This window comes from Pogoniulus pusillus, chromosome 12, assembly GCF_015220805.1.
Source record: "Pogoniulus pusillus isolate bPogPus1 chromosome 12, bPogPus1.pri, whole genome shotgun sequence".
Classification (NCBI taxonomy): domain Eukaryota; kingdom Metazoa; phylum Chordata; class Aves; order Piciformes; family Lybiidae; genus Pogoniulus; species Pogoniulus pusillus.
Genome location: NC_087275.1, coordinates 11,345,911 through 11,490,089, shown reverse-complemented (window position 1 = coordinate 11,490,089; position 144,179 = coordinate 11,345,911). Strand labels below are relative to the sequence as shown.

Sequence of the window (144,179 nt, the reverse complement as noted above, 5' to 3'; positions counted from 1 at the left end):
GTACTTACAGTAAATCTGAATATGGATTTCTCTGGAGTATTATCTAGGATAGCATTTTGAGTTTGAACTCTTAATCAGGGCTCCATTTGACTTATGCAGCAAGGAAACTTGCCACACTCATTCAGTGTTGTAACTCTTGATCAATTACCGCCAGCATGACCTTGCAGTCTTAATTATTGCAATGTTTTATAGTATTCTTTTCAGAGAAGACACATTAATTTCTCTGCATTCCTTTTTCTCCAGATATTTTTCACCAAAGGACTAGCAGTTGTGTTTGGCTAATCATTATCTTGATTTACAGGTTGCTTATGTAGTTTATAGACTGTCTCTGTTTAGGGCATTAAAATTTATTACTTAGATGTACCAAATAGCCACAAGTATGTCATCATTTACTGTCCTGTAAATGATCCTATTTGTCACAGCAGTTAAATTGAGCTGAAAGGATGTAACCCCTCGATGCTGCATGATTTCCATAGCAAAACTTATTTAAAAATCTTAACTACTTAGGTTTGCTTTCCCTGAATGGATGTGGCAACAGCAGTAATATCCTGTAGCTGTTTAACATGTTGTTGCTTGTATCAAAAAAGAAAGGAATGGTGAGTACATGTGAAGAAAAAAATACCAAGTCCAGTCTCCAATTGTGATTTTCTTTAACACTAGTAGTGCTTTGTCAGGGATTTTACAAGCACAGGAGGCTTGAGAAATATGTTCTCATGAATCACACATTGAGTTTTCCTTGGTGGCCAGTATTTTCTGCACTCCTTGCTCTGTGCATCATCCTGACCAATATAGGTAGGGATGAAGTCACTTCTTCCTGCCTGCTGGTCAATATCAAACTATTTTGTTCAAACAGTTTTCTCTGTAACCTCTACATTTACTCTCTCATACTTTCACAAGTCTTTGACATTACTTACTTTATGGAAATGTGTGTTTTCATTTTAACTAGCCTTATGTGCTCCTTCAGCATCAAAGGAGAGGTTGAGGACCCTGGCCACCCCCAAAGACAGTATTTTGTTCTAGGCTAGGCAAAAGGGTAAATACTGGGCCACCCACATGTATTCTTTCTTGTACACTTTGTCTCTCCCTCTGTGTCATAGAAGATGCATCACTAAATATGAGCCCCAAAGCTTTGCTTCATTATTGTTCTCCCTACCACAGAGACTGAGAGACTTGCCCCAGGATGTCCAGAAGAAGAAAGCAAGGAGCATGGTCAAACGGTTACCCTTCAAGAGCACAATGTACTCACTTTGCCTTCTGGAGCAGGAGCTGGCTCCAGGACTCTTGCTTTAATCATATACAACATTAAGCATTCTGGAAATGTAATCATATCTGTCTACTGCCTCCCTAGAAGATTTAGATCTTACATTCACCAATTGAAATACTGTAGTTGTTGAATTTACCTGTAACTGTTTGAATGGGTGCTGAGCTTATAGAAACTGCTTACCTGCACTAAATAGCATTTGCAGTCATTTCAGGTGTATCTTGTCTGTTCAAGTCTTGCCTTCTGAATACATTGTGGGTATGGAACAAACAAATATGAATTTTCCTTTAAAATTTTATCAAAGGCATAGTTTTCTAAGGTCACTAGTTTTCTGACAGTCCAGGAGTGCCATCCACAGGATGAAATTCATATTTCTGTGCTGCTTGATTTCTTTGATGCTCTTGCCAGGAGAAAAAGTGGGGAAAAAATCAGCAATTTCCTTGTGATCTCACTTTATCACTTACATGACAACTAAAGAGAAAAAAACTTTCTCTTAGCTACTCTTATCTTTTCTGCTGAAATCATCTGACAAGCAAAAACATGGTTTAGAACTTTAAATAGTTCCTAATTGATTTTCAGCAGTTTATGGTACAAATTTTGTTAGAAGAACAGACTATAACTTAACTGTGATATCTTTCATTCCAAAGACTATTGCAATTTAACCTCATGTATTGGGTGTGGTGAGGAAAGGGTCTACTGGCATGAGCCCTGCAAGAAGCTTCAAGAAGTTTCCCTAGCTCCAAGTTGCACCTGCCTCTTGACCAAGGACCAGAACTGCTCCTGTGACAACACATTTAAGAAGGTGCCCCAGTAGAGGGCCATGAGCTACCCAAGATTGGAGGACAGGAATTACATTCGCTCTTCTTGGGGAGTGAAAATGAAAGTGCTGCACACTGGTTTAAAGGGAGATTCTATTTACAAGTATGAAGGTACAAAAGGCACTCGGGTAGAATGAACACATTCACAAGCTAGGCCAAGTCTACTGGACTAAAACCTTCTACAGTCCTCCACCCTCTCCAACCTCAGCAGGCCCAAGAGTAGGCTGTAACTGCTCTCCCTACACACCTTGTGCCTACAAGGCCTCATCAGGCTGCATGATGCATCTCAAAATTCCCTGCCAGCTAGAGGCTATCTCCCCCATACAAACCATCAGCTAAATAGGGATTCATGCTTTTTGGGGAGAGAAGTGAAGGCAGATGGAGAGAGATAACAGCTAGGCACTGCTTTCTAAGCTATACTAGAAAGGAGAATAGAATAACAATATCCTGTAGCCTTCTTAAGGGTACCTGGCCCACACTGCCACAGAGGAAAACATTCTGAGCGATGACTTCTGGTTTGGAAGATTTTTTTTTTTGGGAGAGGAGTGAGAATTGAGAGATAAAACAGTACAGTCACCTAGGGCTGAAAAAAGACAGATGACTAGGTGAAGCAAAAGATGTGCACACAGGCAAAGCAAAACAAGGAATGAATTCACTTTTTCCCCTCAGCAGGAAGGTGTTCAGCCATCTCTAGCAATGCAAGGCTCCATCACACATAATGGTTACCTGGGAAGACAAAACACCACCCCCCCAAACTTGTCCCTGTCCTCCTCCTTCCCCCAGGTTAGTATACTGGGAAGACATCATGTGGTATGGGATATGCCTTTGGTCAGTTGGGATCAGCTGTCCCAGCTGTCATCTCTTACCTTCTTGAGCACCTGAAGCCTACTCACTGGTGGGGTGGTGTGAGAAGCAGAAAATGCTTTCACTCTGTGCAAGCACTGCTTTGCAATAATTAAAGCTTCCTTGTATTATCAACACTACTTTCAGCCAAAACCAACACAGTTGTACAATATTGATAGAGAACATACTGCTTCTGTATTTGTTAAAATCACTAGAGGAATATCCCTTTGCCCAGAGAAAGTTCACTGCATATAAAGCCCATGAACTTTCTGCAAGTCTGGGTTATCTATCTAAGATGGATGAAAATCAATTTTCCAAACTAAGGTTGTGTCCTCTGAGGCAACTGCTTAAATAAGAAAATACTAGTTTCTTTGGGTATGTTCCACTAGCAAGTTTAATACTGTCTTAAGCTTCAATCAGAGTAAAAGAAAGGGAGTACTGTAGGAGAAGGAAAAAATATCTTGAGGGAAATCTGCAAGTAGAATGGAACATGCATTTTTAGAGGGTAACTGCAGAATTTCTCAAAATACCTGTAAGTAAATATTTCCTTGAATATTTTCAGTGTGGGTCCACATATATAAATTGCTTTAAACTACATTACTTTTTTTCAGCACGAGGAAAAAATTGCGGTGTTCTTGGTGATATTTTTGGCCAATGCTAGTAGCCACAAACAAATGAGGCTCTGGTGGGGAAGTCATAAATTGTTTTGAGGGGCCTTGTACCATTAATGGTATTCATACCATAGTTCTGAAAATTTCAAGAGTCTTCTGCTGTCACTTGCAATGGTATGGGAGATGGACAGCTACTCAAGGTCTCCTTATATTCTTGTACTTTCTCTTCCCTGTTCTTTCCCCACTACTGCCTATTATGTTTTATCAACTCGCTCTGAACATTCTTTCATTCCCTCTGTGTATATTAGTCTGGTTTACTACCTCTCCTATTTCTGCTTACCACAAGCTATGTACTACTCTAAAGGAACAGATATGAAAAAATGATGAATGACCTTAAGTCAGTACTCTCTGAATCTGTTTGTTCATTTCTTTGACCTTAAATGTACTTTATCTTGGTACAATTGCTAATGCAATAAGTGTAATTATCTCTACTGTCAGAATTTTTCCCATACTGTATTAGCTTTGAGCACTGAAGTCAAGTGCATTAAATTTTGTTTCCAAAATATGTTCCAAAAGATTTCAAACCAGAAGTGATTTTGACCCAGGTATTCTCCTGAATTTTTTTTTGAGTAGGGAGTGGAATTGGTTTGATTAAAATACATTTACAAAAGCTAAGCCAGGGAAGCTGAAGACCAAAAAGCATTTCAGCTGCCCAGTATGCACTGCAGAACTCATCTTCCATGATTGATTGATGTCCTGTGCTCTCATCTGAAAATAAAGTTGAATGGAATAAGATTTCTTAAGTACAATTGTGCATAGGTATAGAAATACAGATATTTGGAATGATCCAGGAATACAGCACCAAGATGGTCTGATTCCTAGATGAAACTGCAGCAGCAGTAATTTCCAATTTTTTTATTGGGCAAAGATGACTTAAGAAATGCCAGAAAAAAATTATATAAATCACTATTGGTCCCCTAATCTTTTTGTACAGAGTGGTATTTCAGAATATCTTCCCTGCAAAGTGTGACCCAGAAATCTGTACTTTTTTTTAACTTGTCAAACCACTGGTTATGTGCTAGTTTGAAGCAGGCTAGAATGTTTTAGTGAAAAGAACTTGACCACAGGCTGTGAAAGGAAAACAATGGTGATGTCTCCTTCCCTCAGAGTCTTGCTGAACAAGAAGAAAGTAAACATTAGATAAGACTCTTGCCATTTTTTGCTGCGCTTTCTGGCTGGGCTCTGGCTGAACTGCATCTCCCTAACCTCACCTTTGGTTCTTAACCTCTTGGCTGAACCTTTATTCTTCTTTAGGACTGGGGTAAGGTTGAGAGGGGCAGGGGGAAGGTGCAGGAGTGGTTGAGAGCCCCTCCTGGGGACTCAGGTTTCTGGGAGGGGAGTTGTGTTTCTGTATTACCTTGTATATTTCTGTATATAACTGTATATACTGGAAATATATGTTTGTATGTTGTGCTAGCTGTAAATAAATAGCTTCATTTGTATTCCCAGAGCCCAACTGAATCTAGCTGGAGGCTCCTAAAGTGTGGGGGGGGGGGGCAGATAACACCCAAACCACCACAGGTTACTATTGCACAGATCACTGCTTAAATAATTCAGCACTTCAAGGATTACTCTCTTTGCTTCATTTCCCATGGAATCTAAGTTCTGGTGTAATGGGAGTTCTTTGTTTATGCTATTAATCTCTATTAAGTTTACTGCTTAAAATGGAGAATAATCCTGGACTCCAAAGAAAACTTTCAGTGGTTTTAAGTGTTTTTTTTCTGGGATTTGGTTATTTTTCAACTTTCTTCCTTGAGAACTTCTGTAGTGTTTGCTAATTAGATTAACAACTCCTTGATTGTTTCTACACCCTTTGTAGTCTTATTCTTTGATACTCAACTCTGAACACAGCTCTGCTTAGTAAGTGCTCTTAAGATCTTACTGTGCTGCCGTCAACATAGATTAAGCAGACTGAAATGCCTCATTTTGTTGTTTTTTCCTTTAACTGTCATTACTGACAGTTTCATACTTAGCTTGGAGCTTTTTATAGCTTGAGAGCTTTTTTCTGTATTTGCCAAGTGTGCCCTACAATGCAATCTTGGCCCATAATTAAAGATGGAAAAAAACCAGTATAACAGGTGATTGCTAACCCTAATAAAACTATTCCCAGAATCAGGTACCTCTTCCACAATCACAGGGAAAGGCTAGAAAGAAAAACGTCTTGTGCCTACAAACAGTTTTAAATCAGAGGTGCTCTGAGATAGTCAATATAGATATTATGTTCTATATGAAGAATGTGTAGGGACTAAGACAATCATGTACCTTCTGGTTTATCACCAGTACAGACTACAATGGTTTGCTATCATCTTAACATTCAGAACATAACTACTGAGAATTATGCCAGCCTTCAGTTTCTGAGCAAGTCACATTTATTGCCTGATCAAATATTGATGTGATGAGAGGTCATGCTCTTTTCCGAAATCTCATTAATAACTTGTGCACTGAGGGGAGGCTCCAGCATTATTTTTAAACTTGGACACTTCAGAAATTCTTGGCTAACAAGTCTGTAAATAATGTTTATTTCAGGCCCAGCCTAAAAACCATCAAACTTACTGAGCTGATAGTCTTGATTAAAAACAAATTGTGAATGGTGGAGGAGGTGTGATTTGCTCAGGCTTCCTTTTCAGGACAGCCAGCAGCATTATGGACTAGAAATGCTGATGACTTTTGGAAGGTCTCATTTGAGAGTTAATCTTCAAAACTGACCTTCCCAAACCTGACAGAGGAGATGAGCTCACTGAATATTAACAAGTTTCTGAAGTGTGGGCTGGGACTGCTGGGGAAGGTCTAAGGCTGCAAGGGATTGTCATTTTTGACATGGGTTTTAAGCCTGTGTAAATGATCAGGAGAAGTAAAAAAGAAATTGCCCGTTAGGCCAAGGATAGATCTCTTTGCAGGCAGAATGGAGCAGGCTGCATTATAAGCATGTTTAACAGGTTGCTTGGGAACCGTCTGACTTTTATAACAGGATATGCCAACCTTTGCTTGAATTTGTGCAATACCAGCCTGGATGCAGCTGTACCAGGGCTCCTTATCTTGCCTTTCCACCTGGTCTATGAATGCAGCAGTCATTAACTTTACTGATCCCATGGCTCTTACTACTAAAGACAACTAACAATATTATTAATATTATCATTCGTAGTATTATTTGTCCTAAATACAATAGCATCTAGTTACCAGGGGAATATGAGGCCCTATTTTACAGAGCATTATTGTCATCATTTGTTTGAGTATCTCAAACTTACAGGACAATACTCCACGTATTAAGCTTTATTTTATGAACTTATTAGCAAAAGTAAAACCAAAGATAAACAGTGTCTCTGCTTCCTTTGTACAGACTAGTCTAACACATGAATACACTAATTTGTTATTTCTTCAATTCTGCAATTCCTAAGTCACATGTCTGAGAAAAATGGCTCTCTAGTTGTTAGTGTAAGTGCTCATTCTTCCTTCTCACTGCACTGCTTCAGGAAGCAGGGAAGTCTCTGCAGTCTAGCTGCTGCTAGATCTGCTTGAAGCATTTCTAAGGGTAAGCTGATGTATTTAAAATTTCCAGTTTGGAAGTTTGTTCTATGCCATATCCATCAGTTAGTGAACTCTAAGAAAATTTCAGATAATTGCTATTCAAGGCTGGCAGAGGTGATATTTGCAGGAGACAACTGCTGTTCATAATGGCTCCATATGAGCCTTTCTTTCCATTGCAAACAGTGTCTGTGTTGCTCTGGCTGTGACCTCAGGATGCTGCACCCAGCATACATGAGGTCTTAGCATAAGCTGTGCGTTAGGCCAAAACTGAAGCAAGAGATGAGTGAACAGTCAGAGTTCTACAATCACAAAGTGTTTCAACAGCCCAGATCCTGGAAAGAAAGAACTTGTAGAGCTCACAAATTGTAATGAATACAATCTAATTCAGTGTAACATCCAATGCACAGAGCAAGAACATTCAGTCAGGAAAAGAGACTAATCTGTAAAATAGTGTTAGTCCAAATAAAAAGGACCCTATTTCTTTGGGAGAGTGATCTTGAATTTTAATGGAAAAATGGTGACAGTCTTTGAACGTTAGACGTGATTCATGGAAAACTTTCATTTGCAATTCAGGGTCTCATAACACCAAAAAGCTTGACTGGATGTGAAGATGTGATTGACATTTTCCAGAAATCCTATCAAATCATGTAGCCCATTGCCATAGCACACATTTAGTTTCAGTATTAGAGGGGAAGAATATTCATTCTTATTTTTTCTGTTAATTATTGCTCATTTTTGTAGTGTTCAGTATTTTGTACTATTTTTGATGCAATATCCTTGTGTTTCTTGGCAGCATGGTGGAGGAAAAATGTGATCTTAAACTTCATCTAATGGCACTAAGTGAGGATTTTCTTTGTGAGCTCCAGAAACCTTAATTCAAATTAAAGGAAATTTAAAACATAAAATCAATTGGTGGATAACACAATGACCAGAGATTGTGAAATTCTGAAAAGCTTCCTCTTGTATCTCAGAAGTGACAGTGTCTGTGGTGCATTTTTACACAATTGGTAAAGAATATTTTTTCATTGTCTCACCTCTTACTGGCAATTAGCAGAGTAATGGGGAGAGTGGAAAAGTCCTGGAAGATCAAAACATGATCAAAAATGCAACCTTAAAATGGCTTTGAGACCCATCATTTAGATCTGTGCACATATAAACTGTATTAGTTTTGGATAAACATAAATTTTTCTTACTCAATTTTGCGACACTAGAAACCTGTTTCCCACGCCAGAACGAGAGGACACAGCCTCAGGCTGCACCAGGGGAGATTTAGGCTTGAGGTGAGGAGAAAGTTCTTCACTGAGAGAGTCATTGGGCACTGGAATGGGCTGCCCGGGGAGGTGGTGGAGTCGCCGTCCCTGGGGCACTTCAAGGCAAGGTTGGACGTGGCACTTGGTGCCATGGTGTAGCCTTGAGCTCTGTGGTAAAGGGTTGGACTTGATGATCTGTGAGGTCTCTTCCAACCCTGATAATACTGTGATACTGTGATCAGTGTTACTTGTAGTATCCCTCCAACTGGACAGCTTAGAAAGTTAGTTTGAGACCTAATTTCTATGAATGCAGATGCAAGTGGTATTGGAGATCATCAGGCTGTTCAAAGACTTGCATGCTAGCTTGAGTGCTCTGCTTACTGAGGTGATTCTAAAGAATCCCTAGCTAAAGAAACCTAGCCGACTCTACACTGTACTTTCATTTTTGTTGCCATTACATTTCCAGAAATACATAAGGCAGATGGGGAGAAATGTCTGAAATTCTGCAACTGGTAGATTGTGCTAAATTTGTAATTAATGTGAAAATGCCCATCTGCCAACCTTTGGCTTTTCAGATAGTTTTTTCATGCAAAATAATGGAGGATATAACATATTGCCTAGGTAGTCAGTTGTGGATATTACCACCTCCTGTGAAATTAATGTTGTAAATGGCCTTTGGAGTGGCGATTGTAAGAGAATATACTTTATTAGAGAATAGCTCAATCATCACCACATTCCTGCTAAGAACATGAGATAACATTCCTGCTTTTACTGTAGTGATAGACAGTTTTTATCTCCCAATAGTTCCTTAAAGCACCGTATTTCCCAAAGTCCTAGTAGGAAAATTATTCTATCATATAATTCCATTTTCTGTGCCTATGGATTGGAATGAAAGAAAACAATGACAACTTACAAAAAAGACATAGAGACTGTTGTCTCTTGTAATGCTTTCTCTATTGAAATGAGAATTGAGAAGGATATTCTTTTCTCCTACAGACCAAACACGAGGGCCTATATGCGATGCATTAGCCTCAGATGCTTTGAACTGTCTGAAAAAGTACTGGACAGCCACTCCCACCTCTTAAAGGCATTTTAGAAGTGGTATTCAAATGTAGTACTCTGTAACTGGCCTAGGAAGTTCTGACCCAGGAAATCTGAAACAACAGCTGGTCAATGATGGCTCTGAACTGCTCTGACAGGAGCTGCCATCAGCAATGCTAACATGTGTCCCTAGTGGACTGATTACTTTTTAAGACAAGTCCATTTTTGCCATCTCTTGTCTGTATTTGGAAGGTTCTTTCCAAAGGTGATTTCTATGTGTGTTGAAAACTTTGCTCATTTTAGTGTATATAGAATTTGTACCTATTTGCATTTATATGGATGAAAGTTTTTTCTTTCCTGCAATGGCCACAGAACCATCAAAGTAAGTATTTTTTACAGTTAATGATAACCCAGTGAGTGATCTTCCTGGCAGAGAGAGTGAAGATTTGGAGTCTTTTGTGGGATGACTTGCTGGGAAGGAAGAAAGGAAAGGGACAGAAGGTTTTCCAAGCTAAAGAGTGTCACTTAGGAAAGAGAAAGTAATGATCCAGTCTGAGCTAATTTATTCTTCTATATTCATATAGTCTTTATATTCTATGTTCTTCAAAAGACTTAGCTACAGAAAACAAACTTATAAATTTCTATATGAAAAGCTTCTGAGTCCACTGATGTAAATAGCCTGACTGTAGAGGAAAAGCTGTTCCTGCTGCTTTGCAGCAGTGGGTTTAAAAGATACAAAGATTTTTATTATTGTTATTCTACTTCGAGCTATTAACTACAGCAAAAGTGAGCTTTCTGATATAACATCAAGTATCTCCAGTGTTTCTTCAGTTTTTCTTGTGCTTTCCAGAAAATGTGAGTGAGTTGAAGTTTTAATGACTGCTCCAGTAATTAACCTAGACATAATTTACACTTGATGCAGAGCTTTTCTCACTGTAGTCGGTGAGAAATGCTTTTAAATGCCCCTTGAATGTGTTATCCTGAAGTATACATCCCATTTAGTGATAGCACAAAGAAGAAATTACAATAGTCATTAACTGGTGAGCCTTAAGACAACCTTATATACAACTGACAGTTCTAGAAATGGGTTGATCTTTCTGCAGGTGCTGTTTTTCACTGCCCTGCTCTTTAAGGGTAGGGGTGGATTTACCAGACACTTTATGAGCAAGTGTCCATTGCACAGCCTGTCTTAAGCTCCAGTTCTGTGGGTGCTGCTGGGGAAGGAGCTGATAGCCCTAGTCAGTCCATGTTAGACAGGTGTCCCAATGGGGAGGAGCTGAAGGGCAGTTTTGACCCCTTTCATGGAAACAGGGGAAGAAAGTTGGTGAGGAAAAGAATATCCACCAACCACATCAGTCTCCTGAGAAGAATTTGGGATGCTGATGTCACCCTGCATTTCTCTGCTTTAAAATAACTATCACTATTTGTCGTAGTTTGAGAGGGTCTCAGGTTGCCTAAGAAAACTAGAGAGACCAAGACCTGTCCCAGGGCATGGATCTGAGTGTCTCAGGATACTGTAAATTGTTCATCTGTTTTCTGGTATCACATCTTAAGCTAGTGCCTGGCTAATACTGCACTCTTCCTTCCTTCCTCCCTCCACGTGTCTCTCTGGGGAAGAGTGCACATTCCTTAGCTCATGGTTTGTGTGTGGGAGACTGCTTCTAGCTGGCAGGGAATTTTGGGCTGCATCACTAGGCCAGCCAAGGCCTTATGGGCCTAAGATGGAGAGGGAGGGCAGGAGGACCTACTCTCAGGCCTGCCAAGGGTGGAAGAAGGGTGTAGGATCCTAGATGGTTGTAGTCCAATAGACTTGGCTAAGCTTGTGGATGTATTCATTCTACATGATTGCTTTTTGCATATATACGCTAGTAAATGGCAGGGGGGTTGGGCTGGATGATCTTTTGAGGTCACTTTCAGCCTCTGATATTCTATGATAAATGGAATCTCTCTTTAAACTTCCAGTCAGTGTACAGTACTTCCATTCTTACTCTTCAAAAGGAGTAAGAGGCACTTCTGTCTTCCAGTCCTGGGAAGCTCATGGCCTCAAACTGACACCATTGATGCCTAGCACCTAGAGAAAAGGCAAGCGTAAGCATTAGTGACATAGATAACTCATGTTGTCCTATTCAGCTGTTGGAAGGATATTGACTTTTTTCTTTACAAGTTTGAACTGTGAGTGTTAATATTTTCTCATTGGATTAAGTACTGCTTCATTTTTATCAGAATTAAGATTTCAGTAGGCTAACAATAAATTCTTGGCTCTGTGTATAAGCTGTGGTCTCCTCTACCCATAGCAAGATTTTTATCAGTTTACATTGCCATACTGAACCTGTGTACAGAGCAATGACAAAAAAAGATTAACACATCTTTCAGGTCATGGCAAACTGAGGCAAAATAGATGCATAGAAAGACACACACACAATAGGAGATGAGCGTATACAAAGCTTAAGACAACTACATTTGCTAGTGAACTTGCAGCTGTATCAACAGATTCCACTTGCTTTCATAGCAAGAAAATTCAAACCTTAATTTGAAATGAGGCTGAAGAGTAAGAAAAATACATAAGTACATAGGGATCTACTAATACTTTTTAGAGCTGCAAAGATACTGTTTATAAACTGACAACTCCTTTTTGTCCTATTATACTTCAAATTAGAGCCTTTGTTGTTGATGTTAACAGCATTTGAGTGAGATATAAAGGGCAACTTGATAATTTGTGGCTTTTTATCTCTCCATGCTGCTTCTTCAAAGATGAAGAGAAGCGAGATGAGTTTCTTTTACTAATTGCATCCTGTCAGCTCAAAAACTCTTACTGTAATTCTTTAGGCAGTGCCTGTTTTCTTTCTCATTGGTGTCTGATTGTGGTCCAACAGTATGAAAACATGCAAATGGAAAAACACGAAAAAAATTAGTGACATTTCTTCTGGAGCTAACAAAACTTAAATATGGTTGGAAAACATGTTGATCTGATTGGAATTTAGCTGGGAATGGGAGAAGCAGGATAGAAGGTGACAATACAGAAGTGCTGTGAGTTGTACCAAGGTGAATTTTTAAGCCTTGTCATTACTACATAAAGCTTGCCCTAATTTAATATCAGATCAGGTATTGCCTCTGCAACTGTAAGAATCTGAGGTGGTGCCAAAAAAGTCAGCAAATTTCAAGGAACCCTTCCAGTTATACAACAGGGAGATAGTTTTAGTACCCAAAGACTTTGAAAAATGACAATATGAAGAAGTAAACAGAAAACAAGAAAAATAAATATATAATTAGAGTAAAACGTCTTTGAGAAACTCCTCCTATAATTTTTTTTCAGAGCAACATTTTAGTTTGGTGATTAAAATAAACAAGAACTATCAGTTCACAAACATGTAAGCATTATTCTTGTAATTACCCTTTTTTTGAAACCTGTGTGACTAGATCAGTGTTTCAGGACCATAACTCTTTGTACAGGTAAGCTCTCAAGTTCTTGTGTCCAGTGTCATAGGAATAACAATTTACATAGAAGCCTCCTTGGCTGTATTCAACCTTATCTCCCATCTACCACTGTCAATGTGATTTCTGGGACTTGGTTAAAAATCCTATAGAGAAGAGTGCAGTAAATTGTGCATGAAATCCTCAACAGGCTGATGATGTTACCACTTTGGAAAGCCTTTTAGGGAATTTCTGGGTTTTGTAAAGCTGTTCTTAAAAAAGTTGAAGCCTTATTTTTTTCAATGCTGGAAAGCCTAAGTGATCATAACCCTTTATACTTCCCTTAACACATTTGAAGTTGGTCAATGGCAATATTTACACATGTAGTGGTAAAACAGGATGCTAACAAATGCTTGTCTCATCTTAATGTGCAGTACTGAAGGTGAAAATTAGTGCTGAAAAGGTAGTTCCATTTCCATAAACAAAAAAGTGCACTAGCTTTTACTCCTTACTGTGTTTTCCTCAGATTGAATGTTTTCTGACAAAATCTGAATTACTTTTATTGCTGTTTAGTGTTCAAGAATTTGAGTAGAAAGTGAATCTTGTAGATACTTAAGTGCATGCATTACTGAAAGATTCATGCCCACAGACCTCATGCAGCCATCTCCAAAGCATTACATTTCCTAAACCTCATAAAAAGAGTCAACCACTTTATCAAGAAGCAGAATTGTTCTTGCATGGTGTACGTGATCATCAGTTTCCAAATGAATAAAGCAACAAAGAAAACTTGGTAATTACTCAGACTGAAATATAATGCTTAAAGTAGAACAACTTCTGAAACTGAAACTTTCTCAGAAGCAAAGTTTGTTCGCAGCAGCCTTCTAAATTTCATAAGTGTAAATAGCAAAAGAGCAGCTACAGTGCTCTGAGTCAGGAAATGAAGGGTGTCTTACAGAAACATTTTATTGGTAAGTTTTTTCAGGTTTTGTGTAGGTCAAAATGGTATCTATTATTTCTACTGAAGAACTGGTTTGTTTGTTTTGTTTTTTTAATTAATATTGCATCTATGCAACTTTGGTAGGAATAATATCTTTAAGAGCAGGGTAAAACTGCAAATTGAAGCATCCCCAAAAACATACATGTGTAACTTATTGCTGCCTACTCACTGGTTTATTAACTACATCGAGGACACGGCTTACCTTAGGAATGTTTCTCTGCGTTTTCTCTATTCTAAGCTGTCAATGCAGCAGCAGATAACAGTAAAAGTACTGTGATTGTCAGAGTTGTACCCTGAAACCCAGCGCTTTTACAGCTTGTCGGTTTTACCTTCCAAACAGCCGAGGGGAAGCAAACGAGATTGAGGAAGAGCAGCACTGCCCTCTGGTGGCCAAATGCATAATTCACAGAGGTAAAGCAAAGGTTTTTCTTCTGCACAAAGAGGTTTACTTCAAAAGCAGTGAACCGGAATTGTACTACCCTCAAAACATACGCGCATGAGATTGAAACTTTCCAGACGGAGCTTTATTACAAATAATGACACCCCCCTTTTTTTTGTTGGTGTATTTTTTGTTTGGTGTGTTGGTTGGGTTTTTTTGTTTTAGTGGGGGGTTTTGTTTGTTTTTGGTGTGGGAGAGGTTGTGGTGGGGTTTTTTTGTTTGGAGCTTTTGTGGGTGAAGGTATTTTTACACAATGGTAAATATTTTATGCATGATCAGCAATCACTGCGAAATAATAGTGAAGTAAACTTGCATCCGATAACCTATAAACACTAGTGTTAGTAAAGAAGAGTTTGCTTGCTTCATGTCTCATTCACTGTCTCACAGTTTCTAAGGCAGAGATGATTTAATGAGTACTTTCTATTAATCAGTTCAAAATATTCATCTTTTTGAGGTCTAATATTTTAGTTACTGGACAGTAGACAGCTCAGATAAATAACAACAATATTACTACTTGAAGCTAAGCAGAAAGAAGCAGGAGAATAAAATGTGTGTATTTTAATTTTGTATGTATGCAAGTATAGCACACAAATAATATTGTCAAGGAATAGCTTCTGCTTAAATGTAATCCTTAAAACCTCTTCACAGCTATTTTTACAGTTGCTGGATTTGTGACATCCTTTTGAGAATGAATTTTCAAAAGCTTTGCATGCACCTGGTAAAATGTTATTATGGGAAATTCCATATAATACAGAATTAGAGTGCTTAAGTCAGAACAACTGACTGACCCATCTACAGTCTCTGCTAGCCCAGGTGGGGAAAGCAGCAGTGTGCCCAGGTGGCCAAGAGAGCCAGTGGCATCCTGACCCGTATCAGGAACAGTGTGGCCAGTAGGTTATTCTCCCCTTGTACTCAACACTGGTCAGGCCAATTCTTGAGTCCTGTGTCCAGTTCTAGGGTCCTCAATTCAAGAGAGATGTTGAGATACTGGAATGTGTCCAGAGGAGGGTGACAAAGCTGGGAGGGGCCTGGAACACAGCCCTGTGAGGAGAGGCTGAGGGAGCTAGGGGTGTCTACAACTACCTGAGGGGTGGTTGTGGCCAGCAGGAGGTTGCTCTCTTCTCTCAGGTGGCCAGCGCCAGAACAAGAGGACACAGCCTCAGGCTGCACCAGAGGAGATTTAGGTTTGAGGTGAGGAGAAAGTTCTTCACTGAGAGAGTCATTGGACACTGGAATGGGCTGCCCGGGGAGGTGGTGGAGTTGCCGTCCCTGGGGCACTTCAAGGCAAGGTTGGACGTGGCACTTGGTGCCATGGTGTAGCCTTGAGCTCTGTGGTAAAGGGTTGGACTTGATGATCTGTGAGGTCTCTTCCAACCCTGATGATACTGTGATACTGTGTTCTTGCCAGACAGTTATTTGCCATTGGAATGGACTAGTTGCTGTCCCTGGAGGTCTTCAAGTAAAGAGTGGCTGAGGCACTTAGTGCCATAGTCTAGTTGATTGGATGGTGCTGGGTGCTAGGTTGGACTGGATGATCTTGGAGGTCTCTTCCAACCTGGTAGATTCTATGACTCTATGAAAAAAAGAAAAATGATAAAATAGATTGTTCTGAGGGAATTGTTCTTGAAATGTCCATGTTGTAACTTCCCTGTTTCTCTAACATTTCTATTTCACTTAGGATGCTTATAGCTAGAGTATTTTTCCAGTGTTTATTGGATATTTTCCTGGGAGTTGAACCTGCACTGACAAACCTGTGTGTTCCAGGCAGTTCGTTATTTCTTTTTGTAAATACATGACATGGTAGATCTTCTGCAGTCATTTAGCATCTGTATTTTAAGACACCTTTAGAGAGATGTTTTGGTTTTCTTAAGAAAAGTGTCCTCAGATCTAGTAGGCTGAAAATATCTTATCTAAACTACTCTCTGACCTGCTTTTTCCTCCATATTTCAGCCTGAGGCCTTGATCCACTCTTGTTAATACGTACTTCAGCCACACAAACATGGCCAAAATTTCTAAGAAAGTAGTAACATTTACTCTTGTGTTCTTTTAATTGACATATCTTCCCTTACAAGTGTAGCAGCTCTGTCACTTTTACCCTTGTATTGTTTTCCTGGATGAAATTCTTCAGAGAGGATTTTCTTTACTCTCCTTGCTTTTCACTTAGTGACTTGACTTTACCAAGCCTGTTGCAACACCGAAAAGGACAGCACACCTGACTGTGGCATAATCTTGTGTTTCTTGTCCACCCATGTGTCATCTGTTTTACATTAGGAAAAACAAACACTTTGTATATCATCTCCATTTTTCAGACAGATCTTTAAGTCTGCTTTAATTATTAATTTTCTCAAAATACCTTAATTTGCTTGATAGATTTGCTCTTCCCTGTCCATCTTCTTAAAACTGCAAACATATACTTGAAATCTTGTGCTGCATCATTCCTTTTCTTAGCATGCTCTCTATTTGTAATTTACTTATTTGTGTTGGCTGTACATTACAGAAAGGATTAAGGAAACTGTGATGGAGCATGCTTTAGCTTTAGGCACATGTTTCCTGAATCAAAGTTGAAGTTATCAATCAAATTTAATTTTCTCTTGATGATTTTCCAAATGTTGTGGCAATATGCTTTCCTCAACAATTAATTTGTTTAGTATTCATGAGCATGAAATGTATTTTACAATTATTCTCACCTTATCCCACCTAAACACTTTTGAAAACATGGAGCTAAATTTTGCTGTTTAAATAGGCTGATTAGTTGAAATAGTGTAGAGATTTTTAATGTAGGTTAGCTTCTTTTTAAGTATTGACAGGAGTTTTAGAGAAGGCAGAGATCTTTATAAATGCAGTAACTGAGCAATATGCACTAGTTTTAGACAATTTCTTCTAAACATGTTTTCATAATTAGACATGTACTTAGGAAAATGTGTTTCTGGGTTGAAAATGCCACTGAAATCTGTGATTTAAGAGTGAATTTAGACTTCAGTTTATGTAGCACAACAAGATTTGAATGCAAGTATGATTTCCAAATGTGTTTTTTTAAATACTGTTATCTGCAATCACTCTGTGACCTCATAGGGCTTACTTCACAATCAGCTGACATCAGGGACAGCACTAATGGTGGTATCAGTGAGTGTCTTCCCTTTTGAGTGGGCTTTGGATCATGCCTATTGCCAGTAATTTCCAATCCTATCTGGATTTAAGAGTTGACATAATTCTTTTTAAAAAGTATTGTCTTATTTCTAAAGAAATGAAGCATTACATTCATCAACTTAGCTTATCCTTTCAAATACTAGAGCAAGTGGTGGACCACAGAGAGATACTCCAGCCCTCTGGTCATCTATGGAAACATACTGAAAGAATTGGGGATGATCAGCCTGGAGAAGAGAGGGCTTCAGGGAGACTTTATAGCTGTATTTCAGTATCTGAAGGAGGACCTACAGGAAGGCTTGGTAAAGACTGTTTAGAAGAGCAGGTTGTGATAGTATTAAACTCGAGCAGGGTAAATTTAGGTTGGACATTAAGAGGAAGTTCTTCACAATGAGAGTGGTGAAATGCCAGAATAGGCCACCCAGGGATGTAGTTAAGGCCCTGTCTCTAGAGGCATCCAAGATCAGACATGATGTGGCCCTGGGCAGCCTGATCTAGTTGGAGGTGTCCTTGCTCACTGCAAGGTGGGTTGGACAAGATGACATTTGAGGATCCCTACCAGTCCAATGCAATCTGTGAATCTGAGGAACTGGCACAGGTTGCCCAGAGAAGTTGTGGAATGTTCAAACCCTTGAAGTATTCAAAGCAAGGCTGGATGGAGGTCTGAGCAACCTGGTATAGTGGGAGGTATCCCTGTCCATGGCAGGGGGTTGGAACGAGTTGATTTTGAAGGACACTTCCAATCCAAACCATTCCATGATTCTTTGAAGTAGCCTAATTATCTACATATGTGCATTTTGAGTGATAAAAGGGACATATGTCCTTGCTATTTAAATCATATTATACAAACAAAAAAAACCCCTAATCAACCCACAGCTCCAGGAAAGAACATTTTGGCTCTGTTATTCTGCAAAATTGCAAGACGACTTATACATCCTGGGGAAGATTGTAAAATGAGTTGTCCTTAGCTGTACTTTCCCTTATGGCCTGATTCCAAAGCATAGCCCTTTCCATCTATTCACTATAAATATCTTTTCCTGTCATCCCTTGGTTTATTTTACTTTAGGGACACAACCAGCTTTTATCTGCCTTTAAAGATCCATTTCTGACAGCAGGTAAAGGCATTTTGGAGCCTTTTGCCTTCACTATCACTTTAGACATTTTGTGCTGTGAAATTGGTCTTTCTTTCCTTCTTAGTTTGCAGATAATGAAAGCCAATGCATCAGTATCCTTGATGTTTCCCATCAGGAACCAAGAAATGATCAGGCAAAGAGCCAAGCCTAAATGAGACCAGAAAGTCAGTAATTTTGTTTTTTTTCCTTGGCTTTTCATTTAGCTGCAATTTAACATTGACTGTACAAAGTGGGAAAGGCAGACTTTCTCTGAAAACACTTTCCTTAACAATCAAAATTTGAAGTCTTCCTTTTCTGTGAATGGAGAACACCCTCTGTAATTGGTCTAGTCAGTTTACATACTGTGGTGTTTAAGGTCAAGGAAATAATGATTCAGTATGACTGCAGAGCTGCTAGACTCCAGTTGCCTGTGTATAGTCCACTGAATTGATTCTGAATAGAGATCCTAAACTTATCTCCTTTATGCTACTTAACATATGTACCAGAATCCCCTGGATTATTTGCCTGGATACACTGACAGTACACATACATTGTTCTGTGAGCTATGGAAGACTAATGCTTTCTGACTCCTCTTCAGTCATATCTGAGCCAGTGAAGGAGCAAAATTAAGCTGATACAGCCTGGTGTCTGGGTTGCAGTTTGTGTGAGCTTTATCTAAAAGTATGCTGAAACCCTTATGAGTTCTTTTATTATGAGTAATAAAAGAATGTCATAGATGGTCTTGGCAAAACTATAAAGAAACTCTTCCCACTTACACTGAAGAGTAGCTTAATATTCTATTACATATTACATTTGGGTTCTGATTATAAAATGAAAAATCATGCCAAGAAAAGTGTAAAAGATACAGGAGGCAGTGCTCTATTTACAATTTTTTCCTTACCATTTAATTGTATGATCATCATTTCTCTATTAAATACTTTTAAGTTCACGTCTAGTTAAATTATAACCATGGCATATAAGAAATCTTTTGGAAAACAAATTGATTGGAAATAAATAACATTTTATTGTTTGTAATTATAAACCAAGGCTCAAGACAAAAGCATAATATCACTAAAGTAACAGTGTAATTATGAACTGAAGTCATTAGGTTATGAGTAAGAAAAAAACCAAAAAATTATAAGGTAGAATTTGCATACAGGAAATTTGAGAACATTCAAAGCTTTCTGATATATTATTTTTCTGGGAAAATTATCTTAATTTTTAATCTACATTGTAGTGCTGAGAAATATTCAGAAAGCTAGTCCTTGGAAGATTTCCTTTGATATACCAGGGCCCTAAAGTCTTTGTAGATTAGATACTCCTTATAAAACAGGGCTTTCAGAAAGGCATATGTTAAGGTGCCTGGAAACACTGCTGTCGGGCAGGTTCCAAAGTCATCGCTGAAACAATGCTCACAGTGATCACAACACGCAAGCTACTGGCAAATGCTTGTTTAAAATTTGCAATATTAAATTCCTTGCACAGTGAAGCAACAGTATGAAAGTTAAACAGATAAGATGGCCAGTGTAACTACTACAGCACTATGTAGAAATTCTAGTGATTCACACATTAAGTACGAGATTTCCCTGCTGAGAATTGAAATTCTTGTTTTCTAATCATGCAGGAAGAAAACTGTTTCATTAGTTGGAGTTAAAATATTAATTATATGGAAAAGGAAAGACTCAACAATAAACAAAGTGGCTGCTTCCTGATAACTACTACATTTTCCCCAAAGGGTAGAAAATTGACCCAAGAGCATGATTTTTGAACGAGCAAAAACTGAAATAAAAAAAACTTTTTTTTCCCAGAAATATTAAATTCTCTTCTAGTTATGCTGATGTACAGATGGAAACTAAGAGAAGCTGAAGAAAAACTACTTGACTATCTTTATTTCACAGCAAGACCCAAACCTAAAGATTTTGGTGCAACTTCCTAAGAAATTATTTCTATTTGTTACTTAACAGATTGAGTAACTTACTGCAGGGTCTTACTACCCTCGTGAGCAGAAGTAGCTCTCTGGGTTTGCCCTTGTGTGCTCAGCCCCTCACCAGACTGAAGGGCCAAGGTTGGACCTACTCCCTATGCACCTGAGTGCATGTCTCCTGCTCCGAAGATCCCAGGAGGAGTCCAGGTGCAGCTGCCAAATGACCAAAGCACAGACAGGGAAAGAGTTCTCACTTCTAACTTCTTGCTTTATTGGAGTTTTCTACTTATTGGGTTACCTAATCTTGACAAACTAATGAAATATCAAAGTGGGGTTAATGTTGAGGGCCAGGAGGTCATCTTGGCAGGTCTGTGGGCTTCTGCTTGTCCAGATGAATGCCTGTGTCTGGTGTTCCTCTTTGACCTCATGGTGTCCTTTATACACTGCAGTGCAGGATCTGAGGAAACTCCATCTTCTGGCCTCTGGGACATTAGTGATGTTCTTAGGGACTTCTCTTGGTGTAGCACTGGTCCCGTTTTCTCCTGGTGGATTGCAGAGGTGATGGTGCATCTTCTGCTTGTCCAGATGAATGCCTGTGTCTGGTGTTCCTCTTTGACTTTATGGCGTCCTTCATACACTGCAGTGCAGGATCTGAGGAAACTCCATCTTCAGGCTTCTGGGACATTAGTGATGTTCTTAGGGACTTCTCTTGGTGCAGCACTGGTCCCATTTTTTCCTGGTGGATTGCAGAGGTGATGGTGCATCCTCTGCTTGTCCAGATGAATGCCTGTGTCTGGTGTTCCTCTTTGACCTCATGGTGTCCTTCATACACTGCAGTGCAGGATCTGAGGAAACTCCATCTTCAGGCCTCTGGGACATTAATGATGTTCTTAGGGACTTCTCTTGGTGCAGCACTGGTCCCATTTTTTCCTGGTGCATTGCAGAGGTGATGGTGCATCTTCAGAAGGAATGAGGGGAGGGGAGAGGGTGAGGGACCGGAAGGGCGGGCAACTGAGGAGCTGATGATGCCAGGAAAGCAGAATAAGGGAACAGGTGGGTCAGATGTGGAGAGTTAACAGCCCAGCTGATGTCGGCTGGGGCCTCTGTGCCAGTGATAGGGCACTGATGAGGTGTCACTGGGACAATTTTGCTGGTGGATCTATCTCCATTGGTTCTTCTCTGTCCTCAAGTGGATCCACCTCCATTGGTTGTTCTTGGTCCCGAGGCAGATCCACCTCCATTGGCTCTTCATTTGGAGACAGATCCATCCACATATGCTCCCCACCATCCCCAACATGAAAACTGAAGGTCGTGGTTACCATGGAACTCATGGTGGTTCTCCTCTGCAGCTGATGCCTTGCCCTCCTCTGCAGCCGATGCTTTGCCCTCCTCAGCAACCAATTCTTCACCCTCCTTAGCCCCTGCTCTGTCTTCCTGCATCTCTTGCATGGAGGTTGGGAGATGCTTTCTTTGCAGATCACATTAGGGCTCTGGGTCCTCTTTCTGCCAGCCATCATGGCGTCTGAGTGCCTAGATGCTCAGCGAGTGCTGACTAGAGTGCAGCCAGGTAGCTTCTGATGTCACCAGGCCCCTGTGATGTCAGTGGAAACAGCCACCTAAGGTTGCTATGGCAGCTGGGATCCCTGTGGCCTTAGAGATGCCCTACACTGAGGCAGGAAGGGGAGGGTTGCGAGGAGCTGAGGGCCCTCTTTTTCCTGGGGATGGCTTCCTCTATCCATTTCTCATGGAGGGACATTTTAAGGATCTGTGACATGAGGAAAGAGTTTTCTGAGGAGGACCAGAACTGATTGGACCCTCTCTAGCCATCTACTGGGGCATTTTAATGGCCATGGCATTGCTGAAAATTTGTTGACAAGCATTGATGAGATCGCCTCGGCCTTTTCCGGTCTAAGGACATCCGATCCTCTCAGTCTTTTCCTATAATGTCTTGATCTAAGACCTGCAATGTCCTGGCTGCCCCACAAGAGTCCCTGTGGCTGAGGGGAGACCTCATTGCTCTCTACAACTCCCTGAAATGAGGTTGCATTGAGGTGGGACTTGGACTCTTCTCCCTAGGGTCATATGATAGAAGTAGAGGAAATTACCTGAAATTGTAACAGGGGAAGTTTAGGTTGGAGATTAGGAAAAAAATCTTTCTTGCAAAGTGTTCAGGCATTGGAACAGGCTGCCCAGGGAGGAAGCAGAGTCACTGTCCACTGAACTGCATGCAAATGATACCTTGGGACATGGTTTAATGGTCATGGTGGTATTGGATTGAGAGTCAAACTTGATGATCTTAGAGGGCTTTTCCAAGAAATGTGGTGGTGGTGGATTTTACTCTATCTTAAATATGCAGTTCCAGAAGCCATGGTGGGCTTCTGAATGTGAAATCTGAGTCTCCCCATTTATCACGATCCATGGCAGCCCATGATTTTATTTCCTATAGCATCTGGGTTGCGTTGGGGTATAAGGAGTGTTCTTGCCAGGCATTGTGTGGGTGTATGGCTCTGACCAGACTTCAGAAATCCAGTTCAGCCACCTTCAGCTGCCCTGCTTCTCAGAGGTCACTGTTGAGCTGTAGAACTTCAGCTCAAGAACTGTTTTAGCAGCTACTGTGAACCATTTGTCAGTGCTCCTGTCTTTGCTCTAGCTTGCTCCATCCTGGGTTGTGTTAATTCAGTTGTGATGAAATTTAGAGGAGCTGCTCCCAACAAATGAGGCTTTCTGCAGTGGGTTGCTTCTTTAAACCAGTAAGACATGCCTCAATATTGTCTGAGCTTAAAAGCGGAGCTTGCAAGTTCTCGAAGATCTCTGATGCCCATTTAACCATATCCCAGAGTGCCATGTGCACGTGTTTTTTGAACACCTCCAGGCATAGTGACTGTCATCTCACTGGGCAGCCTGCTCCAATGCCTGACCACACTTGGAGGGACGAAATGTTTCCTAATCCCCAACCTAAACCTCTCCTGGCACAATTTCAGGCCATTTCCTCTCTTTCTGTCACCCTGATACCAGGGACAAGAGATCAATGGTTTTCAAATAGCCATTGGTCATCCGATTAAGCCCATAACCTAGAGAGAAATGAAATGTCTACTCCAGAAGCATCAGGATCCATTCTACCCTTCCACATAATGTCATATTCAAGACTTTCATGTATGTCTATTAATGGTGCATATGGAATATGGGTGATACATGTTAGCAAAATACCTGGCAGTAGAAGTGCAGCCATAAACTGGCTAACATTATAATTTATATTATTAAATATTGAAAAAAGTTAGTCTGTAAGACAAAAGATACTAATTCAAGTTATGAATAAAGCATTAAATCAGAATTGATTAATTGATTAATAAATATTATGTAATGATTCTGTACTGTAGTGTCACTGAAGTATTATCTCATCAGTCATGTTAAATCCTAAGGATGTGACATAAAAATCCAAGATTTAACCAAGTGCCATCCACATGTAGCTGTTCCATTTTATAATGGGTTTTTCATTGCAAAATCTGACGTTGATCACAGAAACCATTTGCTTTTGAGGCTGAGAAACTCTTCTGTTTTTTAATGCATTTCCCTTTTTAGCCCAATTGGACATTATTTTTTGTATTTCAAAGTCTGGGGACTTTATGCTTTAACTTGATATCATTAGTTCTATTTTCAGTGCCTTGTATAACAAATATTTGTAATGTGTTATGTAAACCAGAAAGTGACAGCATTTAAAGGAAGGTCTTAAACATCCAGTGAAAAATAAGTATATTGGCTATCATGAGTCTGGTATTCTCTGCTACGTCTTACGTCCTTTGCCAGACATTACAAAAATGTAAATATATCTTTTCATAATTACTAAGAAAGGTGATAGAGAAAAAAGAATCTTCTGTCTTAGTGATTGTTCCTGCAATTTAGAGATGTATATTTGACATAAGCACCAGTACTTTACTGGGTCTGCCAAGTAAGCAAAATATAATTTTCATAGATACATTATTTTTCATCACAGGTATTTTAAGGAACCTAAAATTAATGAAACATGCTTGGTCAACATAATTCAATCTAATCATAGAATGGTTTTCCTCAGAGAGGAACTTCTGCCACAGCGAGGGACAACTTCCACTAGATCATGTTGCTCAAAGACCCATCCAATCTGACCTTGAACGTTTCCAGTGATGGGCCATCCAGAGTCTCTCTAGGCAACCTGTTCCAGTTTCTCACTACCTTCAATGTGAAAATTCTTCCTTAGATCTAATCTGAAGCAACCCTCTTTTAGCTCAGATACATTGCCTCTTGTCTTAATCACTACAGGCCAAGGTAAAAAGTCTTTCTTCGTCTTTCGTATAAGCCCACTTTAGATACTGAAAGGCCTCGGTAAGACTGAGGGTCTCCCTAGAGCTTTCTCTTCTCCAGGCTGAGCAACTTGAAATCTCTCAGGCTTTCTTCACTGGAGAAAGCTGTCTTCATAAGTCTTCTTGCTGTCTCATCATTTTTGTGGCCCTCTTTTGGGTCTGCTTTAATAGGTCCACGTCTTTTATGTGCTGTGAATCCCAGAAATGGATGTACTACTCCAGGTAAGGCAAAATGAGAGTGGAGTAAGATAAATTAGAGTAGGGTAGAGAATTATTTCTTTTCACTTGCTGGCCACACTTCTTTGTATGCATGTCAGGATATAATTTGTTCTTGGAAAAGGTAAGAGCTGTAATCTTATACTAGAGGAGGTAAAAACTGTACGAAGTCCAGACATTATCATCTTAGGAGGCAAAAGTTCACACAGCCAACATTTAATCAATTCTGGTTTCTTTAATGAAAGATGAAAGTCTGCAGGCTGTGTGGAAGAATTCCTGTGCACTGGCCATATAGTCAGCATCCTGGAAATCTGCCCATTGTTGACATAAATGCATATGGCTGCTAAACCATCCAAATCATGGACATACAGATAGAAGAGCTGATTTCCATGAACTTGTAGAAATGATCACACTGTGCCTTTTTCGTTCTGAGTTCTCTGAATAAGAATATGCCATGAATAACTAGAGGTTTCCTGTAAAACTGCACCATTTATGGTATCTTCAGCTTTTTTTTTCTATTCTGTATAAAGCTTCTGGTCCTGAATTCTTATGTGGTATTTTTAGAAGACATTTTAGGGTTTTCTGAAAACTAAGCCCTATACGTGATCTTTTAAGTGTGAGTGTGACATAAAGTCTGAGAACAAGTTATGCTGTTAGATTAATGTAGCATAGTCTGCTGTTTGAGATCCAAAGGTATTCTATGCCATAAAAGGATGACTGGAGCAACATTAACTGTTAGCCAAGTTTTGCTCACTCATTTGCATCCTACACAACTTAATGTTCTCTTCATCTGTCTGTCAGCATCTGAAGCTACAATCTTCATGAAGTGTGAAGTTTTAGAGCCGAGAGGTGTGCCATCATTATGGCTACAATTCAGTGAGTTGTAAAAGTCATAAAGAGAAGAGTTTTGTCTGCAGATTGAATTTTAGTAATTTTTCATCCTATAAAGTTGCTAACACATGGTAGGTATAGTTGGCTGTGCCTTAGGTTATGTTCTTAGGTGAATCCAAGCTCTAAATTTCTCTCTGTAAGTGTTATCTCCCTATGGGAAAAACACATTTTCCTCCTTGCTTTCAGAGGATGAAGGGGTAGCTTCATTTAAAACAAAGGTGGAGTGAACACCTGGCTGGCATTGGAATGGTCTGCCCAGAGAAGTGACTAAGTTGCTGATCCTGGATATGTTTAAAAGCTCTTTGCATATGGTGCTTAGGGATACAGTTTAGGGTGAACCTTGTAAATAGGGATATCAGTTGGACTTGGTGATCCTGAAGGACTTTTCCGACTGGAATGGCATCCAATGACATCCTGGCCTGTATCAGGAACAGTGGGAGGTTTAGGTGGTTATGTTAGGATATTAGGAAGCACTGCCTCATGGAAAGGGTGATTAAGTACTGGAATGGACTGCCCAAGGAGGTGATGGAGTCATCATTCCTGGAGGTGTTTAAGAAAACATTAGATATGGCACTTGGTGGCATAGTTTAGCTGATGCTGTGGTGTTAGGTTACAGGCTGGACTTTTCCAGCCTCAGTGATTCTGTGAAAACTCTGAGCAAGACTTAATACACCTGTCTGCCTTTTCTGAACAGCAGTTCAGCAGAATCGGATTTTAGTTTCAGGGACAATACTGCATTTGACCAGTATATGATGTCATTTAGTATATTAATCTTCTCTTTGGTAGCTGTGTGCTACAAAATACATTGCTGTGCCATGGTTAACTTGTTATTGTCTCTGTATTACTGTTTTTTAATGTCTATATTACTTTTTGTGGTGTGCATAGATCTGATTTAGAACTTGGACTAAGAAGTATGGGAAAGTTAACTTCAAAAGAAGTCTTATGTAATTTTTCAGATATCAAACCTAATACTCTGAAAATAAAGTCATAAAATGTCTGCACTTAAATCAACCATGATATGGCCAACATTTTTACCTATAGGCCTAGTAGACTTTAGGGTAGTAAAACTTAGACAATTCTGTCATGTGATCACTTTTATACATGATAACTATATTCTTCAAACATGATGATTGTTATTCCACATTATTTGTTATCTTCTACAAAATGCTGTAAAACAGAATAAGGAATTATGTGAATAGTAGAGTGACACAGGTTAAGTGCCACAATATTAAGTATCCAATAGACATCTTGTGCCAGCACACAACTGGATTAGACTAACTGGAAGCAAAATGAGCATGAAATAGAGATATTAGAAAGAACTGAACTGGAGCTCTCCACAGGTATAAAGATAAGAATAAATAGCCTGACTCCAAAGCAGCTCATAATTTGCAGCCTATAAACTTGCATGATGTCCTATATAGATTTTGGTAGCTTGAAGAAACATGTAGCATGAGGGTGTTGGTGTGACTCTGAGATTTGTTAATGCAGGAGTTCACAGCCCCCTGAAGCTTTTCACAACTGTTAAGACTCTGTAGGAGAGTAAAACTCACTACTATCTAAGAATTAATAATTGTTAAAATCTTCATATCTTCCTTTCCCCCCCCCCCCCCCTTTTTTTTTTGGTACTTATTACCCATAACATCAGCATCACCAATGTGTAGGCTTCTTATCACTGTATTAGATGTAAAGGTTATTCTACCTACTTCACTGTTATTTATTTACTCAGCTCATTACATCATTGGGTTAAGTAATATTCTTTGTGACTATTGTACTGGGTCCAGCTAGGGTGGAGTTAACTTTCTTCATAGCACCCTGTGTTTTGTATTTGTGGCTAAGATAATGTTTGTAACTCACTAATAATTTGACTGTTTCTGAACAGTACTTGCACAGAGCCAAGGTTTTTTCTTTTCCTGCCTTCTGACCCAGCAGTGAGTAGGATGAGGGTGGGTAAGAAGTTAGGCAGGGATGGAGTGAGGTCAGCTAATACAGACTGGTCAGAGGAGTATTCCATACCGTATCACATCATACTCAGCAATAAAAAAATACTGTAAATGCTCATAACTAATCTTAGTGGGGAGATATCCTTGAACCTTTGCAATTCTTTACTACTGTCTGGAAGTGGAGGTATTAACAAAAGAGCAACGGAATGTCTGTATGTCAAAATGAGCTACTGGGTGTGGATGTGTTTGCTCATATCTGACTTGTTCCACTGGTCACATTTCTTTTGATGCAGCTCAGGACGTGGTTGCCTTCTGGGATGAAAGCAACCATTGCCGTTCACAAGGAGGAGAGCAGCATATCACTGTCCTTTTGCTCAGTTACAAATGCTCCAGTATGAGCCTCAGAGGGGGAACATTACCGTACATTTTGAAAGGGCATTTTACCCTGATGCTGTGCAGATCTATGAGCTGTTCTGTCACCTAAGCTTATCTGTCTTCTGCAGCACAGGATTTTGCTCTGAAATTTGCAACTTTGAGCCATTTTTGTTTCAGTTTATTGTACCCTATTTGTTCATGTAGAGTGTTTTTAAACCATGTGGAGTGTTTTAAACCATTGCTTTTATGATGAATTCTATGATGAACTAGAACACAGGAACAGGCTGCCATGGGGAGTTGTGGAGTCTCCCTTTCTGGAGATATTCAAAACCCACCTAGACACATGCCTGTGTAATCTGGTATAATATTACCTGCTCTGGCAGGTGGGTTGGACTAGATGATCTTTCGAGGTCTCTTCCAGCCCCTGACATTCTGAAATCCTGACTATGAGTCACAGCATTATATATTTCTCAGTACCACAAGGTCGCAGAATCATTCAGGCTGGAAATTAGCTCTGAGATCATCAAGTCCAGCCATTTCACCCACTCCTTCAAGTCTGTCACTACATCATGTCCCCAAGCACCAGATCTATGTGGCTTTTAAACACATCCAGTGATGGCAACTCAACCACCTCTCTGGACAGCCCATTCCACTGCCTGAAACCCTTTCTGTGAACAAACTTTCCTAATGTCCAGCGTAAACCTTCCCTAGCACAGCTTGAGGCCATTCTCTCTTATTTTATCATGAGTTACTTGTGCAAAGAGACTGTGTTCTGTTATAATTGATATGAGGTATTTCTGCTCACTTTTAATAGACAATAAGTCATCCATAATTTTAACAACAGAAAATTATAAAACTTTTTACCATTTGGCATCCTGTTTTCAGAAAATCTTAGTTCAGTAGTACTCCAGTGCTTAATGAGGAACAATAGGAACACAACGACTAAAATTTGAATTCCTGTTCACACAAAGATGTTCAATTGTACAAACCTTTGAGAAAGTAATTACATGCTTAGTTGACCTCATTTTCAAAATCCAAGAGCATTTTCCTCATCCTTCTGTGTTGTCAGCTACTGTTAAAATAATTCCTATGAAAAGAGTAAAAAACTCATCATACATTCTTTCTTTTATTTCTCCATCAAGTTGTCAAATGTCCAATGGGAAAGACTAATTTGGTACAAGACATTAAATGGATTATTACAGTAGTCTAACCTGGATGCCTTTTCACACACATTTGAAAGAATATAAATTATCTTTTTTTTAGTAGATATTCTGTGGGTCAGTTGCAGAGGACAAGAAAACAAGAGCTATCATGTCATTTAGTGTGATATCTTTTGATCTCTGTTACCTTGCTCAAGGGATCCTGAAAGATCAGTTTGCAAACAAGTTTGCTTGTCATCCCTTGCCTCCATTGGTACATTAGGTGAAAAGTGATATTTTTCAAAGGATTCTGCACTGATGTAGCTCTTATTCTACAAACCAGCCTCAGCTTCTACTGAATGTTTTACCACAAATTTCAAGAGAAAAAGGGTAAGGCTAGGACTGAATGTTTTTAGAGCGACATACAGAATATTTTTAACATTGAAAAATGTCCTGCTGTCAAAACACTTTGTAGTGTGTATTTAGAGAAAGCAAGCTTATGATTACATGCAACACATTGAGCAGTAGGTAGATGCTTGTCAGTGCTCTTTTACATCATCTTTGGCCTCATCTTGCTCCTCATTTTGTGAAGTATTTATGTAAGCAAACTGCAAGGATTTCAGATTTACTTCTTCCTATCTTCTCCTTTAACTTGAATATTCTATCCATTCATCTGATTTTGCTTTACTCTGACTGGTGGCATAACAGAGATATTTGCTAGCTGATATGCAGAGCAGAGGATAGAAATGCTTATCAATTTCCATGATTTTCAATCAACAAAGTGTTCAGTAATTGAAATAACATTCATGAAATAGAGGTATTAAGTTTTTAATTCATATTTGAATACAACATTTCACATTTTTATGTTTTTTGATTATTTTTTTCTTTTAATTTTAGAACTACGTCCTTGGACTTTGACTTGCTCAGGAGGCTGGTAGATGATATTCCTTGAGAAGCTGTCCTGAAAGACAAAGGAGTCCAGGAAGGCTAGACATTCCTCAAGAGTGAAGTCGTCAAGGCACAGAAGCAACCTGACTCCATATACCAGAAGACAAGTTGGCAGAACAGAAGACAGGCTTGGCTAAGCAGAGTGCTTTGGCTAGAACTCAGGAAGAAAAGGAAAGTATGCTGGCTATGGAAAGAAGGACAGGCAACTCAGGAGTACAATACTTCTGCAACAATTTTTAGGGAGAAAATAAGAAAGACTAAAGTTCAACATGAACTCAATCTGGCCAGTGTCATGAAAGATAACAAAAAGAGCTTTTGTAAGTATGTTAACAGTAAAAGAATAGCTAGGAAGAACCTCCACCCACTACTGGATGAAGGAGGGAACCTGGTGACCAAAGACAAGAGAAAAGCTGAGCTGCTGAAAGTCTACTTTGCACTTTGTCGCTTTGTTAGTGACACCAACTGCTCCATGAGCATTCAGCCTCTGGAACTGGAAAACAGAGATGAAGCGCAGAAAGGAGCCCACACGATCCAGAAAGAAATGATCAATGACCTATTGTGCCACTTAGATATGCACAAGTCTATTGGACCAGATGAGATCCATCCACAGGTACTTAAGGAGCTGACAGATGTGCTCACCAAGCACTCACCGTTATTTGTCAGCAATTCTGGCTAGCTAGAGAGGTCACAGTTGACTGAAAGGTTGACAAATGTGACACTCATCTACAAGAAGGGCTTGAAGGATGATCTGAGGAACTACAGTTCTGTCAGTCTGACCTCAGTGCCAGGAAAGGTTGTGGACCAGGTATACCCTGAGTGCCATCACACAGCACTTACATGACGACCAGGCAATCGGGCCCAGTCATGTAAGTGGGTTTGCTAAAGGCAGGTCCTGTCTGACTAATCTGATGTGCTTCCACAGCAAGGTGAGCTGGGTAGCAGATGAGGGAAATGCCATGTATGTTGTCTACCTGGACTTTAGTAAAGCCTTTGACACTGTCTCCCACAGCATTCTCCTTCAGAAATTCATGGCACAAGGTTTGGATAAGTGCACTCTGCACTGGATTAAAAAGTGGCTGGATGGCTGGACCCAACAAGTGATGGTGAATGAAGTTAAGTCTGGCTGGCACCTAGTTACTAGTGTGTCCCTCAGTGCTCAGTACTGGGGCCTCTTCTCTTTGATGTTTCTATCAATAATCTGGATGAGAGGATTGAGTATACCTTCATTAAATGGCCTGGACAGGTTTGCAGCAGGATTTGGACAGATTAGACCAATGGGCCAAGGCTAGCTGTATGAAGTTGAACAAGGCCAAGTTCCAGATGCTCCACCTGTATGACTACAACCACATGGTAAGCTATAGACGTGGGGGTGTGAGGTTGAAAATCTGTGACTTGAGTCAGCAGTGTGCCCAGGTGGCCAAGAAAGCAATGGCATCCTAGCTTTGCCTTAGAAACATGGTGATCAGCAAGTACAGGGATGTGGTCATTCCCCTGTACTTGGCACTGGTGAGGCCACACCTGGAGTAATACCTTAAGTTCTGGGTACTTCACTGCAAGGACATTGAAGTTCTGAGGCATGTCCAGAGAAAAGCAACAAGGCTGGTGTAGGGCCTGGTGTACACCTGAGGGAGCTGGGGTTCTTCAGTCTGGAGAAGAGGAGGCTGAGAGGAGACCTCATCACTCTACAGCTACCTGGAGGGAGGTTGGAGTGAGGAGGGGGCCAGCCTCTTCTTGATTTCAAGTGACAGGAGTAGAGGAAATGGTTTCAAGCTGCACCAGGGGAGGTTAAGGCTGCGTGCTAAGAAATACTTCTTCACAGAGAGGGTTATCAAACATTAGAATGGTCTGCCCATAGCAGTGGTCGAGTCACTGTCTCTGGAGATGTTTAAGCAGTGTGTGGACCTGGTGTTTAGGGACATGGTTTAGGATTGACCCTGGTCAAAAGTTGGACTGGATGATTATTTCAGGTCTTTTCCAACTAGATGTTTTCTGTGATTCTGTAACCACGGACATCAGTTTGCTAACTAACATGGACAACCTTAGGAAAGGTTTCTGGAGACTACAGTTAAGGATGAGAATGTATTTTACCACTTGTTGAATACTTAAACCCACTACTTTTCACCACACTTCTGAGAGATTGTAGATCTCAACATATGGTTTATATCTGCTGTAAAGAAGCTATACTAGCTCATATCTAATTCATTGTTTCAGACATTCAACTTGTGTTATGGCTTTGTGCAAACAAATACAAAGTTCTTATTCCAAAACTTCTTTAGAAACAGATATATACTGACAGATCCTGTGTGTCTAGAATAGAAAAAGTATTTTGTGTTTATGCTATAATTCTGAATAAAAGCTAAGGAAAATAGAGGTGCACCATGTCATTTTACTTCTCAAAGCTTCCGTATTTGCCTATAAGGTCTCTGCTCCCAGGTAACCAGCAATAGAACAAGGGGACACAGTCTCAAGTTGTGCCAGGGTAGGTATAGGCTGGATATTAGGAAGAAGTTCTTCACAGAGAGAGTGATTTCCCATCGGAATAGGCTGCCCAGGAAGGTGGTGGAGGCACCATTCCCTGGGGGTCTTCAAGAAAAGACTGGATGAGGCACTTAGTGCCATGGTCTAGTTGATTGGATAGGGCTGGGTGATAGGTTGGACTGGATGATCTTGGAGGTCTCTTCCAACCTGGTTGATTCTATGATTCTATGAAATCTTCATGCACAGTAATGCTGCTATAACTGCTTTTATTCATAGGAGCTATTACGTTATGGTAAATTTACTGCTCTTTGAAGCTACTGCTCCATGACAGCCTTTACATTAATTCCATAACAGCAGACATAATATTTCTACTTCCTTTTGAACTTTGTCTCCTACCTGCTGATTTTGCCATTTAGTGTTATTTAAGACTGATTCTTTCCTCTGTGTGCACTGTCAATTCCTTCCTCAACCTATTTACTTGCCACCAGGATCTTTGCATTCACAGTTTTGTTTTTTTTTTATTACATTTCATTCATCCCATTTTGTTTTATTCTGCCATCAGCCTCCATTAACTATGGACTCGTTTATTGGTTGATGTTACCTTCACTTTATTCCTATCATCCACACATTTTTTTCTACTAAAGAGGAATATGAGAAAGCATGTTCATCTAAGGATACCAAAATATGTAACAATTTTAATGTGTCTTAGTAATTTATTTTCCAAGTGAAAGGCACCAGCTCAATTAATTTTATCTGCTTAAAGCTTGATATGTATGTTAAAATATTTTTTCTTTAATCAATGAGGAAAGGTTAACTGATTCTAGAAGAAAATTTTGCTCACTTAGATCTCCAGCTAGGTGAAATCTTCCTTTAATCTTGAGTGTTACCTTTAATCTCCATGATCCCATCTGCTGAAGTAAACTGGATTCATCAGAGATTTTCTTTCTGGATACCCTTAATCTGCCTGTCTTTTCATTATAATCTATTAAGAAACACATCTCTCCAATTCTGACAATATCAGATTCTTTAATTCTGCGTTGAGGTTAACCTGTTTATTTTCTCAATGCAGAAGTGAGGGAAAAGTAACAACCACAACCTCAGGATTGAGACTCAAAAAAAAAAAAAAAGTGAGATAACAGTAGATTTACTGAGCAAAATCAGATAAGCATAGTATAAAACCCATAATAACCTTAGCCTATTTGCAGAGAAAAAAAAAACATGTTGGAAAGCAGAGGCAAGTGAACCAAAAGCCCAATCCAGAAAACTACTCCCTCATCCCTCCTTGTCCTGCCACCATTCCAGCAGAAAAGACCAATACCTAAAAACCTGGAACCCAGAAGTAGCAACTGGAACTGGAAGCCTCCTATGTTACAATCTGTATGGTTCTGCTCTGGCAGGGGGGTTGATTTGTTCATCTATTTGGGTCCCTTCCAACCCCTGACATTCTGTGATCCTCTGAAACCACTCAGACATGTAAAAACAACCACCATAAGAAAATTGAGGATGTTTTCTTTATTTTGAAAAGAGAGGGCAAGTCTTTATGGGTAACCAACATATTTTCCTCTTGGACATACTTATTAATGGAATGACAGGCTTTAAATATGTTTGTGGTAGACTGGGTTTTAGAGGAATTAGCAGAACACAAATTCTTCTTTCTATGTCAGCAGTCTTTCTACCCTATGCTGGACTTACCCACCTGATACTAGGGAAAAGAGACCAAGCAAGGTTGCTTGGTCTCAATGCAACATCATTTCAGGGCCTTTACTCATAACTTGAATTAGTATCTTTTGTCTTTATACATTAACTTTCCTCAATATTTAATAATATAGATTATAATGTTAGCCAGTTTATGGCTGCACTTCTGCACATCACCATTGTTTTCCTTTCACAGCCTGTAATCTAGTTTTTCTCACCAAAACATCCTAGCTAGCTTCAAACTGGCACACTTCTACTGCCAGACATTTGCTAACATGTACTACCCATGTTCCATATCCAGCACTGACAAATATGCATGAAATAAATTCAAGTCTTGAATATGGCAGTATGTGGAATGGACACAAGGAGCCATCCCCAGGAAAGGGGCCGTTGGCTCCTCTCGATCCTCCCCTTCCTGCCCCCGTGTAGGGCATCTCTAAGGCCACAGGGATCCCAGCTGCCATAGCAACCTTAGGTGGCCGTTTCCACTGACATCACAGGGGCCTGGTGACATCAGAAGCTACCTGGCTGTGCTCTAGTCAGCACTCGCTGAGCACCTAGGCACTCAGACGCCATGATGGCTGGCAGAAAGAGGACCCAGAGCCCTAATGTGATCTGCAAAGAAAGCATCTCCCAACCTCCATGCAAGAGATGCAGGAAGACAGAGCAGAGGCTGAGGAGGGCAAAGCATCAGCTGCAGAGGAGGGCAAGGCATCAGCTGCAGAGGAGAACCACCATGAGTTCTATGGTAACCACGACCTTCAGTTTTCATGTTGGGGATGGTGGGGAGCATATGTGGGTGGATCTGTCTCCAAATGAAGAGCCAATGGAGGTGGATCCGCCTGAGGACCAAGAACAACCAATGGAGGTGGATCCACTTGAGGACAGAGAAGAACCAATGGAGATAGATCCACCAGCAAAATTGTCACAGTGACACCTCATCAGTGCCCTATCACTGGCACAGAGGCCCCAGCCGACATCAGCTGGGCTGTTAACTCTCCACATCTGACCCACCTGTTCCCTTATTCTGCTTTCCTGGCATCATCAGCTCCTCTGTTGCCCGCCCTTCTGGTCTCTCACCCTCTCCCCTCCCCTCATTCCTTCTGAAGATGCACCATCACCTCTGCAATCCCCTGGGAGAAAATGGGACCAGTGCTGCACCAAGAGAAGTCCCTGAGAACATCACTAATGTCCCAGAGGCCTGAAGATGGAGTTTCCTCAGATCCTGCACTGCAGTGTATGAAGGACACCATGAGGTCAAAGAGGAACACCAGACACAGGCATTCATCTGGACAAGCAGAGGATGCACCATCACCTCTGCAATCCACCAGGAGAAAATGGGACCAGTGCTGCACCAAGAGACGTCCCTAAGAACATCACTAATGTCCCAGAGGTCTGAAGATGGAGTTTCCTCAGATCCTGCACTGCAGTGTATGAAGGACACCATGAGGTCAAAGAGGAACACCAGACACAGGCATGCATCTGGACAAGCAGAAGATGCACCATCACCTCTGCAATCCACCAGGAGAAAACGGGACCAGTGCTGCACCAAGAGAAGTCCCTAAGAACATCACTAATGTCCCAGAGGCCTGAAGATGGAGTTTCCTCAGATCCTGCACTGCAGTGTATGAAGGACACCATGAGGTCAAAGAGGAACACCAGACACAGGCATTCATCTGGACAAGCAGAAGCCCACAGACCTGCCAAGACAACCCCCTGGCCCTCAACATTGACCCCACATAGATATTTCATTAGTTTGTCAAGATGAGGAAAGCCAAGAAGTAGCAAACCCCAATAAAGAAAGATGTTAGGAGTGAGAACTCTTTCCCTGTCTGTGCTTTGGTCTTTTGGCAGCTGCACCTGGACTCCTCCTGCCATCCCCAGAGCAGGAGACATGCACTCATGGGCAGGGGCAGTAGGTGCAGCCTTGGCCCCTCAGGCCGGCGAGGGGCTGAGCACACGGTCCCAGGTTGAGGCTATAGGGTTAGTTTTGTTGGTTTTTTTTCTGGGGATTAGAAGATTGTTATTCAATCCCATAATTCTGCTATCTCTTCATAGACTCGCAGCAGGGTCAGTTCGTTCTCCTTTCCTCCTCCTCCTGCCCTGTGTGTGTGGCAGGAGCCAATTTATCGGGCACATGTAAGCAGTAGGCCTCTTGGATGGCAGAGGCGTTGGGGGGGGGCGGGGAGGCTTGGAGCACTGGGGAATGTCGATTTAGTTTTTTGGCGATGGGGGAAACTTCAAGCGGGTTTCCCATGATAACTGCTCTGTAATGTCTATCTCTGTATTTCTCTCTCTCTCTAAGTATAATTCTGTATTTTCCCTCCAATTTGATTTGAGAGTTTCATCTCTGACGGCCATGCCGGTGGCCTCCCCCGAACCCCTAGATCCAGGCAGCGCTTCAAAGATGGCGCCAGGCGGAAGCAGCGCTGCCCTCCGTGGCGGGCTGATCGCCGCGGTGGCCACCCCCTTGCTGAGCGCAACCGCTCCCTATTCAGCGGATGAGCTGGTGGCTGCGGTAGAAACGGCCGTGCTTTGGTGCCCTTCCTGTCCCAGTACAGGCAGCGTGTACGGGCAGGCGGCGGCTGTAGACTGCGAGCCTGCATTTGGAGTGTGTCCTGCTGGGGAATGTGCGGAGAGCAGCGATGGGGATTCCCTTCTCCCGCTGCGAGTCAGCCTTAACTTTACAGTGGCGGAACTGGCGGTACCGAGCACGGGAGGGGGTTTGCCCCGCTTCCCGAGCACACTGGCCGGTTCTGGACAGGGTAGCCAGCCAGGCCTAACGGCAAAAGGCAGTGTGTCCCCGCGTATCCCCGCTGAGTTTTCAGCGGAGGCAGAAGCGGCAGCGGCAGCTCTGGCGCCGAGCTCAGGCGGCAGGGCTGCCGCAAGGGTGCCGTGACGGTAGCGCCTCCTCTGGCTGCTGAGGCAGTGGTGAGGATGGACGCTGCTGGTCAGGCAGTGGTTGCAGTGAATGGTACCCATCCCGTTGTCTTCCCTGTTCTGCCACCTGCTCCTCGTCCACCACCAGAACCTCCTCCTTCTCAGTTGTCTGTTGATCCTGTGACATCCAATTTTCAAGAGGCCTATCAATCTTTAGAGGAAATGAAATTGAAAAATAAAGTGAAGAACTGTAACCAGAGGAAAATATATACAGCTAAGACTGTAGAAGAATGAACAGAAAGACAAACAATTAAATGAGGAATAAAAGAGTAGAAGCAAGTGAAGTCAATGGTTAGAGGGAAGCTTGCAGTTACCAAGTGTACTTGTCATTAAGAGATACAGAAATAGCCTGACAGAAACCTCATGAAGTTTGGCCAAATTCTACAAATGCAAAGTACTGAATCTGAGGTGAAATAAGCCTATGTATCAGTTCTGGTTAGGGGCTCACAAGCTGGTAGAGTTGTCTAATTGCTGCCTTCAGCTACCTAAGGAATGACAGCAGAGGAGACACAGTCAGACTCTTCTCAGAATTGCACAGTGAAAGCCTAAGAGGCAATAAATAGGAATTAGAGTGACTGGAATTCCAGTAAGGCATAATGGAAAATAAAATAAGTAAAACAAGCAAAAAAAACCCAAACCCCACACATCACCATGCAGATAGTTGATGCTGGCACAGGTGGGTTTTCCAGGGTGGTTGTGGGGTACCTTGGAGGTACTCAGGTCCTGCTTTATTAATAATGCAACACTGTCTATTCACAGTGTTTTTCAAGAACATCTATGCCTGGAAAGGGAATATAAAATGAACATATATTTCATAATGCCTTCTCTGGTTACTTCTTCAGGTATATGGTCAAAGAACCACACCTTACACAGATTACATCTGTCCTGCTGAACTGTGTTTCGGCATTGAACTCACTGATGAACTATTGCTCAGTACTAAATAATTCATTTGCCCACGTTTCCTATATGTATGTAGAATTACTTTCAAAGATACATTTTAAGGAGCGTGATGTAAGATGTGGCTTTCACCGTTGTCCTCATAACTGCAGTTGTGAAGAATTGCTAAAAACCCTGGCTAAGCAATAAAACAGACAGCAGGAATTTATTTTAACCTTCACTGTCAAATATCAAATTGCAAGAAATGGTGCTAACACAGTGACCAACCTTGTGATTCTGTGGTTTTGCTTATTTGTTAGCTGCCACGTGAACATAAGTGCTCCCTTTCTAAAGAGATTTTTCTTCTTGATATTTGCATATCTTGTGCATGAATGTGACTTCAGGAATGTTGTAAAAACCTGTCAATGATGTTTTATGGTGTAATTAATTTACAAGCGTCTCCTATAAATATCTCCTCGTGTGGATTATTATGCTTCATTTCAGGTTCTGTCTTTTGTCCATGCTTAATTCATGCAGGCTTTCAAGAGAGGCATGAAGGTGAAAAACACATCTAATAAGAAATATGTTCCTGTTAGTAATTATGAAGTTTTATTTGTTTTTCTGCTCGCAGCTTTTGTGTGTGTTTGTGTTGGACTGATTGTACTTTCATGGTTGTCAATTCAAGAGTTGGAAAAAGGTGAGTAGCCAGCTTTTAACCTTTCTAGTTCTTCAGATCTTCAGACTTTGAAACCAATGATGTTATCTTTGCAGTAATATTTCATGCTATGCTTTTAATGATAAAGTCAATGTTTGAGAAGTTTTATTTTTATGCTTTCCTCCTCTTCTTCCCTGGAAAATTATATAAACAAAACAGGCAAAATAATAAGCACTTGAAGCATGTCCTGAAGCCGTATAAATTAATGTTGATAGCTTAGACTTTGGGAGATGCCTCTGAAATGCAACGTTAGCTACAAGGTTTTAGTTACTCAGTTGTATTAATTAAATACATGTGTCCACATGGCAGATTGTGCATTTTCCCTTTTTTTTTTTTTTTTTCCTCCATGTATGAGGTTTTACTCAGAAAGGCATTCATAATACACTGATGTTTGTAGGGAGCTTTAGGTGTCCTAGATCTCTTGAGTTTTTGTTTTTTTTTATCGTTTAAAATTATATAAAATAATTTATTGGTGTGAGACAATCAGCTGCCTATCAGAGATAATGCTAAGGTAAAATAATACTTAGTATTTATCTCAGAATGTGATAAAATCTAGTTGCTGATACTTAAACTAATTTTTTTAAGTCTGTATAGTCTTATTTTCAAATAAAACTGAAATTTTCATATAAAGATCTTGTGGATATGTTAATTGTGCTCTGATAAGGCCACACCTAGAGCATTGTGTCCATTTCTGTGCTCCCTGGTACGTGGTCTAGGTGACTGGATTGGACTGGGTGCTAGGTTGGACTGGATGATCTTGGAGGTCTCTTCCAACCTGGTTGATTCTATGAAAGCATATTTGTCTATGGAGCCCTCAGAGCTGCTGGGGAAAAGCTATTTTGAGATGGAGTGAAGGAAATAGGTTAGGCAAAAGTTTCAAGAAATACCTTTTTTTCATTAATATTTTTTTGTAGTTCAAAAAATAATTCTGATACATTGACATTTCTGGTGCCTCCATCAACCAAAACTCCATAGTATTTCATATGGAAGCATAGGAATGCTAAACTAGCTGTAATCCATACTATTCCTTCTATACTGTCTTGCCTGAGTGTTCCTGTGTATTCCTGTGGTTGCTGTTTTCATTCCAGATTTTAAAACTTGTTCTCCATACTGATTTTATTTCCCTTTTACAGAATACTATCACATTCCAGAAAAATGAAATGAGCTTAAAAGTAGTGATGGTGTATTTTTTCATCTAGATACAGACTTGAAATTAATGACCTATCTTTAGGAGATTAATAGGCAAGAATTTATTTACATACAAATAATAATTATAAAAGGTTTTTGTAATGTATTTGATACATATGACTAAAACAAAGCATTTTTGCTGTTCAGAAACATTTGTTTGAACAGATTTGCATTTGTGGTAAAGATAAGGAATAGGCATAGGATTGGGCATAGGAAGTTTCATGTGAACATGAGGAGGAATTGTTTTCCCTGTGAGGGTGACAGAACACTGAAACAGGCTTCCCAGGGGGGTTGTGGAGTCTCCTTCTCTGGAGTTATTCAAAACCCACCTGGATGTGTTCTTGTGTACTCTGCTATAGGTGATCCTGCTCTGGTTTGCACTAGATGATCTTTCAAGGTCCCTTCTAGCCCCTGACATTCTGTGATTCTGTGATAAAGAGCCTTTAAAAGAATCTCCAAGTAGTCCATCGCTTCTAATTGACAGTAGCAAATTGGTGTCACTAGGTCTACGCCTTTCACTACAAGCTTTTTGATATAGTATTTTTTAGTTTTTTGCTTTTGTCTTAAAACTTCTTTTGGAAAACTTTTTTTCTTTAAGTTATTTTTTCTAAAACAACCCAAAAATACCACTGGTACTGTAACTGCCAAATAAAAGGCATTTTCCCTCAATCAAGCAATTTAATCCAGGTCTTAACTGATACTTTCCAGTTTGTTACCTTTCAAGTAAATACTTGTAATGCATAATGAATTGGGTTATGTGTACCCTACAATATTGCAACATTCTAAAAATCAGGATTAAACTTCTAGTAAGGACCAAGTTTCCTTGTAAATTCTCCTGATATTTCATGTATATGTTGGTAAGAAGGGAACAGGTAAGAAGGAGTTTAAGTCTGATGCTAGTGTTGCCGATGCTATTATCCAAAACAGCACACATTTACATAAAAAAAACCCACAGCATTTAATACAGAAAGTGTGAAGTAGTAATTCTTAATATTTTTAATTCAGAACACACACAAAAAATATAATTCATTAACATTTATTCTTCATCTGTATCTTTGTCCAGTGTGTTAGATATCACCAGAGAGACCATTGTCTCCTCAACTCATTCACAGTGCTGCTGAAAAATAGCATTTAGAACAGAATTAAATGCACTGAGAACAAAAGTAATATAATATTAATTTAAAAACGTTTACTATAATGTACACTGAAAAATGTCTATCACTTTTATAAAATCAGCACTAGGCAAAACACCTCTGATTTCAAAGCAAAACACAAAGCCAAAAGTTACTGTATTGATGATCCATGCGAAATCAAGGCTAATGTAATGTTTTTCATTTATTTCTATATGAATCAAACACATTTAATTTATTTTTTCTTTATCAAGCTGAAGAATGTGGGAATACTCATAGCTACATGGGAACATTTAAAATACTCTCGAGGACATCATTCACTCCTGCTTTGCAAAACAGATCATCAGCCGATTTCAAAGTCCTTGCCTTTGATGTTGAACAATTGGTAAGAACCTGTAAGTTTGGCTAATTCAAGAGTATTTCTTAGATTAGTTGATTTCTTAACATGACCTGCTGTTGATGGCTTTTTCCTCTCTCCAAAATGAGATATTTCATGTCCTGTGCCTGGTCAGAGCCCCTTATATTCATTATCTGTGAAAATCAGTGAAACATCAAAGAAAAAATTTAATTTGTATTAAATCTAGTATTTCATATTAAAAATAATATTTTTTTTTATTTTTAATTGTGGTATTCATTCAAAATTTCTCTTTTCCATGTAGATACAAGAAGTCTTTCAAGCAAGTGGTCTGAAAAATGACTTTGAGAGATGTGAAATTTCCCACTTCCAGTGAGTACAATTCAATTAAACTTTGCAAATAAAGGCCAGCAGTCTTCATTATACTTCTCTCAAGACTTCTTACCAATATTATGTTTTTCACGCTTTATTATTTCTTTTACATACCACATCTTCTTGTGCTGCTGTGGGAAGTTTGACACCAGCGTGTTTCCTTTGAGCAAACACCCTTCTTGTCCATAACTTGGTCAAACCAGTAAGACCGAGGCACTAAGACCAACTTTTAAAAGTTGTATATTTTAATGAACTGCTAAAATCTCTTCCTCATCCCTTCCCTCTGCCCCTGACCCACACACATACACTCTGCTCCCATCCCAGCTTGTTAGTTCTGCTGCCATTTGCTATCTAGAAGGAAGTTCAGTTGGAGATCTGCTGCCATAAACTCAGATGAATGGAAATGCACTTCTGTGTGTCTATGGACATGGATCCATGCAACTCATATTACTTAGAGTATAGCAGGTGCAGCTGTCATTTGATACCAGGTAAAACTGCACCCTATGTGTCCTAAAAAGTCCATAAGATAGTTACAGTAAAACCTTCTTCATTTATTAAAGCTTGCTTAAGCTAATTTTTCAGTATTCTGTTATGTCACTTGTCTTACTGAAGGCCAACTGGCAAAAGTGTTAATTCCACATGCACTGTTCTTAATAGGGTCCTGATTCTCCCATAATTAAAGTTTCAGGACATCCTATCCTATCCTAAACTTTATAAACTCAAGGGGAATCATATTCTCTTGTGTTCTTTTTTCATTTATTATTGTCTTTTTTTTCCTACAGGAAGTCTGAAGATAGTAATGAAAGATTCAAGTCAGAGAATGGGTAATTATGTATTTATGTAAAATATAGGCAAGAATAATGATGTTGCTGTTCATAAAATGCTTCAGCAGACAGTGAATAGATGAAGAAATACATCTTTAGAGATTGGCTGAGGCCCTCTGAAGGTCATATGATGCTTCAAGACATATCTTTCCTCCCCAGATATCCTTTGATATTAGAAGAAAAACAAATAAACAAACTGAGATTGTCAGTTTAGAAAGGAAAATGAGAAAGGCTGGAGAGCAGCCCTGAGGAAATGGACTTGGGGGTGCTGGTGGACAAGAAGCTCAGCATAAGCCAGCAGTGTGCACTTGCAGCCCAGAGGGCCAACCAGATCCTGGGCTGCATCAGGAGAAGTGTGGCCAGCAGGTCAAGGGAGGTGATTTTCCCCCTCTACTCTGCTCTAGTGAGACCCCATCTGGAGTACTGTGTCCAGTTCTGGAGCCCCCATTACAAGAAGGATGTGGACATGCTGGAGCGTGTCCAGAGAAGGGCTGCTGGGATGATTATAGGGCTGGAGCACCTCTCCTATGAGGACAGATTCAAATAGCTGGCGCTGTTCAGTCTGTAGAAAGGGAGGCTCTGAGGTAACCTTCTTGTGGCCTTCCAGTATCTGAAGGGGGCCTACAAAAAAACTGGGGAAGGACTTTTTAGGATATCAGGTAGTAACAGGACTAGGGGGAATGGAGCAAAGCTGGAGATGGGTAGGTTCAGAGTGGATGTGAGGAGGAAGTTCTTCAGTATAAGAGTGGCAGGAGCTTGGAATGGGTTGCTCAGAGAGGTGGTTGAGACTCTATCCCTGGAGGTGTTTAAGGCCAAGTTGGATGAGGCTCTGGACAGCTTGCTCTAGGGAACTAGATGATTCTTGTGGTCCCTTCCAACCCTGACTGATTCTATGATTCTAAAGGTAAGGATGGTGAAGTAGGTAGGAAACTAGCTGGAAGGAAAATATATGAATTTGTGCTGATCTCATTTGTTGAAAGCTGTTTAGACTTGGGGGCAGATCTCACTTTACCATTAGTAACTTAAGTTTTAAATAAACAAAGGACTGATAGCACATTATGACAGGCAAAACAAAATAGAGGACAGAAATATAAGACTGTGGAAGAACTGGAATACTGTCAGAAATGAGTTATAAAATTGTCTGACTTATAGGTGAGACCACAAAATTTCATTACATGAGAACAGTTCTGTGGTACTACCTGTTCTTATGATATACATGTTTTCTGTAAAGATATATAAAATTAATAAGCTTCAGAGAAGACAGTTCATTTGAATGACCATGCTTGCAAAAGCAAGACATTTGTTAACCAATTATGAGTGCATGTATGTTGAAAATGGGAACCAGATGTGAATTAGATCAATTGTTTTATTGGAATAGTGAGGGTATAAACCAAGTTAGCTGGAAACTTGGAGTATGAACACTTCAGGAAGGATTTTATAACATCAACGGAATGGAGTACACAGTGGTATGTCATTTCCAGGTTTTGTCCTTCTGAGGGTGCATTCAGTAAGCACAATTTGGTTTCTGTGCATAAAATTGACTTACAACATTTTTGGGCTTCAAAGATGGACACATATCTGAGCTAGTTGTTTAAGACTCTCTGTAAATGATGGTTTTGTAGAGTTTTCTGATCTGGTCAGTTTCAGGGCCTTTTTTTAGGGAGAGATCAACTTATGCCAAAGAACAGATTGATTCTTTACAGCAACTACAATGGGAATTTAGATATCTGCACTGTAAATATCCATGTTTGGTACAACCAATTCCACTCCCATATCTTGACACAAATACCAGAGATATCACAGAAAATCTGATGTCAGTGAAAGCTGGAGCTGTGGTTTTATTACATCAGCCAGGATACATATTAATTTCTGCTTTGAAACAGTACTTGAAATTTGTCATTGTCTCAGAAATTCTTTTTCTGTTTGCTTGTTAATTTAAAAAGTGTTTACCCTGTTGGGCAATCTCCTTGTTATTTCACCCTTGAAACTCTGCTGAGTCACAAGAATAGCAATAAAACATTTTGTTTGCTCAGCATAGCCTAGAGTTTATCAGAAACATGTAAGAAATTATAGAGGATGGTTTTCCCATATATTACAAACTGCAAACTATGCTCAGCAAAACGGCATGATTAATCAACCCTTATCAGAAAGCATTCCTGAGTCATTTGCAATTGGGTAGTATAAATGCTTACGGAAAAAAAAGAATTGGTGCCTAAATATAATTAAATAGAAACGTTAGCAAGCATTGTATTTTGACACTAACATTGTATTTTGACACTACCTTAAACTAGCTACAAATATAAAACTTAATAACAATATATAGAATCATAGAATCAACCAGGTTGGAAGAGACCTCCAAGATCATCCAGTCCAACCTAGCACCCAGCCCTAGCCAGTCAACTAGACCATAGCACTAAGAGCCTCATCCAGTCTTTTCTTCAACACCTCCAGTGACAGTGACTCCACCACCTCCCTGGGCAGCCCATTCCAATGGCAAATCACTCTCTCTGGGAAGAGCTTCCTCCCAACATCCAACCTATCCTTCCCCCGGCACAACTTGAGACATGTGGAGTAGAAAGGGGAGAGAGGCATCCCGGCTGTCACACAGCAGATCCTGCCTGATCATTAGGAGATGTTTCTATATGTGTCATCGTTGTCAATCAACACTTTAAAATACTCTGATTTTGCTAATAGAACCTGTGTTGGAATTAAATATTGTTTTGTTGTAGGTTAAGGGAAAGTAAGAGTTAATTGGTATAACTGTAGAGAAAAGTCTTCCAGAGACTAGAGAGTCCCAGCCTGTCTCAGGGGGAGGCCCAGGATATTGTGATCCGTTACTCTGGTTTCCTGTATCTCCCTATATAAGGGAGTTCACAGGCAATTTTCTCTCTTTCCTCGCCCTCTCCTCCAAGTGCATGCAGCAGGCTGTTATCTCTTGGTTTGTGGGGGACAGCTCCTGGCCTTGCCAGGCAAGCTAATTCGTAGCTATGCCACTGGGCCAGTTGAGGCCTGGGAGGGGCCATTAAGTCTTGGTAGGCCTAGTGGGAGGGCAGTTTGACCTGCTCCTGGGCCTGCTAAGGCTGAGCGAGGGAGTCTTTGGGAGGTTTTACAAGGCTCTGGAAGGTTTTGGTCTGGTAAGCCCAGGTGGAGAACTGGGCCGAGGCAGATTGACTTGTGTATACATTTCCTTTATCTTTTGCACTTTTGGTTACTTTTATAAAACAGTATTGTCAATTTAATTTCCAATTCTGTGTGAGGTTTTCTTATTAAACTCCTTTGGGATGAAAGGACCTTACTGTCCTTTCACCCTGAGCTAGCTCCTGGTTCAACCCAGGACATGTCTATAGCACGTATATGGCATAGCAGATTTACTTGAGTAGCTTGCATAACTAATCATTTCCTCTGTTTTTGTCTTTCTAGTGTCATTGTGATTTTCAACCTTTATTTTACCCAGACAATAGCAATTGAGAGAGTAAAAAATGAACTGGTTTTGGGTATCAGTGTAAATAAAAGTGATCTTACCCAGACTTTGAAAATTGATGTGAACAGCATACAAGTCACAGGTAATACTAATAAACATTTTTCTTTCTTATAAATCCTGAAGAACTACAGATAATGTGAATGAAACCTTTGGCTTCCAAATAGCAAAGGAATTGTCACTTATGCTCATGGGTGCCTTCCTTCCTGTTACAGATCTTTCAGTAGCAGAAGTGACAATCATTTCAACCCTTGTCAGATGGAAAGTACAAGTCAGCATTGTGCAGGTTGACTAAGGAAGGTGTAAAGAGCAGCGATTGTTCCATGGAAAATACTCAAATTTGTCTCTTATATAGCACAACATTTGTAATTTCATTATCCCTCCAATTAAGCCCCAACTGTTTCTTAAGTAAATGAAATTATCATTTTGTTTTGCTAAAGAATAAGGGCTTAGCCTCACAGTGAGTGGAGACTCATTTTTTGACAAGATGTCAGGAAGAACAGTAGACTGAATACAGAGTGTGAATTTTGGTAAAGTATGCTCAAGGAACTGATTTCATACTCCTTTAAAGCTTAAGTAAAATGTAAATGGAAAGAAAGAAGTATGGCCTTGAAGACTACATAGTTCTAAATTCTTTAAATATATAAATACAGTGATTTTTATGTAAGTACTAGAAAAATTATCAAAGCTTAAGTGGAAACCCAAGAATCAATGTTTTTACCTCAATAATCTTCAAAGCAGACATTCCATGAGGGTGAGGATAAAAATTTGAATCTGTTGAATTGGATGTTGATTAGTTGACATTTGAAGACTTGCTGCAGATACTATTAAGTAGCAACTGATTTCTTTAAGAGAAACAGGACATCCTGATGTGTAGTGTCTCCTGTTTGATCCTAAAAGATGCATTTAGGTATTCAAAGGCTAAATTCAGAGTTTTGACATATTTTCTCTTTACTACTTGCACAATGTATAATAAACTGTTCTAAATAACTGCACATTACTGTGAAAAATGAACACTCATTATACTTCAAAACTTCCACCAAAGAAAATTATGAAGAGCTTTTTAAAAGGTAGTATGTCTATTGATCAACTTTGAAGTACTCAAACCTTTCTTGCTGTGGGTCAATAAAATACCTTTTTTCACATGAGATGTCATCTGCTCATTCCATCTTTAGTGCTTGATAAAATAACAACTGTAACTAATTAAGAATCATAACTATATATGGCACTTCTGCATCTTGTATCTCAGCCTGTTCTGCAGAAGAAGTCTTATTCCTGTCTCACAGAGGGAGGGAACTACAACAGAGGTGTGACTTGCTTAAAATCACAGTTTTTTGCAGTGATTATAAGTACCCTTCTTGCAAAACAGTTAAAGACAAAAAAACCCCAACCAACCAAAGACTATGTGGGAGCTGGAAACATGAGGGACACCTTCAATGATTGCTACTAAAAGCACCAGTAAGTGGAAGTGGTAGAGCAATCAAAAATAAGAATTCAATTTTTGCAGAATGTCTTGCAGTTTACTGTCACCACTACAAATCCTATGTACACATCCCTGTACATAAATGTGGAAATACTAGATAGGTTTGAGAATCCTCTCCTCCCACTGAGATAACTGATTTGTTAAGAAATATTATTTCTAAGAAAATGTATATAGATGTTTTAGTGCTAATATTGAAGTTGTTGTATCTTGTCTGGTTTTAGCAGATCCCATGAGTCTGATTACAAGCTCCCCAACACCAACTTCAGGTAATAATCTTTACATACCAGTGGGAAACCGTGCATCGCTATTGTTATTTTAATGGTAAAAAAGCCAACAAAATCTTTTGAAGTTATTGTAAAGAGTGTGAGTAGAGAAAGAATGAGATTTAAATCATGCTTGGGTTCCACCTTACTTTTTTGTACTTATTTTGGCATTTGACCTTTATAATCAAGGCACTCATATTGCTCAAACTGGAGTTTGGAGATACAGCAAAAAATGCAGATCTAAAAGCAGAGTAGCTGCTGCTTAGTTCTGCCTGAGACTGCATGAGTGCTTCTAGAGTGCAAGTAGAGTTCTAACTGTGTTGTGTTTTCCCAGGTTCAGAGCAAGTAACCACAAGAAAGCCCTCAACAACTCTAGGTAAGTAATTAAAGTATGGGGAGAAGAGAGAAGATTACACAAAACAGTTTGAGATCTTAGAATTACACCGTGTCCAGCCTCTTCTCACATCACTCAATTCTCATATCCCATTCCTGTAAATATGCAATGTGTCAGCTTACCTTTGATTTGACTAAGGAGACATTTTCAAAGAGAAGGAACTTACAAGACTATACATAATACAAAAATGTTTAGCCTGGAGAAGAGAAGGCTCAGGGGTGGTCTCATTGTTGTCTACAACTACCTGAAGGGAGGCCATAGCCAGGTGAGGGTCGGTCTATTCTTCCAGGCAATCAGCAACAGTACAAGGGGACACAGTCTCAAGTTGTGCCAGGGGGAGATCTAGGCTGGATGTCAGGATGAAGTTGTTCACAGAGGGAGTGATTTGCCATTGGAATGGGCTGCCCAGGGAGGTGGTGGAGTCGCTGTCCCTGGAAGTGTTCAAGAAAAGACTGAATGAGGCACCTAGTGCCATGGTCTAGTTGATTGAACAGGGCTGGGTGCTAGGTTGGGCTGGATGATCTTGGAGGTCTCTTCCAACCTGGTTGATTCTGTGATTCTGTGAGAGGGAGTGTAATTCATTTACATCTTGACATTCATGTCGACTGCTATTTTTTGTTTCTTAATTTTGGGTTTTTTTGCACACACATACACATGCACACACACAAATACTGAAATGTTAGCAAACTCTTACATGACTTCCGATGGGCAGAAAGCCGACGGTTTTTGAATCTTTGTAAACCTCCCCTGGCCTAAGTGATGAAACATATGAGATATTTCCATGCATTTTCGAATAGGTTTAGTGTATTCACTTCTCTCTCTCTCTCTCTCTCTTTTTTTTTTTTTTTTTTTTATTTTGAGTCTGGCAAGTACAGTTCAGTTTAGGGTAATTTTCTATTACCAACAAAATGTAAAGGTCCATTTTACTAGAAAATATTAGTTTCCTTTTATCCAGTAGGTGGCAATGCTGCTTAGTTTTCGGATTGAAGAATGAGACGACTGGGTCGTGTATGAAAAGAACTCTTTCTTGCATACTGGGCTTGTGCAAAACATACTCCTACATTATTAGTTGAGTTTTTGCCCTGGGCCTAAAATGCATAGTTTCATCTCTGCTCATATGTGGCAGCTCATTCATTGAGACTATATCACCTCCAAAGCTTAACTGAAGTGTGTTTGGTTTGCTTCAATTATCAACGGAGTGCAAAATGGCAGCTTTTGCTTTCCACTGTCAGCTTTGCTAACCTGAAAGGGTTTTGTAAAGCACTTTAAAATGCTAAGGTACATGCGAACCAATTTCAGTCTTTGTCACACTGATACACAGTAAAATATTTGATAAGCATTTTTTTCAGTCTGATTACAAAGCTAACAGTTTTATGAAAAAGTAAATTGACTGATAGTGGTTAGCAGCTGCATGACCAGCTTTACAAATTAATGTTTTTCTTTCTTGCATAAGAAATGTTTACCTTTTTCCATAAGAATTTACTGAGAGGAAAAAAGGAAACCTGTGAATAGTGCTAGGTGAATAGTTTCCATGGAATTTAATGTAATTCTCAAGAATTTTAAATTAGCAGTTATCCAAAGCTCATTGTAACTGCATGTTTTTCTTCTCTTTAATGGAACCTACTTAACTTCTACAGCTGTCTCAGACCAAAACCATCTAAAATATAAAAGAGCATGTTTGAGTGGTTGTTCAAATACTGTAAGTGAGGTTCTACAATTTTAAGGACCTCCCTGTGTATTATTTTTTAGAAATTTGATCTTAACTTAGAAATTTAATTTGCTACTCTGAAAAGAACAGGGTTTCTAATACACCAGGTATTTAAAAATTTGGTCTTGAAGGCTTTTTTTTTTGTTGTTGTTCATGCTATGCTATTTAAAAAATGAGTTGATTTAGCATGATGAAGTACAGCATTGTCTTATGTTGAGAAGAAATAAATTTAATCTGTGCTCAACTAAACTCATAAATTTCCAGCTATTTAAACCAAAATACTTTTTTTTTCATCTTATGCAAGCATAAGAAATTGGAAAATTAATTTTTTTACATGTACAAAGTAGTTTGGGTTGAAGAAGGAAGCAGGAATTCGTGGAAATTTTATTCCAGATTTACCTGAAGTTTAGTTTAAATATATATATATATATATATATATATAACTTCTGAGAACTTCCTACATTCTGAGTCAATTTTATCTATTTAGTATGTGATATTTCATTCAAGGCTTCTAAGAATGCAGTTCTGTAAGACACAAGAGAGATTTGTTATGTGTTAAACAGTGATACTGCATTACTGCTGCCCTCTTACTGCTATTGTCCTTATTATTTCAGCTGAGTGTTTGCCACCTGCTGAACTGTGTGGTGATGGTGTAACCTGTGTTGGAGCAGATTTATTTTGTGATGGAACCTTGGACTGCCCAGATGGTTCAGATGAATCTCAGAACAGATGTGGTAAGAATGTAAACACTACTAACTTTTTTTTTTCCAGGACATATTTAAGCCTTTCAGTAGCTTGGTAATAAGTTCTGCAGTGAAGTCCCAATCAATTCTACTAAAAAAAATAGCAGTAATGATTGATATAATGTTTATCTTATAAATGGAAGTAATTTTCTTTCAGATTTTCATCAATGAAGGATATATATTTAAGAAGTAATGAATTGTTACATAATGTATAAGTATATAGAAAATATTGTTTCCTATACAAATATTAGTACTACATTCTTTCAGAATTTACATTATATGTAGTTATAAATGTAATGTAGTTGTGTACCAGTAATATCAAATTAAAATGATGACTCTATAAAGATATCAAGTTACATTACCTAGTGTCAAAAATGATCTAATTACATATTCAAGGTCAGAAGAGAGGTTCCTCTTTTGATTCCAGTGTTATGAATATCATCATGCAAAATCCTACTAACAGCTTTTCCCAGGTTACTTTGTACAGTCAGATGCACTGATATTGTTCATGCAGATTGGTGGTGGTGTAGTGGCAGCATTTTGCAGCAAGGGTAGGATCGTGTGACTGCTGCCATGGCAAGAACTCTGACTCCTGTTTGTTGGCTGCCCAGTTGCATCTCACTACACTGAGTCTAGGGAATATATTTATACCCAATTCATAATTTCTACCAGAAGTGCTCTTGAACACAATGAAGTTGCTGCCCTTTAAAAACTTTATTTTTTTAGATGCAATTATTATTGCCTCTAATACTTCTGATTTTGGAATATGTTAGTAGTTTTAAAATATAGGGTATGAGGGTTAGTTTTAATAGTTTCTGCATTAGACAAAACTCAGTAAAATCTCAAATTCTCAGCAGAGATTTAGGCAACTGAACCTTTTATTTTTAATTGATTAAAATTAACTTGAAATGTTTTTTTTCCTGGCTCTACAATGCAGTGCAGTAACAAAAGACATTGCAGTTAGCAATTTCAATGGAAAGCTCTCTAGAGACATGTGGAAGTCTGAACAGCATCTATTAATAATGGCTGGCATTACTGAAGAGCAGCCTTGTAGCACATAAGTGTAAGGGAGGGGAGACTGGAGGCTGATCCCAGGAGGTATTTCTCTCTGCAGACTCTCTTTACAGTTATTATGTGTCTGGGCTAACACTTTGTGATTGCCTACCTCACAGCATCAGTACAGTAGATTAATCATATATACGCTAGTAATGTACTGCCCTTAATCATATGTAAGCAAGTAATGTACTGCCCTTGGCAGAGAAAGGTTCTGTCTCTTGAAATATGTGAGCTTAATCTGACCAGTTCAGGGAGCTTCTTCCTGAAATTTGACAATTGCAGGATTAAGCCCTTTAATGTGCCACATATGCAGCAAAAGTGAATAGAAACAGACAGCAACATGTATTTTGGGGAAGCAATGAAGATCATCCCCACAAAAGATGTCTCCTGTAGCAGAACTGATGCTTTTCTGAGGGCTCCAAGAGAAGGCAGCAATGTAATGATCTGGCCCATTTTTAACCACATCTGCACCATCCTCCCTGCAAAAAGCTATGCTTAGAGATGACCTACAGAATGAGCTAATTTTTTTCTGTCCTGTTTAATTACACACTGTAGCTGAAGGAACAAAAGGAAACAAGAACAGAAATGAGTTGTTGACAAAAGGAAGCTTTTCTCATTGATTTTATTATTATTTTTTTACACTTTGTGATAAAATGAGTTGTTGACAAAACCAGTAGAGGTGTTTAGAAGGAGTCTGGATGAGGGACTTAGTGCAATGGTTTAGTTAATTAGAAGGTATTAGGTGATAGGTTGGACTCCATGGCCTCAAAGGTCTTTTCTAACCTGGTTAATTCTGTGATTACAGGATCACAGGATATTAGGGGTTGGAAGGGACCCGAGGAGATCATCAAGTCCAAACCCTCTGCCAGACAATACTATCTAACACAGATCACAGAGGAACACATCCAGACAGGCCTTGAAAGTCTCCAGAGGGGATTCCACAACCTCTCTGGGAAGCCTGTGCCAGTGCTCTGTGACCCTTACAGTAAAGAAGTTCCCCTTCGTGTTGATGCGGAACCTTTTTTGCTGCAATTTACACCCATTGCTCCTTGTCCTGTCACAGGGAGCAAGTGAGGAGAGCCTGTCCCCCCCACTCCTGGCCAGCCTTCAGATACTTAGAAACATTATCAAATCCCCTCTAAGTCTTCTCTTTTCCAGACTATAAAGCCCCAGGTCCCTCAGCCTCTCCTCAAAAGCCATGCCCTCCAGTCCCCTAATCATCCCTGTGGCCCTCCACTGGACCCTCTCCAGCAGATCCCTGTCCCTCTTAAACTGAGGAGCCCAAAACTGAAGGCAGTATTCAAGATGAGTTCTCCCCAGGGCAGAGTAGAGTGGGAGGAGAACCTCCCTTGATCTGCTGGACACATTCTTCCTAATACACCCCAGGATCCCATTGGCCTTCTTGGCCACAAGGGCACACTGCTGTGCCATGGTTAACTTGTTATGCACCAGGAACCCCCAGGTCCCTCTCCACAGGGCTGCTTTCCAGCAGATCACCTCCCAGCCTGTACTGGTGTGGTTTATTATTCCTCCCCAGATGCAGGACTCTGCACTTGTCCTTGTTGAACTTCATCTGGTTCCTCTGTGCCCAGCTCGCCAGTCTGTGATTCTGTGAAAAGGAAATTTTTCTCATTAATTTTATTAGGACAGTATGTTATAGCTCTTTAGTCCTCACAGTACTATAAAATCTTTTTTAAGATCATAATGTGTCTTGCTAACCACTTGTTTAAGAGTGCTCTTTTTTGCACACCTTGTACAGGCTAGGCACTCCTTCTCACAATGATGCTGTCCTTCTCAGTTGGCATGTTTGTAAATATTAGCCCATTGGACAGTCCCTTCCAACCTAAAACATTCTATGATTCTACAAGATTCTATGGCTGTGCACACGAATTAAAATGGAGAGGAAAAGTACTTCTGTACTAATACCTGGCTCTAAAGTGTAGCCTATTCTGATAGAAAGGTTAAATAAAATAGTAATTCTTTTTCAGGACCCTTTGTCTCTATATATTTAGAATCCTATGTGTCTATGGCCCTCAAAGGCCATAAAGATTGCAAAAGAGAACATGTTTCTGTTCCAGCTAAAGCATTACACTTACCATCACTAGTGAAATTCATTCTGTATAGTCTTTATTAACAGTGCACACATGAGCCTGACTGAAACAAAGCTTAATTTTTATGTTGTCGTTGCTACAGTGGTAGTCAGAACGAATTCTACACTTATAAAATGAACAGATGAGGAACTGCAATTTATCATTTTGCATGTAATTTCCCAGAGGTACTATAGTCGATAAAATTTCCATGTAATTTTCATTATGATTGATTGATTATTCAGAATTTTGAAAGTCATCATAGGTATACTTAAATTTCTGATGTTAATGAAAAGCTCTATCTAATTTCTGATTATCTGCCTCAAGTTCATGAATTTATCCTCTCCTCTCCAGATAATCTTGTATGATTTTTATCCTTGTTTGAAATCTCTATGATTCTTCCTGAAAAAAAAAAATCATCAGACAGATTGCTAACATGATGGCCAAGAGGTGCAGCAGAAGCTTCAACAGTGCTTTGGTGTCTGCTGAAATAATGTAACTCTACAGGAGTCAGCATTTCCAATCTTCCTGAGGCTTAAAAACTTTTTTTTTTCTTTTAAAGCACTGATTTTTAAACTGAAGAACATGCATAGAATGGAAGAGCAGCACCAAGGAAAGAAAAATATTAAAATGTTTTGAAAAAAATATATGGCGATGGATGACGTTTAACTCAGATGAATTAATTCAATTGCTGGCAGGAAATGGGTTATTCACTTACCTCTTTGGGTATTTAGAAGTATATAAGACAAGAAACCAGGAGGCTCATAAAAGAAGAGATATTGATAGTTGATCTTATCCTGTCTTGCTTTTACTCACGTGGTATCAAATTGTTTCTGGTAGTGCAGTTTCTTGATTCAAAGTAGCTGTAGATAAGATCTGTCAAAGGAAGATCCTGTCTCCTTCGAATCTATAAAATAAAATGAAAGGAAGTGAGTTGGATTAGTTGAATCCAACTGTAGATTTGAATTATTCAGATTGGTTTAACTGGATTGCCTCTAACTTAAAAAGCCTTTCTTCTCTACTGTGTTTTTTCTCAGCACTTTGAGGTCAAATAGTCATAGGAATTAGAAGTGGGAGTGAGCTGGTAGAGTGTTTTATTTTGTTTTCTCACTGTTGCTTACAAAGCATTTCCAAGCTAACCTGTGTAAACTAATATCTAAAATTGCCCTCATTTTGGCTCCAATTCTGTTTTTCAAATGGCATTTTGACAAATGTTCTTCATTATATCTTTACAGCTACAGTTTGTGATGGAAAATTTATGTTGACTGATTCCTCTGGGTCTTTTCATTCTATGAATTATCCAAAACCATATAATGCAAACATCATTTGCCAATGGATTATACTGTAAGCCATTTTCTAATAATTTTCTACCTTTTTTTTCGTTATGAAGTGATATTGTTTCCTGCACATCAGCCTTATGACATTTGTTTTCACTCCCAAATACTCTAGCCTGGAAAATATGTAATAGAATTTTCTCCTTTGTATTTATATAACTTTCTTTTTAAACTTGAATGCCTAAACCTCATAACTATATCAATAATTTTCCAGCATACAAAAATTCTTAGGTACAATTTTGAGAAATCTTGTTTATTATATGCAGGCACAAGAATGTACTTATGAACTCAAAATAAATTGCTTACCTCAAAATAATTACGAGAGATTTGTTTCAAAGTATTATAGTAAGTACTAGTCTTTAGATAATAGCTTTATATGATATAACTGTTACTAACACTTGCAAGAATTCCCTTCTCATGGGAACACATTTCGTCTGGGACTTAATGGCACCTCTGCTACTAACTCATTTAGGAATGTGTTTTTGAAGCACACAAGTATCCTTTGACATAATATCACCAAATGCCTTTTAAGCTCTAGGCACAAGAAGTGGAATTTGCTTAGTCAGGAATACATACCTACAGGGAGGGACAGCTCTTTGACTTTGACCAGCAAGAAGAAAACAGACGTATGTAATAACTCTTATTCTAAAATACATATCTGGAATAAATTAGATGACTGCAGGTTGGAAGCTTTTAAAAATCCCTACAATGACTGCCAGTTCAGAAATTACTAAGGCAGTAATTCTTACAATGGCTTTGTAATAATGGGTGTTCTTTGAGAAATACTCATTTGATAGAAGACTTCAAAGGATATTTACGAAGTGCCTTTAAAACTGGGTAAGGCTTGGACTTCTTATTCCCAAGACTCCTTTGAAAGTGCTATCCTTTAAGTTTGCTCAGGGCTTTTGTCTTCACTTTGACACTTAAAGAGTAATAGTTTCCCTTCTGCCTAGAAAATCTGTTCCTTCTCATCTTCAGCAATATTTTTTACCAATAATCCCTGGATGCACTTGGTTTTAAAATATAGATGTGTCACAGAAAAAGCACAAGACTGTGTCCTTCAGAATATTAGCCTGGCTTGTTCCTCAGTTCATGGTGTCACAGAATCTGAGCATGATAAACAACTATGTCTCAAGTGCGCTGCTTGCTTCTAGCAGTTCTTTTTTTCTTCAAACACTGGTATAGCTCCAAGAAGCATTGTATTAGGTAGATATCTATATCAAGTATATAGCTACAAAAGCTTAATTTTGGAAAGAATTTTGGAAAAAATTAATATAGTACAGGTGCTAAAGGGCAGATCTTGATCTGTGACAAAATCAGCCATATGGCTTCTCTACTTATTGGGACTGATAAACACTAGCAGATTGCTGCTGAAAGGCTATGCTCATTGGGTCTCTCAATGCCAGAAAACAGCAAATGATGGTAGAGGAAGCTAAGCTAACTGTGATAGTAGAGTTTTAGAATTTAGATTACCATATATGTTTAGTAGAAAGGCAATGGGAGAAGTACCTAAACAGAGATGGCTAAAATAACAAAACAGCATTTTTCACACTTCAGTTAAAGTGACTTTTGTTGGTAAACTTACTGAGTGATGGTCAGGTTCGATAACATGTTTCCAAACAATGGGGTTTGAGATCTTCAAATCTTCATGCAAATCTTGTTTTTGTTGTCAGAGGAATGATTTTGGACTTTCAAGAGACATGTATCTTGATATCTTAGTATTCATATTGATACCATGATACACTTTCTCTAACTCTAGGAAGTCTACATGAGCAGAGAAATGTTATCTATTAGTAGCATATGTTTAAAAGTAATTATGAATTGATGAGATGCAGAGGGAAAAAGATTAAAATATCCCCACAAATCTAAAAATGTTCAGCCTAATATCACATTGCTTAGACAACTTAATTCCTAAGATATAGTTAATTACAGTAAGTAAGCAAGCATACTGTCACAAAAGAGTTTTTCTCTATTCCTTTGCTAATTTCACAAACTAGAAGTTAACCAAATAGGTCATCTTGATCAATAATCTTGATTAATATGTTTGTCTTGTTTCTGAGCTTAACATCATTCAAGCATGCAATGGATTTACTACAGTGGAAAAAGAATATTAGAACATGACTTTTAGTTGTAAGACTTTTTTCTCTTGTTATCTTAGAGTGCCTCAAGGGTTATCCATTAAACTGAACTTCACTTCTTTTGAAACACAACAATATGGAGACAGCTTAAATATTTTTGAAGGTATAGGACAAAACAAGATTTTAAGAGGTAAGATTAAGATTATTTTACAGCTAACACTTCCTTTCCTTTAGTAACAGTTCAGTGCTAAAATAAGTGTTTTGAAGTGATTTTTGTTTTTTTGCATGTGGGTATTTAAGTGGAAGTATGCATGTGTGTAAAATTAACCTGATAAACAACTGATCTCAATATACATATTTACTCTTACAAAGCTACCAGTTAAATGATTTTCTAATAAGAAATATGGGGGGGGGAGGGGGATATTTGTTTTGTTGTTGTGGTTGGTTGGTTTAGTTTGGTTTGGTTTTGTCCTCCAAGATCTTATTTGAACAATCTTGATAAACTAACCTGAGTCATGGTCTTGTGGGGTCCTTTTTGTGCTGGAAAAAAACATTGTCAGAAGATCCTGTAACAGTACATACAGTAACATAAAAGGAAAGCATCTAAACAGAAGCTATTGTGCCAATGATATTCTTTGAAATGGATTACAAACATGACATTGTTTTCCTCATACTTTGAAATATTGATGATACCTTACATCTCTCTTTGTATGCTATTCTGGAAAATTGGGAGGTACTAGACTCAGCCTATCCAGCTAAATTCCACCAGAGTGAAATATCTATACTTGAAGATAAATATATAGAGATAAATCAGAAAGATATATTATTAATTAGCCTTGGTTTTGGAAACAAGGAGAGAGTAGGAATGAGAAATAGTGAAAGACATAAAATAAAAAATAGATAAATTCTTTCCTTTTCAGTACTGCTTTGAATTTGTCTCTTGCTTTGGAATTGCAATTTAGATATGAGAGATTGTTTCCATAGCATTCTCTGGAGCAATCATTAACTCGAATGGGTTTAAAGACTGCTATGAGGATGACCTAGGATGTCACAAAAATACAAAGACAATGTTGAAGACTGTCCTTCAGTGGACTGCCTAAAACTTTGCAGTTCGAGAGATAGCAAAAGTAAAGGAAAAGACAAGAAGACATTTCCAAAATAAGACTCTCCACTCTATTAAGTATAAGAATTTGAGAAGGAGAAAGAAAAATAATGAACATGTATGTGTGAAAGGTGTTGTTCCTTGTGTTTCCTTTATAATTTAGCACCATTTCATATATACAATGTTACAAGTATGTAAATAGCTCCTCCTCAGAAAAAGAAGTCTCCCTATCTGTTAAATTGGGCTAGGACTTCAGAGGATAAAAAACTAAGGCAAAAATGTCAGAGAACAGTGAAATATTCAGGATTTTCTTTCTTCTGAATATAGTTACTAGTCTAACTGTTGTTCTGCATTGTAGCAGCTTTAGATGGAGAAGCAACCATTTTGCTGTATGATGATTTGTATAAGATATTTATATGAGTGAATTTAAATTAACTTAGAATTTCAAATCAAAATTTAGATACATCATACCATACAACCGTAGAACTGTCCAGGTTGGAAGGGCCCTTGAAAGATCTTCTTCTCCAGCTTTCATGGAAAAGGAAGCCTAGATCTAGCACCTGCCCAGTCTCTTCTTGGACCAGTGCAGTTTCTCTGTGCTGTGTGCCTTCGTATATTACCACATGAAATTCCTATGTGATTTACAATTTCCTTACTCTTTGAGTATCTATAAGCTAATCTATGTAATAATTGTTAAACTGTGAGAGTAATTATACATATAAGAAAAATATGTAATCAGTACTGTAATCCTGGAGTTTTGAGGATACTTACAGTGTAATAAGCATGAAGATTATACTGCTGAATTTGTCAACATTTCTTCACTATCTCCAATATCTCCATATTGATACATATGAGAGATGATGCAGAATTGGATATGGCAGCCAAACACATAAATGCCTTTAGAATTTTTAAGGTATTGTTTGTAGGATCACAGTACATGAGGGAAAGCGCTCTTTAAAACTCCAAAAGCTAATCCACTGTATATTTATGACAGCACTGGGGATTTTAATGCAAATGAGGTTGTGTTATCTCTGACTATATTATGCTTTATTTATTCTCAGCTTCTCTGTCAGGAACTAATTCTGAGACAATTTACATTTTTTCTCATGAGGCTACAGCACAGTTTATATCTGATTATTCTGAAAATTACAATGGCTTCAATGCAACCTACACTACATTTAACGTAAATGAACTAAATGGTAAGTGTTAGAGTGTTTTTGTGTGTGTTATTTTCTAAGTTTGGTGGAACTATATTTTCAGTTTGACAAAATGCAGACCAAAACAGAAGCAGTGTTTTATAACCTCAATTTATTAACTGTATCCACTTTGAGAAATGTCACACTATTTTAAAGATTTAAACATTGATTTCAGTAAGACTGTCCATAGCTTTGCAGACCTGTATGTAGCAGTAGGGTGATGTCTTAAAAAGTTTATCTGTTTAAATAAGAGTGGCTGTATCACCGGCTGATTCCTTTCAGCCAATTTGTTCACTAGTGAACACTGCTGAATCAATGACACTAAGTGGTATTCTGTAATCATGTGACATTACCTGATGTCCAGAGTTTCTTTTCATTTTCACAAGTAATAGTCCTAAATAGTAAAACTAACATTCAGGAAAATACTTGTTTCAACAAATAGGCACAGGGAAAAGTCCAGATACAGTAAATCAAAAGTGGCAACAAAAAACAGCAATAAGATTTATGCATTAGTGTTCTTCGGTAGCCAGAAAAAAGGCTTCTTCAGATGCTTAATATTTAGCATGATGTTAACAATGGTTGTGACTGGAAAGGGATATGCCTCAGGCAGCATCCAGGGTACCAGAAGTCTCTTGTCATGTGAAAGCCTTTGCTAGGGGCTAACCTGTGCTTCAAGGCACTACAGAAAGACACTAAGCAAAATTTCATGGGAAGAAAAACGATGAGGATGTGCAGTAAATAAATGTGAGCAAAGAAGGTGCAAAGGAGAAGGTCAAGGAAAGAGACATCCCTGGTACATGGAGCACAGGACTTACCTTCTGAACATTCAGCTCTACTGGTGAGCCCTTTCAGATGGAGTAGTACAGACTTTGGCAAAGGAAGGAGGACAAGAGCAGGGTTAACCCTTAGCGTTATCTATGCAATCGGTTCTCTCTCATTCTGCCACCACATTACTGTTGAAGGACCAAAAAAGCAGGTAAATGCATGAGTGCAAGAACATATAAGGCTACCTACAGTAACAGTGTTTTGTTAACAAGTATAAATGACACGTTTATTTGAGGGGTTATTTTCTATTGCATAGAAGAGGGAATTGAGTCAGCTTGGGCTCCAGTTCTCAAACATTTAAAAATGTTCATTGTTCGTCACTCATTCTTTTGTAATTCTGAGCAAATACTTTCATGTCTCTGTCATTTTTACTTACTAGAGGTTCTTATTCACAGATTATGAGAAAATCAATTGCACGTTTGAAGATGGCTTTTGTTACTGGATACAAGATTTAGATGATGATTCAGAATGGGAGAGAGTTCAGGGTCCTACCTTTCCCTTTATGAGTGGTCCTGATTTTGATCATACATTTGGCAACATATCAGGTAAGAGCAAACACAAGATGCTCGCAGATTAAAGGAAAAGGTTGATTTAGCTGGCCTTATACTGGTTACAATGGTACAGCAGTGGCATTCATAGAATGGTTTAGGTTGGAAGGGACTACACAGCCTGGATCTGTGCTTGGGGCTGTGCTGACCCAGATGTAATTTTATTCTGCCATAAAAAAATGAGTCAGACCTACCAGACAAAATATTTTATGCTACTGATTGCCATTCTCTGAAAATAAACTAAAACTAAAATAAGAGATAAAGGAATTTTTGAAGTGATTGAAGTATTGAAGTACTGAAAGAATTCAAAGTATAGAAGTTTCAATGCTATCAATATGCCAAAGTGCTTTCTCTGGGAAAGGAATTTCTGTTAGGTAACTTTCACAGGTGAAATAAGTGCATGTTTACCTTAAGGTAATAATCAAGTATAATATAGTTACAATTTAGGAAACTCACTTCTATTTAATTTCTATCTACTATCGCATCCTGGTTGCCACAGAATAATTTTGATTTAATATAAAGTTTACCTTCAGAGTATACAGGGGACCTGGGCACCAGCTACAGTAGTGTGCACAAAGCACACAAACACTCCAAAAACTGCTATATCAAAACATATCAAAGGTAAATTTCAAATCAGGTTTTGAATGTGTACCTGAATTCTTATCCCAGAATTATACTCCAAAAGTTTCTTTCTGCTTCTGCAGGAAAGGCAGACAATGTCCTCCTCATCTGATTTATCAGTCTACATAAAACTAATTAACATAATTTGTACTTTGCAGTAGTTATATCTATTCTATACAAGACTTACTGAGTGACAGATAACTGGAAAAATTGCAAATTATTCTGGAATAAGTCACTCCCAGGAAAAGAAAAATAGTATTCAGCATATTATTTGATGTGAATTATTCATTTCTCTCTCATTTTCTAAACACACTATTTTATCTTTCCACTTGGCTTCTGGAATACAAATCAGATTAAATAATGAGAAGTATGTGTAACAGAACATTTGAAAATTGTTTCTAGCCCTCTTGCAAATTCTAATTTATTTTCAGTGTTCTCTGCTTCATTGTGCTAGATCTAAGCTGGCATGCGTAATGTTGTTATATGTAATGTCGCTGTTGAATATTCACATTTCTACAGCCTGCATTTGTAGTAAAAATGTGAGCTGCATCATTAATACCTAGCTATTACATACATTTGGTGAGATACTCTGCTTTTGGTTTGCTGCTCTTGAAAAGCAAAGAATACCTACTCAAGACCTGTTTCTGAACACTCAGAGAATTGGTGAAACAAAGCTGGAGAACTGTCACTTTGCCTATATGAAGACCTTTCCTGAAAAGCTAGACATAGTGAGTTTTTTTAAGGCATGCTTTCTAAGTCAACTCAATGAAAGGCCTGATTCATATTTCAGGTACAGTAACCTCTTACGTGAGAAAGCTAGCTAATCTAGAAGTATAAATAACATAAAAGTTACATGTAATTAAATTACATATTTATATTTGTACATATCTAAGTATTAGATAGAAAGAAAATAAAAGCAAGTATTAGAGCCATGATTTCAGTAAAGTAAGAGTTTTATTTTCAAACTTTTAACTCTAGCTTAGTTTTTCTTGTCATATATCACAGTACTTCTGTAGCCAGGTCTCATATTAGTTTTCTGCATGGCAGCAAGTAGTCCAAATTTTCAGTGGCAAGGAAGTTAACTCAGAAAAGGCTAAAAATCTAATTTTCCCATGTAACATACTCTTCTTGTTTATAATGCTTCCCCTTTCCTATAAAATATTCACATGGCTATTCTCTCACCTTTCTCAACACACAAGGCATATTTCCCATGATTATGTAGAAAAAAATTATTAAAATACCAAGCAATTCTTCTGCAAAATCACAAGCAAGTGTGAAATAGGAAGACTTTTTTATAAACTAAGTAGAAATCACTGCCTTCACTAAATAAAAACAGATCTCCCACTGACTAGTTTGATTTCATGTATAGTTCTGAGGTGTGTCCTACATGCTTAAAAGCTCACTTTAATATGTCATTGTCTGATGAATATAACTTGGGATAATCACTCACATTTATTGTGTCATGAATCTGCATGCCACGTCATGCAACACTGTCTGCATTTGGTATTATTGATATTATTTTTAATGAAAAAAAAAAAAAAGCTGAATCTATACCAACTAAAATGTGCTCATTATATTGCAGGATTTTATATTTCAACACCTGTAGGAATTGGATACATAGAAGAGAGAGTCCGAATTCTGAGTTTGCCTTTAGTCTCTTCAGATTCATCTTGTCTAAGCTTTTGGTATTCTTACATATTTTGTTTAAGTATAAAACCAAACGGCTTTCTTTCGTATATAATATTAATCCAAGAAAATATTTCAGCAATACAAGCCTGTTTCTGCTTGAATTGTCACAATCACTTTCAACTCCAGGCCTGAAACTCTGATTGAAGATCTGATTCTTGCAGATAGCTTTAATGTGTTTTCTTTTTCACCCTGCATCCAATATTAATTTCTATACAGAAATCGTAGTAACAATCCCTGAAGTGTTGGCTTTCATTTCATGAAGCTTAACTAGGCTCCTGCAGAAAATGTAGCAAAACACCAAATGAAACTGTGAGGTACAATATAAACATACAATACATTTTATGTTCATGTTCTCTGCAAATTAGTCCTAATTCTGTAAAATCATTTATTAAATAAAAAACTTGAATTATTTTCATGAAATTTCACTTTGTTCTACTAATGAAAAATTGCTCTTCCTCCTCTAGGTATTTCATGTACAGTGCCCATGTTTATCGTTTAAGAGTTAGCATAAGTAATGAACACGGTTTGGAAAAGATCATTTTCCAAAAAGAAGGAAACTATGGAAACTATTGGAATTATGGACAAGTAACATTAAATGAAACATCTGATTTTAAGGTTTGTTAAACTGCTAGTTCTTTGTAAAATTCACTTTAGCCAAACTGATACCAGAGTTTTCTGCCAAATGAACTCAATGATCCACACCTCCAAAGATAGTATCTAGGACTATTTACTGATGTATGTCATCAAATAGATGTTAGCACGCAGAAGACTGGAGTTCCCACTTGAATTGTCATCCTGCTTCCTTCCCTACTCTGCAATTTAAACTGTTACTATTGTAGGAAAAATAAAACGTTAACACTGTCATTGGACAACCAAAGTTACCATGAAAAAGAGCTTTCCACAAAATGAGAGTGTTAAAAGCCTATCAAAATCTGATGTGGAGTTTAAAAATCTTGACAGTGGGTATGATATGAAGCACTTAGCCATGGGAAGAGCTCAATTAAATAACTTCAGACTCTGAAGTAGTGTTTTCACTTATTAATTACAGAATAATTCACTGAAAGTATGTTCCAGACAGAAATGTATTTGGTGTCACAGGGTTAACAACCAACCTGACTTATCTGTAAACAAAAGGAGGAGACTTATGCTAGGCAATTTCATCAGCAACTCTCTACTGAAAACAATTTCTTTTTATAGGTATTTGAAATGACTTGTTCTGCTATAGTAGTTTAGATTGATGCAAAAGCACTGCCAGAAAAATGCATTTACCATCTGGGGAAGTAAATGCATCTGTGACCTGGCTGCATCAGATTTCTAGCAAATGTGTGTTTTATGATCTCAGGAAGAGTGCTATAACCAGCTGTATTTCCCCATCACAAAGTTCTTAGTAGCAGAATTACTTAAAATGCATGGATATTAAAGCACAGTAACAAACAAGTAAGGTTAATTTCATTTTTTCATGGAGAAATGCCATTAGGTCAGGAGAGATTTAACTGTTGTGTGATACAGAATATGTGTTTCAAAAATTACATGAATTTGTATATCACAAGTAAAGTTATTGAATAGTTTTAAGTCATGTTCATCATGAAGTTCCTACATTCCTTAGGATATTTTACATAGTGCTGTTTTGTTTTGCCAGGAATCCTGTCTCATTCCCGATGTCTTCCTCAGACTGTAGCACTCATGTAGATTACAATGGAAATAAGAGCATTCAGGAGAGAAGCCAGTGCTTCAGTACAGGAAACTGAAAAATGTTTCATTGAATTATAATTTTTTTTTTTCTCATGAACTTAGGTTATTTTTGATGCATTCAAAATGCCTGGTGCCAGTGATATTGCCTTGGATGACATTGGCCTGACGAAGGGAAAGTGTGATGAAAGTATTTATGTAGAACCAACTGCGATTCCAACTGTTACTACTGCTCCTTCAGGTCCTTGTAAGTAACACTAAAATACATTGATTTCCATTTCCTATTTCTACATTTGTGTAAAATTGATTAAGAATTTTCATCTTCTAATATTATAAAAAAATCTCTCCTCATCATTGCAAAATTATCTTCAGGATAACATACAAGGGAAGTGGATGAGGCACTTAGTGCCATGGTCTAGTTAGCTGGATAGGGCTGGGGGATAGGTTGGCCTGGATGATCTTGGAGATCTCTTCCAACCTGGTTGATTCTATGATCAGGTTCCCTGCCCATGACTCCATTAATAGTGAAAAAAATTGTTAGGTTGACAGCTCAAACTATCAGTATAGTATCTTCCAAAACTTGAAGAATGGAGAATAATTAAAGAACTCAGATTTTTTCTCTAACAGCTTTAATTAGTAAAGCTTCCAGAAAGTTACTGGATGTGAAAGAAGAAAAAAAAGGAAGATTACAACCTCTAGATCTGAAATTGTAAAGATTGTGGCAATGGAAATACAACAATGAGCAAAGTTACACAATAGTAATTCACAACAGTAAAAATTTACCAAGCTCATAGAACACATGAACTTTGAAACCTCCTGTGTTTAGAGGAATTAGTCCAATAGTGCCAAAATGGTTTAAAAATGGAGCATGATCTATGTAAGTCTCTAATACCCAAACCAGAAGTATTCTCTAGAATAAAATATACAGTGAATGAGGTTTTCCCAATATGAATTTTGTCATATTGTTATTCCTAGTCTATCTGATTAAAGAGAAAACAGTATTTGCTTTGATAAAAAGAAATTACATATGGAAATATAAAGGACAGAAGGAAAGTTAGCAGTTCTCACGTTACAGGAAATTATTAGACATGGCAGGGGGAGAAACAAACAAAACAAAATAAACAAACAAAAAACTGCCAGTAACCACAGGACTCCTTAGGACTCCTTCCACTCCCTGACCTAATGATAGGTTTCAATATTTGCATAAATTACAGAACATGTCAAAATGTAAGCCTGATTTATTTGATTTTGCCTTGTTAAATGCTACTCTTTGTAGAAAGGCAGAGTGTTAAGTTCTCTCTCTAGTATTAATGGATGCAGCATTTCATTTTGTCTCATTATTTTCTTGTCACCCCTCCTCACTGAATTCCAGGTTCAGTGAGAAACTGGAAGAGAGTTGGTTTTGCTTGCATATTTTTGCTAACTTCTTCAAGTCAAGTAGAAGTTAATGACACATTAAACATTGCTACCTGTAACATATATAAAGCCTGATCTACACCCATCATATTCAATCTTTTAGAAAAAAGCAGAGAAATTTAAACTTTCTCAAATATTCCAGTTTCACAGAGCTAAGTTAGAAGAATCTCAGTGAGAAAAATACAGAAAAATATCTATAATCATCATTATAAAATCTGAAAAATGTATATAAAAATGAACAAAGATTGTGTATAACCAGTTCCACACACATTCAAAGCAAAAAGAGATACAAATATGTTTATTGTGAAAGGGGCACAAACTCTTTTTGAAGGAAAGATTTCTGCAGAAGATCTATTTAAAAATGGCTTCAAATCTTTAAAAGAAACTAAGTTCCAGGACTGCCTCTTCTTAGATTTATTGTCACTCACATAGCACAGCTTGTTGCTCTTTTGACAATATATAGTAAATAAAAGTGGTCTAAAATTAAAATAACTGAGAAAAAATATCTCTTTGCATTGTATTCATGTTAAAGCACTGTTTACTAACATTGTCATTCTATCAAATTTATCACCTGTAAATCTATTGCATCAGGACAGGTAAGAAAACAAAACCTTCTAAGTACAGGAGCAAAATTAAGTTTTAGAACTCCATCCTGATAAACCAGAAGGTAAAGTTCAGCAGCATGTCAGGAAAATTAAATTGCAATAACACAAGTAATATCAGTCATACCAAAAGGCATTTTGACATTTGATTTCAATATTCATTAAAGGAATTGTGTGGAGGGGTGCTGATATCTTTCACCTTCACTCACCTTTCAGTTGCTGTAGGTAAATACATCTTACACATTATCATCAGTCTAGTGGTTAACGGTAGAATGACCCTGTTGTAAAGAGAAGCTGAGTGCTGCTGTCAGAACATCAAGGAAATGTTATTCAAACCAGCAATCTCTACTCGAAATACAATGATAAAATGTTAATAGTCTAGAGAAGGAAGTGGTCATGTGGCTTAAAACTCTTTATTAAACACATTAGAGAGGACCCATACTGTCCTTCAAAATTATACAGAAGTGTAGTCCAAGGTGTTGCTGGGGCAAAGCTAACTTGTTTGTGTAGCTTTGTTGAGGCATGCTACATAGACACTATCTGTAACCTGACAAAAAAGAGTGAATGTTATCAATCATCTTCAAAGAAGTACAAAATTACTTTGATGGATGTGGTGCAAGCTTACTAACATTAATAGTTTCACTACAAATATCATGTCTACAAACAAAAGATGAAAGAATCTGAGCTGAGCCAATTTCTTTTGCTAGATGTAGAGCTTTGGTTACAGGCACTGGCATTATTCACAGAGCCACAAAAGCTCAGTAAAAAGTAAAACCAAAAAAAAATTGATAAGGAGATAGAGAAGCCAGATTTACTTTTGTCTTTTACACAGGACCGTCAGCTTACACTTTCATCTAAAATAAAGACTGCTTTCATCTTCATATTCGTTTATAACCTGTCTTTTAAAACAAACAACAGTGTGGAAATTGCAGTGTAAATTCCACACTTAAAATGTATATGTCAAGATAAATTACAGTTTTGGCCAAAGCACAGGGAATTTTTTTTTATTAACAAGTCATATGTAATTTTCTACAGTGTTGAGCAAATCATCTACTATGCTTAATGAAAGGACCAAAATTGTTGGTGCTGATTGCTGTTTGGTTCTGTAATGAGTAACAACTGTGTGAATATCTACAATGGCCAATTATTAAAACATTTTTTTTCAAGACATAAGTAACATCAATTACTTCTTTCATTTTTCCATGCAAGAGAAAGATCATTACTAATATGCCTTACATGTAGTCAACACCAGGTCAGATTTCATTATAAGTTGCCCCTGTTCTGCTACTAAGAAAGTTGGGTTTGCTCTGCTCATATCAGATGATACTGGTAAAGAACAATACATTCCTTCATGCAAATTTACAGTAGTTGTGTGTCTCTTTGTACATGCTGTAATGTTCCATAAAAATAAGCCACCAATGTCATCTCAATTTGTTGTTAATGGTATTTGCAGAAAATAGCCCTCATTGTGAGCCATGTGGCTGAAACATCATACATTTGTTAGTGTGAGATTGTTGACAGTTTCTTTTCCTTTCAGAGTTAAATTTTTCTTGACAGGAGTGACGTGGTGAGATGTAAAGCTCTATAAAATGAGTGCCATAAGAAAGTTCAAAGCTTTCTTGTGTTCAGTGAAGCTTTGTCTCAGTGGGATTCAAATAGCAAACTCAATAGGACTTGTAGATTATGAAGTCCCTCAACCAAGTGGCTCCCAGTCTGCAGTACTGAAACGTAATGAGCATAACAAAACAGTACTGAAACAACATGGAATTAGGATGAGTATTAGTCTGAAAGTAAAAAACAAACAAACAAACCCCCATAGATTTCTTCTGTCTTAACTTCATTTCCTGAAGCATGCAGAGCAGTACTGTTCATTTTTTAATAAAATATTTGTGAACAGCAGAAGTGGAAAACCAACAAAGTTCATTCTGAAGATACAGCTGAAATGAAGATAAATAATATTTCTCAATATGAAGTAAAGTTTTGGAAGAAAAAGCTGATGTATTTCAGCTGTAATCCATCATATAAACTGCATAATGAAAGGGAATGGTGAATATATAAAGTACAGCTATATCTATATGTATGAGTGAGTTTGATTTTAAATATGTTTTATTCAGCTTTATGTATAAGTGCATTAGACACGTTTATGATAAAGACTTTTCTTATTGGAGCAGTTGTTTCAAGCAAAAAGCAAATGGAAATGACTACTTTTACCACTGACAAAGTTTAGCTGTAAACGTTTCCAGGGTCCTGGTGAAATCAAAATAACAGTGGGACATGGTGAGAGGGTGCTATGAATTTTATTTGCTAGATGACAAAATGGGCTTTAAACTTGAGTATTTCTCCTAATACTGCAAGATCAATCAGATAACAAGCAAGGCAAGCTAAGTGCATAAATATATTATATTTGAGATTTTTATAATATTCTGTTTCAGATTTATATTACAATGGATTTTTATTTGATTTTAAAATATTTTCTTATCATTTTTATTGTAGTTGAGATTTACATTTGAGGCTTTTCTCTCTTTCTTTGGCGTTTTCTAGCTTCAATCTACTGATAAATTATACAGTTTCTGTATCACATTCTTTTCTTTATATTTCCTGTCACATACATGGCTTGCAGACCAGTAATCACTCAATGAGGGACAAACTTCTCATAACTAAAGGGAGAAGCCTTCTCACAGAACCATCAGAAACACAATGGTGTGCATTGGCACTAGCACTTCATGAACAGCAGTATATAAACTATCCTTGTAGTTAGCACTGTGAAACTGATTGTTTGTGTCTGACTTAGACCCTGTAACTGATAAGGACAGTGAATTTCATCCATGCCTTGTTTCCTCAAAGCTCTCTATCCTTACTGGAGTGCTGGCTTCTCACAACTCATTAGTCAAACTCTATCCTGATAGCATCATAACTGAACCCTTATAGTGATAAAGTTAGTTTTTCCAAATGATCCATGTTACAATAGATTGCAAATGTAAAAGAATAGATTAACTATGGAGTTTTTGTTTTTGTTTTTTTTTCAGCTGACTGTGGAGGGCCAATTGAACTCTGGGAGCCAAACAGTACATTCAGCTCTGAAAACTTTCCAAACAGCTACCCTAATCAAGCTTCTTGTAAGTCATTCTTCTTCGAGTCTTCAGGAAAAGTTTAGCTGTATAAATTCAGAGATAATAAATCTACTTTCCCAAGTCAGATGCTGTCCAGCAAAAACGATCTAAGCTACATACAGTGGAATCCCTTAACCAAAGTTCATGTGGGATTTAGCAGAAGCTAAGGAAGCAAGTGCCAGTTGATTAAAAAGTGAAGACAAGCACAATCCCTTTGAATGGCTCCAGACAGACCAATTTCATAATGCCTATTATGTCAAATATCTTTATGTCAATGCAACAGACAAGGTGCTGAAAATTCCCATTTTGCCATTGCATCTCCATGTATTTGCCAGGGTAATCTCATTATCTCATCTGTTAAAGAATTTACCTTTTCTAGAGGCAAAGAGTATGTGTATTCATTGTGCAAGGGATCCTATCTTCTTTCTTAACATCCTAGTGGAAAAATATAATGATTTTGCTGATGTGACTTGATTTAGATTAAGCTACAGATGGCAGGAGTGAAACACTTAAAATGTGATCCACTATGTGCTGTTGATGGATGGAGCAAGGAAGAGAACTTGGTCATTTCTTAATTAAATTTTCATTATTTATGACTTCACCTTTAACTGGAGAGCTGTGTTGTGATGGTAATCAGAAGAGTTGTGATTTTTTTTTTTTGTATGTTTCTGTCTCACTTGAGATATGGCTCTGATTTCCAGGTATTAATTTCCTGAAGTTCCCAAATGAGATTTCTGTTAGTGAGAAAATACTTTTTTGTTCTATGAACAGATTTATTTTACTTTCTTTATAAAATTTACATAGTGTACACATTTACATGGAGTAAATATGATAAAACATAGGCTAAACAGAAGCAAATACTTCTTTTCTAAAAGACATCAAACTTGAAGGACAGGCTTCTGTGACTGATTGTAGAAATTATCTTACTATCAAATAAGTGACAAGGCTATTTGTCACATTTTCACCATTACAAATTAATTACCTTTACTACTTTAGGGAAACTCACAGTTGTTACGAATGGTAAAAAATGCATGTGTGTGTCTTAGGAGCCTCTCTTCAGCTTTCAAAGTAGTTTTAGAGAATGACAGTCAATTGAACTTTGGATCTTGACTGCATTAGTTGCTTTTAAATATAAGATTTAGACTTTCAAGTCTCTTGGGTGACTCTTGATAGTTTGACATTTATTTAGTTATTTATTTTTCCTAAACCTTTCAACATGAAAATAAAACAGTAAATGTAACAACTGAATAAAGTGATTTTTTTTTGTCTGCTGTTTTTCAGGTGTGTGGTACTTAAATGCTGAAGAGGGGAAAAACATTCAACTTCATTTTCAGGTTTTTGATCTGGAAAATATTAATGATGTAGTTGAAGTCAGAGATGGCAGAGGACCAGATTCATTACTTTTGGGCAAGTAACGTGATCAGACAACTGTAGTAAACTGATAGAAATAATGTAAAGGAAATCCATTCTGATTACATTTGAGGTTTCTTTACATGTTTGGGTCTCAGAAATCAGGGGGAAATCTTCAGAAAGCATCTTTTATTTTACATCAGATTTCACAAATATTTGCACACACTCAGCTTTCTACATTATTTAAATGACTTTAACTTCTCAATAAATAGGACTGCTTATTACGTGTAGAAACAGAATCATAGAATCAACCAGGTTGGAAGAGCCCTCCAAGATCATCCAGTCCAACCTAGCACTCAGCCCTATCCAGTCGACTAGACCATGTCACTAAGTGCCTCATCCAGTCTTTTCTTGAACGCCTCCAGGGATGGTGCCTCCACCACCTCCCTGGGCAGCCCATTCCAATGGCAAATCATCTCATAATTGAACCTTAATCGTTTATACTGATCTGACAAATTCAAGGTTGAGTTTTGATCATTGCAGTCAAGCTTAGGGGAATAATGATTCACTGTGGTAGCAGTTCTTGGTTTTGAACCTAAAATGTTTTGAAATGCCTGAGGACAAAATACCTTAAATGTATTCATGTTCTCCTGGAGAGCAGCTGTCTATACAGGACAAGGTCCCTTGCCAGATGTCTTCTCTACAACAAACCAGATGACAGTAATCCTCACTACAGACAAGTCTGTAACAAAGAAGGGATTTCTTGCAAACTTTACTACGGGCTACCACCTCGGTAAGCAAATAAACTCTATAAGAGGTTATAACATTGGTCAAATATACTTGAGAAAACATAGAGAGGGAAAGGAAATTCTCAGCCTTTGATCAACAGAAATATGACAAATATAAGAGAAAAAGCCTAGAGATTACTCATCTGTACTTAATGTTTTCTAGCATGAAAAGCGATGGGGTTTTTTTGATGGAGTTTATTTTGATCAGTAACTCTATCGTCTGCAACTCTATGTGATATCATGTGACAAACTACATCAGCATTTTGACCAGGAACTATTCAAATACTAGGAGGGCAAATACAAACTATTCCTTATAAAAACCTCAGAAAATAACATGACTTCATGTCACAGATGTAGATTTACATGCATTTGTAAAATTCTGCTTAGTGTTTGCAATACAATCCTTGCATCTTCAAAAAGTTTGTCCTTAGTGCATGAAGAACCTGGGAAGAATTAATCTTTTAAATATTTGGGCAGCACTGTTTCTGATCCCAGCCAGTCACTTTCTGAAAGGTTCTAGATTTTGTCAGTAACTACAGTTAGATTTGCCACTCACAGAAGTAATTCAGCAATCAGTTCTCCAAAACATGCAAAATGGAGACAATTTCTAAAGTATGTGGAACAGCAATATGTTTATCAGGACAAATACTTACACTAACTCTACACCAAATCCTGATGGGATTGATTAAAGGAATTGTATTACTTCTGTGAAAGTCTGACAGCAGGAAAAATGACAAATAAAAAGCAGTATGTATTCAGAGATGGGAATTACTATTAGTTTATATGAACAGAAAATCAACCAGAATCTATGCCCTTTTTCTTACTTTAAATGTGATAAAAGGCAAGTGCCTCTCAGTTCAGCTAGATGCAGGATTTTTATGGATTAACAGCAACAATAGTAATTTTCTTAATCTTAAACGATTTTAACGGATTTGCTAATGTAAAATTTGTTTAGTCCCATTGTGTAAGACTGAGAGGTGGGTTTATGGGGACATATAACTGTTTTGCTGCTTCTTGTTCTGCCTTCTTCATCACATCTTCCGTTCAGTGAAACTATGACTTTAAAAATGGTGCTCATCATCTTTGCTGAGCCAGCTTTGCCCACATTTTGTTGTAAAATAAAAATCAAGCTTAGCAAAGCAGAATTCTCAAAGTGGCCATTGCCATTTCTGGTTAAATGTATTAAAAAGGTTTGATTTGCAAAAGAATTATGCTTATTCATGATTTTTGCAGCCAAAGAACAGAGACTAATAGGATTAGCATGCAGGTCCAAGGATAAAAGGACTGTCAGTAAATTAATTAATTTTACAAGATTTTTTTTTTGCTTTGCATTTTATTTTTCCAATCAATATTGAAGTTTTGAAAAGGAAGCATAATTAAAAAGAAACACTTTATGGCAATATACAATATAATAAAAAAAACTGTCGAAGAGTGATCTGTTCTCAATTGTGGCCACTGCTTTTGTCACAATCTGGTCAGGCCTTTCATAAATCACATTGGTTTGCTTACACATTGTATAACAGGCCTTATTGAATGGCAGAGTAATCTTTTTATATGAATACTAAAAATTCAGAAGGAAAACAGTTACCTTGCTTTAAGATAATTCCAGATAATTCAATGTTTCAATTAGTAAGATTTAAGGAAAAAAAAAATCAATAGCATTTAAGTATGTTTCCTGTAAATATATAAAGTGGTTCCACTAGAAAAAATACTTTGGCCATGGAAAGAAGTATAACTTTGTATTTACACTCCATCTGCATTTATTACAGAACTGATACTGAAGTAGCTTAACTCTACTCTTGTGAATGCTTACCTCACTTTTGTTACTTTTGTCTCTTCCACTTTCACTCCCTGAAAGTTTTGAAAGGAGACTCTTGGCTTTCAGTACTTATTTACTTGCATGTTTGATCTGGCATACTTTAAAGTCTCTAAACTTTTTTGAAAGTGCTGAATATTTGAAACTTGAAATCCTTGGTCACTTTAGACAGGACTTGATCAAAATTTTACTCTTCTTGTCCCTCTAAAGCTTATTACATGTAACAGAATCACACTAGTAACTAAGCAGTGCTAGTGACAGCAGAAACTATGAGATATAATACCATAGATTTTATTCTTAATTAGCTTCTCTTTATCAAAAATAATCTTTATTTGGAAAAAAAAAGGAAAGACTGATAGGAAAAGAAAAAGAAAAGGAAATTAAAAGTGCTGTGTACTGTCCAGTCAATTTTTTTCAGGTGATGTGTAATATCTCCAGTGAGTATCAATCTCACTTACAATTATGGATTTATTTTCCTTTCCTGTTTTCCTTCAGGAGCTTGTGCGGTTGATGAGCATCAGTGTGGTAGTGGGGATTGTATACCATTGCATAACCTTTGTGACAACATACTGCAATGTGAAGATGGCTCTGATGAAGCAAAGTGCAGTAAGGTTTCTTTCATGCAAAGACAAGTAATGTGTGCACACTTTGGTAGGAATTACCTAGGGAAACAGCCACAAAACCTCAGCTAGCATAAAGTACTGCAGATGCATGCGGCCTATGGTGATTTGCATGTCTGTATCTTGCTTTGTCAGTGCAGAAAAATAACCAACACACCAACCAACAAAAAAACCCAAAACAAAACAACCAAATTCAGTTCTCTGAAATAATGTATGTAAACTGGTGAAGCTCTCTGGAAAAGGTACAGAGTTCCTCTGTGCCTAAAACTGTGGCTGCTAATAATAGCCACGTAATTAAATGAAAACTCCTTACACGGTTTCCTTCTGTATCTGTTTTGTATTTCCAAATTCTACCACTTTTTGCTGAAATTCATTTGAGTTCTGTGGCAATACGAATGCTGCAGTATAGGGCAGAGAATAAGTGGTGGAAATTCCCAGCTAATCTTGTGGGTGTGAGGCCAGACTGCAGCACGTGGCACCTCCAGCCTGGCTGGACTCCATTATATTGAGGCAGTACCGTAGGGTGAAGGGATGGCATTGCTGCAGAAGCAGTATCCATTGCTCACAATGTATGTGCATGTGCCTACATTCTTTTAAATGTAAAACTGATGGTAAAACCATGTTTCATCTAGCACAGAAATTAAATTGCTGATTCTGGCAATGTGTTGTTCTGACAGTCTATTGTGGAGACCTAATGGAAGAGTTAAAAGTGGGCTTTTAAGCTCAGTGCAGCATCATCTTCCTGTGTTTTAAAGAGAACTACTAGTGATCAGATATGTTCTTGGATGTATGCTGACAGTTTTCACTGATTTCAATATCTTTTATATGCATACATATATATATATTCATATACATGACATACATAAATACTGGTATACATATATATACTCAAAGGCATGGATTTAATTTTCACAATAGTATAATTAACTAATTTTTTTTCCCAAAAAATATTTTTTTCCTTTAAAATGCAAAGAATAAAATGAATTCCATCATTTTCTTAAGAAAAGAGGTCTTCAGTGTGTTTTTCCAGTTCTTGCTAAAGAAGATAAACATCACCTACATTAATATCATTTACTTTTGTCAAAGATTTATTTTGCTGTAGATTGCCTATTACTTCTTAACAAATTACCTCACATTAAAGGACTGGCAGAATTGTTTCCAAAAACCCATTTAATCCAAACATTGGCTGAATTGATCTGAGCTTTAAAATATAAAGGAAATTCAATTAGATATCCTCATATTGAGCCTTTTCGGTGTCCAAAAGTCTTGCATATTTTCCTGAAACCAATTTCAATTTCTTATCAGAAGTGGGAATTTGAAAGAGACAAACTCTCATTTTCAAATGCTCCAACTTATGAAACTTCCCAGGTACTACAAAGAAAATGCATAGACTAACACTTTTTGGACCTCTAAAGTATATGAAATTTGAATTAAGCAGAGAGCTCAATGACTCTCCTATTCCTTATTCCTTATCATCCTGGATCTGATGACAAGAAAGGAAAAGAAATTATAGTTCAAGTGAAAACAAGGACACATCAGAAGCATTTTGGAGAAATCTGGCAGTGCAAACAATTCTGAGATTTTCCAAGACTGCTCAAAAATTTCTTTTAATTGAGGTTTATCATCACTTCTTTCATTCCTGCACTCTGGGAGTCAGAGACATTCCTAAAAATCAAGTAACTTTTTACTGTAGTGACTAAGCTTTACATTTTGGTGGAAATATTTTTGTGGAAAAAAGAAAAACAAATTAAGATCTTAAAATATTCAGCAACTAGAACATTTCAGAAGCATTTTGTGGTTTTCCCTACTTCATGATTACCATAATCATAGCTCCTGAGACACACATGGCATTCTGCTGAACTTGAACCTTGTGATCCAGCTCTCTTAGCTGTTATGCCAGTAGCATAATAGTTTTGGCAAGTTTAGATAGAGACTTAGATTTTCAAGGAGCTTCCATTATTTGTGTGTGTTTTTTAACTAAAGCTATGAGGAAAGCAGTGAAAAATATCATAGCATTTTGAACTGGAAAATACACCTTTTTTTTTTTTTTGTTCTCTTTGGTTTAACTTTTTCCAATCAGTGTTACTGAACATTGTGTGGCCCAAGCTTCACACAGCATCTGGAAATTACATAATTCTGGCTGAGAAAAACACTGGTTAGAGTTGATGAAAAATATAGTTTGTTGTCTATTCATGAGACATTTACAAATTACAGGTTATGAAAATATCTTGTGGCAGAAATCTAGGAGATAACAGTAACATTTCCTTCTCAGGAGAATACAGCATCCTGTAGATGCTAAGTTTATTACTGCTGTAATATTTATATATTTATTTAAATCAGTTTTGGGAGTTTTGTTTGTTTGTTTTTGTTATTGGTGTTCTTTGATGGCAATAATAAATCTGTTTTGTTTATATTACATTTTGTCTGCTTGTAGTGTTGGGGAGGGTGGTTTACCAGCTACCTAAAATGTTTCTGTCAATTTTGTTCTACAGTGAGATTGGTTAATGGTTCTTTAAGCACTGAAGGGCTGGTACAGGGCAGAATTGGGAATACATGGCACCTGGCATGTGCAGATGATTGGAATGAACAGATTTCAGAGAGTGTTTGCCAGCTGCTGGGGTTAGGGTGAGTAAAAAATATTCATTGTCTCTGAAACTTGAGATTGTATGTTGGTGTTTTCATCATAATTTTTCACTGGTGTCTTTACCATGCAAAACAAAAGTTAAATGTATTTTTATATGGCAAGCGAAGTGCTTGCATGGCAACACAATTGTAAGTGTTGAGAACCCTGTTTTGCTAGCATTCATTACAGGACTGATGACTGAATATGGCAGCTTAGGCGTGAGGAGAACATTGGGAGACCAGTGTGGAGGCATTAGTCTTTTATCTCTTTATGTCATCATTTACTCCCTCACTTTTATGAAGATGGCTCAAGAGTAAAGCTGGAGCAAACAGTCATCCTGACTGCTTTGCTAACATACAGTGTTCATTTCAGTTAAATTCAAGGTAATCGCTAGGATATTCTGCTACTGGGCTTCAAATACATTTCATATGTGTCATTAGACCTGAACTGTTGAGAGAGAAAACTGTATTTCTTTTGATGTATAGTTAGACAAGGAAAGGAGGAGGGAAGTACATGAGTGAAAAAAATAAATTTAGCTTCAGTCAGTGTTTAGCAGAATTTCTGGGGAAAAGGTGAAGAGGGTTGAATGTAGAAGTCCTGCATTTTTCAATCTATGGTGAAATTTATGGCTTAAATTCTGGCCTTACTTATACACTGTATACAACTTCACTGCCATCCACTGAGTAATAAACAGCTTTCTTGCAGTGCTAAGACTTTTAGAGAATGTCACTCACCCAAGTAATAATCAAATTAAATTCTAAACTTGCAATTCATTATGTGGGTCTCTGTCCAAAGTAGGATGCCTGCAAATGCCCTTCTGATAAATTAATTGTAGAAATCACAGTTAGGAGGACGTAGAAAAATATTTAAATGTATTTGAAAATATTTTTAACCATTGGATTAATATGTGCTGGTGTGGCTTTTCACTTCTTTTCCCTTTGGAACAGGTACCACAATTACATGAGTACCAGATACATACATCCACAAATCCTGACTGTAATTTATGCATGTTATATAAGAACATATAAATTATGACTAAATTTTCTTCTACTCGAATACTTGGTCCTTTACAGTGTCCAGTAACTGCCTTCTGCTGATTATTTCCACCTCCCCTCCATCTCTTTTCTCTCTGTTACTTCTGAACAATAGTCTTTTTGCAATCTGTTGGTTTAATTTACATTTTTATGTTTGATAAGCTCCAGTGAACTTTTGTCTTTCATAGCGCTTTCCATTGCCTTTTAAAAATTACTTATGTTTTTGCCTCCTTAGTGTTCTGTGGCAGTGTGTTTCAGTGTGTCTTTATAAAATACTCAGACTTGCTAAGAAAATGTCTGTCAAGTTTCCTAGTAACTCTTTATAATTAAATTTCTTAGTTTTATTATCCTGATATGCTTCTATGAAAAGATGACCCAGCTACTGGATGAGGGAAAGGCTGTCAATGTTGTATTCCTAGACTTTCAAAAAGCCTTTGATACTGTTCCTTACAAAATTCTTGTAGACAAATTGGCTCCTGATGGCTTGGCTGAGCACACTTTCTCCTGGATAAAGTGCTGGCTGGACAGGAGGGCCCAGAGAATGGTAGTCAATGGAGTTAAATCCAGTTGGTGGTCAGTCACTAGTGGTGTTCCTCAGAGATCTGTGTTGGGACCACTTCTTTTTAACATCTTTATTGATGATCTCGATTCAAGCACAGAGAGTGTCATCAGTAAGTTTGCAGATGACACTGCCAAGTTAGGTGTCAGTGTTGATTTGAATGAGGATAGAGAGGCTCTTCAGAAGGACTTGGATAGGCTAGATCAGTGGGCCAACATTAATGGGATGAGTTTCAACAAGGCCAAATGCCAGGTCCTGTACTTGAGTCACAACAACCCCAAGCAATGTTACAGGCTTGGGGCAGTGTGACTGGAGAGCTGCCTTGCAGAAAGGGATCTGGGGGTTGTAGCTCAGTGATTAGAGTGGTCTCAGCAAGGTTCCTCATCACAGAATTTGACCCCAACTAACTGGGTTGGCACTTCACTATTCTCTCAGACCATCTAAAAGGTTGTGAGGGTTCTAGGGTAATTTCTGAAGTGCCTATTGGTATACTAGTGTTTTATGTTAAAAAAAACCTCTGTACTCTACCCAGAGTGTACAGATACTTTCTATATGTCTACATAGAGGCAGAATTAAGTGGGCTTTGTGGTGTCCAATGTGAGAAACACTGCAGCAATTATTTTTTTTCATTAGAGCGCATCATGCAGCTCTCTCAATTACACAACAGAGCTATTGAACATCTCCTTTCTCCTGTGCCTAGTCTTACTCTCCATACACAGCAGATTTGCAGATTCTGGACTTCATACTTTCCAGAACAATGGGATTTATTGTACTTGAAGGGATGGTACTTCCTCAATACACAGGTGTTCTCTCCATGTTAAACCTGCCCAAGTGGTTCTCTTCTTGCCTCTGACGTAACATGGTTAAGGGTCAGGTGAGAGTAGGCTGTCCCCTCTCAAAAAACTCTTCAGTATGACCACAATTACCTCTTCTCCACACACTTTCTCAAGAGAAGGAAAATATGTTTCTTAGGTGTATCTTCCAAGCTGGTCATATATAGTACCATCAAGTACATAATGTAGAATGGGATATGAAGTAAATCTGGATATGGGTTGTACATGACAAAATATTTTATCTCACCAAAAGTACACAGAATCCTTTTGTTCAAAGGCCATCATTACAAAAATAATAGGTCAAGGAATACAGTTCAGAAGAACTATCTTATTCAATAGCAAACATGATACCCTTGACTTACTTTCCAAACAGTTCTTTTGACTTCAGATTTATGAGATGGAAATTATTAATTCCACTAGATTCTTCATTACATAAAATATATTTTCATTTCTTCTCTAGGCACAGAATTATAGTATCAAAGTAATTACCCCCCCCCCTCAGAAAAGCAAATTTGTGATAATCCAATGTCCAGCTGTTACTGTTCCATTTTGCATACTAAGTTTTAGCTCCATATGTTTAAGAATTGGTACAGCAAATCCTACACTCTGTCACAGGAGAAATATGTAATTTACTGATATTAAAATAATTATCTCTTTCAATATTACTGTAGCATTAGGAATCTTAGAATACAATGTAAGTGTGAATTGCATTTTAATCTATCTGAGTTTCAAGCTTAAAAACTATCTGAATAAATAGTTATTATTTCAGGAAAAAAATATGCAGGGTATTCCACCAGCATAACAATGTCATGAATGTTGCTCCACTGTTGGAACAGGATAAACATCTAAAAATGTGTGTATGTATCTTTTCCTTCCAGGGATGCAAATACGTCATCGACTGTAGTATTCACTGGAGATGGCCCATTTGTCAGCATCACCAAAGCAACAAACCACAGCCTGATAGTTACAAAAAGGTGAGTGGGGTGAGGTTTCTTCCTCATACAAAGGATAACTTAAAATGTGGTGGTGGTCATACATACAGTAATTTCCATCTCATGTTTATCTGAGAGGTAACATGATTCTTGATGAGGCCTGGACTACAAACTTATCTAGATATTATTCTCTGTCTGTTGCTGAATTCTATGTAACACTTGGCAACTCACTCTTCTCCTTCCATTCCTGTACACATGCTGTAAATTTAATAGGAGATGTGCTTGCTACATTTCTAGCTAGCATTCAGTACTACCTTAAGCAAAAACCTTAGGCATCTACTGTGGAAATGATAATACTGCTACTTTTACAGAACATTTCTTATTGCTAAGTTTCTAAATTATGAATATATACTAGAGTAGAAGAATCACAGTGGAGTGGCATTCACACGTAACTATGATGCTAGGTTCTCTTTGTAATCAAAAGAGAAAAATAAGCAGTCCAAATTGTGATCCATCAAGTCATCTTTTGAAATATAGTGAGTCACCTTCTGTAATTCATTGACTTTATTGATACAGATTTGAGACTAAGTGTGGATTGCTAAAGTAAGCAATCTGCAGACAAATTAGTCCCACTCAGAAATGACTTCTGGATTTGTCTCCACATTTCAAACTGAATTATTAGATGAGATTATCTTTGGCCTGTATCGGGAACAGTGTGGCCAGAGTGACGAAGCCGGTGAGGGGCCTGGAACACAGCCCTGTGAGGGGAGGCTGAGAGAACTGGGGGTGTGCGTCCTGGAGGAGGCTCATGGGTAACCTCATTGATGTCTACAACTACCTGAAGGGAGACTGTAGCCAGGTGGGGGTTGGTGTCTTCTGCCAGGCAACCAGCAACAGAACAAGGGGACACAGTCTCAAGTTGTGCCAGGGGAGGTATAGGTTGGATATTAGGAGGAAGTTCTTGACAGAGAGAGTGATTTGCCATTGGAATGGGCTGCCCAGGGAGGTGGTGGAGTTGCCATCCCTGCAAATGTTCAAAAAAAAAAAGAGCTTAAATGGGGCACTTAGTGCCATGGTCTGGTTGATTGTCTAGGGCTGGATGCTAGGTTGGACTGGATGATCTTGGAGGTTTCTTCCAACCTGGTTGATTCTATGATTCTATGAATGCAGTTCATTATATTCTAATCCTTCTCCATCTCAGTAATAACTGAGGTGATTCTGAAGGGTCCTACACTCTGGTAGAGTTCCTTATAGATTAAATGAAAGTTCAACATTAGCACAGGATTACATTTTTAGGAAACTCTGGGATTTACAGTGTGACTCCAAAGAGAAAGGCTTGCCATCATGAAACTTATAGAATACATCATGACTTCAGTTACTGTCTTTCTGCTTATAAGAAGGCTTATTAGACACATTTGCTGGATTCTACCAAAAGTATTTAGGCAGAAAATTGCTGTCTAATTACTAAAATGCTGCAACTGTGTTGAGTCCATATTCTTTCAGAGTAACAAAGCAGGAGATAATTCTGCACTGTCATTTGTCTGCAGTAAAATAAATTTAAAAAATAACCAAAGAGACAACAGCCCCCACAGAGAGTTTTAAAAAGATTCATTTAATGCTAAATTCAAACATTTATCATTCTTACTGTCTGTGAAAGTATCTTAAAGTAATGGAATATCATTGCAAAGTATTTTTCATTTTTTCTTGAGTGGATGTCTAAACCAGCATTGAGATCTTAAAGAATAGTAAAGATTCAAAAATGTCTTTTGTTAATATCTGAAAAGTGATTAATGCAGGAGGAAATGGAACAAGTTCATTTGTCTTAGTTGTATTTTTTGTTGCAGAAGTAGGTATCTACTATATTTCATCTGGACAACTGATAGCAATGCCTTTAAATAATTATAGATTTGCACACTTCTTTTGTACATACAACAAATGACAAAGACCACACAGATTTCATAATTTAACAAAAAAACCATTAACTGGTAATCAAATGATAAAAGCTATTTCTCACATTGCCTTTGGTCTTTATTCAAGTGTAACTACCAGAGAAGCAAAGGAGGGCATGCATAATAGGACTTGAAAGCTATGTTGGCAAAGACTGCAAAACTGAGCTCTCACGCCCTTAGGTAATATATTTCTAGGCAGGACAGCTTTTTAACAGGGAAAAAGACCTGCCTTGAAGATATATGTAAGCAGATTCCACAAGCATAATTGCTTTTGCCATTCCTAAGTGAAGATCATATTCACAGATGTCCCAGCTACTACAGATCTCTGCCTGGCAAGCTGCTTCATAGATGACAAAGAGGCACGTAGGGTCTGCAAGGCCTCTGTTATCTTCTGGACTCTCCAGTGCTGACCAAGAGGTAGCTGAGGAGTGGTGAACTGGAGCATAAGCAAAGAAATGGTTTTCATACTGTGAGCTAGCTTCAGAACTAAGAAAAATCAGGCCCATGAAGTAATTTCTTCTAAAGCAAACAGTAGATACTGATGGTGGACGCATTACAAGATCCTCATTACAAGGGGTGCATGGTTCAATGTAAAAATGAAAAACAAGGACAAATCTGACTGTTGCATGTTAGTTTGGCTGGCTTATGCACTTACCTAAAAGAAAGTGTAGGTTCAAATAAAAGAGCTAGTACACAGTACAGGTGATCACTTCTTGAAATCTGTGGAAGGAGCTTGGACAAGAGCATCTAGTTGGTAGCACATTTACACAGAAGACAGTACTGGTATCCTGGAGGTTATGTATTTTTGGTTGTCCTTGATGTCTGTTTCACTACCAAGGGACACCATTATGAAGTCCATACATATGTGAATACAAATTACAAAATTTAGTTTTCACTTTGTAAATGACAGCTTTAAAATTACACCTCTATCTGGAAGAGGAAAATGAGTATGTGAGACTGTTCAGGGCTGGAAGTATATCTCATGTTTGCTGACTCTGTAGTGATGATTTAACAGGGGAGTTGCACTTGTGTGAAAACTCTGGGTGATGTTGTGCATTATTTCCCTCACAGTAAGTAGATATCAAATTTTAGATCAAACATAGTGAAGGATACTTAATACCACACTTAAAGTATCCTTCTCTTTTTCCATTTAAACTTGGTGTGGAAATCCACACTGCAAATCAGCCACTGGCCAACTCTTGGGTGTTTCTATTTGTTTGTTTGGGGGTTTTGTGTGGGGTTTTTTTTTTCTCTCTGACTTACTTCTCTGTGTTATCAGATTTACATTGCTGACACACACTGTCACCCGTGTTCAGATTCATTACAAGCTATCAAGATAATGTGAAAACCTCTGAGTATCAGAAATGCTTGAGTAGTTTTGATAGGTGATCTTGTGCTCCGCAGACTCTGCCTTTATATCTCTGATAAATAATTTCTAACCCTGTATATGCAGCTCTAGATTTCATAGTGATACAAACTAACCTGTTAAATCCTTTGGTCACACTGATCTCTAGTGGTAAGGTGTTGAAAACATTTTTAAAAGGGTGAAAGCATACAGCACACAAGTTAATTTTATTGAGAACCTGTCACAGACAGATGACCCATTTCCCTAAACCACAAAGGGGAGTCTACCTTTATATCCGTAACATACACCATTTAAGTGGCCATTGAAGAGGAATATGTGCATTTAATATTATATGTAATGTTGTATGTTTACAATTAAAATAGAAACATGTATGATAAGATGTTGTATTTAACAGATACATGTGCACTTATATTTAACAGATACATGCATTGTTGTATTTAACTGTACTTAGTTGATACATGAATGTACTTCTATCTATATATGCTTATCTACACTATATATATATATGTATGTATGACAGTCAGTATTACCTGGTGTGCATACACTTGTGATTTAATTGCACTTTCATTCTAGAGAAAGCTGTTTGAACAACCTAGTGATTCATCTGCAATGTAACATTAAACGTAAGTACACGTTCCCTGAAAGTATTTCACACAGAAATCAAATTGTTCAGGCCATGAAGCTGAGTGTTTATAGTTTGAATTGAAAGGTTAGGGAATGGACTGTAAAAGCTGTACTTGTAATTATATAAACACAAGAAGGCTTACAGTCTTCACTTGTTTTCAGAGTTAAGTATACACTGGAGATGGGTCTATACTGAAAACACTTATATAAAATATCCAGTAAGTTTGAGGAAAGAATGCATTAAAATCCAAGTTATAAAGCTGCATCTTGATTTCAGCTATAAAGCACCAAACATTTGCCCATAGTAATTTTGAACAGTAGTTTAGCCCGTTTTATTCAATATTAGCTAATTTATTCCAACCTGTTATATCCCCTGGAAGACTACAAATACTTTTAGTTGTGGTTTTGAATTTGGTTGATTGGTTTTACTCTATCATTACTTTATTCTAGCTTGTGGAAAACATCTGGTCAATCAGAGCAACAGTGCAAGGATTGTAGGTGGAAGCGATGCCAGAAGAGAAGCTTGGCCATGGATAGTATCACTCCATTTTAATTACAGGCCTGTCTGTGGAGCTTCCCTTGTCAGTGATGAATGGCTGGTGACAGCAGCACACTGTGTATATGGGTAATGTGCATTGCACTTAGAAGCTAACACATTCTGATACTCCTACAACATGCAAGTATCCAAATGACAGATACATTTCAGTAAAGCTGGGTAGAAGTATGACATGAGCAATCAATCAGGCCTGTATAGAGCAAACCACACACTTCAAAGGATCAAACTGAAATCACTGAGGAGTGGTACTTTTTGGAGGGTTTATTGATGTTGATTTTAGAATGAAATTAATGTAAATTCCTAAGTGCTCTTCCCCCTCTGCTGACTCCAAGGCAACTTCCTAAGCAGCTGAGAGAGCTATGTGACATCTATGCCATGTCTTTTCCTTTTTATTGTAACGATGACGAAACACTTGGTTTATGTGCCAGTTCTCAAAGGATGCATCAGATTATGAATAATTTGTGACACTGATATAAAAAATTAACACCTAGCTCACAGTTTAATTGCTGTGTTTTGAACCACTTGTGGCTGTAGCTAAGGGCTTCTCTGCTTTCTGGTAAAACCTCAGTTCTTACTTTAAAGCAGAATCACAGAAACTTGGCAACATTTTCTGAACAATGAAGAACTGCACTTAAAATTTGTTATTAATATTGAGCATTAGTACTTAACCTATAATGGATGTGGGCCTCCATTTATTAGTTAAATCTTTTTACCAATGGTATAAATGATGACATCATATCTCATAAAGGTAAATTATTATTCCTCCTGTAAATTATCCTAGATTGATCAGTATTTACTGCATATCATTGTAAAGAATCTTGATTTATGATTATGACTAGGCAATATTGGATGTCTTCTAGATGGTGATATTTATACCAAAGATGAGATGCATATTTAAGTATTTTCTAAGATTTGTTTCCATAAATAACATCTATTAAAAAAAAAAAAAACAACAAGAAACTGGAATAGGAAAAAAAACAACTGCAGTTGAGCTCTCATTCTAAATAGCTAAGCTAAGCTGGCAGTGGAGACTATACCAATACATTAATGCTGCCTCACTGCCTGTTGGGAGCTATATTTAACAAGACAATGAAATCAGAAAGATCAAGGTCTCTTAGGTGTGTGAAGACTATCTTGTTACTTCCGTAGTATATACACACACCTATCTTGTTACTTCCTTTTCACCTAAATCACTTTTCTGTTTTCGCTTAAATCTCATTTTAACATCTTAACTTTGCTGGAAATTTCCTTGCAGTATCACACCTTTTTTCTGAACATTCAACTTAAACACCCTAGTTTAAGACAAGATAACCTCTTGATGTCAAACCGAGAGGTCAGCAGAAACCGATTCAGTACAAAAATCAGGCTGAAAATGTATTTTCTACAGCTGTGAACTGGTTGATTAAAAAATAGCAAATAATTAAATGTTCTGACTTAAATGCCTCAAACCAGCATGCATTGCTCAGGACAGAATGCAAATTATGTTTTATTATATATTTTCCAACACAGATTAAAAAATTGAGAGGCCAATTTTCTAAGTGTCTAAGCTGCAGCGTTTAGAGTTACATTTTAGTCCTATAATTCTTTAGATACTCTACAACAATTGTCTAACTCAGACTAGTATTAATTGCCTGGTGGGAAGTCAGGAGTGCTCTTCACAGTGTTTAAAAAGCCATAGTAATTTAGTTAATATATTTTCCTCCTCTGCACCACTGTGTGATTAATTCTTTATAAATAATGCATTATAGCTTTACATTAAAAAGTCAACCACCTATTCCTACAGTGTGGATGTTTAAGATTGTGTTACTATCACAGAATTGTAAGCACATCTGCTGTATTCTATTTGTTTTGACAAAATGTGCAAATACTATGAATTACCATGAGGTTAAAGATTAGCATTTTAACTAACATATTTCTCAAACTTGCAATTAATCATTCATAATTGTGAATATTCCTTGCAACTTCTAGGATGCAATTAGAACCATCTCGATGGAAAGCAGTTCTTGGCTTGTATGATCAATCAGATATGACACATCCTTCAACAGTAGTTCAAAACATCGACCAAATCATTATAAACCCTCATTACATGAAAAGTACAAAAGACAGTGATATTGCTCTCATGCATCTTGAATCCAAAGTGCAATATACAGGTGAGTTGTTATTTTCCCCTCAGACAATTTATTCTGTTATGCAAAACTGTAACCATGCCAGGCATATAAAGACAATGGAGAGGCACAACACAATCATTACAAAGTCAGTCCAGTACTTCACAGAATCAGCAGAACCTTACATGTTGGAAGCAACCTCCAGAGGTCATCGAGTCCTACCTCTCTGCCAAGGCAGGATTCCCTAAGGTAGTTCAGACAGGAACACATCCAGGCAGGTTTTGAAAGTCTCCAGAGAAGGAGACTCCACAACCTCTCCGGGCAGCCTGTTCTAGTGTTCTGTCACTGTAAAGAAGTTTCTCCTCATGTTGAGGTGAAACCTTCTGTTTGTTTGTAGCCATTGCTCCTTGTCTTGTTGCGGCTGACCACTGAAAAGAGATTGGCCTCATCCACTTGACACCTACCCCTCAGATATTTGTACACATTGATAAGGTCTCCTCTCAGTCTTCTCCAGACTAAACAGCCTCACGACTCTGAGTCTCTCTCCGTAAGGCAAATGCTCACATCCCCCAGTCATCTTCGTGGCACTTCCTCAATATCTTGCTTAAAAAGTGGGTCTGAATAAATGAACATTTTCTTATGTGACTTCATAGAAACATGAATAGAGGGAAGAGATTGAAATTATTTGCTTGTTTCTCATTCACAGATTACATACAACCTATCTGCTTACCAGAAAAAAATCAACAGTTTTTACCAGGAACAAACTGCTCCATTGCTGGCTGGGGTAGTATTCGGCCTAACGGTGAGTTATCTGCTTGGAAAATCATGACAGGCACAAAGCCATGCGGGAAAGCTTGCTCCTGATTCCAAAGGGCAACCCTTTGCTAAGGTCAAATAGTTTAGGGAGGTACTCCTCCATAAGAAAACTTAGGAACTATCCCTCTTCCTTCTCTAAAGAAAAGTAATAGTTATAACATATATAGTAGAAAAAAAAAAATCTTGTATATACTCCTTTTATCATTTCATCATGAAAAAAGAATCCCAAAACAACAAACCTTTTAAGTTATGATGACTACTTTTCTAAACTATATATATATATATATATATATATATGTTATTTTCAGATAATGAGTGGGGGAGGAGGAATATTAAGCCTTTCTGGCAGTGTAGAAGTGGTTTTCCCCAGAGACTAGGCACGCATACTGTCTGTAGTGTGAAATGTATGTTCTGTTTGTATATCGTATACTCCAGATTTTGGAGTCTCTGTGAAATAATAAACGTGCCACTTCACTTCCACAGTTGCTTGTAGGCACTTGCCTCTACATTTTCAGAATAAAATTGCATTTTATATATTGGATAGGAATTAGTAGAAGAAAACTTGAAATAATCAAAGTTACACAATGAATATTAAGCAAACATTAAGGAAACATTAAACAATTCATGCCCTTAATTATCCTTTAGGTCTCCCCACAGTGAGTTCATAGTCATTTATTTTAGTAATCTTGATTAAATAATAACCAAATTCAGTTCCACTACACAAATGAAAGACAGGATTCAGTTAATGAGCACTGTTTAATCACTGACTGTGTTACAGGGGGAAAAGCCTGAATAGTACAGCAGCAAGGGAAGTTTTCCTGCTGCCCGATAGTGTGCTCAGCATGCTGGAACAGGAACAAATCCACCAGTGTTCTGAGCAGGATATCAATATTTATTATAGCAGGTAAATGTGCTTTGTATTTTCATCAGGTCCCACTTCAAACATATTGAAAGAAGCGGAGGTCCCTCTCATTTCAAATGAAAAATGCCAACAATGGATGCCAGAATACAGTATTACTGAGAATATGATCTGTGCGGGATATGATAAAGGAGGAATAGATTCCTGTCAGGTAAACAGAAGCGATTCATTTCTACTGCTAGCATATACCACATCTAATCACTGAATAAAATGCTCCCTGATCCTCCAGTCATTAAAAACATGACAATGACTGTCCACAAATGTAATTTCTATTCACAGCATTTGGTCCGATTAAGATTTAATCAGGATCAAAGCTAAAAAGATAAAAAGCCATTTTGTATCATCTTGCCATAAACAACCACATGGGAAGATAAAGACTGGAAATTTTCTGCAGTAAGCATGGAATAATTACTGCTGAGTAATTTCATGAAGGAAAGAGGGATATGCTTAGGAAAGAGTACAGAGAAATAAATACTGGATAAATGGAAGTTCCAGAAATGCTTCATACTGGGAAAGAGAGAATAATGAAGCTTTTCCATGGAATCTGCAGACTCTGGAGACCTTTTGTATGTGGATTCCACAGTATTTCAGAGAGGATGCCTTTCTGCATTGATCTCATAAACTGCCTCCTGAGGATCCAGTTTTTGCCCATTCTAGCTCTACTTAATAACATAATGCTTCTCTTTGAGGATGTAGTCAGTTGGCTGCCACATCATTTTTATTATAGCAGTATGCATTCTACAAGTCTACAGCATGGAGACTGGCTGGTTCTCCTTGAGTCTGATGAGGAGCACTTCCATTGCTTTTGCCTTGCCCTCACAACCAAAGCCTTCATCACGTGGAGTGACTTTGGCTAATTGTGTAGAAGGAGGAGTATATATTCAAGCCTTATTTCACTTACCATTCCTTCAGCCTCTGTGGCTTTTGTCCTTTTTGCCTTCTGAACCTCATACTGAAAAAAACAAGCAGTTGAGCACCACAGGCTGATACAGAGTACAAGTGACCAGCGCTGTGATCAGTAACCATTCAACCATAAGCAAATATGAACAAGTGAGTCCTGAGAGCACTTCAGCCTTTAGGCCACTGTCACAACCTTTGAACATTTGTGGATGTCCTAGAGTTGTGGGCAGAAATATTTTAATGGCCAAGTCCTCACAGCACTCTCCCATAAAGCTCCATTCACAGGGCTATGAGAAGGTAAAAATAGAACTGTTTCAACTAACTTGATAGGCAACATAAAATAATTGTTTTTCATAAGGAAAAAAAAAGAAACCCACCACTCATGTCTGAGTCATCCTCCACTGAGCTGTTGGTCTCCCACACTCTCCTGCAATGCTACTTCTGCTTAACTATTCAGAAGGAGGTGTGAGAGAAGGATACCTCCTCTTCCGGCAATCTTGCCATCTTTTTCTCTAAATCTGAAATTGCAGAAGCTCTGGGGTGATCAAAAATAGAGCTGCATTTTGACTGAACAGATACAACTGAAAAATAATCCTAAGCATTTACCCAGGCCTTGTGAAAGATGAAGGACTAAACAGAAAAATAATAAGCAAAAAAATTATTTGAAACCTAGTTCTGTATCAAAAGACTGATAAGAGCTTAACATTACATCCTTACAAATAAAAACAACAAAAAAGAAAGAGAATCAAAAGACACATACTATGTCATACTTCCCACATGGAAGCATTCATACTGATCTCACTTGTGGTACCCAAGAAATACAGGGATAGAATCACAGAATCATTTTGGTTGGAACAGAACTTTAAGATCATCAAGTTCAACTGTTAAGCCAACACTACTAAGTTGACAGTGTGCACTTTTAACTTTTTATTTGCATATTTCAGGGAGATTCAGGAGGCCCTCTGACATGTGAAGATGGTAACAAGTGGTTTTTGGTTGGTGTAACATCATTTGGCCACCAGTGTGCACTTCCCAAACGACCAGGAGTGTATGTTCGAGTCAGCATGTTTGTGGACTGGATCAGAAACATAATCTATTAGGTTAATATCTTTTAAAGATAGAAATACAGTTTAAAGGTTAAGAGAAAGCATGACAATGTAAATAAAACTAGCATTTCTATCTTACCATTACAAAAACTGAGTATTTAAATTTTGAGGATGATAATATTAATAATTGAGACCTCCATTACCAATTGATAGCAGTATTTAAAAGTTGATGCTGTAGTTTCACCAGTTTACTTTTTCTTTTGTATGACACCATGCAGAAGCAGCTTCTTTGAATGAAAGTTCAGTAAATGGATAGTGGAGGGCTTTAGAAAGCATGGGCAGTTTGCAAACTGCAAATGCTTTATTGAAAACCATTAAAAATTATGAATTTCAGGCCAAACATTACCTGTTTTTTGGGTTTTAACTATATTTTTCAACATTTATTTTCTTTTCAATGTATGGTCAACTCATCTCACCACATAGCAAAATGAAGGTTTATGTTACCTGTTTCAACTGGCTTCATGGGAGTTCTTCTATCTTGTCTATTACAAAGAGCTCTGGAATGAGGTTTATAGATTGTGCATAAAGGCTGATCATGTATCATGATGCTTTCTAATGAATCAACTGAATGCAAGCCAAAGGTTCTCTCTTGTGTAATTTGTTTGGAATTAATAGAGTTAAATAAAGATTGAATACAGCTTTTTAGTTTCCATTTATAAGTAAGTGTTTTGGCAATTATTCAAGCAATTAGAGATATGCACTTGTGGACACTCAAGCACAGACTCACAATACTGCAACTTCCACTCAAAAAAAGATAATGCTTTTTAAGAATACCTGATGAGTATCAGTTAATCCTGGTGAATAAAAAGTAGAAGGGTTCCTTTGATATATGTTTTTTCTATACCAATGACTTCTAATACTGATTTTGTGCTCTGTATAAAAGCTTTCACCCAACAGCACTTTCTAAAGGGGAAAGAATGTGAAGGAAAAAGGTGGGGGTTATCTTCTTAAGCTCTTTTCTAAATAGATTTCTATTAAAACAGAATTACTTCTTGAAATGCCTTAAATTCAATGATGTTTTAAATGTTGGTATAATAAGATGTATTTCCATTATTTCTTTTTAACCAGCATAGTAAAGTAATATATTAATTCCAAAGTAGTGTATGAAAATGCAAGATGCATTCTAACTGACTACATACGTGTATCTACAGATATACACACACGTGTGTAATACTTGCAAGGAGCTCCCATAATGGGTACTTAAATGCAGATACAATGTGCTTACGGTGCAAAGCTACCTCACAAACATGGGCTAGCAGTCACTAATCAAAAATGTCTCAAACAGTTTTCAGGTCTTCCTAAATATTAGAGTAGGTCCATACCAAAATAGTTAGCTTTGTCAATGCATCTGTGACCACAAGGAACATTGACAGATGTAATTAAGCCAGAGCAAAGATAAAATGTGTTTTATATAGCTTCTTTCATATATGCCATACAGTTTTGAACATTAAAACATTACAGTTGCCAATTCTGTGCTTCATAGGGGACTGCTGTTTTTCCTGTTACTCTCCTTCACTTAAAAACAGCCACCAAAAATAAAGCACATTCTGCTATCAGTATAAATTGATTTGGATGAAGCAGTTACGTTAACATGGTTAACTAAAATGTGACATAATTTCTGCATTATTTACTATACATCATTATTGTAAATCAAAGCAGATACAGTCACTGCATAATGTGCTTCCCAAAAATACAATAATGCTTTTATTTACATGTATTTTTTGGTTTCCAAAATGTGAAACATAGATGTATTTTGAGGTATGCATTAATAAATTATTGCATCAGACTGAAAAGTTCCTATATATACTCTGGTATAGAAACATATGTAAAATAGGTCAGTATAATGAGAAATAAACCTTTTATAGCAATCCATTTATGTCTAGATAAAACTAGCATAACTCGAGTCGACCACATTCTAGCCTTCAATTCAGCATCCATTACTTCAATTACCTGAATATTAACCAGTGGTTACTGCATTCAAACATGTGGGCAGCATGGATTATTTTCAGTTGAGTCACAGTTCCAAGATGTTGAGAGGGTAGAAGCTTGATGCTGATTTACACTTGACTGTACCCAAAAAAAGATTAAAGATTAATGAAAGAAACAAAAGTATTCTCTCTCAGATGCTTCTCAGATGCTTCTCACATGCAAAAGGCCAAGATCACTATCAAAAATATATATATAATGCATATATGTATGCATTCACTGGGGAAAATAGAGGTGATGGGAGTATAATTTTTTTAACACGCCAAACTGAAGCCATGACATCTTTCTGATGACCAGCTAAGGTTTACTGCTCATCGTTCAGTTCTTTGCCTCACCTGATGCTGCCACTTAGAAGACATCTAGACAAGCAGTAAGCAAAAGGGAATGTGATTATCATGAGAAGACCCCATAGCTATACATTAAAACCAGGAGTTATAGTTGATGAAATCTGTCATCTGAAATCGGAAATAACTTTCCTTTCTCCATTCTGCAGATTTTAATATGAATATGGAGAGTGTTGGGAGGTTTTGTTCATTTTGTTGCTGCTGGTTTTATTTTTAATTAGAAATTCTGTTGCCACTAACAGAATATGTCACACCAATAACCCTGGATTCTTTAAGGCTCGGTGAAATCCAAAGGAAATACCAGCATGAATTCTAATTTCTACACATTTTATCTACATGTGTACAACAGCACACATATTTTTCTCTCTCTTTCTCCTTACTTCTCCTTACTTTTGTGTGTGGAAATAAGGCAAATACATACACAAATTCTTTCATCTTTATGGGATTTTTATGTTTTGTATAGAAAAATATTCACCTGTTTAAAGGTGGGAGCTATAAGACACTCTTAGCAGTCTTCTATATATTATTCTTGGGTTTCTGCAGATTTTACCTCTTACCCCAAGCTCAGGAAATACATGGGGCAAAACTATTTCCATCTCCTAAGCAGATGGTGTGTTATGACATGGAAATACATTGTCCCAGTAATCAGTATTTCATATTTACATATAGAATCTGAGTACATTTTAATAAAAATACTGCGTGCCACTTCCTGTTCTTCAGGCAGAGTTTAAAACTTACCCATCTCTACTCCATTAGACATGTCTGAAGGTGTCTGCATCCTCCTAAATGCCACATAGAAATTACTTATGCTGCATTAATAATTTTATCAATTGTGTCCTTTAGAAGCATAAAGTATGAATAACCAATCCTTACATTGAGTTAAAGGGAGTTAACTCTTCAAGACAATAAAAAAGGAACTACATTCTTTTGACCACAACAATTCCAACAAAAGAGGAATCTCTTGCCCTTGATTGCGTTAGGCAATACTTAAATCAGAAGAGAAATAATTCTGGGTTTCGTGATCACAGAGAATCATAGCATTTTCTGTTTTAAATCACTACAAAGGATATTGAAGTAAGGGTTTAAAAGCATAGAAAGAAGTTGTGACTGACTAGAAAAAATAAAGAATATTTTAAGTAGGAATAGCAATATTTAACCTGAACTACAGAAAGAGGCTTCTTCAGAGAGGAAGTAAAAATATGGCATAAAAGCAACCTTAAGATGTTTCCAAGAGTGCTTCAGCAATAGCACTGTACAATTAGCATCAGTGGTATTGAACTTTTCTTTACTCAAAAAAGTTGATACGCCTTTGCCTCTGAACTCAAAGCTGTGGTTAACATCAGCTAGCACAATGTAGGTTTTGCTTCTGTCTCTCCCCACAGTTTTTAACCTGTGCTAAAGTGAAACCACCTAGCTTCAACTCATGCTCTTGACCTCTCACTGCCATTGCAGCAAAAGGCTTTAACTTTATGCTACAGCACCAGACTGTCACCAACAAATCAGAGTGCTATTGCTAACACCCCAAGACCTGTTCATAATGGCTGGTAAAACCTTTCTATGGTAAAGCTCTTAAGGAACAAAAGAGAATGGACCTTAATGATGTTAACAATAACTCTAAAGTAAGACTTTAAATGCATCTGAGTTACCTCTGAATCTATCGATTAACATAATTAACACTTTACCAGCTAACAGTCTGAGTAATGTTGGGAATCTATTAGTGCAACTTCCAAAAAGACCTATTCATCTTCTCTTGGATCCATCACTACATTATTCCTAACAAACTATTAGCTATATTTAAATTAACCTTGACATTATTAACATAGATTACTGAAACAAGTAATTTTAATCTAAACTCTTGCCTATGGTGATTTTTTTACCTCAGGAAAAGTAAAAAATATTTTACTTAAATAACTAATGGCTGCCTTCAAAAGACTCATCAGTGAAGTGCCACTTGCCAAGTTATTTATGTTGACCTTGGACTAATATGTCAAAAAGTTATGGTTATTCCTCAAAGTGGATTCATTTTATGACCTCAAATGACTGTTAGAAATGCTTGGATTTTGCCACACCAGAATGTCACGACACGGTGGCTAACTCTGCCAGCAGCCACGTCAAGATTTAATCAAACAATCTGTGTGTCTGAGGATCAAAAACTGTGCTGTGTGCAAATAAATACTAAACAAATGTTTTGTATAAAACATTTATGCAAAGATAAATAGTTACACCGTAAAATTGTCGGCTTCATTTACAGTACATCAACTAGGTTACAATGCACAAGAGACTAAATAAATCAAAGAGTGTTTAACTACAAACAGTCTTCAAACTGATATACATCATAGGTATTTCCCTGTAAAAACTTCGAATGCTCCATTCATTTCATTGCTCACAACTAGCTAACTTACATCTCTTAGCAAAATAAACACATACCCTTTATTTAGCATGGCATATTCTCTTACTGTGAATTAATAATCAAACATCATATAAAAATGATCTGAACATTTGCCTCAAGGGGGAGCTTACAGTTCATTCTTGTGGATCCTTTGCATTTTTCAAGCCATTCCAAGCTCATGTTCTTTGACAACATTATAATACAGCCTGACTGCAAAATGTTATTTTTCCTGTGTTTTCAGTCAGTAAATCATTACACCTCCATGCTACTGTCCTTCCTAGGCGTTTTTGAAATCCAGAGTGTGGACTGGTTTGGACTGGTTTTTGTTCTTCCTTTACTGAAAAATAAAAACATAAACTATTTTCAGTGCACGCATTCCTTTGCAGTCCTGATTCAAGTCTGTAACCAAACCCCTATTTGAAGGCCATCTTTGATGCTTTGATAGCATAGGTTCCACTGCAGTGATGGGTCTTAGGTAAGCAATTCTTACCAAAGCTTAGCAGCAGTTCTTCCAGGAATGGAACTGACCTGAGTCATCTCAGTTCACATTCAACCACACCTACTCATGAGAAGTGGCCTTTTCAGAGATGGGCATAGGCACGTTTTTTCCAGGGTGATAGGAGGCTGGGCACTTCCCTTGTCTGTGGGAACGTATTGGGGATGGGAGCACACCATGTCCAATGTGCTTAACCCACCCGAGGGGAGCTACTGCAACCCTGCCCATGCATAGCCTGGAGCTGCACCCCTGTGACCACAATGCACTAACAGATGCCTGTGTGCACTGGTACACCAGAAAGCCTCTTCCCATCAAGGATTGACCTAACTTCTAATGAGGTAATGGTGCATGAATCGGACTCTAGCAATGAATGACTGGTAGAAAGCTTCCTTAGGCCTACTTTTCATTCAAAACTGTCAATAGTAGTTTTTAAGTTTGTTTGCTGTTGGTTTGTTTTTTAAGGGAAAAGATAAAACTGTTTCCAAATGCTCTGTAATACTGCAAAAAAGTTCACTCTAATCTTTACAGGGAGCCTTGAAGTCCTGAATATGTTGAGGCCAGTCTTTCATGTGGCAAGCATTTCTGCTGTGCCATAATACACCACCTTCTCTTACTTAAAGAATGACACAGATGTCAGTGCAATGCATTCTGATCAATAGAAGAGGCACTTCATGAAGCACTGCAGCTGTGTTTCCATCAAAACGTTTTAGTCTCTGGCCAGAATATTTGACAATGCTTTTTTTAATTTGTTTCCTCCAATTAAGGAAAATCAGAGAAGGAGAAGTAGCCCCACACAATTCTGTAAGTTGGATACCTGAGCATTAGGATCCCAACAGTCTTATACACTGTGTTACCCCTTCCCTGGTGGCTAAGTGTAAGCGAGTCCAAGTTGATTTAAAATGCACATTGAGGGGGCTGGATGGTACAGCAGTTTTAAATCCCTCCAGACTTACCTCGTAAGTCCTATGAAGTAATGCATTGTGTACCTGAGCCCATTGGAGTAATTGGAAGGTTTCTCATTGGTTTCAGTGGACTTTAAATCAGGCCACAATGCTATAAACAAATCATTTGCCATGAAACAAGTAGTTCCAGCACTTTTTTATATAAGAAATTGATTCACTACTTCCCTACAGATTAATACAGCAAAATCAAGTATATTTTGTACATTGATGATTAAATGCTTTCAATAGAGAGTCCTTGCCACACTGCAGGAAAAACTTCTAAATACCTTGGATCAGAACTTAAACTGTATAAAATGAGCTTATCTTCAGTGAAATTGTGCTGATTTTCATCAGCTATACTTCTGGTTCAGGAAACAGGTAAGAAAGGTAAGGAAGATAGAAAAAAAGCTTGAGCATATCTCTGTTTTGACCATCAAATGAAATCATAGAAACTCAGAAATATACCAGGTTGGAATTTAAACTTTCTGCAAGGCATTCAGATGATAATGGAGATGGGTCTTTGAAGCAGTTTCTCCTTGCTTCCCTGGAAGAAATGAAAGGGAGAGCATCTAAGCATGAATGAGCTGATCATTTCTACTAGCTACAGGGAAGACGTTTTGGTTTGCCTTATTACTACCCTTCAAGAGCCCAACGCCAGGCAAAATTAGTCATGACCTTTCAAGCTAGACATGTCCTGGTTGGCCATGGATTGTGGCTTTCAGAGGAAAGGTCACCATGTTGTGGAAGCCTAAAAAAGAATGAGAAGTCAGGTTCATTTGGAAAGTTGGGGATCCCTCCTTCCCCAGCAGGACAGAATCTCTTTCCTAAAGCTCTACAGTGTCCAGCTGATCAGTTCAAATGGTTGCCTCTTTTTTGATTTGCATCTTGCCTAAGAACTGCACATTTGTGATGAACCAAAATGATTCATGAGGTAGGCCATATATGGAGATATAACTGAAAACAAATGGGCCAAATATTTTCTAAGAACAAAGTTCTATTCAGACAGATAAAAAATACTTTTTTTCTGTGATGCCAGAATATCCTCTTTTAACTTACATGAATTGTAAAGAAAAAGTGGGTTTATTTTCTTTAATTAAAAGTTTGGGTGCAATCAAAAATGAACATTATGAAAAAGAAAATAAATCTGGTTTGATTCCCTGATTTTTACATCATTTGATCCACTCAAAAAAAAAAAAAGTAGAGTCTTCCAAGCTGAATTTGCATATCTGTGTCATGCACTTTTGAAGTCTTGGAAGTTCAGATTAACTACTTTGGAGTGAGCTGATACAGCATCAAAGGCCTGATGAAAGCCCACTGAAGTCAACACTACTATTTCTATTGATTTCAGTGGGCCATGAATCTCTCATTGTTTTCCCAGGAGTATTTAAGAGCTGAAACTTTACTGGGAAGAGAAAGAGCTGACAGAAAAGATTTGAGCAAGTATATCATACTTACCAAGAAATCCAAGTCCATTGTAATAAGGGTTCCAGATTTAGATTACTTATATGTATAAAAATAGCAGTTATAGAATTCCAGTATTACTCTTTTTGCTTTGAGTTTCCAATCTTCTATAGCTGCAGTACTGAGGTTTAGATGCAACCTTTCACAAGCCATGTTGGAAAGTGCACATTTTTCTTTCCTTTACAGGAAAGTGCATAAAATAAGGACTCAATCTAGTTTATGGTGGAGATCCCATAATTTGCTTATAATTGTTTCAGTGAGACACATTACTAAGGAGAGCTGTGAACATCACCATACGGTCACTTGCACTGGTATAAATAGATGTGACATTTGGAGTGGTACTGCACTTTAAAGAAGGTATTAAGCTATTTGCAGAAAATGCTAAATAAAATACACAAAGGGAAAAAAAAGACTAAAAGTAAGGAGGATTTTTTTTTTCTGATTTCCCAAAGCAGTGATTTCTTACTCACTACTACTCCTGCTCTTCAGGAGGGATAACACCTTGTGAATCTGTTTATTACTTGTTATTTTACTGAAATAGTGTTTATTCATAGAAGATATTTCAGTTACACTTTTCTGGATTACCTTAACTTGAGAACATTTTCTGAAAAAAAAAAAACCTACACCATGAAAAACTTCCTTAAAAGTCTCAGAAAGATTAGTTTAGGGGAAAAGAAAAATATATTATACGTTGTCATATCTCAGTATATCATCTTTTCAGAAAGATAGAAAGTCCAAATAATTTTAAGGCATGGATCAAAACATATCCTGTTTCATTGGCTGCAATGTTTCCTACTTGCATACTACTTCATTTGTTTGATACTACAGCTATGTGCCCATAGGTATTTACTTACTGTCTCTTCTCTGGCAGATGCATGCTGTACTAAAGGAGTTGCATTGGTGTGTGGCTCAAAAAATATGTTTTTTTGCCTTTTGTTTTCAATTCATCTGCTCCAGTGGCCCACATTCTGCCTTTTATGGTATCTCCACTGAAACAGAATTAAACAGCTGCTGGCCCCTTAGGTTTATCCATGGAATAAACTACACTTTTGGTCAGAAAGTGAGGTGAGTCCTTGAGTTCACCCTCTACCACTGAGGATATCTCCCTGTTATTTCCCACAGCTCAGATGCTGTCTGAGTGGTAATCATGATGGAAGAGGTGAAGTAAAAGTGTTGACTGTAGCTTAGCCTGTGAAATGGACAGCAAAGATACCTTCTGCAAAAACTGTTGAAGTCCTAGAGCTATATACTTTGAGGCCTGAACTCTTTCAGCATGTTGTGGAAAAGCCTGAAGGTGAACATTAAGCTGTAACAGCTGCAAGCTACTTGAATTTTAATAGATTAAAAAATGTTTATTTGCATACTTAGGGGGCAGGATGTAAGCAGTCTTCTAGTATGAATAGCTTGCCAATGAAAATATGAGTTCTGCATTGTAAGACCATTATGGATTAGTGTATTTTACCTTTTATGAAGCATCTGGAAGCAGCATGTCCCAAAAGCCACCAGTATCAACAGCAGCAGTGGTATAGTAGGTATTATGACATAAATTAGATTCGGAATTATACCTACAAGACAAAAGTTCTCATCAGCATTGTGCCAGTTTGAAGCAGGGTAGAATGTTTTGGTGAGAAGAACTAGATCATAGGCTGTGAGAGGAAAACAATGGTGATGTCTACTCCCCTCAGAGTCTTGCTGAAGAAGAAACGAAAACATTAGATAACACTCTCGCCATTTTGTCTCACAGTCTGGCTGGGCTTCTGACTGAGCTGCATCTCTCTAACACACACCCTCCCACTCACCTTTGCTTCTTAACCTCTTGGCCGAACCTCTATTATTCCTTGGGACTGGGGTAAGGTTGAGAGGGGCAGGGGGAAGGTGCAGGGGTGGTTGAGAGCACCTCCTGGGGACTCAGATTTCTGGGAGGGGAGTTGTGTTTCTGTATTACCTTTTACCTTGTATATTTCTGTTTATAACTGTATATACTATAAATATCTGCTTGTGTATTGTGCTAGCTGTAAATATAAGCTTCATTTATATTCCCAGAGCCGACTGAGTCTAGTCTGGGTGATTTCTAAAGTGGGGGGGGACAGGGAACACCCAAACCATCACAAGCATCTCCCCTGTTGAAACACTGTTAACTGTGTGAGTAAAAGTCTGGAGCAAACATCAGAAATGCATTAACTTACAGAAAAGAACATTTATCTGTTCCTTCTACAGGAAGATGATGCCAAATATATCTTGAGAATTGAAATCCGAATATTTTCCATCATCGCTGCAAGAGTTTCAGTTTTGCATTGAAATATAAGTGTTTCAGCAGAGCACATTCCACAGCCTGTCATTTTTACAGTGCATGTAACCTGTCTACTTAGTTATCCTTGCAGGTTGCATTCCTAACCCACGCAGGACCACAAGAGGAACGGTCTCGGTTTGAGCTGGAACAGCTCTGGGCTGAGGACAGAATGCGTTTACCCCAAAGGTGCAAATAAACAAACTAGCAAATGGGAAGCTAGATGGAAACACTGTTTGCAGAAGTGACCAACCTCCGAAGGCACCGAGGTAAAAGCATATGTATGCACGCTCAGAACCAGCCCTGGCCTGGGCCCCAGCTAAGGCCCCGAACGAGGCCTCTACTGGGTCTCAATTAAGCCCCAAGATAGGTCTCAATTAGGCCTCAACTTAACCTCGGCTAGGCCTTAGCGACACAAAAAACATCCCCCAGCCAGCCAAAGCTCCCCCAAGCTGCAAGCCACACATCCAGAGAGAGAGAACCAGAGAGAGCTGACCAGGGAGTCTGCTCGCTATGCAGGGAGACGCAGGAAGAGGGAACAGCATAACAAACTACAATGTCCTGTGCTCTCCATTCTGTGACTGTCTGGTCCCCTGGAGGACTTTCATCTCTCTGGTTTTGCAATGAATCCTTTAGCTGAAACAGAAATGAACCCTATTCTTGTGTCCTCATTCCCCTTAAAAGACAAATGTACACGCTCCTTGACTAATCAAGAGAGGACTGGTTAGACCTCACCTTGAGTACTGTGTTCAGTTCTGGGCCCCCCAGCTCAGGAGGGACATTGAGATGCTTGAGCGTGTCCAGAGAAGGGCGACGAGGCTGGTGAGAGGCCTTGAGCACAGCCCTATGAGGAGAGGCTGAGGGAGCTGGGATTGGTTAGCCTGGAGAAGAGGAGGCTCAGGGGTGACCTTATTGCTGTCTACAACTACCTGAGGGGTGGTTGTGGCCAGGGGGAGGTTGCTCTCTTCTCTCAGGTGGCCAGCACCAGAACGAGAGGACACAGCCTCAGGCTGCGCCAGGGGAAATTTAGGCTGGAGGTGAGGAGAAAGTTCTTCACTGAGAGAGTCATTGGACACTGGAATGGGCTGCCCGGGGAGGTGGTGGAGTCGCTGTCTCTGGGGCTGTTCAAGGCAAGATTGGACGTGGCACTTGGTGCCATGGTCTAGCCTTGAGCTCTGTGGTAAAGGGTTGGACTTGGTGATCTATGAGGTCTCTTCCAACCTTGTTGATACTGTGATACTGTGACTAGAGCTGTTCCCTCACAGCTCTGTAAACAAAGCTCTGTATATATTTAACATACAAAATGTGGAGCCTAATGAATTCCTCTCTTTTGAAAACAGATGTTCATTAGCAAGAATAAACAGAATCACAGAATCAACCAGGTTGGAAGAGACCTCCAAGATCATCCAGGCCAACCTGTCACCCATCCCTATCCAGTCATCTAGACCAGTCTTTTCTTGAACACCTCAAGGGATGGTGACTCCACCACCTCCCTGGGCAGCCCATTCCAATGGCAAATCTTAGGGTTGGGTTCCCTTACGAGTTTTAAACAGAGAGTCTTTGCATGGTTTATATAAGTAGTATTATTGATTTCAAACAAAAAGGCCAGCAATATGTCCATTTCTATGGAATTGCAAATCACAGGGAACATCAGCTAGGGAACTGGCTCAAATGCAGCCAACCTGTGCAGAAACGGAGCACCAGTTTTTCATAATCCCACAGTGGAATCCTGTGAAATCCTTAGAGATGTTAATTTCCTCAATTTGAGGCCATGCTGTAACTCTTTATGAACCTCATGACTGTTTATGACAAACTGTCAATGAAGTAGCTGGGGCACTACAGTAAGGTCCTAGGCAGTAGGCATCCATTTTCAAAATATCAAGTGCCATCTCTATTAGAGATCTCAGCAGAGCACTTAACTCCCCTCAGAATGTGGTGTTCCTTAAAAGAGAGCACCTGGGGGAGCTATAATACAGTTCTTATTGTGTAGGTAACTGAAAAATCCATCTTATTTTGTAGATAACTGAAAAATTGATGCACTAGGGAAGTTAGGAAAGATTCGCTTGTATCTTTCTGTGAGCCTTGGGTATCAAATATTAAAGATAATGTATGCCCATATGTTTGTTACATGTGTTGGGGAAGATGTGGGGAGGAGATGGAGAAAGGCAAGGCACTGGTAACTACAGCCTAGGAGATGCTCCACAGCAACTTCACACCAGTAAACTCTGGCATCTTGACAGAAACTCACCAGGGTCAGAGACAATGGTGCAGACTTCACAGAATGCTAAGCTGTAAGTTTGGATGAAAGTCTTGGGAGACAGGGAAATAATTTGTTTTCCACAGTTACAAAGAGGAGTGACTAAATAACATTCTGAAATGTTATTTAAACATCTATGCTCTCAAGGCACTTCCTGAGGAAACAGACTACCTCCTCACGATGACAATAATGGAAGTTGTTAAAGCTCAATTTAACTAAGACCACTGGTAATACTTTTACCAGAACACTACAACCATATGAACACCTTACCTGTTTCAGTAGCAATAATATGATACTGATCTTCTGGCTTGCTTGTGTCATAAGGATTTCCTGCTGGCACTGTTGGTAAAATGTCTGAAAATCGTAGTAGACACGTTAGCAAAATGATGAGTAAAAACTGGGGCTGCTACTATTTTTGAAGAAATTAACAGTAATTCCATCTTAATTTATACTGGAGAAATGAGCATTTTCAAGTGTTACTAAAACACTGGATATAAACACGTAAACAAGATCTTACTGCAAAGTTTGGATTACATCTGGAACAAAATTTATGAGCAGTGCTATTTTGAACAACAGTCATATATTTGTAGCTATTGCTTTCTGAAGGATTCATTTCTCCTATGTTCCAGTTCTAAATGATGGTTGATAAACCTGAGTAATTTTGGAGGTTCTTGTAAGCTCTCCTTATAACTATGTATTCACCATTACAACTCAATTTAACAGTTCAAAATCTCTTACCGTAATCTGGCTCCGCTCTGGCTCCTAATTCTTTTTCTAAGACATTATCTGTTAAATCAATATTTGAAATTGATTGTTGAAGAATGAAAAATTTGTGTAATAAGACATGTTTTCATTATTTTGCATGCAGTATCACAGAAATAGATACACTCTCCAAAACAGTCATTCCTAAACTCTTCAGTTTTTAATCTTCTTACAGAAGACTACTTGCAAGCTTGTGCCAAATCACTTTTAGTTCACAGAATCACAGAATCAGTCAGGGTTGGAAAGGACCACAAGGATCATCTAGTTCCCACCCCACTGCCATGGGCAGGGACACCCTACCCTAGACCAGATTGGCCAGAGCCTCATCCAGCCTGGCCTTAAACACCTCCAGGGGTGGGGCCTCAACCAACTTCCTGGGCAACCCTTTCCAGGGTCTCACCACTCTCATGGTGAAGAACTTCCTCCTCACATCCACTCTGAATCTACCCACCTCCAGCTTTGCTCCATTCATATTCTCTCCATTCATATTCACATCCAGTTCATATTCTTTGCTCCTTAAGAAAGGACTATAGTTTATCCTAGTTCTGTTTCTTGGTGGTCTCTGCTAAGTTACGGGCTAAATCACTGAATCCCTTAATCTTTTATGCTGAATAAAGCTCCTAACATATTCAAAGTTTCATTTGTGCAGATGAATCTAAACCAATTTAAGCAAAGAAGTACTCTCAATTGATAGATAAATCACATTTTCATAATAATGCTTACAGAATCATTCCAATGAAGCAAAATAGATCAGCACAAGTTTACGAGGTTAGATGTCAAGTTCATATAGTTTGGTTTTGCAATAGGCAACCCCAAAATGCAGTTCATGGGCAGTGGCTTCCAACACATCATATAAGGAGGTGAAATAATGGAAGAGGAATGATAGTATCATACTTCTTGTGATTCATAGGAAACTGGAGAATCATCTCATGGCTTCAAGCTGCAGTGTTTACTTATGGCTATTGTTATTTCTGAAAGTCCGCAACGATTACAGAATGAATTACCTCATATTGGGCATAGCAGCATAATCTTTCTGATGTCTTGAATTACATTCCTTTAGCATAAAATTTTATTAACATAATAGTGCCATTATCCTGCAGTTCCAAATGTCCTGATAAATGCAAAAAAGCTGGGAGAAATCAAGCAAATAAAGCCTACAAGAATACAGGCAATTATTTCATCTTCTCTGGTAAAAAGTGGCTATGCTTGGCCATAGATAGGTATCAAAATACCACAAAGAACTGAGTTGTTAGCTCTACGCAGCAGAAGAGTAGATGAGTTTTTAATGCGATTGCATAATCAAACCTACTGGAGCTGGACAGAAACTAAATGTGGTTGCAATTACCAACTTATAATTAAATTTAAGATCCCTGAATGATCAATATGATCTGAAGCCAGACTGCGCATTGCAACAGTAAATGCTGTCAAGGGAGGTACAATGAAAAGGGCTCAGAAAAATGAAAGTGCCCACCAGGAATGTAGCTGCTGCTTGAACCAAACTGCCTAATGAGCGCTGCCCTGAACTTACTGCCAATAAAATTAGATGTAACTTCATGGTCACCTACAACCCCTGTGTTTTGGGCTGTGACTGATAGCATGCACCATGTATTCAAAAGAGACAGAAATATGAAAACCAATATACACAGATACCAAAGTGAAATTCAGAATGCATGTGGCACTTTAATGCTCCTGGTAAAACGGATATATTTTTGCACTGCAAATGCAAACAGCTGATGTTAAGTATATTGCAGTGATTTGCGGGAGTGGGGGGAAGGTCATTTGTAAGTCTCATTACGTTTTAGATAGAAAATGTAATTTTCTGTCTAACACTGTGGTTCTTTATTCAGGCAGTGAAAGAAATCCATATACCCATTTATATACATTTATGCATCTACTCCTCTATGTGATAGAAAAATGCATTTCTGAAGAATAGTCTCTTTTCCTGAAGAGCACAATTCCAGCAGCTTGAAAAATAAATAGCTACAATTCAGTGGTACTGTATTTAGCTGCACAACAATGCCAGTCCTAATAACAATCTACCTATATATTGTTTGCCTTATTATATAGCTCCTTATACGCAGGTAATCCATTTCCACATAATGAAAGAAATATAAATTCATTTTCATTGTTACTGTTTTCACTTTCTTTCCTGACAATCCAGAATATTTGGCCTTTTTTTCAGACAGTGAAAGCAATAGGAAAAAACAATTATTTATCACATCTCAAACAGAATGAAAAGCAGTTCACTATTACAGAATAATCATGTCAATTGAATTTTATTTTAAAGATATGAAACATACTTGAAACTGAGCCCTTTTAATCAAGCCTGCATTTTCTGACATAAAAGCGTTATTTTAACCGTTTAAAACTTTGCTATTTTGTTATTTTATTCCAAAAGAATTGTGATCTGTTGTCAAAGTGATAAAATTGTACCTTATAGATCCTTGAACAGCCTATCTAGTTGACTGAATAGGGCTGGGTGATAGGTTGGACTGGATGATCTTGGAGGTCTCTTCCAACCTGGTTGATTCTATGATTCTATGTGACCCAGATGGAACCAATTACCATAAAACACTGATATTCACCAATATTTTCAGAAGCAGGAAGAGATTTTGGGGGCGAGGGTAAAATGCATGGGTGTATCAAGCCTTCCAAGTATTTGCTTGTGGTATTAGCTGTCATATTAACATCCCCATTAAAATATTAGACCATGAGAAATCTATTAGCCACCAAAACTGAAGGAAGAAAACAGCCTGGATCTCTACAGACAGATCTCTAGGAAAGGTGTGACTATTATTAGACCACAAGCAACATGAAGGTAGGTACGTAGGAAACCACAAAATTAGGTAAGTCAAATAGCTGTTCAGAGTAGGATTTCATATACTTTAGTTTTGGGAAAGCTGACACACCATAAATTATTTGAAAACAGTTGCATGATCCTGCTGAAAAAAATTGGTTTATAATCCATGTTTCCTCTACTGACATATACAGAACCTATGCCATATCTGGAAGCACAGCCCAATTTCTGCGATGCCTATTTTATATCACCACCCAAACTACCGTGCATCTGCTTTTCACATCCATAAATTTGCACGCATGAATGCAACATTTTCTTCCTTCTATACAAGCAGTTTAAGTCAAAATGTTTTGAAATGGCCATCACATGTAAGTGGGTATATAATGGCAAAGGTCTACTGCCCCAAGGACAGTAGGACTGGGGGGATGGACTAGATGATCTCTTGAGGTCTTTTCCAGCCCCTAACATTCTGTGATTCCGTGTGATTATTTTTACAGTAGGTCCAAGATGTATCTTATTCATCCTACTTGAGATTAAACAAGAGAATTAGAAAATGGACACTTAAACACCTTGTGAAGAGTAAAACTGGTGAATGAGTCAAATCAAAATAAACCTCGGAAAGCATGATAGTGAAGCTAACCTTGAGAACATTCTTATTGGATACAGATAGGTTTGTTTAAATTATCACCAGATTTGATACACTACATCCCCTGTTAATGTCAGCTCAGAGGGTCACACACCACAGGAATCAGTATGCCAGGCCACAAGACAATTTTTGATTCCTCAACAAAATAGGAACTTTTTTTTCTCAGAAAGTGTCCCACCTCTGAAATACAGCTTTAATTTTACCTACCTGGGCCATACTTGCAGATAAAATTGTGCTTCATATTGCATCTATCATCATTCCACTGATAAAGGTATGGCCCTCCCAGACCAGGGTTTGCAGTTGGCTGATGATACATCACAACACAGGCTTCACTTCCACAGGAAGGCTCATCGGTATACCAATTTCTGGTGGTACACAAAAAAATAAGCTTTCATATTTTTAAGGTAAGATTCATCAGGATGCCAAGGAAAATAGTTTACATCAATGAAAACATGTCAAAACCAATGGTCCATCCTCTTCAAATATATGCTGCATTTCCCACAGCGACTCTGTGAAATAAGTTTTAGGGCCTGGGCTCCAGGTCTCAGTATCTTAAAAAAAAAAATTCTAAGAACCTTTGTAGATGCTCAGATGACACTACTAACACCCTACACATTTTCATTCTTATCTGACTCTTACCCATTCCTTTGGCCCAAGTCCTGTGAGCTGCTGTTAGTCTGGCCTTTGGTTTAATCAGGAAATTAAAGGCTTTTAGAAAAGACATGGTAGAAACACAATAATTTACACTGACTTGGCATTAATTTACTTGGTGGCTGGTTCCCTGATTGGAGGTGATGTGAGTCTTGCAGAATTTGTCTGCCTGCTTCCATATCATGTCCTGAAGACTCTACATTTGGCAGAAAACCATGCAAATCTGCAAACTCATGAGATCAGCAAAGAAAACTGGGCTGAAGCCACACTACACCACACTTCTACAGCTTCAAATTCACAACCCTGGCTGTCATCTCCTCTTTATTTGTAGAAGTTAAGGGAGAATGCTACTAACTTCACGGGGCAGTGAGGCTTCAAGCTTCATTCTAGAAGACTTGACTTGCTGGACATTTCACTCTCTATTTTTAACATGAAGCCTCCTCAATAAGCAGTTCTATGGACTTACCTGAACGGTGAAATACTTCCATCAGCCCACTGGTAGAGGTCAGGACAAGCACTTGAGGTGGCTAGTCCATCACCACTTCTCCACAAGCCAATCCAGAAATCACCATCAGAAATCCCAGATCCTGACTTAGTGAGATTTTGCAACATGTTTTCTATTAGTTGCTGCTCAGCTTCACTTTCCAAGCTTAGTAGAGCCCCGCCATCAATTTCACAAGCTTGCCGGGCCTCTTGAAAGCCCACACGTCTAGACAAGTCCTGGAAATAAGCTAACTTATAACATGAATGCTTGAAGTCACCATAGCACACCTTCTGACCTGAAAAATATAAACATGAGAATGTTTAAGATACAGTAACAAATACCACCACTGAAAAAAACAAATATAACACAGCATGCATACATAGATGGAAAAAGACAGTGGTTTTATTCCTTCTGCCCCCATCTGAAAGCACTCACGCTGATACACTGACCCTGCTGGAAACCTTAGCTTTAATTCAATTTGCAAATACTGAGTTCCTGGGAATCTTCCATGGCTTTATTTCCAAGGCCTGTGAAAGTCACCAAGATACTGTAGACTCCCACTAACTTCTAGAAAAACATATCTGTTTTAATGACTGTACCATCAGGCCTCTCTGTTAAAGCTAGGATTTGTCTGAAGGGTATTTTGTTAACTGTTTCATACTACCATTATTTTGTAAACAAAGCTGATGATCAGAAAATTCAAAAAAATAAATAAAAGCTCTTAATTTTAGTGCAGAAGCAGCCAGCAGGCTTTTGATCTTGTCATAGTTCGTCTTTGCTAAAACATGATTAATACAACTTTTAAGTACACGAAAGAAGAGTGTCTGCTCTTTTAAGAGTATCTGGTCAATGCTTTTTCCAGTGCAAGAAGAAATATTAAGTAAAGGAACAAAGCACAGACATAAACCTGAAAGAAAAACATAATGGAGGAAAACAACAACAAAAAAAAAAACCAAACTTCTTAAGATACATTAACTGATGTGGTATCAAGAAACTGCAGGCAAACAGGATTCAGCAACTTGGTAAGGATGTTGGAGGAGTTGCAGGGACTATGCAAGCTGATGGAGGTCCATAGAGTGCTAAAAATTGGGAAGAAAACATGAGGGGGGGAATAGAAAGAGGTATAGAATAGAATCATAGAATCAACCAGGCTGGAAAACCAGGTATAAAAAGGGCAGGTTCCAAGTAAAAACCAGTGTGTGTTTGCCTGGATATATGCCTTCCCTAGGAACCTTCTATCTCTGCTGGATGCCCAGAGGAAGGAGACTTGGCTTGATGTGGGTCCTGCACATGGGTGCTGTTGAAGGCAGCACCTTGTCTCTGGAAGTCCATGGGATGGCTGCGTCAGTGTCCTGTCTGTGTGGCACCAAGGTATCTGCTTAGCTTTGCCACGGTTGAACTAGCCACATCCCTCAGCTCAGAAAGAGGCCCTGGGGACCAGGACGGGCACCAGCAGCCAGGCAGGAAGGCATTCTGGGACCAGAGGTGCTGAAAGACAGGTCAAGTTCTTCACATCCCTGAACACAGCCAACAGAAGCTCCAGATATTAATTGATCTCACACTAAAGAAGCCCTGCTATGCTTTCAGAAAGCACTAGATCTACTACACTCACATCAGTTTTCCCTTGCCCTTCAGAGCTATGTCTGTAGAAAGAATTAAAAAAAAAATGTTTATTCCCTGAAGTTCTTTGGCCACCTTTGTCCTATAAAGGAAAAATCATTTTTCTCTTCAACTAGTGACACTCTCTAGAGTTTATTCAACACATGCAAGATGTGGAATGAATAAACCTAGTCACTGGCTGCAACTGAGCTTCAGGGCCAGGTGTCAGGAGCAGGGGGACAGGCTCTGCTCACTTGCTCCCTGTCATAGGACAAGGAGCAGTGGGTGTAAGTTGTAACACAAGATGTTCCACCTCAACACAAGGGGAAACGTCTTTACTGATGGGGTCCCAGAGCACTGGAACAGGCTCCCCAGAGAGGTTGTGCAGTCTCCTTCTCCAGAGACTTTCAAGGCCTGTCTGGATGCATTCCTCTGTGATCTGTGCTAGACTATGTGGTCCTGCTCCAGCAGGGGGACTGGACTTGATGATCTCTTTGGGTCCCTTCCAACCCCTCATATCCTGTGATCCCCGATTATCTATTTGGCAAGGACAGTGTTTCATTATACCATGTCAGTTTTTCATTTTAAAATCTTTTACTTTCTCCCACTCTTAAACAGACCCAGATACACAACTCAAATATCATTTGCATTTACCTTTTAACAGGTTCTAGGTGTTGTTTTTTTTACCTTAAAAAATGTAATTTGTCACTGGGAAACAGCAACATAATCCTATAAAAAAACAAGTACAGTTTAATTTAAGACAGTGTTTTTCTATAAATTAAACTGTACTCAGGTTTTTTTATAAGAGAGTGTTTTTCTATACAATAAAATAGCCTAAAAGATACAATAAAGTTATTTGTTCTTGGTTTATTGTTATTTCATTTTTGCATTTAATGACTTGTAGCATGCTTCCCATAGCAGACTGCATACAGCACAAGAGCTCACTGAAGACTTTTCTACATTCACACAGAGCGTAAGCGTAGTGTATCAAAAAGCTGCATGAATACAAGAACATAAAAACAGGATCATCTCATAACTTCTAGTTAAATCTGAAAGAAACTCTTATTTATGGGATCTCTTTTCTTGTGGAAAGCTAAATTATAGAGGTAGTACAGATAAGCAATGTTTGCTTTTCTAGTGCTTCCCATGATTCATGCAATCTTTTTCCCTCCCAAAATACATCACTCAAAACCTTTCTTAATCGTACCCTATCAAAGTTTATCTGAGAGGAATGTTTGTAAGAGAAGGCTCTCTGCAGACTCATTCTTAGCCTTGGCAGACAAGACTTCTGAAAAAAAAAAAAATCACTTGCTTATCAGTAGTTAATCTGCCAAAACTATACAGGCACAAAAATAATCTAATGGAAGGACAAGACTGTACTACAAATATCTGTGGGAAAAGCCAGGCTCTGAGATCAGGAAGAGGTAAGTACCCATTTGGACTTGTGATGATAATGTCCTGACAGCACTATGTATGCCCCAGTCCCTCCCCTTCCATTTTGTTTTATTCATATAGGTTAAGCGTCTTCCTATCAATTAATGTAGTAACAGCCATAGTCCCAGCTGGGCCATGATGCTAAAGAATCAAGAAGCAGACCCTTTGTTAGAGATGCACAGAACACAAGTTTCTTTGAACACAAAGCAAAAGTACTCCTATTATCAAAATAAAAGTGATAAACCTAAATGCTCACAAGTGGGAAGGGCAAGAATGAAAATCACCTAAGAGATCACTGCTCATTCCTTTCATCTATAATGCTACAATTCAAGCTTTGCTAACGTGATCACCACCATTTTATTTTCTCATTTCTCAAGGGGGTTGGACTCAATGATCTCCTTGGGTCCCTTCCAACCCTTAATATTCTGTGATCCTGTGAACGTGCTGTTTCTGATCCACTGTAGAGACCCATAAGACACAAGACGTGCTGTACAGTGGTCCCACACAGAAGCTACATCAATGTTAAGCCTCAGCTCATTGCTCTCACCAAGCTAATGGAAATCACATGGCACTGTGAAGACCAGGGAGGACAGGCACTTGTGATGCACAACAGCAGCAGAGCTGCTCAACAGCAGTTAATCTAATCTGCAGGCCTCAATACATGCCCAGAGTTGCAGGTAGCCCTCTCAGACCCATGCAGAATACAGACGTGAAGGCTCAATCTGTACCCAAGAGTTTATCTGAAAGGTTTAGTGGATCAAAACCTCAAAAACTTGTGTGAATTCATTTTTCCTCTTCCCCTAAAAACTGATCTCATTCATTTTTAAGATCCATTGTTACTGAAGGGTTAAATAACTCCAAAATCAGTATTCTAAAGTGAAAGAGTTGAACAATTGAAAATTGGCATACAATCCAGCTCCTAAATTACTTTATTTGTTGTTTTCTATACCTGTGGCAAAAGAAAATTCCCTTCTTACAAACTGATCGTTCATGCAAGAAGATACTTCTAGAAATAAATAGAAAAAACTGCAAGAAGCCAAGAACTAAACATTTGGCATTAAGACCTATCTGGTGTGAATGAAGTATGCCATGCAGAGTAGCAAGCATTCTGAAAGAAGCTGCGATCTTTAATTTTTCTTTTTTCAGTTAATTTATTCCCTGTGTTTAGGCAATGACCTGCTGTGAATCTTTGCTTTCTTCTTTTGAAAGGGACTTTTATCTGCTGTGGCAGAGCTAGAGTGATGTGTTAATGGAAATCTGCAGTTGTGCCTTAACAGCTGGCAAATCAGTTGACATTTTCGTGCTCTTCTCGGAACACGCCAAGATGTTAAGTTTTCAAGCTTCATTTTTTACAGCTTTCTCTCACTACTAATTTCTGAATACCAGTGAAAAATGACAGAATGGACTGCATAATAGACAAGGTAAACATGAAAACATTAACTATGGACTATTTTACCTTCTTCTGATGTCTTTGTAGCAGGTAAGAGTCCACTGTTAACTCCACAGCAACATTTGTTGCTTCAAATGCATAAACTAAATTCCAATTTTTCTGTCACAATTGAAAAGGAATTGCATTTCCAAGCAAGTCTATTGGAATTAATCAAGCTAAGACACTGTGCAATGTGAATAAATGTAGGCAAGCTAGGCCTTTACAACCTTTCCACAAAGGAAAGCTTTATTTTATCTAGGATATCTAGAACAAAACAAACAAAACAACAACAATGAAGCATGCTACTGTATTTAATACTCCCTTTGGCATGACACACAAAAGATCCAAATAATTTAACAACACCCAAGAACTCATTAGTACTGTTTTCCCTTACAAATTCCAGGAGTTAAGATTTTAACCATAACCCCAATTATGTGCAGATGGGAAGGTGGAATGCTTATATTCCTCCTGTCATTGAGGAATGTATCAACTCCTTAATCCTTGATTCATCTTCCCTCAGCTAAGCACAACAGGCAAACCTGTTCTGAACCTGGTCAGAAGTCAGCACGGAGATAGGCAAAACAGGCACTGGGCTTGGTGTCAGGAATCCATACCTTATCCTTTCATGAACAACTGCTTTAGTGCTTTGGAGAGAAGAGTGCTGTGTTGAAGAAACAACTGACAAAGACTGTTCTCTTTTTCCCCTAGATGCAAAACCACAAGATTAAGTCTCTCCAGTTTCCTCAGCAGAAACATCTCTGCTCATTCTTCCCTTCCTGTGTATACCAGCCATACAACACAGATCTGGTGCTGTTACCTGAGCCCCAGCACCTCTAGATGCCTACTGCAGAGAACATGAAGTGCTTGAAATTCCCTTGCACTCTCTTCGTTTCATTATCCTTTTAATTGAGAAAGCAGATGTACAGTACTTCCTCAAAATGCTAGCTATCCTTTGCATCCACATGGGTCAGTTTTCATCTTTCAGTGTCAGGTGGCAGCTCCACAGTAGACAATTTTGATATCAACACTAAAACAAAGTTAGCTTTTTTCACATGTAAAGCACTTCTGCAGGGAAATACATATAACCTTCCACAAAAGGCAAAACAAGAACATACTTAGCTGGTATTTCAATTATGTCTCCACTATGGTTTAGTAATGATGTTTCATTTAACAGAAATAATAGGTTCCTTTAGGTCTATCTTGCCAGAAATTAGAAGCAAAATAACTGTTAAAATACCCGGCTCAAATGCTCTTCTCACTAAGAGCATCAGGCTCAGTCCTAACTACACCTCCATAGGTCACAAGGATCACAAAGGTTATCTTGAATAACACACATGAATCAGATGGCCGTTTTGAAGATGTCAAGCAGAAGATAAGCTCCCTGCTGGAAAATTCCATTGCTTTTTCTCTTAAATCTCATAGAAAGTCCAGGGCCCAGTACCATTAGCATTCACTGAGATTTGAGGAGAACAGCAGTTTCATGAGCATAGCATATGTGAGGAGAGAACAAAGGAATGTACAGTGCTGTAGAAAAGTCAATTACATTTTCATACTGTGACTTTTTCTTCCCAACATAATGGAAAATATGTAGGAGTACTGGGCACAAAGGAACGTGATATATTTAACACTAACCAGAGTCCCCAAGGTCAGCAGGAGGCTGATGAAGGCCTCTGAAAACGAAGTAAAAAAGACACAAAGACTTAAGTGAAATAATTCTGAAACAGCAAGACAGAAATTAACCAAAAGATTCCACTGGCTAGATAATATTCCTCTGATTATGTTATGAAAACTATGCTTGAGCTTGTGTGAGCATCTTGACCTCAGAGACTGGGTAACAAGCACGCAGGATGCTGGACACAATTTGTTTTCACTTGCCTATATGTCACAAGGTGCTCTATGTCAAGTCTCAGTAATCCACTTCAGAATGTAGACAGTAAAATGCTAAAAGGTATTAAACCATCCTAATCATATTTTGAGTCAAAGCTTATGCATCTTGTCAACTGATCCTTTTATCATCCAGTCTGATTTTGACTGGGTTCAGCTGTGGGTTGTGTTGTGATACATCATATTGCTGTTGATGTTTTGCTGCATTTGTGTCCATCTACCAAATCTAATTTGGGTTTTTTTTTGATGATTCATATAACTTTTAAAAATAAATACTACTGTGATAAGACTTCATAATTACATTCTTTCTTCATTTAAGAGCAAAGTGCCATCTTGTCTCCCAACATTTGTAATCCTGAAGACACATCATTCTCTAGTTGAGTCAGTATTCCAATCACAGATGTTGCTCAGCTCATGTTCCTGAGCAGCTTAAGAAATTGCACATCCTCACAAATTTGCCATTCAAATACAAACTGCTATACAGATAATATCACGTAGATATGTGTAGAGGCAGACAAGTTTGTATACATTGCATCACATAGTCATTAGCATGTAGATAATGTTTAAGGTGCCTTAATAAAGGTTGGCCCCAACCTCTCAAGCAAAGCTCGTATATTTGCCATACTTCTTACATCAAAGTCAATCTTCATAATGGAATCTCTTTTTGGCTAAATTCTTAGGCATTAGCATGCAAAAATTATAGATGTAGAAGATGGGCAAAAAGCAAATTTTCTGTTCTCTCTCTCAAACACAGAGCAGACATTTAGCCATTAACCAGACCACATCTTGAATTAGCAAAGATTATGATAGAGGCTCTCAGGCACCAGCCAAACAGCTACCTCTGATTAATGCAGCTCTTGTGGGGAAAAAAAACAGGGGATGACAGAACTTTTAAGTTAAAAGAATGTACTATACTACTCATTTAGAGATTTAGTACAATTATGCAGAATATGAAGCTACAGAAGAACCACTTGTCTCAGTCCAGTCCCTGAAGTCTATTTTCTGCCATGGGAAGCAATTTTCAGCCCATTTATTGCTGAAATTGAGTTTTCATCTGTATGTCAGTCTATACGAGTTATACAATTGTGTTTCCAAGTGTTTTTGGGCACAAGGAGTTGTCTTGGTTATTTCTGAGTAACAACTGTTCTCAATAGACCAATAACAGCTATGCTTTTACAAAACTGAGCAATCGGAAAGGAGACAGACTGCTTGGAAAGGAGCACTGGGATATGTCAGTTTGGATATTAAAGAATATTACTTGTCACTAACACCTAGTTTTTAAACCATCTGTCTAAATACAAAGGCAATTAAAATGAAATCTGACCACTTCCTTGAATAATGCAGCAGGACAGCTGATTGGAAAAACAGGCAGTTAAAATATACATATGAGTACTGGTGACAAGTATTGATCTAAACAGGTTATTTTGGGGGAGGTCTGTTGAAGCCTTTATATACTCAGAACCTGCAATATTCTAGGTCTTGCAAAGACACAAACAAGGATTTTTTTTGTCCTGCAACATAAAGTTTTTCATTGTGTTAAATAAAGTTCTGGGAGAATTTTTCTTCCACAGAGAAACCTAAGAGTTTGTCAAAATCAGAGATATTGTGTTTCACATAGGCTTGTTTTCTTTATACTGAGAACTGCAATATCTGCCTGCATGAAAGGCTGCCATCTTCACCAAGGTATGATAGGCTTCACTCATTTCACAAAGAAAGCAACACACATTTCTATGGGTAGATTCTCAGCCCTGGTACGCACGGCCACTGATAGAACTGTAAAGAAGTAGCTTGAGATCCAAATCACAATAGAAGCTAATCAATGCTTCACCATCCGTAATTACCCTAGCAGGAAAACATACTATTACAATTATGTAAATCAATACTGGGTGTCTTCCACTGGAAAATGCATATCCATTTTTATGAAACAGTTTTAGTCATTAAGTTGTATGTCAATGTCAAAAAAAAAAATCTATAAAGTATTTCCCCATGTACTTCTTTTTCCCCCCAGTCAAGTCATTAAAGTCCTGACAGTTTCCCTTTCTTCCAAGTGAAACATATCTACATTTTGGCATCAGCTCAGTTTCAGCTATCTAGCACATCGCAAATTTAAAGCCTGAGATCCATTTAGCTTTTCCTGTAATAGTTGTTTTACTCTCTTCTGGTCATGTGAACTTTACAGTTATATATCACAGGGCTCATCATGGCAGACAGCCACTTCTATCATGGGCCAGTGCACTACGGCACTGTCCTAAGTGTTCACGTGAAGTGCCAACGTCATTGCAGAGGCAACTCTTTAAAAATGACAAGCTGCCTTCCCTTTTCCTACGCTAAGAAGGAACTGAGATTGGTGTCAGACCTATATTTTTCCTATCTGTATATTGAGAGGCCTAGCAACACTGTCAGTCTGAGCAATGCAGGCTCCTTGGCATCATCAAGCATGATGAGGACAATGCACTTGGAAACTTAGTGTTGGCATCTCCAGAGACTTGCATTTCAACACAATGAAATCTGCATCCTCTCGGCTGGCAAATAAGAAATAAAGTCATCGTGAGTACAGGACATGGAGCATAAACGTTTTCTTTTGCAATGTATACTTAGGACCTCAGTTTCCCTAACAATTATGTTTGCTAAAAAAATTAAATAAATGCATAATTACCCAAAGTGTAGCACTCCTCAAGGGTACAAATACCCCTATTCACTTTCATGGACAGAAGCAAGCAGGGCAATAATATCCAAATGTGAACAGAATCTATTAGAGCAGATTCAAAATAAGAAGAAATACTAGGTCTTAGGAAGATTTATACAGACCCAAGCCTGGTCCAAGACATAGGTTATTTAAGCCCAGCACTTAAAAACCCTCACTTACTGCTAAAGATGTTAGCAGTGGTTTTGCTTGAGCATTTTCATTTTTCTGGGAAGTTTTACACACACAGAGTAATTTTTTATACATCAAAGCCTCAAGACACACCAAGAGTGTTCCATCACTTCAGGTGTTGTGTAAAACAGCAGAAATACTGACACGAAGTCTTGACAGGACTGGAAAATTAAGTCCCTTCATCAACAATCTTTTGTGTAGCTGTGAAAATCAGAATACATTTCTCAGATACTTAGAAGACAGACATAATATAGCAGCTAGCAAGTTGTTAGTATTCTGTGGAACAGACAACATAAATTTAGGCTCTGAATTACTTAAGTATAAGCCTAGAGGAGCAGGGAATATTCTCCTGCCCCAAACCTGCAGATATTTTCACATATATCTAATTTTATATACATCAGGCTCCCTCAACAACATTTCTCACTTCTGAGAATTTCTGCTGACTACTCACTTATTATTTTTGTCTCTAGAAAGAAATAGCTCATAAATCTTGAGCCATTAAAATATGCTCTTCATCAATTGTTATCCAGAGCAAGCATCATTCATGCTCTCATTCTTTTTCAGTGAAATCTGACAGCTTTTTTCCAAACAAGTGTATTTTCGTGGATTGTTACCAAGACACCTGTATTTGCCACAGATGTGAGTCTTTACTCATTCACCCTCTACTAAAAATTGTGGGAAAGGCCAATAGGACCTTGGAATTCATAACAGTTCACTTACGGCAAAATTAAATGAGACATTTGAAGGAAGGAGAAATAAGTTAGAATATTTTTCTCCTATGGTAAATTGTCCTTTATAATAAAGTCAAATTAAGATAAAGTGTAATTGGTACAACCCTGTATGGGAAGAAACTGTTGAGATAAACACTGTGAGCTTCACCTCACCAAACTTCAGTGTACTCACAATGCACCTGTGTGTATCTGAGCTAGCTTTTCCCCTCACTGCTTACAAAGTAAGCCTAGAGCGATTAGATGTACACTGTAGCTACATTTAGATTTAGTTAAAAACATAAGAACTGCTTAACTAGGACTCAGCATTTAAAAAGAATTGTTTGGAACTGAAGGTATTGCTACTGTCTGTCAGTGGGTACTTCTTAGGTAAGAGACTCAATTTCTGACTAGTGAGTGACAGGTATGAGTATGGGATTACAATGTAGAAATTACTTACTCCACATTAGTACTAGACATTCTTTTCTGACCCAGGAGAAAACTGTTACCAGAATTAGTTTCCAAAATAGTGCTGTCTAGAGCAGTTTATGAACTAAAGAATGTTTTCCTGCAAACACCTTATATAAAGTTTGATCTACACAGAATCAGACCAGAAGTAAAAAAAGTACAGGATATGACTTCAATAAGGCAAGAGACTTTCCTGCACCTAGTTGCTACACCGGGATAGCACACTAGCCTTGTCTTGCTGGGAGCAAAGAAACCCTATAAAAGACAGACTGTCCATTCTCTCCTACATGTTATTCACCACAGCTTTCTCCACAGTGGGTATTTTTCTTTTGGGACTGCTAGCCAAATGGGGTACTGGGGCTTGCCAATGATGAGATAGAGAATTCTAATGCCGTCCTCTGCCTTTGAACAAGACACTGAAAAAGCAGCATGCTCACCTGAGAGCACACTGTAATTTTTCAACACTCTTTCCTTAATCCTTGAGCAGAGCCACAGTCTAACTTGGTGCCATGGTCTAGCCTTGAGCTCTGTGGTAAAGGGTTGGACTTGATGATCTGTGAGGTCTCTTCCAACCCTGATGATACTGTGATACTGTGTGATAACCAACATGAACAGCTCTCCCTCACAAGCAAAGCAAATTTTGCAGGGCAAACAGACAAGGATAGCCTCTAATGCAGAAGTCTGATTCCTAGAATCGATTTGAGTACTTTAGTGTTTTCATTTTGCTACAGATGGACTCATCCACTATCACACATCTCAGAGTATCAAAACTTCTCATCTATGAGTTAACAGCAGTTTACCTAATATAAAATGTTTTTCCAGAGGTTACTATGGAGTTTTCAAGGTCACAGTTTTAGTAATTACTGAGATCTACAAGTGAACAAAAGGATCTTTTACTATATGGGCAAGCACATCCATTAAAAGGTTTTGCAGCATGGAACTGAATGCTGAGCTTTCACACAAAAATGTTGTGTTCTACAAACAACTGTTGCCTACATATCTTGTAGATGATGCTGACTGTTTTCTCATGCAATGCTTTCTCAAATTTCAAGCCACAAATGTAGTTTAAAACCAACAGTTCATTCTCTAAACACACACACAAATGCAGAAGTTTGAATATAGAAATTACTTAAACTATGACAGAAAAACTCAGGTGTAATAATCAGACCAAGCCAATGGGATGAAATTAAATTGTGCCTTTGGAGAAAGGCTCTGCTACCTCTATTCAATTTATTAGCAATGAAGATACTTCTTTAACTATTTTACTTTGCAATATTTTATGAGTAATTCAAATCCTGTCATAAACTGTGCAAAAGAAATATATCCATGTTCTTAAAGACCTCTGGGGTAAATAATCCTATGGTTTAGAGACAACTCTTTTTGTTTCATGACCCATCAAATATTTTCTTTCATTTATTGTTTTATACATCCAAATATTTTTACACCAAAATGGATACATATTGCTTTAAAATATTTAACCTCCTATTGAAGCAGAGCAATAGCAAAGAGTAAAGCCAACAAAACACAAAAAGACAACAAATAGCAGTCATTAAACTATAACATCTATGATTAATACATAGGCTGTTAAATGATTAGCAATAAGATTAGCTTGCATCTTTCCTGCCCAAGAGATACTTAAAGTAATTGCATCTTTGCAAACTGCATTATCATCATTTCATGTTGTTCATGATGTCATGGGACAGCAAGGCAGACTCAGCAGTTTCTGCTGAGCCAGCTTTGAATTTTTTTTTCCTCAAGAATCAATTCTCTGGCAACAGTAGATATTCTGATATGGAGAATAGGAGCACCGGTCACAAAACGTCTATTTAGCTACCCTAAAAACTGCAAAGCATTTCTGTCCTTTTTCTTCAACAGTTACCATATTGAAGATGACAAGAAATAACACCTAAACTTGAACAGTTTTATGTCAACTACCATTTTATTTACATCGCAGAAAAACCATCACACATAGCAAAAGAAAACCTTTACCTAACAAAACAGCATTTTGAAAACGTAGACTCTGACTTCTCTGCCCTCTTAACACTATGATCAACAGCATGATCTTGACCAATACAGCTTCAATTTTGTAATTATTGCTAGTTCTACTGCAAACTTACTGCACTTCATGGGAACCTTTCCAGAAGGTCCAGTCAGACTCAGGAACAGTTTCTATCTAAGTGATTGGAATGATGTTTAACTTCTTTGTATCGAGAGCTGTGAAATTTCCATTTATTCTAGATTACCATGACTGAAGTGTAAAATTACCATTTTTTTCAGATTAAGATGTAGACTTTGGATGTTAAAAGTAAGCCTGTTTTAAGTCCAAACTGTTGGTTCTTATACAAGATAGACAGATGAGCCAGACGGAAGTCAGACAGACAGAACACACTGCCCAGTAATTCAACACCATTATTTCTTTTTTTCAAAAAAATGCCAACTACTACTGGTACTAGACCTATCCATGTGTGTGTGGCAGGATAGGGGTGTGGTCCTTGATAAGAACAAAACCAGGAGTTCTCCTGTCAGTATATGAGGACATTCTGGCATAAGTATACTAAATATATTTGGCTGTTATTTTCTACTTGGCTGTTCTATTTTCTAATCTTTAACAAATATAACTTCAGCTAATACACCTGATTGCATATAAATAGTTCCTTCTGTATGTGGTTTCAAATCCTTTCCTGCATTCTACCAGCCAAGTATAAGCTGCATAACACAGTAACATAAGGCTCATCACATGCTTTAAAATGCTTCAGAGAAATATGGGGTAGAGTCTGTATTCTTTAAGGACCTCAAAGCCTTATACGCATCTGGGAACAGTTTGACTAAGCAGCATATACCTATTAGAGATCGTTTTAAAAGCTGGAGCTCTACTCAGTTTGCTACACCACTTGAATACAAAAGCCTCAGCTAGAAGATTAAGGGACTGGGTTTCCTCAGCTGCACACACATGGGCTTCTGTACTGTATCTACAGCCCAAAGTCAGTCTTGAGATCTGAAAGATGCTTCTCCTGGACGAGTAATCTTCACTATTCTTGAAAATAATAAAGTGCAGCAATATTCACACATCGATTCATACACTGATAAATCTTCTAATAGAGGTAGATTAAATGCTTCAGGGTACACTTCAGGCAGGCAAGCTTTTTCAAAATTGTACTGCTACTTAGCTATTGTTTCCTGGAAGACACAGATTCAGCAAAAGCTCAATAGCACATCTCAGGTCTGCACATGAACTTGCTTCAAATACAACATCACCAAAAGAGTCAATGACTGCAGCAAGAAAGAAAATTATCTGAAGTCAGTAACAAAATGCTTGCTACAAAATGTTTTTTAATGTGCTGCCTTCAGAGTTTCTGAAACAATTGTATGAAAGCATTTGCATTGTTCCAGAATCAGTATGTTCTTAAGCCACATAGACAGAGATTTACCATAACTTAACAAGTACAGTCAACTGTGCAAAACTTTGAGACAAAGAATGGATGTGCTTGCGCACACAACATGCCTCCAACAGTTTGTCAGCTTTAGTTTGGAAGCCGAAGTGCAATTTAAAATAGCCCTTTGGTTAGGTTTAGCAGCTTCTGAGCACACGCACTTGTATGTTAGAAATACAACTCTTAAACCTAAGCGCAAATTGTCATGTAGATTTCTGGAACATCATCTTCCCAGTTTTGAGAGCTGCACAGATTCACAGTTAACAGGTAACTTACTCTGTATGCTCTCAAAAGTTTCCTTTTTCCTCTTAACTGTATTACAAAGAAGGTCTACTCCTGCATAGAGGCAAACAAATCTCTGCTTCCTCAGAAAGACAATTGCATTAAGTACAGGCTGTATCTTTCCAAACAACTAAAAGGCAATCAAACAGATCTAAGAGCCTGTCTGTACAAGCCAATACCGTGTTGACAGACTACTTAAAACCGCGACAGAAGTTTGACAGCCTTGCTTTCGGTCCCTGCAGACCCAAGCCTGTAGCTGCTCCCGGCTCTGACAGGTGTGCTGGCGGCAGACACTCTGGCAGAAGCCGGAGCCGCAGGAGAGCCCCGAAGCAGGCGGAGCGCAGATGCGCGGCGCGCTCGGGAGCCAGTGTCACCGCTCGCCTGTAACACTCGAGTCGTGTACCGGGTGGGCTGGTCCCAGTTCTTCGCAGTGCCGGCGCTTATGAGCGCTGAACTCCCACACCGGCACCCGCACTAGCGCCGGACGCGCTTCGGCCCCGCATCTCCCTCGCGGCACACTCACCGCTGAGGACGCGCCCGGCGAGCGCCCCGGGCCCGCACAGTACGGCAGCCGCCAACACCGCCGCCAGCCGCAGCCCGCCTCCGGACCCCATGGCGCCGGTCCCGCTGTCGGCTTCCCTTCCGAGAAGTACCCCGGGCGCACAGGGCAGGCTGATGCCCGCCAGCGGCGAAACAGCGCCCTCGTAGCTCCACAGCACCACCCGCCGCCGCTTTGCCTCCGTGCCGTGGCCCTGCCTATATCTGTTTCCCTTGCCGAGGGCCGGCCCAGGCGGGCGGCCAGGACCGCCCCCGCACCGCCCTCTGGCAGGCCCCGACGGCGGCTGGACTCTGCTAGAGCTCTAGCCCGCTGAAGGGGTGGGGTGGATTCAGGTCTAGCACCCGGGGATTACCGGCTGCAGGCGGGTCGGCGAGGGGAGAGGAGGAGCTACCTTGGGGCCGTGAGTCCCGTCGGGCGACAGCCTAGTTTCGTGTGTACTGGTGTCCGACGGGCGCCCGCCCCTCTTCGCAGGCCGCCGAGAAGCGGGGAGACAGCGTCGAAGGCGCCAGGTGCGCGGCACTTTGGGCCTGAGGCCCTCAGATGAGGGGGCTGCCGCCGAGCCCGGCGCCTTCGGGTCAGTCGGAGTTAGTAACTGCCCTGCTGGCTGGTGAATGTGATTACGGTCAGGTCATATCAGTCAAAGGCTTTACAGACTTTTCTGGTGTTCGTTTTCCCTATCAAGAACAGAACAGCAGTATTGCCACCTTTAAAATGTGTAAATATGGGTACATACATGCAGGTGCACCTACTGCAAAGTCCCCCTTTCTCACTGCCCTGGAAGATAACTGTACTCAAATTCCTATTACTGTCACTCTGCAAACTGTGCTAATTCTTAGGGCTTCTTCAAAGGAACACTTAAAAGACTTTGTTCTTCAGAGTCATGTGAAGATACTTTTTCTACAGAGAGAGTGTGTAGATTTCCTTTATTGTGTATGTGGAACTTTGCTTTTAAATGGGATGGATTGTTGTAGACAGGTTTAAAAGACACCTGGTACGCAAATTATTTGATGATTTGCCAGTCAATTTTATCTTTCTCAACATAGATATCATATATATATATATATATATATGGTGTAATAGTAAGTCATTTTCCGTTTGGATATTTATAACCAGGTTTTGAAGTCAATACATCTCAGATTACTATGGATTTTAAAACACTTGATGGATTTCCTAGCTGCCTTAAAGCTACCTGATAATAGTTTCTTAGTAAAAAGCTCCTTAAAGTTTATAAGTAGCAACGGAAAATTATTTCAAGCACTTCTGTGTTTGTTAACAACTTTTTTTGATTGAATATCAGAGTTATTTATTTGTTTGACTGACACAGTTTTTTTTCCACATGCATTTTAGGCTTGAGCGGTGATCTAAAACTGGTCATCCTGAACGATGCATTCTGGAATGGAGAAGGTAACATTTGAGATTCAGCTTCTTATTCACATAAAACTGATAGTATTCAGAAAGAGAGGAGCATGACCAAAACCTATAATTAATGAAGTAAATGTAAAACATGTTTGATAATAAGAGCCTTCCAGCTCTACATGTTTTTAACCTGGTCCCGTGTTGCAAATATGAAAGAGTTCAAGTTTGTCTTTATTGTCTGGGTTCTCAAGTGTTGTCCAGCCAAAGAAGGTGGAGAAAATGTTAGAAGTTCTCCAGAATGTAAAGTTCCCTACTGTTTCAGAGATGACTTGTGGATAGTAAGAGATTATCCCTCCAAATTGATCATAATTTTATGTTGAAAATCAGCCATGGATACTGAAAAGGTTTTCTTTCTTATGCCTTTGCAAAAACTTCATTAGCTAGCTAGCTCCTAAAGCCTCATTGAAATTAAGTAATCATATATTCCCACAGCTAAAGAAACTTTGCAGGCATCTACAACACCATCTCTTTTCCAGTGGAATTAACAGCATGCAGAGGGAAACAAAACAAATTGTGTCTTCAGTAAATTATGCAGAACCTTTTTTGCCATGTTTTATGCTGCTTTACTAGCTAAAATTCTATGTACAGTGACTGTTCCTAGAATTCTGTTGATCTTTGCTGCATATCTCATCACACAACTCTCTTGGGTGGGAGGTAAAAACTAAATGCACTTGTATAGAGACCAAACTGCATTTTCACAACTATCTGCAGAAAATTTCCAGGCTTGTTTTCATCTTACTTGCAGCAACTTACTGTGTCCAGTTCTAGGCCCCTCGATTTAAGAAAGATGTTGAGGTGCTTGAACATGTCCAGATAAGGGCAACAAGGCTGATGAGGGGGCTGGAGCACAGCCCAGTGAGGAGAGGCTGAGGGAGCTGGAGTTGTTCAGCCTGGAGAAGAGGAGGCTTGGGGCAGACCTCATTGCTGTCTACAACTACCTGAAAGGTGGTTGTAGCCAGAAGGGACTTGGTCTCTTCTCCCAGGCATCCAGTGACAGGGCAAGAGGACACAGTCTCAAACTGTGCCAGAGCAGGTTTAGGGTGGACATTAGGAAGAAATTCTTCACAGAAAGAGTGATTGCCCATTGGAATGGGCTGCCCAGGGAGGTGGTGGAGTCACCATCCCCAGAGCTGTTTAAGTGGAGGCTAGATGAGGCACTTAGTGCCATGGTGTATTTATTAGAAGGGTTAGGTTTGACTCCATAATCCTAGAGGTCTTTTCCAAACTGGCTAATTCTGTGATTCTGTGAACTTGTTGCTTTCTTTACTGCAGAAAGAAAACACAGCTCTGTGATACTGCAAGGTAGGAGCTTTCCATACCAATGCTAATTGACAACAGTTATGAAGCAACCTATTAATCAATTTGCTTCTCCTGTCCCTCTTACAGTTCATTGCTGTTTTCTCAAAATAGTGATTTTGCTTTCATCTAAAAATAATTGCTACCCAGACCCAGCAGTGGCACCATTTGCAGTTGTTCATTTGGGCCTTCTAAACAGTGGAAACAGGACTCAGTGCTGGGACCAGGTTTAGGTCTTGATAATACATTCACACTATTGATACTGTGGTTTTGCCTGCAGTGCGTCAACATCAGACATGGTGGCAGTGGGAAGAGACTGAGAAATAACAGACTTTGATCAAGTTATAATAATTTGTATTTCAACTCAAAAACCTAACAATGCATATTTCAAAATTCTGGTACACAGAATATGAATAACTACTAATATGTTAAAAGTTTTTATATCCATGAAATGATTCTTTGAATGACAAACTGTGTTTTCTCTGGCATCATTATGTGGACATATTACAAAATTAAAAAGACAACAGCTAAGGTAAACATAAATCTTTAAATCAGGGCTAGGTATTTTCCTAAGGTAAGTTGAAGTCTTAGCATTTGCCAAATCACATCAAAAATGGGTTTTGTTCCATAAGGTAGCTAAATCATTAGGTAGCTTAATACTATTTAGCCTATGCATTTGTGAATAAATGTGATCATTAAATGCTGGTGTGCTTCTCCCTGTAGCTTTTAAAACACTTTAAAGACCAGATTTGGCCAGTCTTGTAAGATGATTACTATTTAGTATCAATAATCAATTTTCAAATAGACCTATAAGGGAACAAAAACAAAATTAAGCTGAAATATCTGCCATTTGGGATGGCTTAAGAGTTCCTCTGCTCTACTATTCACCAAAGTGGCAGTGTTCTATACATCATGAAGTGCTGTTTAAAATCTGAGTCACAGCTGTTTGCTCACTTCATTTCTCAGCAATGACTATTTTCATCTTCTTATTTTAATTTTCTTTTTTGTCTTCCCAGTTATATTGAAATGTTTCCATCATTTGCTCATAAGCCTAGATCATGCAGTGTCTCAAACTGCTCTGGTATACATCTGAAAGTAGGAAAAGAAAATAATTTTGTACATTTACCATGTGCTTGCATATGGATAATTAATTAAATAACTTTGCTAGAGCTCTATCAGCTTGAAATCTCTTTGGCTTCCAAATATCACAGTAGCACAGTATCACCAAGGTTGGAAGAGACCTCACAGATCATCAAGTCCAACCCTTTACCACAGTGCCCAAGGCTAGACCATGGCACCAAGTGCCACATCCAACCTTGCCTTGAACTGCCCCAGGGACGACGACTCCACCACCTCCCCAGGCAGCCCATTCCAGTGCCCAATGACTCTCTCAGTGAAGAACTTTCTCCTCACCTCGAGCCGAAATTTCCCCTGGCGCAGCCTGAGGCTGTGTCCTCTCGTTCTGGCGCTGGCCACCTGAGAGAAGAGAGCAACCTCCCCCTGGCCTCAACCACCCTTCAGGTAGTTGTAGACAGCAATAAGGTCACCCCTGAGCCTCCTCTTCTCCAGGCTAAACAACCCCAGCTCCCTCAGCCTCTCCTCGTAGGGCTTGTGCTCGAGGCCTCTCACCAGCCTCGTCGCCCTTCTCTGGACACGCTCGAGCATCTCAGTGTCCTTCCTAAACTGGGGGGCCCAGAACTGAATGCAGTACTCGAGGTGTGGTCTGACCAGTGCAGAGTACAGGGGCAGAATGACCTCCCTGCTCCTGCTGACCACACCATTCCTGATGCAGGCCAGGATGCCACTGGCTCTCTTGGCCACCTGGGCACACTGCTGGCTCATGTTCAGGCGGGTATCAATCAGTACCCCCAGATCCCTCTCTGTCTGGCTGCTCTCCAGCCACTCCGACCCCAGCCTGTATCTCTGCATGGGGTTGTTGTGGCCAAAGTGCAGCACCCTGCACTTCGAGCTATTGAATGCCATCCCATTGGCCTCTGCCCATCTGTCCAGGCGACAGGTTTAAGGTCCTTAGCTTCTCCAGCCAATTTTCTTGGGACTATAATAGCATTGTATTTTTTTTTCTGTATTTGTGTAGAACTCAGTACAGGTGCTAGAAACAGTTGACAAGATGTAAGATGTACTAGAGGAGGGGATGGATTAGAGAAATTTTAAGATTCCTTCCCTCTTCTTTAGCAGCATCTGAAGTGCCTGTAAAGTTAGCGTGTCACAAGAAAAAAGAGGACCAGAAGAGAGGATAGAGGAGAGAAAATGTACCATCGTTAGTTATTCAAGTGTCTAAAAATGTGTGGCTAGCCTGTGCAATACAGTTTCACTTAGGAATTTCCAAACTAAGTGAGAGTTAGTGGTCTGTGTAGCTGAAGCCAGCAAGACAAGCTGGCCTGCACTGCTATACTCCAGTTAGAATGGCACCGTTCCCACCTTAATCTGTCCAGCTCTGAAGCCAGCTAATTCAGCACTAACTCAGATACTTCTGCATAGTGCTGCATTGCACAGTGCAAAATGCCATTGTGGCCATACGTGCAATGCAGTAATAACTGACAGTTACACCAAGTTCTGCCAAGGAGGACCAAAGTAATTCAATTTCCTTCGATTACAATCCATTTAGATGTAACATATAGCAGAAGTAGTTAAAAAAAAAAAAATAATGACTAAAACGTTTTAGATAATCAGGGTTTCCTAAAGGCCACAGGACACTTTTTTATGTATCAGCACAAAAATTGTAAGTTCACTGATTTTTTTTTTAAGCATTCTTGAAGAATTATATATCTTGTATCTGCCAAAATAACATGCTTTCTCTGAGTGCCCCCCACCCTTCTTAGAACCCCACTAAAGCTAGCTCTTCAGAAAAATCTTGATGGCTATAGACACAATTTATTAATAGTTTTGGGATTTGGATCAGACTGATCAGTAGAATGAAATTCTGAGGATGTTAATTAAGCCTGATTCTTAAACCAGATGCAGAATACTATCTCTAAAGAGCAGTTCTGTCTCAAACCAAGACAGGAAGCCATTTGGAGCTGCTAAGATGAGCATTTTGACAACTTTAAAGCTGTGTTAAGAAAACACATTCAAGGCAAGGAGTTAATCAATACCATCTGTTGTTAGAAAATCATACCTTTCTGAGTAAGAGTATCATACCTTTTTGAGTAAGAGTAGTGGTTCAGCAGAATTCACAGCTGCATCAAATTTCTAGCCACTTCTTTCTCTGTCCTCTCAGGGGATGCCACAAATGTGCAGTAATATTCTCTTAAACTTTAATGCTCAGCTTCAAAGTCCATGTGGCCTCAAGAGGAGGAGATTAAATTTTATCTTTAGGTGAGCACATGCATCTCTATACCTTTACATGATTTGCACGAATCAGAACTGAAATTGTAGTTATTTGTCTTCATCAGATATCATGTGGCAAATTTATAAGAGTATGAAGATTAATATTATTCTTTCACCCTGTTTTCCCTGTGTACCCGAGATGATAGAACCTGATGGTCTCTATGTCCCAGACATGTTTATGTAAGTCTTGCCGCTGTACCCCAGATAAAAGATGCACTGCACATTTCCCGTTTGCTGTGACCTTTGTGCTTGTCTGATCTTATTTACTACTCAAATATATTTTATCAACATTTTCTATAAACTTTCTGGACAGCAAATTTGTTCAGGAATGTCATGTGGTTCACTCATTAAGTTTTCAGACCTTGTTTTTAGTGTTTACTATTGTGATGATTGAGCAGGGCAGGTTTGCTATAATCAAGTGCTTTTGTGTCTCAGTAACCATGCGAGAGGGAGTACTTTGTTAGTTGAACTCTTATTTTCACCTAAAACATCTGGGATTTAAGGCATAACTACTAGGTTGACACACCAATGCTTCCCTTCTCAGCTATTTTCAGACAATTTGAAAAATAAGCATGTTTCAAAGAAGATGTGATAATGTGATGGTTTGGGTGTTACCTGCTCCCCCACTCTTAGAAATCACCCAGGCTAGACTCAGCTGAGCTGAAAATTAAGATGAAGCTTTATATTTACAGTTTAGCACAATATACAAGCAGATATTTAGAATAAATGCAGCTATATACAGAAATACACAAGTTAAAAAAAGTAATGCAGAAGCACAACTCCCCTCCCAGAAACCTGAGTCCCCAGGAGGGGCTCTCAACCCCCCTTCCACCTCCTTTCCACCCCTCTACCTTATCCTAGACTTTGCCTTACATGCAAGGTGAGTTTGGAGGATCGTCCAAGAGAGTTAGGAAGCAGAAGGATTATTTACACAGACAGCAGGTTAGGGAGAAAAGTGCAGGCAGCCAGAGACACACAACCACTGTGTTATCTATGTTTGTGTTCTTGTTTTTATACATCTCAGCAAGCCTATGAGTGAAGTAGACATCACCACTGTTTCCTTTTCACAGCCTATAATCTAATTCTTTTCACTAGAATTTTCCAGCTAGCTTCAAACTAGCACAGATAATCAACAAAGTCGATCATTATTAAATCTGCTCAGCAGTAGAGGTTTCCTCACGGTCTCAGAATCCTCCTTTGACAGTCTCAGGATCCTTCCTTTCTCTGTGGAACCTGAGCTGCGGGGTGTGTTCTGCTGTGTCTTACCATTGGAAGTATTTGTACCTACCAATAGAGAGATTTTGGCCATATGAGGCAAAGTGATCATTGCTTATTTTTTTGTGAGGAAGTAGTAGTATCTCCTTTTAGATTTCTTTTCATTTCTCCATTTTCCTCATCTCTACCAGTGTTCCTCTGTTCTTTCTGTTCCTCTACTCCTTACTCTGTTACCCTAATTTGATAATTCTGTGGATGTTACTGCAAGTATCCTGCAATGTTATCCTGTTTAGACCCTCTTTCAGAACTAGTTTCCCTAACTCTATGGATATAGAGGCTCACAGCTCATTCTTGCACCTCCTGATAATTGTGAATTGTGTTCTGTGAGACCTGTAATGCTCCGAAAGCAATTCTGTAGTCCTGCATAGTCCTGATCTTTTACTGACAGCAATGATATGTCACAGCATGCAGAAACTTACTTGTTCCCTTTGTTCAATATTTCAACTTTTTAATGACCTAAGTAGCTCTAATGCAAATCAGTGTTCAAGTAGATGAGGAAAAAAAATAAACCCCCAAACCCAAAAGGCAAAAGAAACAACCAGTGATTTTTGTTTCTCATCAAATCATGCAATTTGGTAGCAAGAACTTCCACCAAGCATACAGCTTTGTGCTAGTTTGCAGTGCATCTGCAATGTTGATACAGGCAACATTATTCTAAGTCTCCCTTATTTAAGTAGATGTTTCGGTCTGTTCCCCCTGGCCTGGATAGGTCAGCTTACAACTCTTAGCCAACCTACTCAATGGATTTTCTCATAGCACAAAGGGAATAAAAGTGGGTATCTTGTGTTTTGTAAAAGAACACCAAACTTCTTAATGTCAGGCTGGATACACTCACATTGCAAGACATGAGTGTGGTTGTGTAGAGATGATTTCTTGCATCTCTGCTAGGTGAACTTTGTAGACTGTAAGTTAATGGAGTCATGGATAACTGAAGCAGAAATGCAAGAGCAAAAGGAAAGGGTAATCAGAAACACACAGTAGTAAAACTGCTTTGTGTTGCTCCAAAGGCTGTTGTACTTGGATGTCAACAGCTGACATTTCAAGTTTCTCTTGCTGCCCTTCAGATTCATTCTTGCCAGAAATAACAACATTACTTAGAAAACCTCAAAAAAGAAATACAGTTTGTGAGAGAAAATTGTTATCTTTTATTAAGGACCACTTCAAAGTTCTTGAAAAGAAGAGTCCTGGCATAAGAGGGTTAACTTACACAGCACTATGTGGTTAGTGTTTCCAACCTTGCTTGACATTCCAGGCTGGCAAGGCCTGTCTCCTTGGGACATAAATTTGAATCCCTGATCTACATTTCCATGTTGGCCTTACAGACTCAGAGCTTGAAATTTTTACGTTGCTTCTCAGCTCGTGGCATCCTTATGTGCAGGCCACAGACCTGATAACTTCTCTCACTTAATCCCAAGTTTCTACTAAGAAAGAGCTCCACTTAAGTTGGGGAGAAGACATCCTAAATAATACTCGAGCATGCCTTCTCTGATGTGTGTTTGAGAAGAGAGATGCCAAGGTATCACTCTGCAGGCTGTAGCATTACTACAGGCTAAAGCCTCAGGAAACTGAAGGATGACAAAGGACTTCACAACAAGTGACTTAGATGTTTAATTTCTCATTACAAGAAAGAATCCTAGTTCTCAGGTTGTGCTTATCTGTAGTTTTCCTTGAAATTCCAGATTTCTGGCCTACTGCCTTCTGGTTCAGCTATAGACCTTTCATGTTCCAGTTAAGGGAAATGCTCAGTATTTGCATAGTAAGATAATTTATAGTCTACATTGGTATAGTTATGGTTTTCCCTGTCTTGTTTGACTTTTAGCATTTCATTTGAAAGACTAGACGTTATGGCTCTTTGACATGATCTGGTTCTCTGACTGGAATCAAAGAAGCTGTGGTGCTGAAGCTGTGGTGTGGAAGTTCTGAAGGAGGTTAAGCTAAATGTCATATTTTTATTCTAACTTAACATGTCACCCTAAACTAGTGATCTGTATGGATTTTTTCTGTTCTCTGGAACAAATGGTGGCATTTTCCAGGCACAGTATTTATTCCGTTGGAGCAGGTCCAGAGGAGAGTCACAAAGATGATCAGAGAAGCACCTCCTCTATCAGGAGTTGGAAGTGTTCAGCCTGGAGAAGAGAGCACTCTGTGAAGACCTTATAGCGTCCTTCCAGTATCTGAAGGGGGTCTACAAGAAATACAGACTCAGGTTAATAGGACAAGGGAGAATGGCTTTTAGCTGGAAAGGAGTAGGTGTAGACTGGGTATTAGGAAGAAATTCTTCACAGTGAGGGTGGTGAGACACTGGAACAGGTTGCCCAGGGAAATTGTGGATGCCCCATCCATGGAAGTTTTCAAGGCCAGGTTGGATGGAGCCTTGAGCAACCTAGTCTATTTTAAGATATCCCTGCCCATGGCAAGGAGGTTGGAACTAGATGATCTTTATAGTCACTTCCAACACAAACTTATGTCTGATTCTGTGGTGACACTGGGGGTTTGCTTCTTTAAGAAGGGGTAGCTTCATCAGAGATCTCACTTCAATAAGGAGAGCTATCATGATCTCCTAACTTTAAGTAATTCCAATAGTGGTAACAGGGTGTCAGCAACTCCTTGCTGCTTCATAATTCAAGTTTCTGAAGATCTGGGATTAATTCACTTGCAGATGTCAACTGTTGCTAATTCAGCTCTGCAGCAATAAGGTGGCTGATTCAGCATGAAACAGAATACATTTTCTTCTAGACACATACTGGTATCTCTTTTCATGAGTTAAGCTATTTGTGAACCTCTCTACCTTGCAGAAGCAGGAATGCCAGTTATAACTACTGATCTTGCGTTCCCAATGAGGTCTAATCAATGCTAGGCATGTTAGAAGTTCTGAAGGCTCAACTCTCACGCTTCTGTCCGAAACTGAGCTTTGGCAACTGATACCATCTGAACATACTGCTGATCCTAAAATCTTCTGTTTTCTTTCTTTCATTTTGTCCTCCCTGAAACTTCCTGAAGTGAACCACCTCAAGAGGGGAGTGAAATCAATCCATACACATAACACTGTAGCATGTAGTTTAATGAGTAACATAGATGAAATGCAAAATCATCCTCTGTAGAAAGTCAAATCAATAGGTTTTACTTAATCTTTATGGAGAAGACTGAATAATGTTGTGAGACTACATCATCAAAGCTTCAGTTGTTTCAAGGGTGAAAGGTTTTGTTCAAGGAAGAAGGAAAGAGAACTGCTGACATCTGAAGCACAAAAAGAAAGCTAGAAACTTTATAGAAGAGATGATTTTGTTCCTAGAGAACATTTGGGAAAGGTTGTTTTTGTTGCAAGATACTAACCAGGATGCTAATTCGAAAACAAATATCTGGGTTTTTTTGTCTTAGCTAAATCTAAGAAAAAACAAATGCTGACATGCCAAGAATGCCAGTTACACTTTCTACAACAAGACCTCTATGTAAGAAGCTTATTCAGTATATACTCTGACTTTAAATACTTGGAATACCTTAGGGATATCTGCTTGTTAAAGTGATTCTTGTCAAATGCTATATTGCCAAATCTAACCCATCACTCCATGAGTTTCCAAACTTGGAATGCCTTCAGTTCTCTATAGTTGAATGTCAAATGACAGCCACTATCTATAAGGGGATGGGATGGAAAATGTTTCATGTTCCTCTTGGAAGAAACTCACTGCAGAAAACCAATTTGAATGTTTATTGTCTGGTTTGAAGTCACCTACCTGTTCTTCTGTATGTGGTATAAGCTCTAATGTTTATTTTTATAAGTAGGCTGTAGAACAACTCAGACATTAGAGAAAATACAGAGTTAGTGTGACTTGCAAATATTCTATGATATGGCTTATTCGTGGACTTTAGTTTATTTGAGGCAAGGGAATTGGATCAAAACTGTCTCAGGTTTTGTGTAAAGAACTATGTTGAAGGCCAGACACAAAGTGCCATGAGGCCAGTGGAAGTTCTGTTGTTCATTTCACTAGGTTCAGATCTGTTCTGTACCTATTTAACTTCATCAGCCCTCACTGGTGTAACGCTGATGCTTGTAGCCAGAGCAGATGAAGTCCTATGTCGTGTCAAGCTCAGACAGGATCACACATTGCACCAACAGGCATTATTGGATAAATCCTCACCTGCTACCTGTCTTGCCCTTTTACAATATGCAAGCATCTGTCCCCTTAACTGTTGGGAATTATACCGTGTGGATGAGTCCTTGAAAATTATACCATAATGAGTATTCTGCTTTTTAAAACACACTTCCTGAATAGTATTATGTGAACAGTAATTAATTCTGGTAGGCTCAGAATAGGATTATGAAACTACTTGGCTCGCCTATCTAATCAATTTATTGCATCAAAGCACCAAATAAAGAAACAGAAATGAGGAAAAAAATTCTGTCCACAAACTAGGTTTTCTTGGGCTGTAAATAAAAATATCAGTTCCCTAAGGAGGAAGAGAATTATGCTGCAAGTCTGCTGTAGCGTTCACAGTACCAGAGGTAATATAATAATCATTAGTCACGTCATCTTCATGAAAGAGGAAGAGAACAAAGGCAAACTAAAAGGTCATTAAAAGTACTTGAGTTAGTAAAGGTGCTTTTCTGGAACACAAACCACTCTTCATGCTGTGGACTTAATGTTGACAATTTGACATAGACTTGATCAGAAAGCACATCTTTCCCTTTGGAGGAACGGTTTAATTCTTCTACATAGAAATACTGAAATGAAATGAGAATGAAAAGATTCAATGTCAATAATTGCAATAGCAACACCATAAATATGTAAATACAGAAGTCTGATTTAATTTCAGATCTAATCAGTAATACCTTCTTATAGTTCATAAAGAAAGTGAATTTAACCTGAAATTGACCACTGCAGTGGAGTCACCTACTAAGAAAATTAAAGCAATTGACCTTTTTCCTCTCAGAAGTGAATGACCATTTCTGGGCCTCTATGCTTGCCAGTGACCACATTCAGGGGACTACATTATGGCAAAGATTAACCACAAAGATGACAGTTGCAGGAGAATGGGACAAAACTCCCCTCTCCTCCTTTCCTTTCCTCTTTATCCTCCCTTTCTAGTTTTAAATTTGTATAGAGGTGATGTCCAGAGTGTATATGTCATTTCAAAATACCATAATTACTGAATACCTGATGCTAATTAGTTCCTGTTTTGATTATTGCCTTCTGTCAGTTTCTGTTACCCTTCACCCTCCTTACTTGCTTATCTGCATATTTATGACTGAAGTTCACTACACAGTGTCACTAAACAAAGCATGTAAGGTTGAAATCCCAGAACAGTTACTAAGATGGGTGTCAAATATTTTGACAAATATCTGGGTGCTTATTTCAAAGCTTGAACATTGCTAAGGAAGGCTATTCCCCCAAGTCAGCTGAGCTGCCATTGATAGATAAGCTGATGCTGTACAATCATAGAATGTTTTGCATTGGAAGGGACCTTAGAGATCATCTAGTTCCAACTTGCTGCATAGGCAGGGATACTTTCCACTAGAACAGGTTACTCAAAGTCCCATCTAGCCTGGCCTTGAACACATCCAGGGTGAGGGCATCCACAGCTTCTCTGGAAAACCTGTTTCAGTGCCTTGTAGTAAAGAATTTCTTCCTCACATCTAATCCAAACTGACACTCTTTCAGTCCAAATCCATTAACCCTCATCCTATCACTTCACTCCATGATAGAGTCCCTCCTTATATTTTTTTAATAGGTCCTGTAAATACTGGAATGCTGCCATAAGGTCTCCTTGGAGCCTTCACTTCTCTTGGATGAACAGCCCTGACTCAGCCTGTCCTCATGAAGGAGGTGCTTCAGCCCCCTGATCATCATTGTAGCCTTTCTCTGGGCCCACTTGAGCAGGACCATGTCTTTTCTTTTTTTAGGGGAGACCTTACTGCTTACCTGAAATGAGATCATAGCCAGGTGGGGGTTGGTCTCTTCTGCCAGACACCCAGTGACAGAACAAAAGGACACAATCTCAAACTGCACCAGGGCAAGTTTAAGCTGGACACTAGGAAGAAATTCTTCACAGAAAGAGTGATTGCTCATTGGAATGGGCCAACTAGGGAGGTGTTGGAGTCAACCATCTCTGGAGTTAAGAGGAGGCTGGATGAGGCATTTCGTGCCATGGTTTAATTAGAAGGGTTAGGTGATAGGTTGGACTCGATCCTAGAGGTCTTTTCCAGTCTGGTTAATTCTGTGATTCTATGCTGAGGCCCCCAGATTTGAACACAGTACTCCAGGTGAGGTCTTGTCAGTGCAGTGCAGAGAGGGAGAATCACCTCTCTTGACCTGCTGGCTGTACTTCTAATGCAGCACAGGACATCCCTGGCTTTCTGGGCTGTGAGTACGCATTACTGGCTGATGTTATTTTCTCACCTACTCATTGCCCAGCCTGTATGTGTGTCATTGGATGAATTCTTGAGGCAATCTGTGTAATCATGAGTCAGTTGCAGTGTATAAATTGCATTCTCTTCTGATCGCTAATCAAAGTCTAAACTTAGACATCTACACACTTCCCGTATTCTGATGTGAAGGCTTGTAAAGTGAATTCATATGGGATCACAAAGTTTGAAATGTGTAACCAGTCTACTGGATACCTCGTTCCCCAGGGTGTAACAGCAGCATGCTGATATTCAGAGAACATCAGAGGCTACTGTTAGCTGGGTTTCAATTGTCAATCCTGTTCTAATAGCTAAGTGGAAAGCTGATGAGAGAAGGGAGCTTTCTCTCCAAGGTCAAGCTTTGAGGTAGGCTCCATTTCTAGCTTTTCCAACATCCTGGGTTGTAACTTTCCAGCATCCTGGGTTGTATCTTTCCAGCATCCTGGGTTGAATCTTGTAGTACTTCATATCTCAGACAGTAAAGTAAGGTTAACAGTACTGTTCTTACATCAGTTATCTATGTTTTCACTTTAAAGTAGTCTGCAACTTGAGGCAGGCATGAGTTTCTTCTAGAAAAGGTGGTAATGATGACAGTCAGAGCTTCTGGGCAGCTGAGCAGCATGAAGAACAGTGCTGACCACAAATCATTCCAGTGAAGAGCAGATGAGTCTTGCATAGGGTCTCTGAGGATCTTTCTGATTCTTTTTTATCACTAACAATTTCTGTGTATTATCTTTGCTAGTGCATTGTGCTTCATTGCCATAGCCAAAACAACATCAGAGCAGAATACTCTCTTGTGATAAATTTCTTCTGCAACTGAATAACCTCCCTTCTACTGAAATATACCTGTTTTCTTCTGCCGATTTGGGTTTACTGGTAATTAGTGTCATGACCAGTGTCACTGGGATGTCATCAGATTTTTGGAAATCTTGGCAACCTTATCAGCTGATAGATAAAGCAGCACAATTTCATAATCTTGCAATTTTGTAAGTTAGCTGCTCAACACTCACATATCGGTAGTCGCTTTCCTACCATAATGCTAACCAGTGAAATGAATTTTGTTTCTTTTATACAGTTGTATACTGTACTGTACTGCTTTGGGAAGCATGCTATTTGTACAAATAAACTATGGAGCAAAACTGGAGGTGGGTAGGTTCAGACTGGATGTGAGGAGGAAGTTCTTCACCATGAGAATGGTGAGAGCCTGGGATGGGTTGCCCAGGGAGGTGGTTGAGGCCCCATCCCTGGAGGTGTTTAAGGCCAGGCTGCTCTAGGGTAGGGTGCCCCTGCCCATGGCAAGGGGGTTAGAACTAGATGGTCCTTGTGGTCCCTTCCAGCCCTGACTGATTCTGTGATTCTATGATTCTATAACCTCAGCCTAAAACATCTGAAGGGTTCAGAAAGGCTAGAAATTACAACAGCAGAAAATATGTTCTGTAGTAAAGAGGCACTGTGTTAAATGTGCTAGGATAAAATGTGATGACCTTGCACAGATCATTGTCAAATTACATAAAGTGTTGCTAAGAATTTGTCATAAAAGCAATTGAAAAGAAACCAAAAATCTTCTGGTTTTCCTTTAAGTCTTCCTGTTGAATGTATTAAAGGAGCCATTGTTGCAAGGTTTCTGGTTTGTTGGGTTGGTTTTTTTTGATCTTTACACAAATGCAAAAGGAGGATGGTTTATATTTGGTTGTCAGATCTTACTATATGCTATTTTCAAAATTGTGAAGTCTTTTTGACACACAGCTGCATCTGTGGAAATCCATTGCTATCATGTGTTTTGCTTTATTTGTATAATCTTCCCCAGCTCTTGAACTTTCTGTAGAATTGCAGAGGTTGAAGCCTTTATTAGGGTGTGATGGTTTGGATGTTATCCACCTCCTCCACACTTAAGAAAATCACCCAGACTAGACTCAGTGGCTGGAAATGACAGAAAGAATCTGTATTTACAGCTTAGCACAATATACAAGCAGATATTTATAATATATACAGCTAGATACAGAAATACAGAAGTTGAAAAGGTAATACAGAAACACAACAGCCCTCTCAGAAACCCCAGGAGGGATCTCAGCCACCCTTTCACCTCCTTTCCACCCCTCTACCTTGCCCCGGACTTTGCCTTACGTTCAAGGTGAGTTTGGAGAATTGGCCAGGGGGGTTAAGAAGCCAACGAATTCGTTACCTGGTCAGCAGGTTAGAGAGCAACTCTGTTATCTGTGTTTGTGTTCTTGTTTTTATACGCCTCAGCAAGCCTGTGAGTGAAGTAGACATCACCATTGTTTCCTTTTCACAGCCTATAATCTAATTCCTCTTACTAAAATATACTAGCTAGCTTCAAACTAGCACAGGGGGACAAGACTAGTACCAATTGAAGCAGAGGTTAAATTAGGCCATCAGACACCTCATTTCTACTGGAAATGAGCTGGAAAATTTCCAGCCTGAGCTGGGAAAAAAAATGTAACTTGGCTTTGAGATTTAAGGATGTTCTGAAAGGACTGGTAGTGAAAAAAATCCAAGCAAAACACCAGTTTGGTTGTGAGCTGAACAAATTGGACCTAGAAATTACTGATTCCCAGTGTACTCAGAAGCCTGAAATCAGTGGTGTGTAGCATGGACATATGGCCTGCCTGAGTAAAGCTATTTGCCATACCCAAGTATTTTAAAGAAAACTAAGAGGTTCTGTAAGAAAAATGAACAGGAAATGTCTACCTGCTGGTAGAAATGAAATGAAGTAAATCTGATCATAACAATATTTTATATATATATATATATCCCTATTTTGCTCACTACAAATGGACAACTTGATGGTGCCATCACAGTTTTTTGACAAAAGACAGCCTGAAAGGTGTCTAGCAACCACTCAGCCCACACACTGGGAATTAAGCCCTCCAAATGAATCCTTTTCCTGTCTGGGCTTTTTAATTTCCCAGCAAAATATTTTTTGGGAAAAAAAAAACCCAAATAGATAAACTTTCCTGCCAGCTTAATTAATTGGCCAAAGGATTTCTTCTGGCCTGAATGTAGTTCATTGTGGCTTACAGTTTGTTGTCCAGATAAACAGGAGAGGATAGGCTGCATAAATGGCTGTATTTATTTTACTGTACAGCTACCTTTCAGGCAGTTAATGTATGTAATCATGCAATTTCAGTACATCTAAAGCTATTAGGAGATAGAGGTCTTCATTACAGATCTTCTGTGGAAACTCCATTAAAAACGCAATAATTTTTACTTGTTTTTGAAGGAAAAATAGATCCAATTATTTCCCATTTAATTCAAAGGAGCAATTCTATAGGGGTGAGGTTAAAACAGACTAAAGCATCTTAGGATATTTAAAACCCAACATTTATCAGAGCATAAAAGCACACTTTTGTTGGCTCACAGCACAATTTACAGTTACAGTTAAGAACGTTACCTTACAGCATATTTCAAAGAATTCTATTATCTCTACCAAAGTGCCTCAGCTGGTAAAAAGTTTGCTTGATGAATGTACATTACTTTATTGACTTGCACTTTGCTCCATGATAGATTTATTCCTCTAAGTGACACTGAAAGTAATAAATAAGACTTCAAATGAAAAACATTTTTATTGGCACAGCGGAGAGAGAAGGAAAAAGCAGTGTATAAAATCTTGGCACAAGCATGCTACACTTGTGAAATAATGCCAAATTAGTGAGGAAAAACAGAATGAAGCTTCAGCATGCTGTTCATTTTCCTATATTTACATAAAAAGACTGAAGACTTGGTTGGGAATTTTTCACTGAAGTGCAAGCAGTGGTATATTTCATTGCATTATGAAAAATTGTGAGATTTCCCTGATTCAAGAAATATCCCACTACACTGCTTGCCAGAGTTCAGTATTACTTTGTGTGCTGCTCAGAAGTGTGCTATGGACGTGTAAATCATCACAAGAGTTCATCATGCTGTGTAGAAGTTTGAAAAAAATTGCAGTAGCAGTGGGGTTTAGCGATAATTTTCACAGAGCCTGAATGGTTTGTGGTTAGATTTGTTCAGGTTACTGGTTTGTGGTTAGATTTGTTCAGGTTACTAACACAGAGATAGAGGTGAGGTCTTTCTTGTAATAACAATAATAGTTGTAATCTTGTAATAATAATAATAATGAGAAGCTATGGGGGTGTTTAGCACTGAGGAGGTGTGTGTTCACCACCTCCCTGGGCAGCCCATTCCAGTGCCAGTCACTCTCTCTGCCAACAACTTCCTCCTAACATCCAGCCTGTACCTCCCCCAGCACAACTTGAGACTGTATCGCCTTCTTCTGTTGCTGGTTGCCTGGCAGAAGAGACCAACCCCCACCTGGCTACAGCTTTCCTTCAGGTAGTTGAAGACAGCAGTGAGGTCACCCCTGAGCCTTCTCTTCTTCAGGCTAAACAACCCCAGCTCCCTCAGCCTCTCCTCACAGGGCTGTGTTCCAGGCCCCTCACCAGCTTCGTTGCCCTTCTCTGGACACGTTCCAGTACCTGAACGTCTCTTGAATTGAGGGGCCCCGAACTGGACACAGTACTCAACGATGTCGTTGCTTACTGCAGGACAGTTGGACTAGATGACCTTTAAAGGTTCCTTCCAACCCCATGCATTCTATGATTCTACAACTGTCTGAACATAAATTCGTAAGTCTGATGGACATAGAATGCTGACTTCTATGTGTAGAAATGTGTAATGCCTTTGCTGGGGAGTCGTACCCGTAGCCAACAGTTAACATATCTGCAATGAAGAAGACAGAAATTTATGTTTATTGAATTGGAATTAAGCTTTGCAGGTGCCAACACATAGAAGTTCACTGAAACTTCATGGCCAGCAGCCACGGAAATTGAGTATCTGCTGAATAGGGTGTTAAATTAGCATGGCTGCTGAAGCAGGCTTGCTCATACAACGCTGTCACATTCTAGTCTGTTAGAACTGTTCTGTGCATGTTTGTGACACAAAAGATGAATTTCACATGACAGATCTCTTGTGTGAAGAGATGCAGGGTGATTACGCTGTTAATACCGGGTTTTTATTATTCTTTAGAAGTGTTCAAAGAGTATTTCTTTAAATACAGCTCAGCGTTGTGAGGTAAAGGTTGAGGCACCTGTGCAGCAGTGAATGAAGGCTATCTAAATATGAATGACTAATTATCAGGGAACGGGAAAACACTAGTTTTCTTTCACAACTGAGATGGCTTCATCCTATTCAGAATAATCTGTTGGGAAAATAATTAGCATAAAGAAGATGGAGTTTTGATAAGTAACTTTGATGTTCATAATTATAGTAATTTTTTTTATAATTTCTTTCATTTATGCTCATGTTTTATTTCAGGTTTTTTTCTTTCAATCATAAAAGCTGATATTAGATTTTAGATTAAATCTGTCTTGCTGTAGACGGTCTTCTTAGGAAAAAACTGTGCTCTTGTATGCTAACAGTGGACCTAGCACATATTTCCTGTTACACTTTCTTTCCATGCCTCTGAATTTGTCTTCCCTACCATAATAATTCACACAGATTAATTTGTATGGGAAGGTCTAGAAGTATCAAATTAAATTGCCATCTACAACTACCTGAAGGGAGACCATAGCCAGGTGGGAGTTGGTCTCTTCTCACAGGCAATCAGTAACAAAACAGTCTCAAGTTGTGCCGGGCAAGGTATAGGCTGGATTTCAGGAGGAAGTTCTTCGTAGAGTGATTTGCCATTGGAATGGGCTGCTTAGGGGAGTGGTGGAGTTGCCATCCCTGGAGGTGTTCAAGAAAAGACTGGATGGAGCACTTAGTGCCATGGTCTAGTTGATTGGATAGGGCTGGGTGATAGATTGGACTGGATGATCTTGGAGGTCTCTTCCAGCCTGGTTGATTCTATGATAATTCTATGACTTCTGTGCAATGTGGCATAAAAAGAAACCTTTTCCACTTTGTATGATGTTCAGTATTTTTGTCTTTATTCTAGACAAAATGCATCTGAAGTGTTGTGCAAAGAGTGGAAATATTTGGATTGTTTTTCCACCCAAGCAATAAAAGAGAATCTTCTGTCAGCTCCTGAGCTTGAAGGAGCAGTGTCTGTCAGAGGGCTCTGAAGATTGTGAGGCCATATGGTGCTTGTTCTTGTGCTTAGTGGTATAAAAAGATTCTCATTCTGTCCTAGCTTTCTGTAAGGCTCCAGTGTATCTCAGTCACCTGAGAAATCAAATTTCTTGTACAAAACTTCTTCACACAAAAAAGAAAAAAAATAGTTTAGACATTAGCAGCACTTTTCAGATCTATTTAAATATGACTTTACTAAATAACTGCCACATTCCTTCTCTAATTCGCTAAGGAATTGACTACTGGGTTCTCCTGGTTGTTTATTTTGTGTTAAATTGCTCATATTCTTCCTCCTGTCAGGGAACACTACTGATAGAGAGGTTACATTTCTCTTCTTTTCCATTTACTCTAATGTTTGTGCACGTATGTTGTTGAGTAGGAATGCTTGGAATTCAGGGTGCTTACTCCCTGAGACTGCTTAAAAACACCATGTTTTTGCAAAATACGTTCTATTTTCTACAAATGCTATGTATAAAAGGTTATCAGAGGCTAAGTATACATAGCTTGTGTAGTTAAACTATATTCTTGGATGCTCACAGCTCAGTGGTTTTGGAGATACCCTTTCAGATGGCTAGCTATGCTACAAAAGGAAGGCAAGTGAAATACAGGTACACTGAAGGACGAATCGATCCATGTGTCCTACTGAAATCCAGGGATTCCTTATGCAACAAAATTATTACCCTGCAAAAGACAAAGAGCTCTTGTTTGCAGCTGTGTAACACAGCTACAAACTGTTGAGCAAGGCAGGGAGTTTGAGATAGAGCCCCGGGGCAAACAGACTGTATATTGAGGATGCAAGCAAGGACTGGCTACAAAGGAAGGCTTTGGTTAGGGTCAAAGAGTGATGTATTAAGTCATACTACAACTGTAAGCCAATAACAAATAGAATACCCATGGGAGTTATTCTGGCACCTGTCCTACTTGACATCTTTGACAATGACCTAGAGGAGGTGATGGAGTGAATGCTCAGATTTGCAGTAGACATCAAATTAGGATGAGCATTTGAAACTCTTGAGGACAGGGCTGAAATCTACAG

The 144,179-nt window shown here is 38.6% G+C and overlaps 2 protein-coding genes across 9 annotated transcripts; one reads left to right on the top strand and one right to left on the bottom strand.

Annotated features, from left to right (window-relative positions):
• Positions 1-38,820: 38,820 nt before the first annotated feature.
• Positions 38,821-91,829, top strand: TMPRSS15 (transmembrane serine protease 15). The gene is made up of 26 exons (XM_064152153.1): positions 38,821-38,965; positions 41,556-41,686; positions 41,961-42,028; positions 42,811-42,852; positions 46,273-46,415; positions 48,417-48,456; positions 50,785-50,912; positions 55,300-55,408; positions 57,557-57,666; positions 59,640-59,777; positions 60,995-61,144; positions 63,351-63,453; positions 63,922-64,072; positions 65,252-65,393; positions 70,191-70,280; positions 71,556-71,681; positions 72,286-72,417; positions 74,724-74,834; positions 77,341-77,473; positions 80,776-80,871; positions 84,718-84,767; positions 85,219-85,393; positions 87,293-87,474; positions 88,136-88,231; positions 89,176-89,315; positions 91,009-91,829. Exons 1-26 carry the CDS (start codon positions 38,821-38,823, stop codon positions 91,162-91,164), a joined length of 3,087 nt encoding a protein of 1,028 aa, XP_064008223.1. The 3' UTR covers positions 91,165-91,829.
• A 3,855-nt stretch (positions 91,830-95,684) lies between these two features.
• Positions 95,685-123,599, bottom strand: CHODL (chondrolectin). Of its 8 annotated transcripts, none has more exons than XM_064152338.1 (8): positions 123,304-123,599; positions 108,654-108,966; positions 107,744-107,901; positions 104,070-104,117; positions 103,602-103,685; positions 100,250-100,352; positions 97,792-97,870; positions 96,138-96,226 (listed from the first exon to the last, which is right to left on the bottom strand). In XM_064152338.1, exons 1-8 carry the CDS (start codon positions 123,392-123,394, stop codon positions 96,224-96,226), a joined length of 879 nt encoding a protein of 292 aa, XP_064008408.1. In that variant the 5' UTR covers positions 123,395-123,599; the 3' UTR covers positions 96,138-96,223. The 8 variants fall into 8 exon arrangements, with proteins under 8 accessions (XP_064008407.1, XP_064008414.1, XP_064008408.1 ...); XM_064152340.1 differs by lacking the exon at positions 97,792-97,870 and adding an exon at positions 98,002-98,074 and having other exon boundaries at positions 96,140-96,226; XM_064152339.1 differs by lacking the exon at positions 96,138-96,226 and adding an exon at positions 97,964-98,074 and having other exon boundaries at positions 97,790-97,870.
• Between the last annotated feature and the right edge of the window lie 20,580 nt (positions 123,600-144,179).

Excerpts from the sequence above, each read along its gene's own strand:
- TMPRSS15 (XM_064152153.1), top strand. The coding sequence starts at position 38,821 with ATGAAGGTGAAAAACACATCTAATAAGAAATATGTTCCTGTTAGTAAT. Across the intron at positions 72,418-74,723 it reads TACTACGGGCTACCACCTCG|GAGCTTGTGCGGTTGATGAG; the intron begins GTAAGCAAATAA and ends GTTTTCCTTCAG. Across the intron at positions 87,475-88,135 it reads ATCCAAAGTGCAATATACAG|ATTACATACAACCTATCTGC; the intron begins GTGAGTTGTTAT and ends TCTCATTCACAG.
- CHODL (XM_064152336.1), bottom strand. The coding sequence starts at position 123,394 with ATGGGGTCCGGAGGCGGGCTGCGGCTGGCGGCGGTGTTGGCGGCTGCC. Across the intron at positions 108,967-123,303 it reads CGCCGGGCGCGTCCTCAGCG|GTCAGAAGGTGTGCTATGGT; the intron begins GTGAGTGTGCCG and ends TATATTTTTCAG. Across the intron at positions 100,353-103,601 it reads TATTATTGCTACTGAAACAG|GTATAATTCCGAATCTAATT; the intron begins GTAAGGTGTTCA and ends TTTGTCTTGTAG.